This window comes from Microcaecilia unicolor, chromosome 11 (genome assembly GCF_901765095.1).
Source record: "Microcaecilia unicolor chromosome 11, aMicUni1.1, whole genome shotgun sequence".
NCBI classification, from domain to species: Eukaryota; Metazoa; Chordata; class Amphibia; order Gymnophiona; family Siphonopidae; genus Microcaecilia; species Microcaecilia unicolor.
The window spans coordinates 202,736,314-202,863,147 of NC_044041.1; the positions used below are offsets into that span (position 1 = coordinate 202,736,314).

At 44.3% G+C, this 126,834-nt stretch overlaps 2 protein-coding genes across 3 annotated transcripts; both read right to left on the reverse strand.

Annotated features, from left to right (window-relative positions):
• Nucleotides 1-5,389: 5,389 nt before the first annotated feature.
• LOC115481170 (protein argonaute-1) lies at nt 5,390-53,995 on the reverse strand. Its single transcript, XM_030220220.1, has 18 exons — nt 53,921-53,995; nt 46,554-46,737; nt 38,876-38,996; nt 36,405-36,586; nt 31,596-31,732; nt 26,628-26,762; nt 20,866-20,953; nt 20,461-20,608; nt 19,872-19,991; nt 18,402-18,524; nt 17,191-17,324; nt 16,871-17,055; nt 15,031-15,190; nt 12,528-12,618; nt 10,547-10,741; nt 7,786-7,920; nt 7,138-7,239; nt 5,390-5,593 (listed from the first exon to the last, which is right to left on the reverse strand). The coding sequence occupies exons 1-18, from the start codon at nt 53,943-53,945 to the stop codon at nt 5,390-5,392; spliced, it is 2,469 nt and encodes an 822-aa protein (XP_030076080.1). The 5' UTR covers nt 53,946-53,995.
• A 5,585-nt stretch (nt 53,996-59,580) lies between these two features.
• On the reverse strand, nt 59,581-106,508 carry AGO4 (argonaute RISC component 4). Of its 2 annotated transcripts, XM_030217376.1 has the most exons (18): nt 106,175-106,508; nt 98,599-98,764; nt 87,149-87,269; nt 86,331-86,512; nt 85,918-86,054; nt 85,595-85,729; nt 85,137-85,224; nt 78,870-79,017; nt 78,290-78,409; nt 76,498-76,626; nt 76,063-76,196; nt 74,801-74,985; nt 72,718-72,877; nt 70,548-70,863; nt 70,280-70,414; nt 69,808-69,909; nt 63,013-63,212; nt 59,581-62,615 (listed from the first exon to the last, which is right to left on the reverse strand). In XM_030217376.1, exons 1-18 carry the CDS (start codon nt 106,425-106,427, stop codon nt 62,507-62,509), a joined length of 2,820 nt encoding a protein of 939 aa, XP_030073236.1. In that variant the 5' UTR covers nt 106,428-106,508; the 3' UTR covers nt 59,581-62,506. The 2 variants fall into 2 exon arrangements, with proteins under 2 accessions (XP_030073236.1, XP_030073237.1); XM_030217377.1 differs by lacking the exons at nt 86,331-86,512; nt 87,149-87,269; nt 98,599-98,764; nt 106,175-106,508 and having other exon boundaries at nt 85,914-85,989.
• Nucleotides 106,509-126,834: the final 20,326 nt, after the last annotated feature.

The following is a 126,834-nucleotide window of genomic DNA, read 5'->3' on the forward strand; positions in this document are numbered from 1 at the left end:
CCTTAGCAGTGTCTTGTGCGGTGCATTTAGACAAACTAATACAATTTTCTTCTGTTCGGCAGTGCATTGGACTTAACTGCTCCTATCACAGACTGGACAAAAATAGCTCCGGCAGGGATAAGCCTTTTTTTTGTAAACCTGTACCGATCCACACGTCCTCGGGTACTCCTAACCATGACAGCCAGCGGTCCCTGCTTGCCCTCATTAAAGGGGAATTCCAGCAGTACGCAGAGAACAACACTAAGGTGTAGACAAGCCTCTTCTTCTGAAAACTGTCCTAACGCACATGGCCGGGACATAAATGTCACAGCTTTAGCATCTGTTGGTTCTGATGACAGGCCAAAATAGTCAGTCCTGGGTTTCTGCCTTTCTAGGAAGTTCCTCACAATGGAGAAAGATTTGTTCTTTATGAACTGAACCCAGATGAAGTCTCTGCCAGGGATATTATGCTAGCAGGTGTCATTGAACCAGAGAAGTGACCCTCAAGGATGTCCCCATGATTCAGAGGTGCAGCATGGGTAAGCACAGGCCCACACTTGTTATTGAGAAGAGGCTTTGCTCATAGTACTAATCAGTGCAGAGACCCAGGATATCTGAATCCTAAGACCACACATTCCATTCACCACATTCGTATACAATATAATTTTCAGTCTATAAACATGTGTTGATATTCCTTTATCTCAGGCAGGGCTGCTGTACTCACTTAAGGAAGCAGGACGACGCCAGGTCTCGCTGACTGAACTTTCCAGAGTTTTTGTTATGAGCTGTCTATAACTGCCTGGGGCCTGAGACAAAGAATTGACCCACAGTTGTACAGAACAGGTTACATTTCCTTAGGCACAGAGACCAGTAACAGGCAAGGTTTCGGAGTCGAACAACCAGTGGTGCATATTTAAGAATGGCAAAGACATAGCACTGGAGTTCAGAGACCATCAGTGCGACGACTCTCCCTAAAGTTAAGTTGGCAGCTGGAACTTACCTGCTGCACCTGCCACTTTCTCAAGCAGCTCAGAAAACAGAGGATACCATTCACACCCTGCCACCGAATTTAGAACACATTTTAGGAACATGGCATGGCTCAGAACATACCATAACGCTTCTAGAAAAAGGGAAAGCGGAAGAGGCGGTTAAAAGTCCATGTAAAGCAGTGGGTGCACCTGAGGTCCGCATGTGTCCCACCACTGAATTTTACATGCCCCCCCCCACACACACACAGACCATGGGGATTACACACAGAAAACAACTGGCACAAACATCATTAACCAGAGTTTTGTCGTCAGTGTAACCGTTGAAGAACACAACAATGGGACAAGTTTGACAGTGTTAACAACTCTTTTTTCACGGAGAGAGTAGTGGATGCTTGGAATGCCCTCCCGCGGGAGGTGGTGGAGATGAAAACGGTAACAGAATTCAAACATGCATGGGATAAACATAAAGGAATCCTGTTCGGAAGGAAGTGATCCTCAGGAGCTTAGCGGAGATTGGATGGCAGAGGCGGGGCCGGTGGTTGGGAGGTGGGGTTAGTGATGGGCAGACTTATACAGTCTGTGCCAGAGCCGGTGGTGGGAGGCGAGGCGGGTGGTTGGGAGGCGGGGTTAGTGCTGGGCAGACTTATACGGTCTGTGCCCTGAAAAAGACAGATACAAATCAAGGTAAGGTATACACAAAAAGTAGCACATATGAGTTATCTTGTTGGGCAGACTAGATGGACCATGCAGGTCTTTTTCTGCCGTCACCTACTATGTAACATTCTACAGCTGAAGGACTCTGCTTTCTGTGGTACCCAGTTTGAAAATAGGATTGACAGGATATAAAATGAACGCACAATCCATTTCCTTTTTTTTTTTCCTTTTCACCCCCCCAACCTTCATGTCACAGTTCTTGTTCAAAAGAAATTGCTACAATGATTTTTCCATTAAAAAAAATAAAAATCAGCTGTTTTTGCTGATTAAACAAATTCCTTGGTTCAGCTAGGAAGAAAGCCACTCAGTCAGTCCATTCCATGCTTTTCTACCACATGAAGTCCACAGCATCAGCCGAAGGCCATTTCATAAGGACCTAGCTCGGTGAAGGAAAGGGGAAAAGACTGGAAGGGATTTCCCTGGTCAGCTTTAAAGAAGCTTCCGGTGTAGTTGTGTGGAATGGGTTCTAACGACTCAGGTCACTCCAATTTTCTATTAACATGCTACCAAGCTGCAGATGTTTCAATGGTAACTTTAAACATTTTTTTTTTTTAAAGACAGCAGCCCTTTGTGTGTCTAACGCTGTTCACCTGACACAGGACAGGAAGGTCAACCGAAGATCCTCGATTAGCCTTTCCTTCAAGGGTGCATTTAAAGGGGTTGGGTTGAGACCCCAACGTCTGGGCAAGATATCACATACCCACAGTGCTATAAAAGTTCAAACACAACCACAAACAGCATTTTCCTAGCCACAAAAAAAAAAAAGGCCATTAGGTTAACCTGACACCACTGGTATAAAACAACACAGATAAGATACATTTTGAAAAAGCAAACTTCCTCATGTCCAGTAGCTATTAAAATGTGGAATATCTGAGAAGTGCAATATTTAGGATAGGTTATTTCTGTAACTTACTTTAAGGATATGAACACAGATCAGTTTCTCCTGGTGCACACAGAGGTATCACTAAAAAAAACCCACTTCCTTAGTTAGGATTCTTCATCTTTTAGGACATATAAAAAGTTGACATTTTGCAGCATAATAGTAAGGCACTCACCCCTGGGAGAAAAGAAAATCTATAGATGACCGCTTGAAATCGCATTGGGTAACTCGTTTAACATTTTGTTGCAATGTAGGAGAGACCCATTATTTTTTTTTTTCTTTTTGCCAGTTCTGAGCTAAGTGAAAGGTGCCTTACGTTATCAAAACAAAACAGGATGCTACAGCATGGAAGTGAGCAGAAGAAGGAAACAAAATTAATCTGTCAGAATGTTCCTATAAACTAGAAATTCTAAGTGATTAATCATCTCAGATCCTCAATTCATTAGGCTAGTAAATCTACTCTTGTCTGGTTGAGGGGCAAGGAAATGTCCCCCCACCCCCCTCCTCTTCCTAAACTGAAAAACAAAAAACTGACCCATGTGCCATTCTAGCAGCCTGTTAAGATGCAGACAGTTTGAGGATCACCTCGGTTTCAAGGTCCAAGTCTTTAAAAGTATTGCATTTCAAGTTGATCGCAAATCCTGCTTTTCCCTTTCTGCAGTAAAACAGCGCCTGGGGTTCTCTCTTATTATAAAGATTCCTTCATTTTGTTTGGTCAGGTAAAGTCGGCAAAAAAGCAAGAACACTCCATCTCTTATCACTGGTTCTTCTTCCGCCGGTGTGAACACTTCCTCCCCATCGCGCTTTGTGTGTGTGGCTCCTACAGATCGGAAAAGCTTCCGGAGTGACTGAGGTATCAAAAAAAAAATTTTTTTTTAAAATCTAGATGTAGCTACGCCATCAGGCAAAGTACATAGTGCGTAAAGTATCCTGATGAACCTGCACTGCTTTTGCCAGTGCTTGTGGGTCTCTTCCGTTGCTCTGGCCCGATATATGGCTGCCCTCACCGCTGGAAGAGAGGAAAAGGAACGAATCAGACTCTTAACCCTGTCTTGGCGAGTTCATTTCATATGCCACCTTTAACATCCACTGCATCGGTGGTTTACAACATGCGAAATAAACATACAAACGGCATACAATAAAACAAATAAAACAACCACCTCCCTCATTCCCCAAATACCCGCACAAGCCAACTGCCCCGGAGGAAATTATGACGTGGGTCTTTCACCATCTACTGCCCTGACTTGGTGGATTTCTGACCTGCAACAGCTACCCCATCCCAGAGGCTACCTACGCTCTAAGAGACCTCACCCCTGGCTACTCCCCAGTGGGTACAGGGCCTGGCTGCACGCGCTGTGCACCTTGCAAAAAGTCCCCCAATTCTGATCTTATCCTGGAGAACTATTAAAGTGATACAATGATGAAGAGCAAAGTCAGTGAAGAAATATTGAACTAGAGTTGCTGGACAAAACTGCAGTAGCGATTCCCGGTGCAGAAATGCCGACAAAGCCCATTCACTCTGAATGGGCTTCAGGAATCGCTAGCGTGGTCTGGTAAAAGAAGCAGATAATTAGTTAATCCTAGGTTATTGAACCTTGAGGTGTCTCTTTGCATACAGGCAAACTGGTCCTCACTGGCCATATCCAAATGCAGCCTAAAACCTCACCTTTTTTTAAGGCAGCTTTTAAATCTTAGGCCCTGACTCTCTTGCTTATCACCTTGTTAGCTTTTATAATCAAACTAGCCGTTGAGCCCGTAAAAACGGCCTAGTATGGGGGGGGGTGGGGTTGAAAGGCCCCTTCTCCTCGCCGCTGCAAGGCCCCCCTGCTGCCCCTCCGAGGTCACCGCTATGCCCCCCCCCCCCGGAGTCGCCGCCACCCCTCCACCCGGGCCGGGCCCTCGCTTCGCTGTTGAAACAGCGCGGGAACGCAGCACACAGCTCAGATGAGCTGCCGTCCTTCTCTGCCTGTGTCCCGCCCTCGCCCACAGGCAGGGAAGGAAGGCCGACGGCAGCTCAGCTGAGCTGTGTGCTGCGTTGACGCTGTTTCTATAGCGGAGTGAGGGCCCGGCCCGGGTGGAGGGTGGGTGGTGGCGGCGGCAACTCCGGGTGGGGGGAGTGGTGGCGGCGACCTTGGGGTGGGGGGGGGGGGAGCGGTAGCGACGGCGGTTTTGTCCCTCCCCTTGCGCAGTACAGACCCTCTCTGTCCCGCCCCCATCATCACGTATTGACGCGGGGGCGGGACAGAGAGGGTCTCTACTGCGCATTTGCGAGTGAGTTCGGTCACTCGCCGTTTATATGTTTGATTCCCAAAGCCTCTCACTTGTCCTATACATGTTTCCCGACTAGGCTGCCAGATCCAAGACGCACAGACTCTTTTGTGGCTCTCTATAATAGCTAGCAATGCTTCAGTAACATGTAATGAAGCGATTTCCTTCCACGTCGGGGAGCTCATCCAGATGCAATTATTTCACAAAAGCCCCGTTTCTTTCACATGCCTTTCACCGTCTGTACCACAAGCCCTGCCTGCTTCTGCATGGCCCTGAACACCGGCAGTGAGCCTAATGCCACCCTACTGTCCAGTTTTCAATTAAAAACTAAAAACTTGCAGGAGAAAAAAACTTTAGGATTCTGTCCCGGCTCAGTCACGCTTTCAGCAGCACGATCGGTTCGTGGTTCCCTCTTGTTTGTTTTCTCCTCAATAGGTTCAACTTTTTTTTCCATGTAGCTTTAACAGGGCTGCAGGCCAGGCCTCCTCTTTTCAGCTGCTATGGAAACTAACCAAAAGAAACCAACTTCTCCACGCAAGGTGGGAGAAAACGAAGCCACTCACCTGTCATGCTCTTTGTCTACTAAGTGGTAGCGGGCTCTGAAGGCCACCAGCCTGGCGTAATAGGCAGGGGCGGGGATAGAGACTGAGCGTGTGCAGCGCACATACGTGTGACACAGCTGGTACGTCAGGATCTGTAACTCGTCTGCTGTAAAGCGGTTATCATCCCATAGGACGTAGTAGTGGGAAGGCCTGCTTGTACCCTGGAAGGAAAGAGAAGATCATAGCGAGGACAATACAATATGGTTCTTCCAGACCTCTGTTACCCAGTATCATCGGTTCTATGCGGTTTACGGAAAATCTAATCTAATGCAGGTATTTATATACAGCAGAATCCAAAACGGGTCCTAAGCTGTAAAAGATGGTACAAACCTTGAGCATTAAAACCAACTCAGGTTATTATAAAGACAATCAATAGTAAGATCTTGAGAATTTTAAAAACAAATTCCTGAAAAAGGTTAAGTTTTTAAATTTCTTCTGGAACTTCACACTTAATATGTAAAGGAAGAGAATTCTACCAATAGGCAGGGAGATAAGACAGAGAAAAGGAAATATCCCCTTTACGTTTAAATTCCCTTGACTGAAGGATAATCTACACTGACGAGTCCCACATAACCCTAATTTAATGGGAAGAACAGTGAAAGACAGGAAAATGATAAAATGAACCTAGTCTGTGCTACACTTTTTTGATTTGCCCCAGGTACAAATAAGTACCTGCATACAATATGTAAGCTGCATTGAGCCTGCCATGAGTGGGAAAGCGTGGGGTACAAATGTAACAAAAAAAAAACAAAAAACAAAACTAAAGTTGTCTTTACAATACACCTTTTTTTTTTTTTTTTTTTTAAGTCCAGGCCTTTCTTTTTAACTTGAATTTTTGTTAGTATACTTTTACGAAACAATCAAAATTTAACATCTCTTACTGTACAAAACCATATTTAAAAAACCTCTATCAATTATTCTAACAGTGAAATTATTGCTAACAGCAATAACTTCAAAATTAACCCCCCTACTAATAGTTTTCTGCATACACTTCTCATGAACCTCTAGAGTATCAAAACACCATTGTAAACAACTCCCAACTTTTTTTTACAATACACCTTTGAGCTCATCCCAAGAACAGATACCAGGGTCAGCTCCACACGATGATGTAAAAGGTGCTGTTAGGTAGAGTAGTCTGAATTTTAATCCATCAAACTAAGCTAACAGGAGGGGCCAGTGTCCACCTAGAATAAACGTTAATATTTGTGACGCGTTTTCAGCTAAAGATGGGACACAAGAGAGGAGGCGCATCGGTCTTCCTAATAAATAAGACATTGCCCAGAACAGCAGAACCTCCACAGCGAAGTCACAGCTGTGAAGCAACATCTGTCTCTGCAGCCCCCCCCCCAAATGTAGCAGCTGCCCGTCTACTCCTCTCCAGGGGTTAACAGGCAAGCCTTTTTTTTCTCCCCCTCCCCTAAAACTTTCAGGTCATTTTTCACTTTGCTCTTTTACTGTTTGAAAAGTGTCCACCAGGACGGGCCTCGCACAGTAATCCCAGCACCAGCACAACTTGAAACAATCCACACAAGAAATAGAGAGAGGTCACCCCCACCCCCAAACTAGAAGCAGGTCACACGAAACACATTCACGATACCCATGCAAAAGCCATACAGGAACCACATCCTTTCCTAAAGGACCACCCAGAATTAAACCTCTGAAGTCACACAAATACTATTACTTGCTGTGTGGTCCGAGGCGTTACCTGGATGCCCGCATGACTGCAAAGGTAGAAATCAAACTCAAAGGGATGGGTGATGTTTGTGTCCACAGTCGTGCCAGCTGGAATGTTTCCGCTTTTTCCGATCTGTATGGAAGCAGAGGTGAAGGGGTTAACACAGCAGCTATAACACCCACACCTTCAGCACAAATTCCTGACAGAACATAGGAAGAGAGGCGTCAACAGGGTTCGGCAGGTGCTGCTGATCTGGTGACTCCATCTCTCAACTCAGGGCATAGAAATACCTGAGGGGTCCAAGATTTGAGGCAGTTCTGCCAAAAGTCCTGACAGAAGCAGAATAGCAAACCATACCAGACATAAAGAAAAGGCCAGAGAATACAAGAAGAATCAGGGAGAAAGGAATGAGTCTCAGGCACGGCAGGAGACTGGAGATTAGCGTGCTACGCACCAGACCATCAATATAATGGAAACGAACGGATGCTTGGTTTCCCTCTGACCGTTCAGACTTCCATTCTGCAGTGAAGTCTGGGCTCAGCTAAGACCGCATGCGATCTTAGTTTATTCTTTCCCTTTATTTATTCCACTGTGTATTCTTTATCCCCACCCTTTCAAAAAAAAGGACGATATTGTATACAAAGCATTATCGTTCATCGGTTTCTTGTGATAGCTCACCCGCTCGTTCCTGTCTGCACAGAACAGCCGTGTGTGGTGGCGCTTCTGTACAACAATGTAGGTTATCCCAGGTTGATAATCCTTCTCCAGTTTAATGCAGGCATCTCTGATCGCTAGCAGCTCATAGTGCAGAATCTAAGGAGTAGGAAAAAAAAAAAAGCACAGGACAAGTTTGGATTCAATCCTACGTTAGTTCATTCCTCTACTGTCTATTTTCACAGCCTGTGGTCTGAAAAATCTTCCACCCTTATTCACTTGTTCAGAACCCTTATTTTATCATCCTCACCTTAATATTCCCTTATCTCTTGTTTGTCCTGTCTGTCCTAATTAGATTGTAAGCTCTGTGGAGCAGGGACTGTCTCTTCATGTTCAAGTGTACAGCGCTGCATACGTCTAGCAGCGCTATAGAAATGATAAGTAGTAGTAATAGTAGTCTTTGGGATTCCGGAATCTTGCTACTCTTTGGGATTCTGCATGGAATCTTGCCACTCTTTGGGATTCTGGAATCTTGCTACTCTTTGTCCTTATCCCTTATTTGTCCTGTTTGTCTGTCCTAATTAGATTGTAAGCTCTGTGGAGCAGGGACTGTCTCTTCATGTTCAAGTGTACAGCGCTGCGTACGTCTAGTAGCGCTATAGAAATGATAATTAGTAGTAGTAGTAGTGCTTGGGATTCCAGAATCTTGATACTCTTTGGGATTCTGCATGGAATCTTGCTACTCTTTGGGATTCCGGAATCTTGCCACTCTTTGGGATTCTGCACAGAATCTTGCTATTCTTTGGGATTCTAGAATCTTGCTACTCTTGGTCCTTATCCCTTATTTGTCCTGTTTGTCTGTCCTGATTAGATTGTAAGCTCTGTGGAGCAGGGACTGTCTCTTCATGTTCAAGTGTACAGCATACGTCTAAGTAGCGCTATAGAAATGATAAGTAGTAGTAGTACATAGTCCTGGCTGTATGTTGGGATGTATTTATCAGATATTTTTATTTCCAGTTTTAAAGAGTTAACACGTTTTTTCAAGTACTGACTTGAGAACTCAGGAACCCCCCCCCCCCCCCCAACCTAGTGCTGCCTCGTACCAACCTGCAGGAGCTGTCCTGCATGAATCCCAGCAGACCGCTGCCTTTTCCCCTGCTCCAAAGAGCTTCCCCTTGCCAGTACCAGTACCAGCACAGCACTGTCTTCCTCCTCATTTGTGGGGGGCTGGCCCATGGATTCTCAGCGTAGCATTGCCCTCCCGGTACTTTCAGCTTAGCACTGTCCTCCAACATACCCTCTTAATGTATGCAGCACCTCTGCAGCAGTCACACACACTACAAACCAGGCTGTACAATCTGTGTTTCTGCACGGACGTCAGCAACCAACCGGAGGGTACAAGAAAAGAAAGCGTAGTAGAGTGGAAAGTAAGGGATGAAAGATGTAAACAAAAAAAAACTATAGAGGCAAGAAGAGAGAGCAATGAGAAGGCAACTGAAAACCAAGAGTTATTATTATTATTATTTATTGCATTTGTATCCCACATTATCCCACCTCTTTGCAGGCTCAATGTGGCTTACAATACATCATGGATAGTGGACATGAGAAGAGGTTAGGCATTTGGAGTTACAGCAGGGTTTGTGTTGGATGGTAATGGAAAGCATAAAAGTAAGAGACAGAAGGCATTGATTTACATTCATGGTGTAAGTGTGAGTTTCACATGACTTGGTCTTTGTGATAAGCCTTGTCGAAGAGATGGGTCTTTAGTAGTTTCCGGAAGTTGGTTAGTTCATGGACCGCTTTTAGGTTACGTGGTAATGCCTTCCAGAGCTGTGCGCTCATATAAGAAAAGGTTGATGCGTGCATTAGTTTGTACTTTAGACCTTTGCAGTTGGGGAAATGAAGATTGAGGAATGTGCGAGAGGATTTTTTTAGCATTCCTGGATGGTAGGTCTATCAAGTCTGACATGTATGCTGGGGCATCGCCATGGATGATTTTATGTACTAGGGTATGTACTTTGAACGTGATGCGCTCTTTGAGTGGGAGCCAGTGTAACTTCTCTCGTAGGGGTTTTGCACTCTCATATTTTGGTTTGCCAAATATGAGTCTGACTGCCGTGTTCTGGGCTGTTTGGAATCTTTTGAGTATTTTCTCCTTGCAGCCAGCGTAGAGTGAGTTGCAGTAATCTAGATGACTGAGGACTAATGATTGAACCAGATTACGGAAGACGGTCCTCGGGAAGAATGGTCTTACTCTTTTAATTTCCACATTGATTGGAACATCTTTTTGGTTGTGTTTTTCGCGTGATTCTCAAGTGTCAGGTGCCGATCAATGGTGACACCAAGAATTTTCAAGGTGTCCGAGATAGGTAGGTTTATCTTTGGTGTGTTGATGGTGGTGAATTTGCTCGTATTGTATTGAGAGGTAAGTACTAGGCATTGGGTTTTTTCTGCATTGAGTTTTAGCTGAAAGGCATCTGCCCAAGAGTGCATGATGTGCAGGCTTTGGTTGATGTCGTTGGAAATTTCTTTTAGGTCTTGATTGACTAGGATGTAGATCGTTACAACATCGGCATAAATGTATGGGTTGAGGTTCTGGTTCACATCTTCAGTTGCCATTGCAGTGGGTAATGATGTTATGGTAGAAACAGAACACTATGGAGATCTATACTCCACCCCCCTCCCCCACCATCACCACCACTTTGCAAAGTTATGCACACAAAGCAGCACAGCCACACACTCCCCAGAAAACATTTAGAGAAGACATTACTGTCCTCCTTCTCACCTGTGGGAGCTGGCCCTCGGGAACCCCATCTCGATAGAAAATGATGCGCGTTGGCTTGAAACGTGTGGACTTGTAGAACTGAATGAGTAGCTCTCTCACCATATAGGAAAGGTCTTCGATAATCTCCTGCCGCGGTCGCTGCACACGCACGGTGGCACAGTAACGGCTGGGGTGAGCGTCCATGCTGCCAACAACCTGCAATGCACCGGGCCCAGAATATAAGGAGGACACATCCCTGGATTTGGAATTAGCTCAGGCCTCTCTCAGTAGTTCAGGTACAGTGCATAATTATTTCCCCATCCCCAAAGGGCTTCTACACGAGGCAATGGAAGATCAATAACCTTATCTTTATTACTGCCACAATAATCATATACCGCAAGCCTGGTGAACCATTCTATGCCATGCATAATAAATTAAAACATACTTAAAATGACTCACAAATCAGCATCATTCAAAACGTAATATTTACCTCAAATGCTTCCTGAAATAAACTTTCAACAACTTTCTACACTTTGTGGGGTTTTTTTTTGTTTTACTTTTTATAGTTGGATCACTGTAGCTTATATGAAATGGGGGGGGGGGGGGGGGGGGGGGAAGTGTCGCTTTTTCAAGTCTCATTTTGAAGTTTATTGTACTGAGAACAGAGAGAAGGCATTCAGGGGTGAGTGAAAGATTCATACCAACAAATATTGTCCCAGCTTCAGCCCCATGACAACAATTAAACTATGACCTCTTTCCTGCTAATGCTCTTTAAAGTCAAATTGATAATCACACTTGGGCAATGCAACGCACACTTAAAAAGGCAGAGGGAATACATTGTGCTGGTGTCCTGTTAAGATGATCATGCTGGGTGGAACATGTTCCTACTTCCACATTTAACAGCACACCCCCCCCCCCCTCCCAAAACCAAGCAGATTTCTAGTTCTTCTTGTGATTTTCCTCCATATCTATAGGACTTGCAAGATATGCTTTGCAAGGACACCACCTGCTGGTGTCTACTGCACAAGCTTTATCAGAATTTTTAAAAGGGGAAATGTTTGTGTAGCTTTCCCTTTGAAAATACAGGTCAAGGACATGGTGGTTAGCTTAGCAGGGTTTTAAAAAAAGGTTTGGACGGCTTCCTAAAGGAAAACTCCATAGACCATTATTAAAATGGACTTGGGGAAAATCCACTGCTTATTTCTGGTATAAGCAGAATAAAATGTTTTGTGCTTTTTGGGGATCTTGTCAGGTATTTGTGACCTGGATTGGCCACTGTTGGAAACAGGATGCTGGGCTTGATGGACCTTTGGTCTGTCCCAGTATGGCAATACTTATGTACAGCATAAGTACTTTAGAACCTCTACTAATGCAGGTGCAAAGCGTGTGTGACAGTATGCACAGATTTAAACAATGCAAATCACTGCACATATAAGTACAAACTGGGAGAGAAAGTCTCCTGTGCACTGGGGTGACTATTTTGAAACCATGTTTTTTAAAAGTGTAAACATGTTTACCCACACAAATTTCAACTTCCACCTTACAATTTTTGTTGAAATCTTTAAAAATGTTCACTATTTAAATGTCTTTTACATATTTACTTGTTCTTATCATTAAATAGCAGACATATGTTACATGTTTACAAGAAATATTTTTCACTTCTTGGACCTTAAGTTAAAGATATTTAAGCAGTGAATATTTTTAAACACTGCAACTAAAATTTTTAGGTCAAGTCAAAAATGTATGTGTGGTTACACTCTTGTTCCACTTTGCCTATACAATTTCTAAACACGTTTTACCCACATAAAATCTTTTGAAAACCGACTCCTCAGTGCTAAAACATGATCTAGTAACTTAAGCCATAATCCTCAGCTGCAGTGAACTGCAAAACAAAATCAGGGGATCTGGGAGCTGAGAGGTATCAATGTTACATCAGAGAAAGCATTACCGCTATGATATAGCTATTTAGTTATCGATACTGTTCTGAAGATCATGAGCTTACAGCAGTGATAGACGGCTTCTTCCCATCTCCTGCAGGCGGATGGGTCACATCTGCTCCCAAGAAGATGACGGGCTGCTGAAAAACAGCAGAGCTGTACGGACAAATCAAAGATAAGTGACCATCCTTGACCCGTAACACAGCGGGCAGTCAATACTAAACACAGAAAAGAGCCAAAAAGGAGACCCACTAACAGTTTGCGTTTTTTTTTCTGATCAATGTTATATAATACACAATCTGTGCTCTCTCTGACCGATTCTATGCACACACACTCTGTAGTCCCTCCAGCCAGGGGCGTAGCCAGACCTCGGCCGGAGGGGGGGTACAGTTTAGCCTGCCGCCGACACCCCCCCCCCCCCCGTCAGCAGGTACCTTTGCTGGCGGGGGTCCCCAACCCCAGCCAGCTAAAGTCTTGTTTAGTGCCGGTCTCCAGCGCGTTCACTGATCTGTTTCTGTGAGTCCTGACATCCTGCACGTGGACACGCAGGACGTCAGGAGTCACAGAAACAGATCAGCAAACATGTTGGAGACCAGCTCTAAAGAAGACTTCAGCTGGCTGGGGTTGGGGACCCCCGCCAGCAAAGGTACCTGTCGGCGGCAGGGGGTCAAAAGTAGAGGGGGCCAGGGCTAAATCTGTGGGGGCCCATGCCCCCGTGGCCCCACCTAGCTACGTCCCTGCCTCCGGCTAGTCCCAAATACATGCTCCAGAGACTGTGCTCTCTCTGGGTGGTCCTACACACTTCTTGCAAAATGGAAAATTCAGTTGATCGGATCGATTATTTGAAAGAAAAATAATCTAAGGTAGCAGAGGGAATCAGGTTTAGGATATTTTCTTGAATGTCTAGCTTTGGAAAGCCTTTTCTAACGACTTTTGCCAAATGCTCACAGTGCCTTGATCCTAGAATGATTTTGGGACATGTTTACAGAGAGGACTAGTTAAAAGGTGTCTTTGATTGGAAAAGAGGCATTTTGTTAGAATGGATTAGAGACGCTCTCCATCTTTCCAGTGGCTTAACCAAATGCATGAAGTCCTCACCTGGAGAGGCCATCAGTGGAGTCTTGGGGGGGGAGAAGAGAAAAAAAAAAGTGTTTTCTTTAAAATATGGTCACCTTATATTAATACACTCACTATGAAAATGCTGGCTACCTTTCTCAATACATTACAGTTAAGATACCTGCCGTCACAATTTTTTATGTGGGTGTTAATAATTGTCTTTATAATTCTGTAGTTGCTGGGATGATAATACTCTTATGTGGAGAGGGGATTTTAGGCAAGTGGAGGCAGGGGTGGGGTTGGGGTTAGAATTTAGCGTTCAGGGTCGGGAGGGATTATAATTTGTCATTGTGCTTCTTTCTGTGGGTATTGTTTCATTATTGAATGTGTGATAGACGGCCAGCAGCGTAGTGAGGGGGCGGTGGGGACAGTCCGCCCGGGGTGCACACTGCGGTGGGGAGGGGGGAGTGCATGGAGCAGCTGTCAGCTCCGCCAGTTCCCTGCTCCCTCTGTTACTTCTTGTTTCGGGGGCAGAGGGAGCAGGGAGCCGACAGCCTCACGGCAGCTCCTAACACCCCAGGGGGGTCTCTTGAGATGGTGTGCCGGGGGGTGGGGGGGAACGCTGCTGAACCCAGAGGGGGAATGACACTGCACCTGGGTAGGGGGGGGTGCACAGCAGCAATCCACCCCGGGTGCAAGCTGACCAAGGAACATCACTGTAGATGGTATGCATGTTTGTTTAAACTCCCTGAGCCCATACACCAGGCCCCCTCCCTGGCCATCTTCAAATCCTTACTCAAAGCCCACCTCTTCAATGTCGCCTTCGGCACCTAACCACTACACCTCTACGCAGGAAATCTAGACTGCCCCAACTTGACATTTCGTCCTTTAGATTGTAAGCTCTTTTAAGCAGGGACTGTCCTTGTTAAACTGTACAGCGCTGCGTAACCCTAGTAGCGCTCTAGAAATGTTAAGTAGTAGTAGTAGTACTTTATCTTTTGTTGACAAAATATATTTCAACATAAAGAATTAGTAACCAGGGCCGATGATTTTCCTGCTTCATATGGGGCTGGTGGGGGGGGGGGGGGGGGGGGAGAAAATATAAAATTTGGTGAAGAGTTACAAGTTTTCACATTGTATTGTGTTTTTTTGCTTGTATACAGATTTCTTTAATTAAAATAAAGATTTAACATAAATTTGGTGAAGCCTCTGACTTGTAGGTTGCTACTTATTCTGAGGGCAGGTGCCGTTTGCCTGCATTTTTGTCTATATGCATATTTGCCTTGTACAATACAATTGTTTGAAACTAAAACAAGAGAATTAGCTAACGGTGCAGAAGGCTCAGATTTGATTTCTAGATCTGGCTGCTTATCTTGAAGTAATACCACTTAGTCCCTGCTGGTTGCCATGCTGACAGGGTAAGTGGTGAGGCTTGCTTCAGCTGTCCGAAGTACAGGGTCTCTCTTAAGCTTCTAAAAATAAACCCATTTCTATCACGTAAGCATCACATACCGCTGGTGAGGTACAAGGATATTGTTGATGCCCCCAAGTTTGACGTTGATCTTGAGGCAGAGGTTGGAGAGAGTTTGAGGGGACGTTTTCACCACGTTCTTGACCTGAACGCACTGTGTGGCCATTCCCAGGAGTGTGTCTCCGACACGCTTCACCTCAGCTGAGAAAAAAGGGAGCAGAACAGAACATTACTCGGAAGCTTCAAAGACAGCCATGTTTCAAGGAAAGAAAACGGACAGGCAAGGATTGCTTGAACTCATTTACTGTGTGCAGAATAAGTAAGGGCGTGTGAATTGTCATAATACATCTGCTATTTTTTTTTTCCTTTTTCAGCTTGCCAGTTTCCTCTTCCTCTAGGCGTGGCAGCACCCCAGAAAACTGACCTCTGTTGTGCTAGGGTGCCAGAAGCGCCATATCACAACCACTCAGGGGCTTTACACTCCGATTTTTTTTACCCAGTCGTCTCAGCAACAGTCCTCAGCTCAAGGGGGGGGATATGGATTCAGTTCACGTCTTTCTCAGTAGCTCAAGATGAGTTACACACAGCTACAGTACATATCCTGTCCCCAGAGAGCTTAGAATATAAGTTTGTACCTGATGCAACAGAGGGTTAAGCGACTTTCCCCAAAGTCACAAGGAGCCACACTGGGATTTCAACCCGGTTTCTCTGGTTCTCAGCCTGCTGCTCTATCCGTTAGGCTACTCCACTATTAGCGCTCCTTCTGCAACCCTGTAATCACAGACCCTAAATCCAGCACAGCGATTGAGTTGTAAACGCTGCCACCCCCCCCCCCCCCCCCCCCGAGGATCCCTAGCCCTGGCCATCTTAGAAGGGAACAGATCTAAGCCAGGAATTAAAATTCAGGTGCTCCAGACGGTAGTGTATAGAGCTGGTCTAATATTTCATTACAATACACAGAAGAAAAACAATAAAAGCATTATTTTAATCTCTCCACTACATAAAAGATAACCAGGACGACACATTAATGGTCATTTGCATAAATAAAATAATAAATTGCATATATACACTTTCCTGAAGAACAGCATCACAGTGCAGGAAGAATAAGTACATAAGTGTTGCCATACTGGGAAAGACCAAAGGTCCATCGAGCCCAGCATCCTGTTTCCAACAGTGGCCAATCCAGGTCACAAATACCTGGCAAGATCCCAAAAATGTACAAAACATTTTATACTGCTTATCCCAGAAATAGTGGATTTTCCCCAAGTCCTTTTAATAACGGTCTATGGACTTTTCCTTTAGGAAGCCGTCCAAACCTTTTTTAAACTCCGCTAATCTAACCGCCTTTACCACATTCTCTGGCAACGAATTCCAGAGTTTAATTACACATTGAGTGAAGAAACATTTTCTCCGATTCATTTTAAATTTACTACATTGTAGCTTCATCGCATGCCCCCTAGTCCTAGTATTTTTGGAAAGCGTGAACAGACGCTTCACATCTACCCGTTCAACTCCACTCATTATTTTATAGACCTCTATCATATCTCCCCTCAGCCGCCTTTTCTCCAAGCTGAAGAGCCCTAGTCGCTTTAGCCTTTCCTCATAGGGAAGTCGTCCCATCACCTTTATCATTTTCGTCGTCCTTCTCTGCACCTTTTCTAATTCCACTATATCTTTTTTTGAGATGCGGCGACCAGAATTGAACACAATATTCGAGGTGCGGTCGCACCATGGAGCGATACAAAGGCATTATAACATCCTCGTTTTTGTTTTCCATTCCTTTCCTAATAATAATTAGCAGATCACTTTATAATGTCCTTCTTGCTCCTTCTAAATATATACAGGACAAAGACGTATGCGTTCACACTCCTATTCCCTTACCATAAACGGGTGTTTTCCCTGGAAGGATCACTATGATGAGCTGAAGCCCTGAGTAGGTGTTCTTCAAGTGCCGGAACATGGGCTCCACGCTGTCTGCACCCTGCGCATATTTACAGAAACACGGCTGGCCCTGGATCGGCATCCCTGCGTCCTTAGAGATCTTACGCAGCTGGTCTGTGAAATTCCTGTGCAATAGATCAACACATCAGCATCTGAAGGGGTTTTCTGCCAATTTTCAGACCTACTGATGCCTAAGCGCAAGAGCGGAGCCTGGGAATTCAATGGAATCAGACGTGTGCGTCTCCATCCCTTTTACTCACTTTAGCACCTCTTCCCGGCACTGCTTCTGAGGGGCAAAGCAAGCGATAGCCCAAACCTTTATTTCAATGCCGTTGTAGAACTGTTTCCCCCGCATGTCCCAGACCCCCTGGTTTGGTGTGGCAATTGCTCGGTTCTGCAGGAAAACAAAATACACCATTTAGTTAATTCATATCCTTCATTTCACTGCAGTGCTGCAAACAGCAGTGTCTGGAGAAATGACAATCACAATTGACTAAAAGCCACTGAAACCATAGGCACCGACTCCATGGGTGCTGTGGGTGCTCCAGCACCCCCAATATTTCGCCCACAGGAAGTTCGTTCCCTCCCTCCCTCCTCCCATTGAGTTCCAGGCCCCCTCCCTCCAAATTTTAAAAGTCATCTATTTTACCTCGTTGGGGTTAGGGCGGCAGCAGCGGTAAAAAGCATTCAGGCTCGGCGCTTAGTTGTTTTCCCTCCTCTCTCTCTCAGCTCTGGTCCTGCCCTCATTTCCTGTTTCCGCAAGGGCGGGACCAGAGCTGAGAGAGAGAGGAAGGAAAACAACTAAGGCACCGAGCCGAGCCTGCATGCTTTTTACCGCTGCTGCCGCCCTAACCCCGATGAGGTAAGATAGATGACTTTTAAAATTCGGAGGGACGACGACCCTGGAACTGGAAGGGAGGGAGGGAGGGGGGGACCCTGGAACTCAAAGGGAGGGGGGGGGAACCCTGGAACTCGAAGGGAGGGGGAGCGAGGGAAAGGAGAGCGAGAGGGGAGGGAGAGGGGCCTGGAACTCGAAGGGAGGTGGAGGAGGGACAAGGGGGGAGAGGGATGGGAGAATGCACCATCTGTAAAAAAAAAAAAAAAAAAATTCAGCACCCCCAATTACTTTGAAAAGTTGGCTCCTATGACTGAAACCCCCAATGAACTATTATTCACTCCTTTTATTTTAGCTGGTAAAATCAATTTCAGTTTAACTATCTCACACTTTAAAGGAGAAAAGTGCCTTTTTAATTCCAAGTTCTTTCCTGTGTGATCTGTGGAAAGCCAGCAGAATGAATCCTGGGTGCTGTGTCCTCCTGCAGCTCTTCCACAGCTTGTACAGAGGGCTCAAAGGGCAGTTGGGTGATAAATGCAGAAGAAGCAAGCCTCAGTTCACGTAAAACAATGTCTATGAAGGGGTGACCTGAAGCTTACACAACAAAGCCAGGACGACACTCCTCGGCTTGCTTACCCGGCCACCATACTGGAGAATTGGAGCAGGAAGAACCCGTCCCGTCACCTCTGTCATGTCGTCTTTCACCTTGATCCCAAACTCTTGGATGTAGGGGTCCAGGTTGTAGCTGGCATTCTTCATCTGCAAACAAAGCAGAAACCATCTCAAGGAACCAAGTATGAACTTCTGCCTTACCAAGGTTCTCCTCTCAAACATTCCTGATTCGTTGGCAGCACTGTCCTGAGAGAGGGGTCTAAGTTCTCATGTAAGCAACTGATGGCCTTTGCTTGCGTACTAAAGTGATGTGCTCTGTTTAACAGCCCATGATTAAGTCTGCTGTCTGCTACCTTTACTCCTGATGGAATTGTGCACAAAAACATTTTTGAAGATTCTGCAAAATTCATTTGTAGTGTTTCGCATAGAATTCTCCATAAGGCCCAAAATCCCTTCCTCAGGCTCCAGCATTCTTATTTCCCTCTCTCACTAACTGCCATTATCGCCCTCTGACAGTGGCGTTCCTAGGGGGGCTGACACCCGGGGCGGATCGCCAATGCGCCTCGCCCCCCTGGGTGCAGCGCCCCCCCCCCCCCCCCGGTGAAAGAACCCCCCCCCCCTCCAGGTGCACACCGCTGGGGGGGGGGGGGGGGGGAGGTGCTGCGCGCCTGCCGGCTCTTCGTTTTCATGCTCCCTCTGCCCCGGAACAGGAAGTAACCTGTTCCGGGGCAAAAGGAGCATGAAAACGAAGAGCCGACAGGCGCGCGGCACCTCCCCAGCAGCGTGCACCCGGGGCGGACCGCCCCCACCTTGGTACACCACTGCCCTCTGAAACCCAAAAGACCCATAATTCCGTCTCTGCCCCCCAAATTCTTCTTCCGCATGCAATACCCCAGCTTCAAATTCCTCCACCTTACCCTCCCCCATGGCACACCCTCAGGTTTGATCTCACACAGAGCAGTGGTACACTCACCCCTTTATGCTGCCCCTCCCCCCATGGTACACTCACCCTTTTCCTAGCCCCTCACTGTACACTAACCTTTGCTCTGGCTCCTTCTCATCTTCAGTCACGGGTGGCAGAAGCAGCAGCAGCTCTGCTCACTCTCGTCCCCTGCCCCGCTGAGCTGCACATCGGGTCACTTCCTTCTCCTGTGCCGGCTTAAACCGGACTAATTATGTGAACCACAGGAGCTAAGCATGGGAGGGAAAGAGTGAGTGAGCAAAGCTGTTGCTGACCGTGCCTGCGCTGAATTCTGCACATCCTGCAGGAGTGGGTGGAGAATTCTGCGTAAATTCTACACTGCGCAGTATTCCCCCCAGGAGTATGCCTTTCAGCCTTTTTGCTAGCACTCACCAGCCTGCTGATCTCCTCCTGCCTGTCTGGGGCAGATCTTGCAGTCGCTTTTATCATGGTGGACGTCTGGTTGTCTGTATTCTACACTGCGCAGTATTCCCCCCAGGAGTATGCCTTTCAGCCTTTTTGCTAGCACTCACCAGCCTGCTGATCTCCTCCTGCCTGTCTGGGGCAGATCTTGCAGTCGCTTTTATCATGGTGGACGTCTGGTTGTCTGTCAGCTTCTTGATACATCGCTGGCCAGCTACAATATTACACACCTAGGAAACGGGGAAGATGAAAAAGTAAACACGGTCTCGCAGTGCTTACTATTAAGCATGCAATTCAAACCATCTCGAGGCTGCATCATATCACTCTACTTAGGATTTTATTTTGCTACTATTTGGGTTTCTGCCAGGTACTTATGACCTGGATTGGTCACTGTTGGAAGCAGGATACTGGACTGGATGGATCATCGGTCTGACCCAGTACCTTATGTTCTAAGTTATTGTTGTTACATAGTCACAATATTTTCCAAATGTACCGAATATATATTCCAAAAGGGAAGCTACTAGCAGACTTCTTTGGACATTAAGAATCACAGTCAAGGATGAAGGCAGGACTGAACCTTGGTCTTCGGCTATCGTAGCTCTCTGCTCAACACTATCCACCTTTCACACATCCCTCCTACCCCAGACATAAAAGGCTTGAAAAATCCCATAGTAAGAACTGAGGGAAGCCTGGGCTTACCTCCAAGGGTAAATAGGTGTGTTTCTGCTCCTGGCCCACCTGGAGGCATGGCAGGTGAGGATACTTCAGCTGCAGGTTGTATTTCTGCTTGAAGTACTGAGCAACCGTACACTCCACTGTCTGTCCACTCTCCAGCTGCAGTGGGAAACTACAGAAAAAAAAAGGGAAATCTGTTAATTGCTGGTAATAAACCAGGTTTAATCAGGGTGGGCCCCTCTATACAACTTTCCCAGAACCCCTCTCTGACCATCTCAGTGGGTCTTAAACCAGTACTGAGACTATGAAGCCGGTTTTAATAGGTAAAACATGACCCAAGGCTGAAGAAATACCTGGACTATACAGGTGGCTTATTACAAGCACAATGAAATTCCCCACCCCACCCAAAATCCAGCAGAGTTGGCTCACGTCTGGTGGCTGGCCGGACGCCGGGTCACGTTGCATACTCTGTACTTCCTCTTCATCTGTCCACAATGGGTCACCTCCACCTTCAGACCTGGAGGATTAAAGAGGGCCATTTCCATTACATATGGGCAGGAAGGAAGTCCTTGTAGAACAGCAGCACTCACAGGAGGAGGAGCCATTATTGCCCACGTGAGCCTGCGCCGGCTCCGAATGCTAATAGCATGCGAATGCATGCTAAACAGGGACATCAATATTCCACCCCAATGCTCAGTGGACAGCGCACCAAGCAAGGGTGCAGCTGCTGCAGCAAACCCTACACCAGCTTAGTTCGGCGCTGGCGTTAGGGTTTGCCAAGGCACTGGGGAGTATTGGGGAGACCCTGCCAGGATTCATTTGCATGATTGCGCTCCCCCCCCCCCCAACACAAAGGGACTGGAGGTACAGTGGACCTCTAGACTTCCTGAAACCACCCGACACAAAGGGGAAGGAGGTACGGAGGACCTCCAGACCCCCCTGCGACACAAGGGTCTTCATCCCTGACCCTCCCCCCAAGCCCCCCTTAGTTGTACCCAACCTCCTACCCCAGCCTGGTCTAGTACCTCCTGTAAACCTCTCCCTCATACCTGGAAGCAAAAGGGGGGAGTAAGCACTCCTTCCTCCTGTTTCCATGAAGGGGGGTTGGGGAGGGGACACTAGACCAGTGGGCTAGGGAGGGAGGGTGCAACTAAGGGGTGCCAGAGGTCCAGTCTCTTGTGTTGAAGGGGTCTGGAGGACTACCAAACCTCTAGCCCCTGTTCGGGTTGGATTGACAGGTCCGGGCTTTTTTTTTTTTTTTTTGACAACTTGGACACGTCAAACAATTTCTGTGGGAGGACTGTGTCTTCGGCGCATGCCCTGGCACAACACTGCCACAGAAGTACCCTGATGATTAAAGCTAATAGCGCGCATAAATCTGCACGCTATTAGCACAGGGGTCATTATTTCCCCGCGCCGTTCTGGCGCTAATTTTACAGCAATGTTTGGAACAGCACGGGGAACTTGATCATTGGCCCTTCAGACCTCCAGAGTTCATTTTCAAAGGTAGGCAAGAGCATAAGGGAACCTTCCCCGGCAGTCTTAGTCAATTATGCATGTGTGTTGAAACTGATTTTGGAGGGGGGGGGGGGGGGGTTGACTTAGGAATAATGCCGGAAAGTACTTTTTCACGGAGAGTGTGGTGGATGCCTGGAAATGGGCGATGGTGGAGATGAAAACAGTACTGGGCCTTCAAGGCTGGGTCAACAGGAGTATTTTATTAAAAAATGACCCGACACGGGCCGTGTTTCGGCGTTCAGTAACGCCTGCCTCAGGGGTCAGAGTTTAGTTGTAAATTTATACAAGATGTATAAATGTCCAATGCCTCTGAGAATAAAATTTAAAAAAAAACATCTGAGCCAAGCTGTCCTGTCGAGAAGGACAGCCACGGTCAACTCCTGTGTTAGCCGTTCCTTTGATGAAAACAAAGTTGACCGTGGCTGTCCTTCTCGACAGGACAGCTTGGCTCAGATGTTTTTTTTTTTATTTTATTCTCAGAGGCATTGGACATTTATACATCTTGTATAATTTACAACTAAACTCTGACCCCTGAGGCAGGCGTTAATGCCGAAACATGGCCCGTGTCGGGTCATTTTTTAATAAAATACTCCTGTTGACCCAGCCTTGAAGGCCCAGTGTTGTTTTTTTTTTTGTGTGTATACCCCTCTCTGTTTGTTTTGGAGATGAAAACAGTAACAGAATTCCACAGAGTGGAGGAGTGGCCTAGTGGTTAGGGTGGTGGACTTTGGTCCTGGGGAACTGAGGAACTGAGTTCGATTCCCACTTCAGGCACAGGCAGCTCCTTGTGACTCTGGGCAAGTCACTTAACCCTCCATTGCCCCATGTAAGCCGCATTGAGCCTGCCACGAGTGGGAAAGCGCGGGGTACAAATGTAACAAAAATAAAATAGATACTATTGGAGATTCTACATGGAATGTTGCTACTATTGGAGATTCTACATGGAATGTTGCTATTCCACTAGCAACATTCCATGTAGAAGGCTGCGCAGGCGTCTGTTTCTGTGAGTCTGACGTTCTGCACGTACAGAAGCAGAAGCCTGCGCGGCCACATTGGTGATCTGCAAGGGCCGACTTCTACATGGAATGTTGCTAGTGGAATAGCAACATTCCATGTAGAATCTCAAATAGTAGCAACAGTGGAGGAGTGGCCTAGTGGTTAGGGTGGTGGACTTTGGTCCTGGGGAACTGGGTTCGATTCCCACTGCAGGCACAGGCAGCTCCTTGTGACTCTGGGCAAGTCACTTAACCCTCCATTGCCCCAGGTACAAATAAGTACCTGCATATAATATGTAAGCCGCACTGAACCTGCTATGAGTGGGAAAGCGCGGGGTACAAATGTAACAAAAATAAAATAAAAAATTAATGGGATAAACACAAAGGATTCCTATACAGAAAGCGAACAGAATCCAAACAAAACTTAGTGGTACTTAAGCAGTACCTCCAGTAATTTGGAAATAAGGCCAGTGCCAGGCAGATTTCTACGTTTTTTTTTTCCCCCCAGTAGGGTTACCATATTTGCAGAGACAAAATAAAAAAATAAAAATGGTTGCTACCTTTGATAAAGAAATATTTAATCATAGGAAATGTGTAAATGGCTTTTAGTTGATGAACACACATCAGTAACTGACTTACAGTTCAGCAGTAGACAATCTACTTTTCAAAAACTTCCCGATTTGAGTTGGACAGAGTCTGAGCCCAAATGAACTTATCAGAAGAGCAGATATCCCTCAACAATTTTGGCTGGCTTCTGAGATACACGTGAAAGTCTTTGCTTGACATATGATTTTATATTTATTATTTATAACCCGTCCTTATCCAGGGTCAGGTACAATATATCCACATAAAAACACATAATAAAAAACATCAACATTACAGAAACAAAATACATTTTGTAGCACACCTTAGGTCATCAACAGGAACAAGAATGTCCAAAGCACAGCCCTTATACTTTTACTATCAATGGCATAAATACTTAAGAAGGAAAGAAGGAAAGGGAGGGGTGGAAAGATTTGGGGGGGTGGGGGGGAACTGGATGATAGAAGTTTTAGGTTCATTAATACATGACAGAATTATTTGTTATTAGATTTATATAGATTGAGATAGAATTGTCTACCATGTGATCTCATCAATAACAATCGTTGAAATATTAAAAGTTAAACATAGAGCACGGTAAAAGAAAAAAAAAGGGGGGGGGGGATAAAAGTTATATAAAAATTTGATGACTGTACGTAATGCTGTATTCTTGAAGTGTTGCTCCACTGAGTTCTGTAAAATTGTATTGACGCTGCTATGTTAAGGTGGATTTGTACCTTTTTTTTTTTTTTTTTGTTACATTTGTTCCCTGCGCTCTTTCCCACTCATGGCAGGCTCAATGCGGCTTACATGGGGCAATGGAGGGTTAAGTGACTTGCCCAGAGTCACAAGGAGCTGCCTGTGCCTGAAGTGGGAATCAAACTCAGTTCCTCAGTTCCCCAGGACCAGAGTCCACCACCCTAACCACTAGGCCACTCCTCCACTGTTGCTACTATTTGAGATTGAAGTTGGTCCTTGCAGATCACCAATGTGGCCGCGCAGGCTTCTGCTTCTGTACGTGCAGAACGTCAGACTCACAGAAACAGACGCCTGCGCAGCCTTCTACATGGAATGTTGCTAGTGGAATAGCAACATTCCATGTAGAATCTCCAATAGTATCTATTTTATTTTTGTTACATTTGTACCCCGCGCTTTCCCACTCATGGCAGGCTCAATGCGGCTTACATGGGGCAATGGAGGGTTAAGCGACTTGCCCAGAGTCACAAGGAGCTGCCTGTGCCTGAAGTGGGAATGGAACTCAGTTCCCCAGGACCAAAGTCCACCACCCTAACCACTAGGCCACTCCTCCACTGTTGCTACTGTTTGAGATTCTACATGGAATGTTGCTATTCCACTAGCAACATTCCATGTAGAAGTCGGCCCTTGCAGATCACCAATGTGGCCGCGCAGGCTTCTGCTTCTGTACGTGCAGAACGTCAGACTCACAGAAACAGACGCCTGCGCAGCCTTCTACATGGAATGTTGCTAGTGGAATAGCAACATTCCATGTAGAATCTCCAATAGTATCTATTTTATTTTTGTTACATTTGTACCCTGCGCTTTCCCACTCATGGCAGGCTCAATGCGGCTTACATGGGGCAATGGAGGGTTAAGTGACTTGCCCAGAGTCACAAGGAGCTGCCTGTGCTGGGAATCGAACTCAGTTCCTCAGTTCCCCAGGGCCAAAGTCCACCACCCTAACCACTAGGCCACTCCTATTGTCAACAATAAAAATCGTTGAAACGTACTATCAATGGCATAAAAAGCCAGACATCATCAGGTGCACCTTTAAACGACGCTTAAAAGCGACCAAATTTGTCTCTCATTGCAATCCCGCTGGCAGCCAGTTCCATTCAGAGGGGCCCAGCAACAGAGAAAGTCCCTCTTCTAGTTATTTCCTTCAGAGCAGGCAGAATCAAATTTCCAGCATTCATTGACCGCAACTGTCTCTGTGGAACATAATGCTGGATAGCATTCTTTAAATACAAAGCAGAATCACGAAAGAAAACGTGATGAAATAAGCAGCAGTTTAAATTTCAACCTGAATGCAACCGGCAGCCATCTCAACTGCTTTAAGCAAGCTGAAATACGATCATATTTCAGCAAACCAAACACCAAGATGCACTGCAGAATTCTGCACAATTTCAAGGAAGGAATGAACCTAAACAGCAGGTACCTCGAAAAATACAATGTTAGAATAGTCGAGGCCAGATAACACAATGGCCTCCACCACCCTCACAAAATCCACAGCCAGAAGCAAGCGATACAACCTACTCAAAAGATGCAATTTAAAAAAATGAGATTCAAATCAGGTGCAAAGAGACCCCCTTGGATTTCTACCTCAACAACACAGGCTCCCATGATAACAATAAGTGCACAGAAGGAAAAAAAAAAAAAACAACTTAATTTCTTTAACAAGCTAAGAAAACAGAAATACAAAAAGAAGTGAGAGCCTGAAAGGGATCACCACACCTTCCACCTGCTGGAGACTGAGGATACTGAATCTTTCTATTCATGGCAAGGGCTCTTATTGGTTATTATTATTATTTATTGCATTTGTATTCCACATTTTCCCACCTATTTGCAGGCTCAATGTGGCTTACATTTGCCGTAGTGGCAATTGCCATTTCCGGACTACAGAGTTGCACATGGTTTTACATTCAAGTGCTCTCCTTGACGAGTCAGACTTCTCAGTCTCCACATGCTGGAAGACCGTCACAACCCATCAGTCACTCGTTGGGCCAGTCCGCAGGGACACTTTAAGGAAACTGGATTTATTCAGATACATTTAGGTGATAAAAAAAATGAGGGTTTCATTATGAGTGCAAGTGTGTGTTTATTTAGTACATGTCCCTAGAATGCATCTTGCTTGTACAATACAAAAGCAAGCATGCATTTTCAAGTGACTACAAATCACTGATAAACTTTAAAAATTTACACCATAATGTGAGACTAGTAGCCAATATTTTTCAAGCATCTTCTAGTTTATCTGAATTTCACTTTGGTGTAAAAAGAAATGCCTCTCGCACAGTAGGTTAGGCTCTGCAGGGTGGGAGCGCACATGCCCCCCCCTCCCCCCATCATGCTGCTTTCATTTACCTTTGATTTCCTTGGTAAAGCGCACCCTCTGCGAGTCAGTGAGAGGTTTCGGCTGCTCATCTATGTTTCGGATATCAAGTACCTCGCACATGAACTCAATGACCGGTTGAGCTTTGTAGAAGGCTGTGGCTGAGACTGCAATGAAAAGGAGAGAGGCGTTAAACGTTTGTACTAATGCTATATACTAGACAGTAAAAACTCCAGATCCAAGACACTTCCAAACTCATCATCAGAAAATAAGACGGAAGTGACTAGTCTACATGGGATGTACAGAGAAGATAATCACGAGAATTCAGACTTTACTGAATACAACAGCTCACCTGATTTTCAAAAGTACCAAAATTTGGGAGGTCAACTCCATTGCTAGTACAACTACACTGGGTACCAACGAGTGCACGCTGTGGTGTTTAAACTGCATTCCTTGCTTTTTAAATTTTGCGTGGGTGAGCTCCTCATTATACGGTGTCTCTGATCCATCTGTCTCCTAGGAATTCTAACCCTGAGTCTAGAGAGTGTTCGTTTTGATCAACGGTAGCTCATCTGCGTAGAAACAGGGCACCAGGTCTTCAGAGCACTGTTTGCTTGTAGTTTTTAGTGTGCCTTGGACTCTGGTCATCACAGACGGGCCGAACATACGACAGGTGACAAGCCCTTATCGGCACCTTTTGCAGAGAGAACACTGAAACTGCTTCTCAGTTCACAATGGCTCAAACTCTGAAAATACTGTATTATATTTTGTGCAGAATTTAGTAACCATAAAGCCTATTTATTAGAATTTAGGTTTATATTTTGCAAACCGCCTCAGACTAAGCAGTTGGCGGTATTAAAACTAAAAATGTTCCCTTTGAACCTTAAATGAGGTGAAGCATGCAGCACTTCAGAAAGGCTCCTCCTGCAAATCATTCCTAGGTGATGATTGCCACTGCCTCTGTGAAGTGGACCCCGGGACCAACCCTAGACAACGATAGCTGACAATGATAAGTACTTGACAGCCCAAATCAAGCTCTAAGAAGGTCCTCGCTAGACCCAGCATAACATATTGTCCTTGACGACGGACAAATTCCAATAAGCTTAACTGGGCCTGCCAGAGAGTGGAAGATGTGGTAGAGCAATGGAAGCTGGATAATGCTACCTCCATACGGAAGAAGCAATACAGTGACCACCTAGGAAACAGCACGGTCAGAGCACAACTGAGATCTTCCAGATGGTTTGTATGTCTGCAGCTTCTTAGGCCTAGCTTTATTAAAACACTTGTATCCCACACTAGTCTAATGAGTTCAAGTGTGGCTTACAAAATACATAAATAGGCAACCCCAGGAAATTAACAAACACTAATAAGAATATCACAGCTTCCTATATAACAATAGTAGAGGAGTGTGGTAGCCGTGTTAGTCCACTCTTAAGGTTATCAATAGAAATCAAACAAAATAAAACATGGAAAAGAAAATAAGATGATACCTTTTTTATTTACCCATCCTGTTAGAATATCAATGATATGCTTTGATGTCCCCATGCATACTTCCTACCCACCCCCCTCCTCCCACCCTGTCAGACTGTCATAGTAATGCTTGAATGTTTTCACTTTGCTAGCACATTTGCTTATTTCCGATCTGAGGAAGAAGGGCAACCTTCGAAAGCTAATCAAGAAATGTATTAAGTTATGTCCAATAAAAAAGGTATCATCTTATTTTCTTTTCCATGTTTTATTTTGTTTGATTTCTATAGATTCTACATGGAATGTTGCTATTCCACTAGCAACATTCCATGTAGAAGTCGGCCCTTGTAGATCACCAATGTGGCCGCGCAGGCTTCTGCGAGTCTGACATCCTGCACGTACGTGCAGGACGTCAGACTCACAGAAACAGAAGCCTGCGCAGGAATGTTGCTAGTGGAATAGCAACATTCCATGTAGAATGTCCAATAGTAGCAACATTCTATGTAGAATCTCCAATAGTATCTATTTTACTGTCATAGTAATGCTTGAATGTTTTCACTTATATACACTGTCAGCTAGCACATTTGCTTATTTCCGATCTGAGGAAGAAGGGCAACCTTCGAAAGCTAATCAAGAAATGTATTAAGTTATGTCCAATAAAAAAGGTATCATCTTATTTTCTTTTCCATGTTTATTTTGTTTGATTTCTATAGATTCTACATGGAATGTTGCTATTCCACTAGCAACATTCCATGTAGAAGTTGGCCCTTGTAGATCACCAATGTGGCCGCGCAGGCCGCGCAGGCTTCTGCTTCTGTGAGTCTGACGTCCTGCACGTACGTACGTGCAGGACATCAGACTCACAGAAACAGAAGCCTGCGCAGCCTTCTACATGGAATGTTGCTAGTGGAATAGCAACATTCCATGTAGAATGTCCAATAGTAGCAACATTCCATGTAGAATCTCCAATAGTATCTATTTTACTGTCATACTAATGCTTGAATGTTTTCACTTATATACACTGTCAGCTACCACATTTGCTTATTTCCGATCTGAGGAAGAAGGGCAACCTTCGAAAGCTAATCAAGAAATGTATTAAGTTATGTCCAATAAAAAAGGTATCATCTTATTTTCTTTTCCATGTTTTATTTTGTTTGATTTCTATAGATTCTACATGGAATGTTGCTATTCCACTAGCAACATTCCATGTAGAAGTCGGCCCTTGTAGATCACCAATGTGGCCGCGCAGGCTTCTGCGAGTCTGACATCCTGCACGTACGTGCAGGACGTCAGACTCACAGAAACAGAAGCCTGCGCAGGAATGTTGCTAGTGGAATAGCAACATTCCATGTAGAATGTCCAATAGTAGCAACATTCTATGTAGAATCTCCAATAGTATCTATTTTACTGTCATAGTAATGCTTGAATGTTTTCACTTATATACACTGTCAGCTAGCACATTTGCTTATTTCCGATCTGAGGAAGAAGGGCAACCTTCGAAAGCTAATCAAGAAATGTATTAAGTTATGTCCAATAAAAAAGGTATCATCTTATTTTCTTTTCCATGTTTTATTTTGTTTGATTTCTATAGATTCTACATGGAATGTTGCTATTCCACTAGCAACATTCCATGTAGAAGTTGGCCCTTGTAGATCACCAATGTGGCCGCGCAGGCCGCGCAGGCTTCTGCTTCTGTGAGTCTGACGTCCTGCACGTACGTACGTGCAGGACGTCAGACTCACAGAAACAGAAGCCTGCGCAGCCTTCTACATGGAATGTTGCTAGTGGAATAGCAACATTCCATGTAGAATGTCCAATAGTAGCAACATTCCATGTAGAATGTCCAATAGTATCTATTTTACTGTCATAGTAATGCTTGAATGTTTTCACTTATATACACTGTCAGCTAGCACATTTGCTTATTTCCGATCTGAGGAAGAAGGGCAACCTTCGAAAGCTAATCAAGAAATGTATTAAGTTATGTCCAATAAAAAAGGTATCATCTTATTTTCTTTTCCATGTTTTATTTTGTTTGATTTCTATAGATTCTACATGGAATGTTGCTATTCCACTAGCAACATTCCATGTAGAAGTCGGCCCTTGTAGATCACCAATGTGGCCGCGCAGGCTTCTGCTTCTGTGAGTCTGACGTCCTGCACGTACGTGCAGGACGTCAGACTCACAGAAACAGAAGCCTGCGCAGGAATGTTGCTAGTGGAATAGCAACATTCCATGTAGAATGTCCAATAGTAGCAACATTCTATGTAGAATCTCCAATAGTATCTATTTTACTGTCATAGTAATGCTTGAATGTTTTCACTTATATACACTGTCAGCTAGCACATTTGCTTATTTCCGATCTGAGGAAGAAGGGCAACCTTCGAAAGCTAATCAAAAAATGTATTAAGTTATGTCCAATAAAAAAGGTATCATCTTATTTTCTTTTCTATGTTTTATTTTGTTTGATTTCTATTGATAACCTATATAACAATATAATTTTTGGGGGAAAAAAAAGTCTTTAGTGCCTTATGAAATTTAGTATAACTCATTTCACATCTAAATTTCTTTTGAGCAGCAAGGTCCACCAAGACACTGATAACGCAATACCACTTTATTTCTCATTCCGAATATGAATTCTCTATACTTGACTGCTTAATCTACTCTGTCACTTATGAACTTTAATGCAATACCACTTTGTATTTCTCATTCCGGGAATGGCGTTCGCCATTACGGAATAATGTAAGCCACATTGAGCCTGCAAATAGGTGGGAAAATGTGGGATACAAATGCAATAAATAAAGTAAATAAGTAAATAAGAGAACAGCCCAGCATGAATAAAAATCTACAAGAAGATGTTTCTAGTAAATAAAAAAAAAAAAAAAAAAAGATTACTCATATAACCAGAAGCATATATCCATAAAAAAATACGAAAAATGAAGGTGCAAAATTTAAAAATGATACGTGGCTCAACAGGTCACCAATGCAGTTTTAAGTATAAGGGTGTAATATGCTCATAACTTTAAAAATCAGTCGCTGCTGTATTTAACAAGGTCTTGAGCTCCTTCACTATTGACTTCTTACAGCCCAGATAAAAGATATTACAATAAATTGATATGAGCCAATATCACAGTCCGCACAATTAATCTGAAAGTGTTTTGATCAAAATTAGATCTAACACATCCGAGCTTCCACGGCAGGCCGATGACCAAAGCAGCCACCATTTGTACATGAGGTTCAAACGTAAGACAATTACTGAACGTAACGCTGGGAATTTGGAGTCTTGTTTCTAGCAGATATTAGTCTATCATCAATGGGGAAAATAGTAAAAGCCTACCAAAGGCTGGCTGCATTCTTCTGTCAATTAAAATGTATTTACTTAAAATCATTTTTTTCATAATGAAGACTGAGCTCTGGTATCTTAAAGTTCCATAAATGAGGAAAAACCCTTAGCTCTGAAAGGCCTCTGCATAAGGGACTCCTCTTCCCTACTGGTTTATCACCCAATATCATGTTAATTTCAAAGACAAACTTACCATCAATATTAAGCATCATTTTCCACATGGAAGGTCTCACAGACTGATGGAAGCCAAACCAAACTTCTCTGCCCCCTCCAAGCGGGTGGTAGTAACCCTCTGGAGGAGAAAAGAAAGATCGCCCCACTGGTGTGTACCTGGAAAAAAAAAAAATCAGAGAGCACCACAATGCAGTAAAACTGTTCTAGACCCTAAGCAAATGATAAAAATGAAGTGCTCGTCCTCCAGGTATCACTCAGTTCTGAAGAGATTGCCTCTATCACTGTCCCACACCCCCCCCCCCCCATCACCATCGCTGCCTGCCAGGCAGTCGGGCTCCCCTCACCCCATTCACGCTGGTGGAAGATAGCACCAGATGATCCAGAAGGTCAGTAATCGTTTGGCCACTCTGTGAAAACTGGTGGCGAAATCACTTATGCTCACCACTCCTTACCAGATTTCAGAATACACTGGTTGAAAGGCAACCTGTGCACCCCCATTCCCTGCCTCCTCCCCCACTGTATGGCTGGTCTCAATGGAACCTAAGTAATTAATACGAAACGTTTGTTTGCCACAACTGAACCATCATTTTGGCATGTGAACATTTGCGTCTTTCCATCTTTGGCAGTAGTTTCATTAGGTTTCCCCAGATGCCACTTTATTCATGACACTGTGTAACTTGCTCTGAAGAGACTTGAAATTTTTCCCCTTGCTTTTTAACATTTTCCTTTCCCTACTGTTGCTTTTCATAGAGTCCCTGAGGCTAGAGATTCTTTGCTTGCGCCGACGACATCCAACTCCAAGTGCGTCTTGATCCCTCAAATGTTACTTCTATCCAGTTGCTTAATACTAAGCTGGGATCAGATTGCCACATGGCTCCGAAATCACAAACTTGTATTGAATCATAATAAATGTACAGGTCCTGCTCTGCCACCTGTCCTTTGGCTTGCCCCATTGTCATAGCCAACAGTCGTCTCTCACTAGTCCCCTTGGTTAAGGTTCTGGGTATCATCTTGGACAAAAGAGTTAATCTTTCGTCCATTCGTATCCAACATCATTCGTTGCTGCTCTTTCAAATTAAAGATGTTCTCTATCCGATGCTTGTTTTACCCCCTCAGCACTTCGTATCCTTCTTCGTTCCCTAGTGCTCTCATTCCTTGACTACTGTAATGCCTTACTTCATGGACTCCCCCCAAAAAAGACACTCGGCGACTCCAATTAGTTCAAAATGCAGCAACATGTCTTCTCTTTGATGCATGGCGGTACAATCACGTTACCCCTCTCCTCCGTGAGGAACACTGGTTACCTGTCTCTTTCAGAACTTCCTATAAGATCCTTCTCTTGGTGAACAAAGTCTACCATTCAGTTCAAGTTCCCTATGTAGTCCAATATCTTCTCCCCTACCGCCCCTCGCAGGTCCACTTAAGTTCCTTCCCCCCTGGCAAATCCATCTCTCTTCTGTATGAAATCGTATATTCAATGTAGCTGGCTCTCAGCTCTCGAACACCATTCCTCTATTCACCCTACGCCTGGAATAAACTTCCTGAGCCCCTACGTCTTGCCCCATCCTTGGCCACCTTTAAATCTAGACTGAAAACCCACCTCTTTAACATTGCTTTTGACTCGTAACCACTCGCCTCCACCTACCCTCCTCTCTTCCTTCCCGTTCACATTAATTGATTTGATTTGCTTACTTTATTTATTTTTTGTCTATTAGATTGTAAGCTCTTTGAGCAGGGACTGTCTTTCTTCTATGTTTGTACAGCGCTGCTTATGCCTTGTAGCGCTATAGAAATGCTAAATAGTAGTAGTAGTCAATGTAGCTGGCTCTCAGCTCTCGAACACCATTCCTCTAGCCCTTAGGCTTGAAACCTCTCTTCAAATTTTTAAAGCTCAGCTGGAGGGTCACCTGTTTAATATGGCCTATGGTTCTGGCAGTGCCCGACTGCTTGCTGGTGCAGCCATCGCTACCTAGCGCTGTCCTATCTGCTCTTCCTCGACTTATACCCTTTGCTGATCCCCTTCCTCTATCCTCTCTCTCCTATTTATTGAATTTGTATTGTGAACTGCTCCGATGGATTTCCCATGAGCGGTATATTAAGCCAAAAATAAATTTGAAAACTAGTGAAACTCCAGGCAGCTCTGAGATATCAGGCACCACAGGTGTGCATCAGGGCTACTTGCATTTTCATAACATGTGTCCCGCCTCATTTACGAGGAAACTTCTCCCAGCCAATACTGGGTAGTGGAATAAATGTACTATATTCTGGCAGGAAACAAAACAGCGAAGATGACTAACAAAAACAAAAAATAACAAAAAAACAAACAAACAAAAAAATATATACATATTAAAAACGTCAAAATTTAAAATGAATCATAAAATATGTATTTAAAAGAAAAATCCATCAAAATCAAAAATTACATAAAAAAGACGACACTTGGATGTAAAAATGAAGAATCAACTTTATTAGCCAAACTGTAGCAGGGAGAAAGTCGTCTTTTTTATGTAATTTTTGATTTTGATGGATTTTTTATTTTATTTTATTTTAATAATGTTTTTATTGATGAATGCACAGATGAAACAATTCAAACCTGTACTAATACATCTAAACATCTATCATCAACATTTTTGGATTTTAGACTGTCATAGTAATGCATGAATGTTTTCACTTATATACACTGTCAGCTAGCACATTTGCTTATTTCCGATCTGACGAAGAAGGGCAACCTTCGAAAGCTAATCAAGAAATGTATTAAGTTATGTCCAATAAAAAAAGGTATCATCTTATTTTCTTTTCCATGTTTTATTTTGTTTGATTTCTATTGATAATCTTTTAAATACATATTTTATGATTCATTTTAAATTTTGATGTTTTTAATATGTATATATTTTTTTGTTTGTTTGTTTTTTTGTTATTTTTTGTTTTTGTTAGTCATCTTCGCTGTTTTGTTTCTTGTTGATTTCCTTGCGAAGACTGGTTTCTACTGTTTTTTTTGTACTATATTCTGGCAGCCCTGACCTTGTCCTGAAAGAAGTCTATTGAGCCCATTAGTTAACAAAATACATTGTGAAATGGGTATAAAGTTTGAAAACATGAACTGTAGTCACAAAAGTTTCACATGACCACAAATCAACAATAAACAGATGTTATTTTGCTAATACTAACAATGTTTGCTTTTAGTTTTTTTTTACATCTTTGTTGTATTTTTTATTTCTGTACAAATAAATATTCAATGATAAAGAAAAACTAGAACACAAAAAAAAACCCCAAGAGACCAGAAAAGGAAGAAACCAAGAACTGGGGAAGAAAGTTCTGTGGAGATCAACCCACTTCTCTTGCAGGCAGAAAAGCTCCCAAAGACTAAAAATGTATTCAGTTTATTATGGGCTTGGTCCTTCCCGGGCCCGAATCTCCAGTCTTCCGGTGGCCAAATCAGACCACAACGAAAGGGTCAGTAGAGGAAAAAAATAAAGTGATTTAGATTTATCATCATTAAACATAAAACCAGATATCCTAAGAGTTGTCTTCTGAGGGAACTAAAAGCACGACACTGGCTCACAGAGGTTAAAGAAGCATTTAAAATGTTATAAACAAGGATTATACAAAACCAGCAAGAAAACCCATCACTCTTAGATGGTTAAAAAGTGGTAGGATCCAAACTCATCCATTGCTTTGTCCATCTATGCTTCACCCCTTATATAAGTAACCTGAGATTTGTGATGTTTATGTGCAAGATAAAATCATAAAATTCGTGAAAGCTGGACCAGGGGCTTAGCTAGACCTCATAATGGGAGGGGGCCAGAGCATGAGGTGGGGGGCACACTTTGGTCTGCCGCCCCCAACCCCCGCCAGCTGAAGCGTTGTCCAGCGCCGGTCTGCTGCCCCTCACATCCTGCACGCTCCTTTTAATGAAATTGAGCATGCTCAGTTTCACTAACGCATGCCGGATGTGAGGGGCAAGACAGAGTAGGGCAGGCAATATGGCGGCGCTGGACAACGCTTCAGCTGGCGGGGGTTAGGGACCCCCGCCAGCAAAATCAGGGGCCCACAGGATTTTTCTTCTTTTGGGGGGGCCCAGGCCCCTGTGGCCCCATATAGCTATGCCACTGGGACCAATGAATATAAGGCAATAAGAAGTGACTGCATTGTACACCATGGTCTGAGGTCCATTCACTGTCATCATCTGATTATTGAATTCCTGTGATGTGGTTCATTGGTGTAGGTAAAGTGTGTGTGGAGTGTGGAGGGAACATTTGATTGGCAGGAAAGTCAATCAAAAATCGGTTAACAGTGCAGCCATGATGTACTTAATGCAGTGGCGTAGGAAGGGAGGGGCAGGAGGGGCGGTCCGCCCCGGATGCACGCGCTCGGGGGGGGGGGGGGGGGGGGGGTGCCGGCCCCGCTGGTCCCCTGCTCTCTCTGCCCCGGAACAGGTTACTTCCTGTTTCAGGGCAGAGAGAGCAGGGAACCAGCAGGGCCAAGGCAGCTCCGAGTGACGTGCACTCGGGGCGGATCGGCCCTCCTGCAGGTAAGAATGTGGTCGGGGAGGGGGAGGGGGGGTGCGCAGCGGCGACCCACCCCGGGTGTCATTAGCCCTCGCTACGGCACTGACTTAATGTGTTTCAGGACCCTGTTATGTATCAGAACCCCCAATTCAGAGAGACTACCGACACTCCTCATGTTTAAAAACGTAGCTCTAGCAATGCTAAAAACAAGGAATGTGATCAAATAAAAAAGTGTTCCCCCACCCACACAAAGATCTTAAGGGCAACAGTCACATCTAGCTCTTTACCCCTTAGCTGTGTTCCCTGGAAGTCAAGTCATTTACCTCATTGATGCCAGGTGCCTCATGGCAACATCCAAAGCCTGAACAGAGTCCAGTGGGACTAGTATCCGCCCACTCACCAGTGCCTCGTGCAGCATCCGCCAGCTGACTATTGCCATCCATTTAATCGACACCTTAAATATCCTGTCTTTTCCCTCACCGGGGATTGTCACCTCAAAATCAACCTGTGGAGGATTGAGATCGTCAGTCTAAGGTCAGTCAGAAGGGAGAGGACATGAGAAACACAATAAGCTACGAAACCCCAATTTTCAATCACAAGAAAGGAAAATAAGGGGCGATTTTTTTTTTTGACATGCTTTTGAAGGCAAAGCCCATTCTTTCAATTAGCAGCCTGCGCCTAAACTTCACTCGGTTTATGAATTCCATCCCACCCAGGAAGTAACTAAGAACATGCATACGATGCTGGGTCAGACCAACGGTCTGTCGATAGCAGCATCCAGGTCACTTAGAAGTACCCAACGGAGCCAAATGGGGAGACCTGTTTCCTCCCAGGAGCTCCCCACCTCTGTAACAGTTGTTAATGGATCTGCCCTCTAAAAACATACAGTGATGTGAAAAAGTCCCTCCCCCTCCCGATGTCCCTTATTACTGCGTATGTCACACTGAATGGTTTCTGCAGGGCTGCCGAGAGGGGGGGACACAGCGCCGCCACAGTCCGGCCCACCCGCTCTCCGTCGCTCCCACAACTAACCTGAAGCGCCTTCATCTTCGACGCAAGCAGCAGCAGCAGAGCAGGCCACTCCTTCCTTCCGTGTCCCGCCCTCGCCTGACGTAACCTCCGTGAGGGCGGAGCAGGGAAGGAAGGAGAGGTCTGCCCTGCTCCTGCTTGTGTCGAAGATGAAGGCGCTTCAGGTTAGTTCAGAGAGCCCGGCACTGGCAGCAGGTGGAGGGGGGCCCGGCAACCTCGGGTGGGGGGGGGGCGCAACGCGACGTGACCTCGGGGGGGGGGGGGGGGGGCCCGGCTCTCAGCGGCCCTGGGTTTCTGATCTTTAAACAACATTTAATATTAGACAAAGAGAACCTGAGAAAACACATATTACATTTTGACTGAAGGCTCAGAAGCCATTCAGTGTGACACATATCCAATAATAAGGGAAATGGAGGAGGGACTTTCACACACACATCCAAATCTCTTTTAGACCTGGCTATACCACATGATCAAATCCTCCTGCAAGACCCCTGGCAATTTGTATTTCATTTCTTTCTTCAGACGGGCCAAGCATTAAGTGCGATGATATTTTTCAGTCTAGCGCACAACCCATTTCTGCAGGACCAGGGTAGGGGTTTGCAATCTGGCGAGAGGCAGAGAATAAATACTCTAACTCAGTGGTTCCCAAACCTGGTCCTGGAGGCACCCAAGCCAGTCAGATTTTCAGGATACCCACAATGAATATTAACGAGAGAGATTTGCATGCACCGCTTCCACTGCATGCAATATTAACTGTGGGTATTCTGAAAACCTAACTGGCTGGGGTTGCCTCCAGGATCTAACTAATGAAGCAGCCGCGCCTGACAGCAACTAATTTAATACCCAGTAAGTATTTTTTTCAAGGCTCGCAATCAGGAGCTGGATAACATCTGGAAGCGAGGGTTGCAAATTTGATCTCACCCTCATCCCACTGAAGGCACTGCATGGAGCCTGCAGGCCATGCCTTTTCGCATGCCTTTCTTTTCCTGGAGCTGAGACCAGAATTTGCTCTGGCCTCTCTCTCCTGACTAGTGAAGTGCTATAGCTCTGTGGGTTACGAGCACAGAGGAGACAAGAGTTGGGGTACGATATTAGTGCAGGACGAAAAGATAAAGGGATCCATGGGGGCAATGCAATGGAAAATGCACTTGTCTGGACTCTGCAGCCAGTGAGCAGTTCATTTGCTGTTCCTACAATTTCTGCATTGGGAAGCTAAGCATTCTGACAGAGGAGATCGTCTGGAGATGGAGAGGAGAGGTTAAGAGAAGCGATCAGCTGATTCAGATCACACAGAGGTAAATCGATCTTTATTACATAATATCACTAAATTTAATGAATGCGTTATGTTTGATTTAATATATTCTGCCTCAAAAACAGATTAACACACTTTGCATAATCTCAAGGTCAATAAAACAATGTAAACATTCTCATAAAATAAATGTAACACTTAAAAGCACATTTTGGAAAGCCCCTCCCCCCACCCACTATTGTTCTCTAGGATTTTTACCCTTATTTGTTTTGGTAGTTGGGGCTCATCTGAAATTTTAGAACAGTGTGACCTCCTCAAAGTTTGGGAAGTACTGTTCAGTGTTACAGGAGCTTCAGGCTCTGCTTAGGGTCCAACCGAGGTTTCCTCCGATGAGCAGTGCGAGTACCAGTCACTAGCCATTCAGTTGCCTCCCACTAGGACACATACATACAGGCAGAAGACGACTTATCCGGTTCAACCACTTTAATATATTAAACAGCAGAGGCGCTGCCTTACCCGTTCATGGCCGATGGGAAGGGCAGTGACCGTGTATATGTTCTTCTTCCCATCATACACCGGTTTTCTATCGCCAAAGATCTGCGGTTTGAAATGCTGCACCATGTATTCCACGACCTCTCTAAAAATGAAAGAGGAAAAAGATGTCAGAAAAGGAGTGGCCTAGTGGTTAGGGTGGTGGACTTTGGTCCTGACAAACTGAGTTTGATTCCCACTTTAGGCACAGGCAGCTCCTTGTGACTCTGGGCAAGTCACTTAACCCTCCATTGCCCCATGTAAGCCACATTGAGTCTGCCATGAGTGGGAAAGCGCGGGGTACAAATGTAACAAAAATAAAATAGATACTATTGGAGATTCTACATGGAATGTTGCTACTATTGGAGATTCTACATGAAATGTTGCTACTATTGGACATTCTACATGGAATGTTGCTACTATTGGAGATTCTACATGGAATGTTGCTACTATTGGAGATTCTACATGGAATGTTGCTATTACACTAGCAACATTCCATGTACAAGGCTGCGCAGGCTTCTGTTTCTGTGAGTCTGACGTCGTGCAGGACGTCAGACTCACAGAAGCAGAAGCCTGCGCGGCCACATTGGTGATCTGCAAGGGCCGACTTCTACATGGAATGTTGCTAGTGGAATAGCAACATTCCATGTAGAATCTCAAATAGTAGCAACAGTGGAGGAGTGGCCTAGTGGTTAGGGTGGTGGACTTTGGTCCTGGGGAACCGAGGAACTGAGTTTGATTCCCACTTCAGGCACAGGCAGCTCCTTGTGACTCTGGGCAAGTCACTTAACCCTCCATTGCCCCATGTAAGCCGCATTGAGCCTGCCATGAGTGGGAAAGCGCAGGGTACAAATGTAACAAAAATAAAATAGATACTATTGGAGATTCTACATGGAATGTTGCTACTGTTGGAGATTCTACATGGAATGTTGCTACTATTGGAGATTCTACATGGAATGTTGCTATTACACTAGCAACATTCCATGTACAAGGCTGCGCAGGCTTCTGTTTCTGTGAGTCTGACGTCGTGCAGGACGTCAGACTCACAGAAGCAGAAGCCTGCGCGGCCACATTGGTGATCTGCAAGGGCCGACTTCTACATGGAATGTTGCTAGTGGAATAGCAACATTCCATGTAGAATCTCAAATAGTAGCAACAGTGGAGGAGTGGCCTAGTGGTTAGGGTGGTGGACTTTGGTCCTGGGGAACCGAGGAACTGAGTTTGATTCCCACTTCAGGCACAGGCAGCTCCTTGTGACTCTGGGCAAGTCACTTAACCCTCCATTGCCCCATGTAAGCCGCATTGAGCCTGCCATGAGTGGGAAAGTGCAGGGTACAAATGTAACAAAAATAAAATAGATACTATTGGAGATTCTACATGGAATGTTGCTACTATTGGAGATTCTACATGGAATGTTGCTAGTGGAATAGCAACATTCTGTGTAGAATCTCAAATAGTAGCAACAGTGGAGGAGTGGCCTAGTGGTTAGGGTGGTGGACTTTGGTTTTGGGGAACTGAGGAACTGAGTTTGATTCCCACTTCAGGCACAGGCAGCTCCTTGTGACTCTGGGCAAGTCACTTAACCCTCCATTGCCCCATGTAAGCCGCATTGAGCCTGCCATGAGTGGGAAAGCGCGGGGTACAAATGTAACAAAAAAAATAAAAATAAAACCGTGCCACCTGCTTCTTAATCTTCCTCGATGTAATGTGGACATCCAAGTAGTTTAAGTTTGATCCTGGTGTACGGCAGGCAACGTGCCAGAAGGTGGCAGCCTTGTAATACAAAATCTTTCAGGCTATGGCAGAAACCTTTACGATGGATTCTGTAGCCCAGGTCTCTCTCCAGGTGAAAATGTGGCATTTTTCCTCACTGTCTGTCTAGTGTGACGTGGTAAGCTGGGGGGTAATAACTGGCCTGTTCTCATCTCTGCCTGTGAGGCAAGCAGCCAGTAAAATGAACAAGAAAAAAAATAAAAATAATAACAGCTGCCACTCACTCACTTTTCTCAGCGTGCGGTGCACGAGTGCACGATATTATGCATACGGGGTACCAAGACGGAGAGCTACAGAACAGAATTGGGCTAGAAAGCAATGAGCCCCGTCTTCTTCCTCCACTCCTCTCGCTGTTTCTATGACAACAGATACTGGTGCAAGACAGTGACTGCACAACCGGTGCTACAGCACCGTGCGTGCTGGTGGAAAAGAGGAGGGGATATAGGATTGTCCAGAAAATAAATCTGTCTCCTTAATTACTTGAAAATGTTTTTACTCAATTTAACCAAATGTACAAAGTAATGCTGGACAAGTTGAGCAACATTACAAAATATCCACTCTTAAGATCAACACATCTCCTCCCCCAGCCTCATTACAGAGAAACCCATCCCAACAGTCTGTGTCTTAATTAAACCAACAAGCCAAACAGAGAGGGTAACCAGCATACATACATAAAAAGTACACAAACAAAAAAAAAAAGCAACACTGGGCCTTCAAGACTGAGACAAACAGGAGTGTTTTATTAGTGAATGACCCGACATGGGCCGTGTTTCGGTGTGAAACAACGCCTGACTCAGGGGTCAGGGTTTGGGCATAAATTATGTGAAGTGTATAGGTATTCAAGTCCTCCGAGATTAAACGGAGAGAAACATCAAAGCATTACTTTGACAGAGTGGGAGGGTGGGGGTATGCATGGGGACATCAAAGCATTTCATTGATATTCTAACAGAATGGGTGTTGGTAGGTAAGAGGAGGGTAATAGAGAAATAAACAGAGAAATACAGCTTTATGTTTTATAATGGGTTCCTGTAAGACCTTTGAAATAAGAATGATTGAATATTTTGACACCCAACAAACAGGACTTAATAAGGATCTGGGTTTTCTAACCCATTATAAACCATAAAGCTGCATTTCTCTGTTTATTTCTCTGTTTATTACCCTCCTCTCACCTACCAACACCCATCCTGTTAGAATATCAATGATATGCTTTGATGTCCCCATGCATACCTCCGACCCACCCCATCCTCCCACCCTGTCAGACTGTCATAGTAATGCTTGAATGTTTTCACTTATATACACTGTCAGCTAGCACATTTGCTTATTTCCGATCTGAGGAAGAAGGGCAACCTTCGAAAGCTAATCAAGAAATGTATTAAGTTATGTCCAATAAAAAAGGTATCATCTTATTTTCTTTTCCATGTGTTATTTTGTTTGATTTCTATAGATTCTACATGGAATGTTGCTATTCCACTAGCAACATTCCATGTAGAAGTCGGCCCTTGTAGATCACCAATGTGGCCGCACAGGCTTCTGCTTCTGTGAGTCTGACGTCCTGCACGTACGTGCAGGACGTCAGACTCACAGAAACAGAAGCCTGCGCAGGAATGTTGCTAGTGGAATAGCAACATTCCATGTAGAATGTCCAATAGTAGCAACATTCTATGTAGAATCTCCAATAGTATCTATTTTACTGTCATAGTAATGCTTGAATGTTTTCACTTATATACACTGTCAGCTAGCACATTTGCTTATTTCCGATCTGACGAAGAAGGGCAACCTTCGAAAGCTAATCAAGAAATGTATTAAGTTATGTCCAATAAAAAAGGTATCATCTTATTTTCTTTTCCATGTGTTATTTTGTTTGATTTCTATAGATTCTACATGGAATGTTGCTATTCCACTAGCAACATTCCATGTAGAAGTCGGCCCTTGTAGATCACCAATGTGGCCGCACAGGCTTCTGCTTCTGTGAGTCTGACGTCCTGCACGTACGTGCAGGACGTCAGACTCACAGAAACAGAAGCCTGCGCAGGAATGTTGCTAGTGGAATAGCAACATTCCATGTAGAATGTCCAATAGTAGCAACATTCTATGTAGAATCTCCAATAGTATCTATTTTACTGTCATAGTAATGCTTGAATGTTTTCACTTATATACACTGTCAGCTAGCACATTTGCTTATTTCCGATCTGACGAAGAAGGGCAACCTTCGAAAGCTAATCAAGAAATGTATTAAGTTATGTCCAATAAAAAAGGTATCATCTTATTTTCTTTTCCATGTGTTATTTTGTTTGATTTCTATAGATTCTACATGGAATGTTGCTATTCCACTAGCAACATTCCATGTAGAAGTCGGCCCTTGTAGATCACCAATGTGGCTGCACAGGCTTCTGCTTCTGTGAGTCTGACGTCCTGCACGTACGTGCAGGACGTCAGACTCACAGAAACAGAAGCCTGCGCAGGAATGTTGCTAGTGGAATAGCAACATTCCATGTAGAATGTCCAATAGTAGCAACATTCTATGTAGAATCTCCAATAGTATCTATTTTACTGTCATAGTAATGCTTGAATGTTTTCACTTATATACACTGTCAGCTAGCACATTTGCTTATTTCCGATCTGAGGAAGAAGGGCAACCTTCGAAAGCTAATCAAGAAATGTATTAAGTTATGTCCAATAAAAAAGGTATCATCTTATTTTCTTTTCCATGTTTTATTTGGTTTGATTTCTATAGATTCTACATGGAATGTTGCTATTCCACTAGCAACATTCCATGTAGAAGTCGGCCCTTGTAGATCACCAATGTGGCCGCGCAGGCTTCTGCTTCTGTGAGTCTGACGTACGTGCAGGACGTCAGACTCACAGAAACAGAAGCCTGCGCAGGAATGTTGCTAGTGGAATAGCAACATTCCATGTAGAATGTCCAATAGTAGCAACATTCTATGTAGAATCTCCAATAGTATCTATTTTACTGTCATAGTAATGCTTTAATGTTTTCACTTATATATACTCAGCAAATTAAAAACAAACCTAAGGAAAATCTCCTTCTAACTATCTTCAGCCATAAACAATGAAAAAAGGAGGAGATATATCATGAAAAATGTCGTCAACTAAACTTATACCTGACATATATTAATTAATGAGAGTGTTGTTACCTCAAGAAGCCCTCGGCTCTATTTAAACTTGAGCTCACGAGGGCTGGGTAGCTTCATCATTGGTAGCAACACTCGAGATGTAGCTTAAAGTTGTATAATTCTTTTTTATCTTTTTCTAATTTTTCTTATATACAATTTTCAACAGTAGTAAATTATCTATCATTCATCGAATAGCATCTAACAGCTACTTAGCTTTCTATAGTCTGATCCTTCTTATAACTCGCTGCATAAATGACGCGACCTCGACCAACAGTGGCCAGCGTTTCGTTGCCTGCATCAGGGTCTGGTGGTCTGCGTGCAGCTAGTAATGCAGAGCTTACTGTTTAGAACACTGCACTGGTGAATGCAAGCTCAGCTGTAAGTTTGTATGATCTGAACTCCGGTTAGCACGTGCTTTATTTACGTTACAATATGCCAAGTGGAATGAGAATATTTTTGAACATGGCGAAGTTACAGACTTTTTACCGTGACCACCCAGTGATTTTCACACATTCAAAAATATTTGCACTGTGAAACTACCATTATTTGGGGGGGGGGGGGGGGGGGGGGGGGGAACGGGCAACAGCTTACTGTTAATGATGTCACAGTGACAGACTTTTGTAAACAATAATTTGGCGTGTCGATCAAACGGGCTCTGCAGTAGAAAGCAAGGCCATGTGAATAGATCCAACTCAGTCTATAGCGAATGGAACGACTCCTGTTAGCCCCCTGGGCCCTGACCAATAAACTGAAATTGAATGCGCAAAAAAAAAAAAAAAAGTTCCTGTGGTTCTGAAATCAGGGAGTTGAGGTCCCATCATCAATATCTTTGACCACTGGTCAAATCTGAAGCCAGAGTACTAGGGGGTCTTGCTCGATTCTTCACTCACCTTCTCTTCCCATATTAACCAGCTATGGAAGAAAACACTATTCAAAATGAGACAGCTACGTCTAGTCAGATCATTCTTCAACCAAAAAGCCTTCTTACTACTAGTGCACAATGTTAGTTCTACCTCATTCTATTTCTTGGTATTAAGTGTCAATATCAGAAAAAAAAACTGCAAATCATACAGAACGCAGCTGCTAGACGTACCCAAATTGAATAGATAAACTAGTGTTTCAACTCATCTTAACCTTCACTGGCTTCCCATAGCAGAAAGACTCGGGTTCAAAACTGCTTGTTTAGTTTTTCAAATCCTACAGGGTTTCACCTCTGAACTGCTAAGATCACTTCACTGTATCTGGTCCAATCTAACAGACTGAAAGAACCACTGATGCATCACCGTTCCAAAAGACAATTCAGAAGATTTTCAGCTCTTTACTCCGTTCTTGGAGTCAGAATATGGAACTCTCTACCTATTCCCATCAGAACAGAAAACAAGTTTCCTCAACTTCATAACAATCTAGCATCATCCATTATCCTTTCCTTTAATGTTTTTAGTCTCATGCATTACACCAATGGTCTCTAATATTTCTCATTCCTCACACTAACACTACCTGATTTTGCCTCACCTAGAATGTAGACTGCACTGATCCCTGGAATGGGGATATTAGCGGTATACATGAATTGATTTGAATGACACTATTTACTGTGTTTTAGCTTGAATATTTTTAACGTGCAAAAATCACTAGGTAGGTATGTGTTAGGCGGCGAGAGTCTGATAGATACGGACGGGGAGAGGGATCTTGGGGTGATAGTATCTGAGGATTTGAAGGCGACGAAACAGTGTGACAAGGCGGTGGCCGTAGCTAGAAGATTGCTAGGCTGTATAGAGAGAGGTATGACCAGCAGAAGAAAGGGGGTGTTGATGCCCCTGTATAAGTCATTGGTGAGGCCCCATCTGGAGTATTGTGTTCAGTTTTGGAGACCGTATCTTGCTAAGGATGTAAAAAGAATCGAAGCGGTGCAAAGAAAAGCTACAAGAATGGTATGGGATTTGCATTACAAGACATATGAGAGACTTGCTGACCTGAACATGTATACCCTGGAGAAAAGGAGAAACAGGGGTGATATGATACAGACGGTCAAATACTTGAAAGGTATTAATCCGCAAACGAACCTTTTCCGGAGATACGAAGGCGGTAGAACGAGAGGACATGAAATGAGATTGAAGGGGGGCAGACTCAAGAAAAATGTCAGGAAGTATTTCTTCACGGAGAGAGTGGTGGATACTTGGAATGCCCTCCCGCGGGAGGTGGTGGAGAGGAAAACGGTAACGGAATTCAAACATGCGTGGGATAAACATAAAGGAATCCTGTTCAGAAGAAATGGATCCTCAGGAGCTTAGCAGAGATTGGATAACAGAGCCGTGGAGCTGGTGGTTGGGAGGCAGGGATAGTGCCGGGCAGACTTATACGGTCTGTGCCAGAGCCAATGGTGGGAGGCGGGGATAGTGCTGGGCAGACTTGTACGGTCTGTGCCCTGAAAAAGACAAGTACAAATCAAGGTAAGGTATACACAAAAAAGTGGCACATTTCTTGGGCAGACTGGATGGACCGTGCAGGTCTTTTTCTGCCGTCATCTACTATGTTACTATGTATATGCTAAAATGTATCAACACAGCTTAAAATAATTAAATACTGTTTAATAGTAACACATAAGTACGATGCCTAAGTACAAAAAAATTCTCATTGAAATTCAAAGCGGTTGCTGAGAAAACTGTAAAAAAAACTGTTGGGGGGGGGGGGTTACTGGTTTTTCTTGCCTCACCCTATTCAGTTTTTACAAATATACACAAACCAAATTCTCACCTTACCTGTTGACCCTTCGTGGACACTTGTCTGGCTTGATGTCCACTTCATAATGGTACACATCAACTTTGGGAATGTCTACTTCAAAGTAGTTTGCAAGGAGCTTGATGGGCTTTCCAACCGTTCCTATCCCGGGCCGACGCGGGGCCTGGAAAACCTGCTGCAGGGGTGGCAGGAAAGTGCTGGTGGCTGGGGCAGGAGAGAGAACAAGCAAATGTCAGGAAGATCAACAAACGCACAGATTTACTCTGCTGCCAAAGTCCTCCTCCGCACTCCTCAGACTCAGATTCTCACCCTTTCCTAATATTACCTTAACACGTGAAAAGAGAACAAAAAAATAAATAAATACTGTGAATGTTACGCCTAAAGCCACAAAGCGCAAACAGAATGAGAAGTGTGTTCTCGGCTCCAATTATACAGTCTCCCTACCCTCGCAAACAGCTGAATCTCTGCATCTCTCATGCAGCACTGCATGCCATGTGGATCTTACATCATGCATCGCATAGCACATACTGACAGAACCAAAGGGAAAAAAAAAAACTAATTACAAAACCCAGAAGCAGCATCCCGTCCATCTTTCTTTTAAATGGAAACATCGTCCAGAGGTTCGTTCAACCTGCATTGCCCTAAGAGGTTCCTTGTTTTAATAGTCACCTTACAGCTTGTTTCTCACACACACAAGGAGTTTACAAGCAACCACTTCACGTAGGAAGCCGATTCTGTGGGCACTTGTGAAAATTCATTCAGGCTTTGCTGTAACAGGAGCCCATGCCTGAATATTACCAGAGAAAATATGGCATAGGTGATAAGTACTAATGTAAGCAGTGAAGTTGATCCAAATAATTGTATTCAAAGCAAAAAAACTTCATCTAACTTATTCTACACAGACACCCGGAATATATTTCAGAAATTCAGCAATATCCTTAATCATTAAACATTACACTAAGGTGAAGCTCGTTACAGTTATCGATAGGTTATAAATTATGCAAGACCTGAGTACACAGGAAAGTCTCACTACAAGGAAATTATGGTTCCGATAGCCATCCTGGTCTTCAGAACTGTAATCTTTGTAGACCATGGCACCTTTGAAAAGAATCAATACAAAAAGGTGTTGCAGGCCATGAGCTTCAGAGATCTCAAAAGCTGTGGAAACCTATATGACCTCTAAAGCTTCAGCACCTCACTGGCTTTTCTTGATTGTAAAATAGGGGTCACAGCCTAGAGAGATTCAATAGAGAAGGTGGACAGAAGGCCACTCTCTCTTTCTTTTTTTAAGAGGTCAAAACCATTTGCTCGGAAAGAGGATCTGAACCACAGTTCTGGCTGATGCCAGACACTGCCACATGTCTGTCCTTAACATGACATTGGAAGTTTGGTGTCAGTGAGGGTGCAAGAAGGCAGGGACAAAAGGGAATTTTTCACTGCCTGGAAACAGAGGGACCCACATACCTCTGCTCTCCATGGTAAAGCTCCATAAACTCCCACTTTGTCATGTAAATGTGACCAGCTGGGCAGAAGGGCTGGAGAGGCCCATGGTTTGATGGAGCACAATGTATTCAGTGAGCAGTGTAAAATCCAGCTGCCATTATAAATTCAGCAGGCCAGTGCAGGAAAGCACAGACTTTTTCACAAAGAAAAGCTGTCCTGCCTGGGGCATATTAAGACACAAGTGAAATGAACCCCCCCTCCACACAGTCTAGCAGAAGACAGACATGCAAAGGGGGACCCTAGGTGATCTGGAAAGCTTCTGTACTACAACAGGATCTTTGGGTTACTGCTCCAATAAAATAAGAGTCAACTGCCCAAAAAAAGGGTACAAAAGAGCAGAAATAGGAAAAGCATGCTGGGGGGGGGGGGGGGGGGGGGGGGGAACCCCATAGCCAAATACGAGTCATTTTCAGAAATCTAAGCCTGCATTAGCTTTGTCACAACCTAGCACAGACTACTACTACTACTTGACATTTCTAAAGCGCTACTAGGGTTACGCAGCGCTGTACAATTTAACATAGAAGGACAGTCCCTGCTCAAAGGAGCTTACAATCTAAAGGACAAATGTACAGTCAGTCAAATAGGGGCAGTCTAGATTTCATGAATGGAGGTATAATGGTTAGGTGCCGAAAGCAACATTGAAGAGGTGGGCCAACATGATTAGTCGTGATAAGAAATGCATTATTGGGTGGCAGTGACCACAGACAGTCATTGCAACTGACCACTTCTGTCAAATATTAAAAATGGTGAAACCTGACCATGTTTCCTGTAGTAAAAGGCATATTTTACCAAAGATAATGCTGTTGCTCATGAAAGACAGTCCTGACTGGATAATTCTTATATTCACCCAATAAACAGTGCCAGAACCTACAAACAGCCATGTGCTTCAAGGGTTAATACAAGAAGGAATGAAACACGGCGATAAAAAGACCTTTCATTGTGTACACAAAACAGGTAAGCCCTGTTCTTTAAATTCAAACTGAGAAGCAGACCAAGAGCTACCCTCACCCATTAATCAAGTTTTCAATTTGGGAGAATTGTGGAACAGAAGGCTCCATCTTTGATTGTTTATTTTTTTACATTTTTCCCTCTTTTTCTATGATTTCAGCCTGCAAATAGAAAAAGTCACAAAGAACTTCAGATGTTAACTTTGTTACCAGTGCTTCAAGATGAAATAATCCCCTGTTGCTGTTCTACAAATAAGACAGGCAATTGAATAGTTCTTGAAACAAAGTCACGTCCCACAGAGACACATAATCACCAAAGTCAGACATAGTAGAGGAGGAATAGCCCTGGTGGTTACAGAAGCACATTGAGAACCTGGGAAACCAGGGTTCAAATCTTGCTTCGCCTACCTCGGGTAATCACTTCAGCCTTTATTATATCTGGTACAAGCTTAATTGTGATCACTGTGATGTAGGAAAATGCCTACTACACACAATCAATGAGGTTTAAGAAGGGTCTTAAAGTATTTCTTTGTTCAACTCCCAGTTTTATTGTTTTAGTATCATTTTCTTTTTTTTCCTTCTCTTATGTTTTGTAACTTTTTAGGTTTTCCTCCATTTAAATATTTTTTTTTATTGTAAACTTTATTGTAAACGCTATTAGATTGTAAGCTCTTTGAGCAGGGACTGTCTCTCTTTGTTAAATTGTACAGCACTGCGTAACCCTAGTAGCGCTCTAGAAATGTTAAGTAGTAGTAAACTGCTCAATATAATAAGCAGTATATCAAATTTTTAATAAACTGTAACTGTAAACCCCAGACTTGCTTTTCTCATTGGAACTGAAATGCAGTTGTGCGTGACATGCCAGCCTGTCTATTCATGGGGGGGGGGGGGGGGTTCTAAGATTTCATGTAAACAAATTTTATAACAACTTAGCTCCAAAAGAGGGTTCAATAAATGTGCGTTTATTTTTCAGCATTGAACTTTAGTCATTTTTGAGTTTATTAGTTACATTCAAGTCCTTGAATTCAATACTCTGTTTGGCCAGCTGACCAAGCTCCTGTAAGAAAAGTAATGATCAGGGCAGTCTGCCACATTCTTATAATCAATTTCATCAGAGCAAATCCAAATCAACTTATTTTTCATATATAGCAAAAAGTTTTAAAATGATTTTTCTGGTGTGCCTTTCCGTCACATTCCAATGTTTTCAATATTCTGCTCTATAGCATAATGTTTATATATAGTAGGTTATCAGCTCCAACTACCAGGATCTATGGAAACTGCTCCTAAACAAATTTGTCAATCAAGCGAAAGGATAATCAGGCTGTTTCTCTTAATGTGTTTTTGAGCAAAGCCAAATAGGAAGTTTTATCACTCCACTTTTCTAGACACTTTCCAGCATTTGTGGTGTACCAGCAAGAAGGGGGCTACAACTAACTTCAAAGACCACAGAAAGCCCACCCATGGAAGGTGTTAGGACAAGCACATCTTATTTCAAGGTCTGAACTCACCATTTATCCTATACAGCCAAATTTTCAGGAAACATATTTTCAATAATGTACAAGTAACTTGGATAGAAAAATAATGTATGCATCGGACTGTAACCTACCTTGAGTTTAAATTTGGAAAAACGTAATAAATCTAAAAATCCAAATCCGCTGATTTCTCAATTATGAAAAGTTCATCACAAAATATCACTAGAAATGCTGCTATATACAACAAAGACTAGCAATAGGAAGTCAGCCCAAAACAGCGCCAGTAGGAAATACAGCTTATATCACATGATTTAGGAGCACCAAAGTTTCAAAACAAGACAAGCAAACCAATAACTTTGGCTAGAACATACAGCCTAGCTATCAATGGGCATGTTAGACATAAAATATAAAGAAAAGATCTCCATAAACTGATCAGCAGAAGCACCATGAAGGGTCTTCCCAAATTCTAACCATACCTCCAAGAAAAGACCCCTGGGTCTTCACATCTCACAGCAACTCAGTATAAGAATCTTTGGCATTCGGTTAAACTTAAAACACTTTTTAACATACTAATCAAAGCAGTTCACCTAGCCAAGAAAACAGCAAAAACATCTACACCCCTATTTGTCTAGGGCAAAACTATCATCATTTTAAAGAAAAACATTCTTGCAGTTTTGAAGAGAAAACCACAGTAACTTGTAGGACAAATCAAAGCTTCGATAACTTCAATATGTCTACGAGAATGGTAAAACAAAAAAATGACTAACATTTCCTATTAGGGATAAAATTAATGAGCAGATTTTATAGACTTTAACACACCAATTCTAAACAAGCCCTTACTTAATATTTTACCACCAATAGAGCAGTTATATAAAAGTGGTTTAATCGCAAAAAAAGAAAGAAACTCAGAATAATAGGAGGTTTTGGCATTCTGGTCGATCATTAATACAGAGAGGTAAACATGCAAAGAATTTGAAAACTATTTTCTGCCAATCACATCTTCTTGGTTTCATCTGCTTTTCCCACTGGCACTTAAGGAAACTGAACTGCAGGAGCAGTCAGAGAGCCCAGGTCTCCTTTCCACCCACTTTCACCTCATGTGCATCCCCTTTTCCTCTCATTTCCTCTCACCTCACCCCCTGCTATGTACAGGCCCCTCTGAACTACACCCCCTCCTCCTGCAGACTCCTCAGAGCTCCCTCCTCTCAGCACTTGTAACCCACACCCCTCCTTCCTCAATGCACCCACCACCTGCAACCTGCATTCCACTGTGCTCAACACATGCAGCCCCCCCCCCCCCCACACTCCTCAGAGTGTCTGCAGCCAGTACTCCTCCTCACCTGTACCCAACACCTGCAGCCCCCTTCCTCCCTCTACAGACTCCTCAGTGCTTGCAGCCTGCACTCCTCCTCTCTGTGCCCAACACCTACAGCACCCCCTCCCTACAGACTCCTTGGAGTGTTTGCAGCCTACACTCCTCCCCACCCCTCCTTCCCCACTATGCCCAACACCCCACAGATTCATTGGAGTGCTTGCAGCCTGTATTCCTCCCCACTTCTGCAGCACCCCCTCCTCCTCTACAAACTATGGAGTGCTTGCAGCCTGCACTCCTCCCCCTCCATTGCACCCAGCATCTGCAACACCCCACCCCAAACTCCTCAGAGTGGTTGCAGCCTGCATTCCTTCCCACCACCTCCTTCCCCACTGTGCCCAACACCTGCAGCCACACCCCCTCCCTCTCTACAGACTCCTGGCGTGCTTGAAGCCTGTACTCCTTCACACCCACTTCCCACTCTAGCCCAACACCTATAGCCACACCCCTAGTGCTTGCAGCCTGCACTCTTCCCCACTTCTGAAGCACCCCCCCCCTTCCTCTACAAACTATGGAGTGCTTGGAGCCTGCACGCCTCCCCCTCCATTGCACCCAGCATCTGCAACACCCCACCCCAAACTCCTCAGAGTGGTTGCAGCCTGCATTCCTTCCCACCACCTCCTTCTCCATTATGCCCAACATCTGCAGCCACACCCCCTCCCTCTCTACAGACTCCTGGCGTGCTTGAAGCCTGTACACTTCCACACCCACTCTAGCCCAACACCTGTAGCCACACCCCTAGTGCTTGCAGCCTGCACTCTTCCCCACTTCTGCAGCACCCCCCCTCCTCTACAAACTATGGAGTGCTTGCAGCCTGCACTCCTCCCCCTCCATTGCACCCAGCATCTGCAACACCCCACCCCAAACTCCTCAGAGTGGTTGCAGCCTGCATTCCTTCCCACCACCTCCTTCCCCACTGTGCCCAACACCTGCAGCCACACCCCCTCCCTCTCTACAGACTCCTGGCGTGCTTGAAGCCTGTACTCCTTCACACCCACTTCCCACTCTAGCCCAACACCTATAGCCACACCCCTAGTGCTTGCAGCCTGCACTCTTCCCCACTTCTGAAGCACCCCCCCCCCCCTTCCTCTACAAACTATGGAGTGCTTGGAGCCTGCACACCTCCCCCTCCATTGCACCCAGCATCTGCAACACCCCACCCCAAACTCCTCAGAGTGGTTGCAGCCTGCATTCCTTCCCACCACCTCTTTCCCCACTGTGCCCAACACCAGCAGCCCTGCCCCCTACAGACTCCTCAGAGAGCCTGCATTCCTCTCCACCACCTCCTTCTCCATTATGCCCAACATCTGCAGCCACACCCCCTCCCTCTCTACAGACTCCTGGCGTGCTTGAAGCCTGTACTCCTTCACACCCACTTCCCACTCTAGCCCAACACCTATAGCCACACCCCTAGTGCTTGCAGCCTGCACTCTTCCCCACTTCTGAAGCACCCCCCCCCCCCTTCCTCTACAAACTATGGAGTGCTTGCAGCCTGCACTCCTCCCCCTCCATTGCACCCAGCATCTGCAACACCCCACCCCAAACTCCTCAGAGTGGTTGCAGCCTGCATTCCTTCCCACCACCTCCTTCCCCACTGTGCCCAACACCAGCAGCCCTGCCCCCTACAGACTCCTCAGAGAGCCTGCATTCCTCTCCACCACCTCCTTCTCCATTATGCCCAACATCTGCAGCCACACCCCCTCCCTCTCTACAGACTCCTGGCGTGCTTGCAGCCTGTACACTTCCACACCCACTCTAGCCCAACACCTGTAGCCACACCCCTAGTGCTTGCGGTCTGCACTCCCCCCCCCCCCCCCCCCCATACCCAACATCTGCTGCAGCCATCCTCCCCAGCACTCTTGAAGAATGCTTGCAGCTTACATTCCCTCCCCCCCCCCCCCAAATACTCCTCAGAGTACTTGCACTCCTCCTCCTCCTCCCCTTTCCCCATTGCACTGAAAAGTGTTTGCAGTGTGCACTCTTCCTCCTTCCCATTGCGCCCAACACCTTCAGCCCCCCCTCCCCTCCCTCCCTCCCTCCCTGTACAGACTCCTCGGAGCCCCCGTTCTCCCCCCTCCCCCTCCGACACACACCTGCTGCGGAGGCTCCCGCTTCCATCCCATAGACACGGCGCGGCGGAGAGCGCTCGTACTGCCGGCGGGCTTCCCTCCCTGGATTCGGCGCAGAGCTCCGCGCAGCCGCCCATCTCAGCCAATCAGAAGCTAGAGAGGGGGGCGAGAGCTGTCCGGAGCGCGAAGAGCAGCGGTCTTAGCCGACGCCGTTCAGGCCTCCAGCCACAGCGCCCCCTGTGGCACGATGGCGCTGTTGCAGCTTCTGGCTCTTTTTTTTCCAAGACCGCACGCAAGAAACCGTGATGACATCCTCCAACAAACTTCCACTGTTTTAAGTCTGCACGGGGGGGGGGAATGTAAAAACATGCCTATGATTTGTACAATTTGGAAAGGCTAAACAACCAGTCCCTTTCTAGCCCTTCCACCCCAATCATTCCGTTATAAAGCGTGCTTATCTTAGTTCTCACTTGTTTCCTCGACTAAGAACTGTAGTTCCTTGGTCTTTCTTCCCAAGGAAGGTGTTCTAACCCCTTTCTTTTTTTCATTCCTTTTCTTTCACATACTCGTTTGAAATAGAGCTACTGGAACGGAAGATGGGGGGTATAGCAGCGACGTAGATAGAGGCATGAAATTCATAGTTTTGTTGTACTTCAATCTATGAATAACATTTTTTAAAGAACCACAGTCAATAGACTGAAAATTGGGATATATTATCCAATAATGACTCCAAGATGTTGCTCTTTTAGTGAATCCTAGCTCAGACCCCACCATTTCATTTTTCCTGCAATTATTCCACTCCCCTCCCCCACAAATCTGATTAGTTTGCATTTACCCACATTAAATGTCATCTGCCATTTAGACAACTACGGGCATAGTTTAGGACAGTACAGTGCATTGATGAGCAGACTGGACAGAGCACATGAGCATTTCACTCAGTAGGCTCACAAGATTCTTCTGCAAACTAACACATCCTTGCCCTTTTAATGTTTTTAATTGCTATATGTGAGATTCACTCAGTTTACTTATGACCATGGTAAACAGTGCAGGTCCAAGAACAAGGCCATAGGGCACTCCACTACTGACCCCTTTTACAAGTCGATAACTGATAATTTTGTCCTACCCCAAGTTTTGGCTTTTAGCTTGTTTCCAATCTATAAAAGACTTCCAACTGCTGTGACTCTAAAGGATATTGTACAATACTTGTTGACATTCTAAATACACTACAGTAACTAGCTCACCCTTATGCACTTATGTAATTTAAAAAAAAAAAAAACCTAATAAATTGGTTAAGGCAAGTGACTAAGCTAAGTCCATATGGACTCATTCCTATTAAGCCAGAAGTTTCAACTGTTTTGCCTGCCACAGATTATGGTTGGGAGGCAGGGATAGTGAGACTTATACGGTTTGTGCCAGAGCCGGTAGTTGGGAGGCAGGGATAGTGCTGGGCAGACTTATACGGTCTGTGCCTGGTGGTTGGGAGGCGGGGATAGCACTGGGCAGACTTATACGGTCTGTGCCCTGAAAAAGACAGGTACAAATTAAGGTAAGGTATACACAAAAACTAGCACATATGAGTTTATCTTGTTGGGCAGACTGGATGGACCGTGCAGGTCTTTTTCTGACATCATCTACTATGTTACCTCATGGCTCTCTTAAAAAAAAAAAATTGGCAGCAGGGCCACATTAAGTGGTAGTAACCTAACTTAACAGGTCAGCTATTGCATAGCACTAGGGTGAATAGTATCCAGATTGTGGTGATTTGTTGCTACATCTCCTAGAAACTTGGACAACAGCTAAAGCATGCAATTGTCTCACCAAGAAAGTGTTTCCAGCGTGGATGTATCTCCCAACATTCTCAGTAAATACTAGGAAATGGCGTAGAGAAAAGGCCAAAAACCAGAGAAGGCCAGTTCAAATTGCTCAGGCTCTTGGTGCTCATGAGCAAGTCCCTTAACTCTCCCTAGTGCACCTGAATGTATCTTACCTAGACTACAACTGAAAAAGTCATGGGCAAAATCCTTTCCCTCCTTCTTTCTGTCCCTCCCCATCATACCATTTAGTTTTTCTGCATCACCTTTTCCCTCTGAGCACTCCTTTTATATCTTAGTCATCCAGCAGTCCAAGCTTTTCCCTTTGAAACGTAATGAAATAAATTGTTGCCCCTATAAAAAATATGCAAATATAGGTGCAAGAACATGCACACACACCTTTCGGAAGACTGTACTTTGGTACTTGGTGAGACCCTATAAAATATATGTACATCCACACACATAGTACATGCAATCTGCCTCAGAGCAGATACTGCTTTATGCAAAAGCAGGTGCAGTACTAGGACTACTTATTAAGACAGATACACACATTGCCTTTTTAAAGGACAGTGTTTGAAAAAATCAAAGCAACTTTGTGTATGTTAAAATATATTAACACCTAATTATTCATTTACAGGCTTGTTCTGGGAAGAGTGATCATGATTTGACATCAAAATCTGGGGCAGGGAGGGAAGCTCTAAGACCTCAGTTAAGAGGGGGTTTCCCTAAGCCAGTGGTTCCCAAATCTGGTCCTGGAGGCACCCTAGCCAATCAGGTTTTCAGGATATCTGCAAATCTCTCTTATGAATATTTATTGTAATCATTGGAGGCAGTGCATGCAAATCTCTCTCATGAATATTCATTGTGGATATCCTGAAAATCTGACTGGCCGGGGTGCCTCCAAGAACAGGTTTGGGAACCACTGCCCTAAGCCTTGAACTATAACATCTTTACTAGAACTGGCATATGAAGGAAAACAAACACTAGTTTTGCAGCATTCTTAAACTGAGGATTTTCAACCCTGTCCTTGGGACACACCTAGCCAGTCAAGTTTTCAGGATACCCATAATGAATATACATGAGATGCATGCAAGCTTATCTCTTGCATATTCATTGTGGGTATCCTGAAAACCTGACTGGCTAGGTGTGTCCCAAGGACAGGGCTGAGAAAGATCGTTGTTGGGATTTACAACTGCCACCCAGGACATGTAAGGCCCTCATTTTGTAATGTGCTCCACTGGTGAGGGATTAGGGGAGGTCACTCCCTTAATCTCCCAGTAGTTGCTGACCCCTGAATGTGAAACTGGCCAGGGGTATCCAAATGACAGCTTAGATAAAAACATTTTTGTTTTTAAAATGGCTAACATTTATGTTCCACCATATAAAAGTATATATTGGCCCCATTAATATTTTCAAGATGTTTATGGTTCTAAAATGGATGCTCTGGTTGCATGTAACAGAATCAATGTAATTTCTCCTGTGTCAAAGAACAAGCTCTACATCAGCACATCCTGTTCTAAAATATTAGCGAACTTGACACGTACCAACCTCAACACCTCAAATTTCAGTCTGCAACTGCTTTCTAAAATGCCGCTAACCGTGTCCGATTAATATTCTTCACCATATTTGTCTGAGGGCACCGGGAAAGAGGGGCGAAAACACATCCCAATGATCACAGCTCTGATGCTCAACTCAATTGCTGGGACACACCTAGCAAGCCAGGTTTTCAGATGTCCACACTGAGTATGTGGATTTCCAATGTATGCAGAGTTCTCATGCATCTCCAAGATCTTCTAAAAACCTGACTGGCTGAGAATTTCTCAGCAAACTCTTGGAGGCAAGCACTGCTCTAACCATTTCCTGGGTTCAAAGAGTAGTCATACTTCTGTGCAAGGTGCGCTTTGAGAGCAGTCAGACCCAACAGAGCAAAGGCCAATGGTATCCATTATAAATTTTAATAATAAACTACACCTGACTAGAGACTGAAAAACAGTCAGCTGATTTTAGAAGTCTTGTTATATATATTACCACTCTCCAGCATCAACAGATTAGCTTCAGACCATCCCATCATGGGCATTACATTGCAAGTGTTTCAATGGAAAATCAAAGGCTTGTGCCCACTAGGATCAGTCAGTTTATCCTCCCAATACTACCAAGTCATTCTTCAGGCTCTCTTCAATTAGTCACTTGGTATGATATTTTATGGAACAAAAGAAAACCCAAAAACAAAGGTTTCATAATAATGCCAATGCCGCATTTATTTGTTTTTTTGTTTGTTTTTTTACATGAACACTAGTCCCTGCAGGCTAAGGAAAACACACACATTAAAAAAAAATGTACAATCAGCATCTCATCCTGTCAACATTAGGGTGCTAAGTCATCTTCAAATAGCTTAGAAAAGTGCTGGGGAAGTTGAGGGGGAAAAGGAAATGGGTACCTCGTATTGCTCTAGACATGTGTCCAGTCCATAATTAATAAAACACCATTTATAAACATTACAAAGCTAGCGACAGTATAGGAACTAACAAAGGTTACATCAAAACAAACAAATGCATTTTTACTTTTGACACCCATGAAATCTGACCTTCTAAACATAGCAATTACTATGGAAATACAGATAGGAAAAAGACAGAATAAAAAGTGATATCACAAGATCTTCTCGTTCTCAAAAAACAACAACAACAAAAAAAACACCCTTTGATGTTCAAACTGCACTGAAACACTGCCTTCAAAACTTTCTGAAAAGGAAAGCAGAGCTGCAGCGTCTGGAACAGGAATACATAAGCAGAGCGCCAGACTGGAGAGCAGATCTCTACTGGATTAAGCTTCTTGCCATTTCAGACAGCTTTAAAATACGATTCAACTGCTCAAAGAAAGGCTGTGTGTCTACTGTCTTCAGTCCTCTTTCCGGCAACCAGTGCCCACTGTGAACTGCAAAACATCTTAATGCTTCTTCTGTCCAACATAGGAGACCACCAGCTAAAAACATGAGGGGGGTAATTTACTAATCAGTGCACGATAACACTAACACAATCTACCACAGGGTGCACTGTATTTTTGATATGTCCCGAGAGTAAATAAAACACGTTAATGCTATTAAAATGTGTATTACTTAATAAATGATCCCCCAAGATGTTCACTAATGCAAAAAGGGTCTAGGGAAAACTTTTCACTTAACCCCCCTCCCCTCCAACAATCAGCATACATGGCAGGATTGGTTTGAAGCATAAAATTATGCCCAAATTTACCTACTGAATAAATGTTAAACACTGACAGGTCTTGGTACAGAAGTGTGCCCTCCACTTTCCAGGAAACCAAAAGGAGTTTTATTGCAACCAGGGCTATGGAGTCAGTACAAAAAAACATTTGTCTGACTCCAGCTCCGACTCCAACGCCTGATATTAGGCTTTAAATTTTGTTCTGGATCTAAAATACTGGTAAATAAACATATATGACAAATTTACCACATATTCTAATGGTTAAGTTTTTATTTTAAAGCTGGAGCTGGTACATTTTTACCAAAATAATGCGTGGAGTGGAACAGGTAGACGTGAATCATTTGTTTATTCTTTCCAAAAATACTAGGACTAGGGGGCATGCAATGAAGCTACAAAGTAGTAAATTTAATATGAATCGGAGAAAAAAAATTTCTTCACTCAACGTGTAATTAAACTCTGGAATTCATTGCCACAGAATGTGGTAAAGGCAGTTAGCTTAGTGGGGTTTAAAAAATGTCTGGACAGCTTCCTAAAGGAAAAGTCCATAGACTTAGGGGAAAATCCACTGTTTATTTCTGGGATAAACAGCATAAAATGTATTGAGCCTTTTTGGGATCTTGTCGGGTATTTGTGACCTGGATTGGCCACGGTTGGAAACGGGATGCTGGGCTTGATGGACCTTTGGTCTGTCTCAGTGTGGCAATACTTATGTACCAACTCCACAGCCCTGTTTGCAACATCTGTGAACATCAACTTTTAGAAGCTTGAGTTTGTTTTTATGTTTTTTTTTATTTTTTATTATTATTATGTCCTTCAGATTCCAACAATTTCCCTCTCATCTATTTGGAAGTGATACAGAAGCCTTCCTCAATATTAATCATGTTAAACTATATGCCGAAGGACGCAGTGAAGAGCAGCAAAGGTAAGTCCCTACTGGTAGTTGCAGTATTTTCAGCATCGCTTGGTTTTGCTGCCATAATCTTATTACATATCCTTTGGATGTAGCTACCGGTGTTACATTTAAAGTATTCTAACTTTTAAAAAGGTCTATCCAAGATATAAAAAGGTTAATTTTGGAGCTTATCTAGAACTTGTTCCCCCCATGATCAGAGAGCATTCAAGAAGGGACACCCACCAACCCTTTGCTACATACAAGATCTTGAATCACAAAATCATTTTAAACAGCACCTGACTTTTTTTTGTTTTTTTTACTAAAAAAGTAGACATCTAATCCTACACAAAATGCACATCATCCCAATGATTGACACATGCGTGATTCCAGCCAGCCTGGAAGAGGGATACTATTCTATCACTGAACTCAAGAGCTTCTGAAGTCAAGCTTGAAAATCTAACAGTCTACAAGCCACAACTTCTCCATTCCAGGACTCCTCACTCCCAGTTTTGCTTGCCTCATCGCTCCTGCTCTTCTCAAACTGAGCACTCGCTACACTCCAAGGAAAAACAGACACCTTTTTCCAGTATAGACCCTTTCCTCAGACAGTGATCAGCTAAAATGCAGACGTCTGCTGTTTAATCTACATTTAGAAGCTCTTGGCACTGAGTAAGTGACCATCTGCTGGTTAAAAGACATACCAAGAATAAATCAGGGTGGCACTTCCTATGTGACACTGCATTTTGCCCAGTGAAACCATTAGGACAACAGAAATCTAAAATTCAAGTTCTACACCTCAGGTCAATCACAGGCAAAGTTTTAATTTTAAAAAAATGGTTCCTTTGAAGTTTAATCCCTGAACAAATACTTAATACAAGCAGCACAAGTAGCTCTACCCAGACATCCAGATCTCAACTACCCAAATGAGGTATATATAAAATTTGACTTTTGAATTGTACAATCTACAGAAAGAAAAATCCATTGCTTAATTTGAAGCACACAAACACAAATTACCTTCCATCAAGAACAAAAAAAAAAAACCAAAACAAAAAGAGAAAACTTGAGTATCAAGTTGTTTGAAATGTGCTGCTCTTGATGGTAGTTTTACATTGCAGTTATCAGCTGAAAGCAGTCCCAACACAAGTAGCTTATAGCATCTTGCTGGAATCCTAACCCTCAGCATATTCAAACATTTTGAATATTTACAACAGATTGCTAGGGAACAGAGGTTCCTAATATTGCTAAATGATTTGGTGGTAGTAAGGGGAAGTAAACAACAAATTGTTTTCTTTTTTTTTTTCTTTTTTTAACCAAGCTTTAGATCTGCTGTGGAATTTGAAGGAAACTCCCTCATCCCCTACTCCTGAGAGAGTAGTGGACAACAGATCCCACTGCTAAAGACAGTGAAAGTGACTAAGATTTAAGGACCATGGATTAAAGCTGTGTGTTAAACACTACAAAATCCAGTCTCAGTGCACCAGATTAGGCATCTCTAAACCTCCCACTGATTTTAAAGCCCAAACCTTCAACAGATACTAACACACATAGCTGAGACAAGACCTGCCTCTAATGTTCTTCAGTTAATTGTGTGACTAACCCATATTCCCAAAACAATTGCAGTTTATCAAAATGCTGGTACAAGATTTAAAGATTACTGTTACCACAAAGCACAACATAAATTATATACTTATATTTTATATATATGTATATATATATATATATATATATATAGATGGGTATGTTTTTCTTCCTATGTTAAATTTCCACTTTAAGTATCAATACATCTTTCAGCCTCAGATGCTTTTATTGCTCAAAGCCACAACTAACTCTTATGAGTAAGAAAGTTCAGTTTCCATTAGATTATCAAATCACAGCAGCATTCAATGGGCAAAATGATTTATCTTCTAAGCTTGGAAAACACTAAAAAAAAAAAAAGAGTCCATTTTGTTCTACAGAAGAACAGGAAGAACTTCCTTTTTCCATAATCATGGCAGTATTACTCTGGGTACGAGTCAATTTTTAAAAACCTGTTTGTCATCAGTAAGCAGTTTGTGTTATACACAATTTCACAGAAAAAAAAAAGAATAAAAACTTATTTTAAAAAAGACAAAAAAAAAACCACATAACCCTTTTAAGAATCTGCAGTTTAGTGCAATCACGTCACAGTCTCGTCACAGCTGCACAAGTCTGCAGACATCCAGGAGAACGGCTGCAATAGCTTGGAAAGGGTCAGCTGTGGTGGAAGATATTTACAGTAAAAGTCGAAAACCCCACACTGATAGAACATATGGATTTCTACTTATGTACATTTTCAGGACACTAGTGGCGTCTTCCTCAAGGGTCTGAAGAGCAGGGGAAAAATACAAAATACACAGCTAACAGAACAAATCCTGCCAGCTGTTCCGTTAGCATAATCAGCCTTTGCATTTGAGGTATAAATTTGGTTGCGCCACCAGGAAATCAGTCTTTACAATTCTGTATTACAGAACAGAAAACAGAATGGCTCATTTGAGTTAAAAGACAGATGTGTAGGTTCAGACCCCACTGTCCAAGAACTGCTGGTAGGACACTGATGAGACTCAGCCCCAAGTAACATTTCTTCTTTCAAAGAATGAACGATTCAGGCCTGCAGGATACAAAAATTCTGCCCTTTCGTATTTCTATGCCGTGTCTACTCTTTTCAGCTGTCTCAGGCAAAATACATAGTGTGCTGGGTATCATGGTGGATCTGCACAGCTTTAGCAAGAGCCTGAGGGTCCCGACCGTTGCTCTGGCCAGACACATGGCTACCTTCAGCGCTGGAAAAGAAAAAGAAATAGGCCATGGGCACTTTCCTCCATTTGGAACAGTGAAGACTGTGGGATCTAAGAATGTTTACATCTGTTATTACGTTTGTTCTTCAGGAGTTCAGACATGCTTCCCAGCAAAAAGTAGCAGCTTTTTTCAAGTGTACAAAAGACACCTTCTTACTGACCTTAACAGCTACATCTTAAAGGCTGCCATGTCAGTGGATACATAAGGTGTACTATACTACATCTTATCTCTTGTTCCCACCCCTATCCCCTCGTTTTCAGCAGCCAGATCAGGTCAACCTAAACTCAAGGAGACATCCCTAATGATTACAAATGTTGAGGACTGGCAAAAAATGTGCTACAGGCTAAAAAGGGAGAGTAAGGAAGATGCACCAAGTCTTACCTATCATGATCCTTGTCCACCAAATGATAGCGAGCTCTGAAGGCCACCAGCCTGGCATAATATGCAGGGGCCGGGATAGAAACGGAGCGTGTACAACGTACATACGTGTGACACAACTGGTACGTCAGCAATTGGAGCTCATCTGCTGTGAAACAGTTGTCGTCCCATAAGACCTGATAGTGAGAGGGCCGGCTGGTCCCCTGGGTGGAGAGATTACAGGTTTCTGAGGTTAAGAGGCTGCTCAATTAAAATGCAACTACAGTCAGATGATGTACTCCAGCAACAAAACTGGATAGGCTGGTGTGAAAAGAATACAGCAGAAGGTACTACACTATCTCCAAAGCCAAAGACAAGGAGAAATAAGGTTCACTCAAAGAACAGTTAAGCTTCTGGAACTCACTGCCTGAGGATGTGGAAACAGCGGTTAGCATATCTGGGTTTAAAAAAAAGGTTTGGAAAAGTTCTTGGAGAAAAAGTCCATAGTCTTATTGAGATATACATAGGGGAAAGCCACTGCTTGCCCCAGGAATGGTAGCACGGAATGTTGCTAATTGAGTTTCTGCCAGGTATTTGTGATCTGGATTGGCCACTGTTGGAAGCAGGATACTGGGCTAGATGGACCATTGGTCTGACCCAGTATGGCTATTTTTATGTTCTTACCTGATAATTTTCTTTCCATCAGTCCTTCCCACCATTCCAGAATCTGTGGGATAGCTGTGTCCATCAAACAGCAGGTGGAGAAAGAGAACTGAAAACTGAGCTGAGACATCTTTCTTGGCATCCAGTCCAGCTCCTCATTATTTACGTAGACATAAAGAGAAACTCAGAACACACACTACAACCTTGAACAATTCGCTAACCTAACATTAACCAAATGAGCAAATATGTGTGGGTCTCTCTCATCTCTGGACAACATGCAGAGAACAAGAAATATGCAGGAAGCACCAAGCAAGGTTGACAGTCGATATTTAAGCTATTACTTTGCATCGACTAAACATCTCACAAATCTCCAGTGTCCTCTGGAATAGTGGGAAGAATTAATGGAAAGAAAAATCAGGTAAGACCCAACTTCTCATTCCGTTATGCAGCTTTCCACTATTCCAGAACCTGTGGGATGTTCAAAAGCAATACCTAGAGTGGGTGGGACCCTGGTGCCACCACCCTGAGGACTGAAGCCCCAAACTGGCTTCCGAGTGTGCTGCAACATCCACCCTGTAGTGCTTGGCAAAGGTATGCTGCATTGACCATGTTGCTCCCTTACAAATATCTGCCGGAGACAATAAGGTAGTCTCCACCCAGGCTGTTGCTGCATGCCTAGTAGAATGAGCCTGTAAGGCCTGAGGAGCCTGCTTCCCTGCAAGCAAATAAGCAGATGCGATAGGCTCCTTCAGCCATATAGCAACTGTGGCCTTGGAAGTCATAAGGCCAAGCCTCTGTTTACCAAAAGCACAGTCTGTCTGATTTGTGAAACTCATTCGTGACTTCCAGCTATCTAATGAGGACTCTATGCACATTGAGAAGCTTCAACAAAGAATACCAAGCCTCTTCGTCCTCTCTGCGAAAGAATGGAAACTCCACAGACTGGTGTAGAAGAAAGGGCAATACCATCTTCGGAAAAAAGGAAAGAACCATGTGGAGGGAGACCCCCCCCCCCGACACTGAAAAGCGAAGAAACAGATCCTTTTTTTTTAATTTATGTATTTATTAACATTTTCCAATATTTTACAAGACAATCCGCTTGTTCAGGAAAAGTATCTAATAATCTACAAAATATGTAAAAAAAGAATAATAATACAAACAGGAAAAAAAAAAAGTGAAGCTTAAAGCTTCACATTAACAGGAAAACTATACTCAAGTCCATACACGTGATCCAAGATTTCAGGAAAATACTGGAGACAAATTATCTAAAGGTTTATCAAAAAAGAAAAAAAGAAATTATACAAATACTGTTAAGTAGAGCAAACACTTATAATTAACGCTTATCCATTTTCACTGAGGTTATGAGTGAAGATACATGAGACGGCTCTGTAAATACATATTTTTTCTCCTTAAACCTTATTATACACTTGCAGGGGTATCTTAAAAAGTGTAAAACTTCAGGCCTAAGGAGCAGGAATTGTTTCCTTCGTCGTCGAGTCTCTTTAGAGACATCAGGAAAAAGTACAACTTTTAAACCCAAAAAGGGTTTATCTTTATTTCGGAAAAACAAACGAAAGATCCAGTTCTTGTCTGGTAATAGTGCAACTGTAGCCACCAATGTAGCCGCAGTTGCTAGTTCGGTATCAGAAGTCTCAAGCAAGAGAGAGACATTAATCCTTCGGGTTGAGAGGTTCCTTTCCCAGGAATATAGTAAACCATAATCATTGGTGGCAAATTCTGTTCAGAAATTAGTAAATTTTCACGCATATAGCGTTTCAGCATATCCATAGGAGTAACATTTTGAAGTCTAGGAAAGTTGACAAATCTTAGGTTATGATTTTTAGTGTAATTATCAAAGGTTTCCATTTTATCTCTAAGACTCGTCAAATCTTTCATCATAGTAGGTTGTAGTGTTTCAAGCTTCATAATTCTCCGATCCAAATTAGCAAATTTCCCATTCAAATCTTTAATCTGTTCCTCTTGTACCCCCAAATTACTTTCCAGAGATTTAACTTTAGGCTGAAGGTCATTTATCTGCTTAAGGAAAACTTGTCCTAGGTTGGAAACCAAGTCCCACAAAGCTTCTAATGTCACATCTTTTGGTCTAGTCATAAATTCTTTAGGAAGTTCAAACCTTACAGGCTGGTCTCGGTTCTCACTCTGCCCCTCTGCTTCTCTCCCCTCAGTTTGCAACGTTTCCACGGGCAAACTGCTCTCCAGTCCCACCTCTGTAGTAAGGGAGGCTTCGATTCGGCGATCTTCTGGGCCCCTAACCTCTACGGGAGTGGACCCCATCGAATCCAAGAGGAAAGAACTGGCGCCAATCGGCTGGGGAGGAGGTGCGTTCGGCGGGGCTGAGGGTCACTTCAAAGCCAGAGAGCGCCGAAGTCTCCGTTTCGCCGGCGCGCACCTCTGGAAGCGAACCGCCGTCGCGGTGAACTCCCTGCGATCTCAAATATCGATCCATCGGACCAGGTAATGAGGGCGTTAGCGGGGAAGCCCTACCCACTAATCTCCCTCTTCGTTTCGGCATTTTTTGGAAGCGTGAGTCGCAGCAACCTAACAGCTTGCGGCCATCTTGGATCAGCCTAGAGAAACAGATCCTTAAGCTCTGAAAGCTTATGTGCAGACACAACAGCCACCATAGAATGCTGTCTTTAGTATAAGATCTTTCAAGGTCTTCCGGAGTGGCTCAAAAGGAGGCTTCTGAAGAGCCTAAAGGACTAAATTAAGGTTCCACTCTAGTCACAAGCGGCCTGCTCCCCACAAGAATCGAACGATATCCAGGTAAGCTGCAAGAGACATTTTCTGTAGTCTGTCCATGAAACAGGCCAAAGCAGCAACCTGAACTTGTAGAGAACGCGACACTAATCTTTTGCCTGGATAAACAGTAGCATGTGCATGATCTGAGCAGAGAACGGGAAAAGTCTGCGCTCAGAACCAGTATACAAGGAACATGAAGTTCATACATCTGTGACACCGGAGACCAGCAGCTGAGAAGCGATTCCTATAATAGCCATATATGAGCCCTTGTCCATGGCACCACTTCCATCGCCATCATCATAAACCCCAGAACTTGGATATAGTCCCAGACTCTGGGCCTGCCTTGACTGAGGAGAAGACGAACTTGTTGACCCAGCTTCAACATCCTGCACTCCTTGAGGAAGATCCTCTACTGTCCTTTGTTCAATAGAACACCCAGGTAACTCCAGCATCTGCGATGGAGTTAATTTGCTCTTCTCGAAATCGATCATCCAACCCAATGACTGCAGAAGACGGACAATTTTGTCTGTTGCCGCAAAGCTGTCCGAATAGGATGACGCACAAATGGGAAAGGGAAATGGGACTTGATATACCACCTTTCTGAGGTTTTTGCAACTACATTCAAAGCGGTTTACATATATTTAGGTACTTATTTTGTACCAGGGGCAATGGAGGGTTAAGTGACTTGCCCAGAGTCACAAGGAGCTGCAGTGGGAATCGAACTCAGTTCCCCAGGATCATGTCCACTGCACTAACCACTAGGCTACTCCTCCACTCCGTCATTGAGCCAGTCGTCAAGATATGGGTAAACTCTTGATTCCCTGGCATAGAAGGCAGGCTGCTAGCACCAACACAACCTGCGCAAAAGTTCTTGGAGCTGTGGTGAGACTGAAGGGCAAAGTCCTGAAGTGCATGTGATGACCCAGCACCGCAAAACTTACAAAACTCTGATGCGGCAGACGTATGGGTATATGTAAGTACGCCTCCTTGAGGTCAAGGGTAGTGGAAAATTCCCCCACCTGAACCGAGGCTATGACTGCTCTTAGTGTCTCCATGCAAAAGCGGGACACTCAGAGGCAGCAGTTTACATTTGAGATCTAAGAAAGGTGCCTTCCTTCTTTGGGATAATGAAGTAGACAGAGTATCTGCCTTGTCCCTGTTTGACCTGGGGAACTATTACAATGGCCAACAAGGAATCTATGGTGGCCTGAATCTTGACCGCCTTGGTTTCCTTTCAATAAAACTCCTGACTATGTCCTCCCACTGGAGGAAAAGAAGAGTGAATCAGCCCTGCATCACTGCAAAGCTCAGGAGGCATTGGGTGCTCTAGCTGACTGAGAGAAGGACTTCCTGTCTGCATGAAAGGAAGGTTGGCGTACCTGAAAGCAGGATCTGACCATGTTGCTGACGACCAGGTCGGTACCATAATCTCAAAATCGAGATTGAGAGCCCCCTAAAAAATGGACAACCAGAGGCTTTCAGCTCATCCCCTGACAATCGCTGTGGCTTAGTTCTTCCCAGTTCTTTCACTAAGTTACTGAGATCTTCTCCAAATAGCCACTTGCCCCAAAAGGGCAGTTTAACTAGACGTGACTGACATGGCATCTGCTGCCCAATGCCACAACCAGAGTTGCCGACATACCATCACAGCCAAAGACATATGCAGGCTGTAACCCATGTCGTAAGTAGCATCCACCAAACAGGCCAACTCTGCTTCCAGTTGGGCATTATAGTGCCCATCTTGTATTGCCAACTGCTGATGCCAATTCAGGCATGCTCTTGCCACGAACAAGCTATATACTGTTGCTTGAAGGCCCAAAGAGGCCACTTCATAGGCTTGTTTCATCTTTTAGGGCAAATCTCCCTTCCACCAGCAAGATAACCTTCTTAGTCACTGCCGTAACCAGGAGTCCACCCTGGGAAGCTGCAATTTACCTTTCTCCTCCAGAACCAATGGGTAGAGGCAAGCCATGGCTCTTCCCACTCTCAGCCCTGTGTCCAGTGAGACCCATTCTGCTGTAATCAGGTGCTGTTTGGATGCATCGGGAACGCCGTAGAAGCCCCCTCAAAGATGGAACTCCTGACACTGTAAGCAGAAGGCTCTTCAAAGGAAAGCACCGCCAGTGCCTCAGAAATTAGCTCCTCTTTATGAAACAACCTCAATACTTTTGGATTATCTGCTTCTAACAGCTCCTTCAACAATGGATCCTTTGAATAGACCGAGGCCACATCAAATAAGAAGGGAGAAACATCTGCCCACTCCTGGAGGTCTAAACAAAACCTCTAAGGAGCCAGAGGGGCAGCAGGGTAAGAAACTGAAGCACCTTGCAGCAACTCTTGACTATCCCTGCTTCAGTAAACAGGCCTGGCGTTAAGAGCAATATAAACTCCAAAGAAAAGAAATGTCTTGATGCAGTTGAATGCTCTGTTGGGCCCCTAGCCTGTAAAATGGCAGCTATGTTCCACGTGTGGTCAACTAAAGGCTGCTCCTCACTGCCAGTTGGCCCTGACAAAATGGCACCCGTTCCTGCACTCTCCTGAATCAAATTGAGGAGAGCCCGAATATCCCGGCATATTTGGATGCTGCGCCAAATCCGAAGATATGCTACTTCCAAATGTTTCCTCCATGTCCTATGGGATTCCCGGCCAGTACACATTGCAACACCCCAACACCAGCCGGCTGGTCCCACAGTGGAAACACAACTTAACTGCTTCCACGTGAGTTGCCATTCATCCCAACTGTCACCAGTGCAGCACGTCAGGATTCCTCCCCCCTGTAACAACTAGAACTTTCAACCCTCCAAGCAGTTCAGAGTCAAATTTCAGTCTGATTTACCACTGCCAGTTGTTCCCCCCCAAGCTCACCGTCTAAACAAGTTTTACCCAAGATGAGAAAGAATCAGGACTGTCCTATGCTCTCCAGCAAATTTCTTTCCGTGTCCTTTTTTTTTTTTTTTTAAAGGTTGTTGTGCTGGAAAAGGAGAGCTCCACAGGAATCAGGGGAGAAAAGTGAAGGGAGGGAAGTAGTAAATTTGCGGTGCACCACAGATAGGGATCTGAAGACTTCCAGATATGACTCTGCAGGCTCAAACCACTCGCAAAGCTCAACTGGGGGTCAGCTGCCCAACTGGACCAGGAGCAAATCACTCACAACCCAAGGCTGCAAAGTGTGTTCATCCACTTGATGGAGAAAGAAAATACTGAGGAGCTGAACTGAATGTCAGCTCAGTTTTCAGTTCTCTATAGCCACCTGCTGGTTCACAGACACAACTGTACCACAGGTTCTAGAATAATGGGAAGCTACATAATAGAACTGCATTGTGTACCTCTTCGAAATTCTCGTATGGCTGCACCAAGAAGAAGGAAGCCTACCTTTTCCACTATGCACATTACCTGAATCCCCGCATGGCTGCAAAGGTAAAAATCAAACTCCGACGGATGGGTGATTGTGCTGTCCACTGTGGTCCCTGCAGGTACATTCCCACTCTTTCCCACCTGAATATTTAAACAGAGAAAAATCAAATTACGGCAGCTGTACATTGGTTTGAGCCCTGGTGTATTTCCAAAGCTGTTGGTGTTATTCAGGCTGCCACCATAAGCATGTTATGTCACTATGTCCCATTCTTTCTTTTTGATTAGAGCAGTCTAGAACTGTTGCTCCCTACTACTGGACCTTCTGTGGCAGTATTATTTGAACTGTGCACAACATTTTGCCAAACTGAATCAGCTTGTCCTCCCATATCTCTCACTTCTAATTTGATGATTCACGCTTGGCCCTTTGCATGAAACATCAAAATTCTTGTACTGTTCCCGTGGATCAATGTGCTCAGCTTCTAGTTTCTGGTTAAATACAGTGAATTCTTACCCTCTCTGTTTTGTCAGCACAGAAGAGCCTGGTGTGATGTCTTTTCTGTACAACAATGTAAGTTATTCCTGGTCTGTAATCTTCTTCCAAACTGATACAGGCTTTCCGAATTGCCATTAATTCAGGCCAAGCTACCTAGACAGTACAATTACAAAGACCGGCTATTACCAGTTCAGCTGAAAATTACTGTACATTTGCTGGTCTACAGTTTGCTTTTTCATGCTGCAATTGAACATCAGATAAGTAGACAGTTTGAAATGGTACCTACCTGCTTCATCTGCCCCTCTGATACCCCACCTCTATAATAGATGATGCGTGTGGGCTTGAAGCGTGTGGACTTGTAGAACTGGATCAGCAGCTCTCGTACCATATTGGTAAGGTCCTGGATAACTTCCTGGCTATACAGAAGTTCCTGGGTAGTGTCCTGCCTTGATGTCTGCACCCGTACTGTGGCACAGTAGCGGCTTGGGTGCCCATCCATGCTGCCTACCACAGCGGCAATGGATGGCTTCTTCCCATCACCTGCAGGTGGGTGAGTGACATCTGCTCCCAGGAAGATCACTGGCTGCTGAAAAACAGAAGGCCTGTGTGACATGAAAAAGGGGAAAGGAAAAAAAAAAAAAAGAGGCCATAAGAATAAAACGGACACAAACATCTCTTCCGCACTGAAGTACAAAAAGAAAACATATTCTCCATTTTGATGCTAAAAACACATTTTTCAAACCTGCTTCAAATTTCTCTATGGGATCTCCTACCCAACTTAGTCCAGATTCCGCCTCAGACAGCTCAGGCATCAAGCTGCTGCAAGTCACCAAGATGCCCAAGTCCACTCAGAATACTTAAATTTAGCCCTGAATGGAGTAGCAGTGGACATGGGTTGGGGAGTAATAGGGCAGCTAGGCTGAAGTCCAAGACAGTGCCTATTCTATCTTATTAAAAAACAAACACACAAACACTTGGGTGCCCAGAACCAAATGGTGAGTGCAAATTCACATGCAAAGATGGTACATTTTATAATATTCACACACATCACAACTTCATCCCCTGTTCCACCTAAGTTACACTGCCAGGAATGCTGACATGAAGATGGCATAAAAATAGGAACACATTTCCTTTATACCCCCAAAGTAATTCTTTAACAGCCCTTTTCTGTATACAGAATATGCTTCATAATATTATCCTCTAGGGCTGATCTGTCCTCAAGCACTGAATGTATCACTGAAGTCGATCATCTCATGCCTAAATACTACTACTACTATTAAACATTTCTATAGCGCTACTAGACTTACGCAGCGCTGTACAAATTAACATGAAAAGACAGTCCCTGCTCAACAGAGCTTACAATCTAAATTGGACAGACGAACAGACAGCTAGGGGTGGGGAAATTGCAGTGGTAGGGGTGATAATTGAGGGTGTTGAGTAAGAGAGTCATGGTTAGGAGTCGAAAGCAGTAGCAAAGAGGTGGGCTTTAAGCCTAGACTTGAAGACAGCCAGAGACTGAGCCTGACGTACTGGCTCAGGGAGTCTATTCCAAGCATAGGGAGCAGCGAAATAGAAGGAATGGAGCCGGGAGTTAGCAGTGGGGAAGAAGGGGGACGACAGGAGACATTTACCCAGCGAACTGAGTTCACGGGGAGGAGTGTAGGGAGAGATGAGAGCGGAAAGGTACTGAGGAGCTGCGGAGTGGATGCACTTGTAGGTCAAAAGGAGAAGTTTGAACCATATGCGGAAGCGGATAGGGAGCCAGTGAAGCGACTTGAGGAGAGGGCTAACGTGAGTATAGCAACTCTGGCGGAATATAAGACGCGCAGCAGAGTTTTGGACAGATTGAAGAGGAGATAGATGGCTGAGCGGGAGACCAGCGAGAAGCAAATTGCAGTAGTCTAGGCGAGAGGTGATAAGGATGTGGGTAATCTCACCACAAGTGACAAGATCCATAAGTAAGACTGCACAGCAAGTTGCACTCTGGTAACAGAACTCCAAAAGAGAAGTTAAAAGCAGCAATATGTTTAAAAAAAAAATAAGTGTATAACCAGGAAACAGCAACTGAATGAAAACTAAGTCTTTATGAAAGCACTGGATTCCCCCAAAGTTCTGTAAACAGTAGATGCAACTCAATTCTCATATACCACTAATATCCCCTGTTCAGGGTTCAGTGCGGTTTACATTATGGATGGGTCTGGGTTGGACATAAGTTTTATAGGCAGGGCATTGGTTGTGTGTACAATCTTGTTGGTTGTGTGCAGTCTTGTTGTTTGAATATCATATTGGCGATATTAGAGGACATGGTGGGTGGGTGGTTTTTTTTTTTTCTTAGTCCTGTGGGCAATCTGGGACATAGTGTGATGGTGTTGTGTTGTAGTCTTTGGAAAGAGGTGAGATCGCTGCCTAGTCTTGCCATGGATACTATCACAGGAGAGCAGCCAGTCAAGCCTTACCTCTGGTGGGGTACAAGGACATTGTTGATGCCCCCAAGCTTGGCATTGATCTTCAGACACAGATTGGAAAGGGTCTGGGGGGATGTTTTCACTACATTCTTCACCTGCACACACTGTGTGGCCATTCCCAACAGCGTGTCCCCTACACGCTTCACTTCCGCTGCAAAGGAAGTCAGAATCTCACTAGGCAACACAAACCATGAGACAGAACATTTCATTTGTAGACTGTATGGCGCAACACCAGGGCAGTCGAGAGGGGGGAAAGGAGGGGGCAAGTTTCCCTGGGCCCAGCCTCCAAGGGAGGGGGAGCACCAGGGTCTGCCTCTCTCCTGGCTCCTGTAATTAAACTCTGGAATTCATTGCCAGAGAATGTGGTAAAGCTGGTTAGCTTAGCAGGGTTTTAAAAAAGTTTGGACTTCCTAAAGGAAAAGTCCATATACCATTATTAAAATGACTTGGGGAAAATCCACTGCTTCTTTCTGGGATAATTACTGCCAAACAAATGCAGCTAACTCTACTGATTATATTGAATAACAACTTCAAACAAAGTACAGTACCTTATGGGAGAATCTACGGTGGAGGTTAAAGGCAAGGTCTCATATTTAAGTAGCGATTAATTATGGGCTTCTTCGCTACTATTGTTGTAATCATAGACACATACCCACCATCCTACCATTGATTATAGCTACCAGCATGAATATCTTTATATCATTTTTTTCTTCTCTTTTTATAGTTTTTAGATATCACCCTGCTGGCTGTTTTATTTACGTAGCGAACTTGCTAGAACAATGTTTCATTCATCAATGACTTATCTGAATGCCGGTAGACATGCACTCCCCAACAGGAGCCTGTTTCGCCCTCCTGGCTTTCTCAAGGGGAACTGGTCAATCTGGTGGTAGCAAGCATTACAATGAAAAAGGCAGCGTTTTTGCTTTTGTCCCACCTCAGTCATTGGCTTCTTACTTTCCCAACCCCCACCTGAAGCTCACTCTCCAAAATCATGGATTTAGTTTGATGGCACGGCTGAAACTAGAACTGCGCTGGTGGTGTTAATACTGCAGTACCAGGGAGGTCTCTCGCTTGGTAACAAAGACTGCTGGAAGCCACGCTGCCATTACTCTCTTCTCTCCAGTTTCATCACTAGAAATAGGCTGCAAAACCAGTACTGGTACAGCTCCAGCTCATGCAAGCTGCTCACTCCTAAGGCTTAAGTTCAAGACTATCCACACCAAAGAGGCAATTATATAAACTGCCACTTCCATGCCAAGCATTGGGCACCAACTGTATGATGGGGCATCTGTACATTAAGCTTCCTTTAGAGCAATACTAGTGTACGTTGGCATGGGTGGGTGTAACCATGTGAACAGCAGGTATAAATGGGCATGCTTACATGCACCAAGTAACATGACTTGAAGACATAACCATGGACCCCCTGTGCTCTGCCCAATTATAAACTCCCCCTGCAGTTAATGACCTACCTCATAGAATCCATGCTTCATGCACACTCACACAACTACCAATTACTGGTGTCTATGACACGTCCAAGTGCCATCTCATAGAATTACCTCCCAAATGTATTCTTCCACATGCTACCTGCTCCTTGGAAGGTATGTAAGCATAATTTCACTGTTGAGTACCTCTATCACCACTGCACAATAAATGCTTGACTAAGGGGCTATACACACCCTACAAGAGACTAACCTATTCTTTGACAATCATTCAATTTCTGGTAAAATTTTCACTACAGAATCAGTGAAACTACAGAAGCAACTGAAAGTGAGTCCATCTGTGTTAATGTACACAACAGGACTTCAGGAAGCCATTCTTTGCTCACAACAGGGCCTCAGGAAAACGGTCTCAGCTCACAGCTGACATGCAGATGAGTTCTCCCAGAACTGGTGGTTTGTCACTGGTTTTCATAACTGAAACAGTTTCAGAAGTGGTAGGAAGGATGGGAGGGACATTTGGTTTGTTTCTTTTAAATATGAACACATAAATACAAACGCTAAAAACTAAGACATTGATTACATCAACAACTGTATTTGAACCGCGCCGGTACATGTATGACAAGGCCTCTCCGTACCATACACAGGCGTCTTCCCTGGCAGGATAACCACTATCAGCTGTAGGCCAACGTACGTAAGCTTCAGGTGCTTGAACATAGGCTCCACGCTGTCTGCACCCTGTGCGTATTTACAGAAACATGGCTGGCCCTGGATCGGCATCCCTGCGTCCTTAGAGATCTTACGCAGCTGGTCTGTGAAGCTTCTGTTTGAGAAATACAGAGTGGGAAGAACAAAAGAAGTGGTGGGTAAGGAAACGAGTCTTACTAGCACTATAATTTTACCTTTCAGATCACTTGGAGAATAATTTTATAAAAAGGCAACATATGCATCTTTATAAAGTTACCCCAAGAAAAGCAGGTGAACACGTTTACACCTTTTCAGACAGGGAATTGTGCAATTGCAAATAAGAATTGCTGCATATGTGCATCTTTTACAGATTATTCACCTAAGTGGCAATCCCACCTCTACTATGCCCATTTGTGGAGGAGAGGCCTAATGGTTAGGGTGGTGGACTTTGGTCCTGGGGAACTGAGGAACTGAGTTCGATTCCCGGCACAGGCAGCTCCTTGTGACTCTGGGCAAGTCACTTAATCCTCCATTGCCCGCCACATTGAGCCTGCCATGAGTGGGAAAGCACGGGGTAGTAATGTAACAAAATAAAATAAAATAAAAATATTTGTCCCCTCCCCCACACCAAAGTAGACGGCAAAAAAAGTAGGGTATATATTTAAGAGTCTACTTCCCTTACAAAGTGACCTGTTACTCCATGTATAAAAGGCTTTTTACAGGGACCAGATGTGCTCTGATCCAGCATTCAGGGTTTTTTTTTTTGTTTGGCCAGCAATCACCTTGCATTGGAAACTGCAGATAACAGAGTTGCACAGATTCTGTTATATGAGAAAAGGTTCTCATCTCAAAAAGTATGTAACATCCATATGTTGACCTTCAAGCATCCACTTTAGAGAGTTACAGCACATCTTTTTGGTTGAAGGAACCAAAACAGACCAATCTCCAGCCCTGGCCCCAAGCCCTCTGACTGCTGATGCTGTGTTGGTGAAATACTGGTGGGGCTAAGGCTACTGTGCCCCCCCCCCCTCCTATTCCACTGCATATGGCTTTAAACAGCTAGGTTTGAAAGCGATGAGAACCCATGGTAAGAAAACACAGCCTCAACATCCAGAAGAATTTTCAACTCTGCATTATAAGAATCAAAATGTATCTGGAGGGAAATATGAAAGATGTTTGGTGTGCAAGTGGTCCCTTCACCACAGATACTCACTTCAACAAGTCTTCTCTGCATTGCTTCTGAGGGGCGAAGCAGGCAACTGCCCACACTTTGATCTCGATACCAGCATAAAACTGTTTCCCTCGCATGTCCCACACACCCTGGTTTGGCGTAGCTACAGTCTTGTTCTAGTGATGGATTAAAAAAAAAAATACATACAACATCTCTAAAGAAATGACTTCATTCAGAGGCCAAGAGTAGGCTACAATATCCTTAAACATTAGGAAACGCAAAGCCACATATTAAGCTGGTTTAGCAAAAGGAGAGTATGGCCACCTGTTTACATAAGCAGTAGGGGCAGGATAACAGCAGGAATCCGATACATAGCAAAACCAAAAAGGAAGGAAGGAATGAATGAAAGCAGCTCTGTAGGATTTTAAAACTAGAGAAGTATATTTAATCATTTTCATACATTCTTGAAGTACTCACCCTGCCACCATACTGTAACATAGGTGCTGGCAGTACCCTGCCTGTCAGCTCTGTCATTTCATTATGCACCACAATGCCAAACTCTTTCAGATATGGGTCTGGCCCTCCAACCATGCTGTTACTTTTCACCTGCACAGAAAATTAACAAAGAATCTGAAGGTTTAAATTGTTACTAGATTATCAAGAAAAGGTTTGGAACTATATAATCTGACTTAGGGACTTTCTGGTGTAGGATGATCCAATTTGAGATTCTACAGCCTAGTTTCTGCCTCTTGAGCTGCAACTGGACAGATACCCTGTTTCCCCGAAAATAAAACATCCCCTGAAAATAAGACCTAGTAGAGGTTTTGCTGAATTGCTAAATATAAGGCCTCCCCCGAAAGTAAGACCTAGCAAAGGTTTTGTTTGGCCCCGATGGGACATGGACACAGAAACCTTAATTTTTTTCGCTGCAGCCCACAGACGAAATAACATTAAAGAAATGCAAGAAACAAGACTGAGGTGGAAAATCTATCGTCCAGCGGACTCCTACCATCCTCCTTCACGCTTTTGTGAAGATCAACTACCGGTAAGTGAGCCCGGAAAGAAAAGAAACATCCCCCTTGCAGAAATAATAAAAGAAAAGAAAATGAGTAACCGAGTCCTTTCGGCGCTGCTCCATCGCCCAAGGGCTAAGTCAGACTAGAAGGATGGAAAGTGTTGCAAATGTACAGGAGGAGCGCTTAAAGCGCCACCAACGGAGAACGGAGCTACCGTAGAATTTTTTTTTAACGTTTGTAATATGGTAGGGATGATCCTGTGCCCTAAGCCCTCTCACAACCTCCCGAGACCCCCAGCCAGAGCAGCCCGGCCCCACATTCCATTACCTTCCCTAGTTCATACCCCTCCTCCATTCCCAGCCCGGCCAGGGCAGCTCTGCTCTGCTCGAGTCCTGCGGTCACTGTGGGCAGATAGGCGAGCCACGGCCTACTCCTGCAGGATACCGCCCCCCACTTCAATACTGTGTCCGACCGCCACAGTCCCCCTACTACTCCCGAATAAGACATCCCCTGAAAATAAGACCTAGCGCATCTTTGGGAGCAAAAATTAATATAAGACACTGTCTTATTTTCGGGGAAACACGGTACAGTCTCTTGTCACATTACAACAGCAGCACCTAGTGGCCACATTCAGGTACCATCCTTTATCCTAGGTAGCAGCAAAATAAAGACCTCCAGCAGCATGACCTTATTATTAATCTTTTAAATACCACTCATGAGCTAATTAAAACTATCCAATAGTTTACAATAAAACCAGTAGAGTCCAATTCACACTGAAATGGAAGCCCAAATAGGAAGACTGATGGGTAAAAAAAATAATAATCCAATTTAAGGTTCAGGCCAGATGCAAACATCACTTTTAAGTAAGTCTGCAGCATGTGACTAAAATGATCAGCTTTTTTGACAGGTCGCCAACCCAGAGTGTGTTACAGACATGGAGGAGGATGCTGGCAAACCCTAATTTTGGTTGACAACCTGAATTTTAAAAGTTTGCTGCAAGAAATGTACTTGATCAAAGTGTAGATTTGACAGCACTTCAGTAAAGAGTTCTGCTGACAACAATTTTTGGTCAGTTGTACAGTACAGGTCATCTGAGTTTGGGTGATTACCCTGCCTGGGCCAGTCTTCTAGAAATGGTAAAATATCTGTGAAAGTTCTCTGGCTATTATAAAGTTTCATGATTGCTCATTAAGATTTTCATGTGGGTAGTTTTCATTAAAAAAAACCACAAACCTGGTTCTAAGTTTACTCACCAGCCTGCTGATCTCCTCCTGCCTGTCTGGGGCAGACCTTGCCGTTGCTTTTATCATAGTGGACGTCTGATTATCTGTCAGTTTCTTGATACATCGCTGGCCTGCCACAATGTTACACACCTAGCAAACAGGATTAGAAGAATTAACCTTTGCAATTTTAACATTTTGGTTTTGTTCATCCACATTTTTATATACCTTGAATTAAGAATTAAAAAAAAAACCAACAACAAAACCCCCACAACATTAAATTTATACTTTAAGACATGTTTTTGACGTTCCCTATATTTAGTGTAACCCATGTTTTACTAAAATCTCACCCCGTCATACTCCACTAAAACCTACCCTCCCAATTCTACCCCATTTAAAAAAAAAAGATTTCATTTGGCAACAAACCATGAGACACAACATTTCATTAGTACACTGTATAGTTCAACACTCTCAAACTCCAGTTATCAGTAAAGCTGATGCTGGATAATTGACCATAAGCATCAAAACAGCTATTTCATAGGTTGCTCCAGCTGGTCATTCTGGTGGTAGCAAGCATTATAATGAAAAAGACAAATGTCCCAAAGTACATTACCTCGAGAGGCAGGTAAGTGTGTTTTTGCTCTTGTCCCACTTGTAGACAAGGGAGGTGGGGATATTTCAACTGCAGGCTATACTTCTGCTTAAAATACTGTGCTACTGTACACTCCATGGCCTGACCATTCTCCAGCTGCAAAGGAAACCTACAGGAAAATTGGGTGGAAGTTATGGACAATTAGATCTTACCTGATCATTTTCTTTCCATTAGTCCTTTCCACTATTCCAAAACCTGTGGGACAGTTGTGTCCATCAACTAGCAGGTGGCGTTAGGAACTGAAAACTGAGCTGAGACATCTCTCTTGGCATCCAGTCCAGCTCCTTAGTTTTTAAATAGACAACCAGTAAGGAGAAACTTGGAACAAACACAACAATCTTAAACAACTTCCTAACCTAACACTAACCAGACAAGCAAACATATGTGGACCTCTCATCTCTAGACAACTTGTAAAGAACAAGAAATATGCAGGAAGCACCATGCAAGGTGACAGTTATTTGACCCATTACTTCACACTGACTAAACATCTCAGAAATCTTGGATGGTTCTCTGGAATAGTGGAAAGGACTAATGGAAAAATAAATCAGGTAAGACCTAATATCTCCTTCCATTAAGTAGCTTCCCACTATTCCCGAACCTGTGGGATGTTCAAAAGCAATCCCTAGAGTGGGTGGGATCCTGGCATCGCTGCCCTGAAGACCGAAACCCCAAATTGGCTTCAAAGTGCACTGTAACATCCAGCCTGAGTGCTTGGCAAAGGTATACAACATTGATTATGCCACCACCTTGCAAATATCCGGAGACAGTAAGGTAGTCTCTGCCCGTGATGTCACTGTACGCCTCGAAGAATGAGCCCGCAAGGCCTGAGGAGCCTATCTCCCCACAAGAAAATAAGCTGACGTGATAGTCTCCTTCAGTCATCTAGCATTTGTGGGCTTGGAAGTCATAAGGCCAAGCCTCTGTTTACCAAAACGCACAGTCTGTTCGATTTGCGAAACTCGTTTGTGAATTAGATACCTAATGAGGACTCTAGGCACATCGAGAAGCTTCAAGGAAGAATACTGAGCCTCTTCATCCTCTCTGTGAAAGGACAGAAGCTCCACAGTTTGGTTGAGATGAAATGCTGACGACACCATTTTCAGAAGAAAGGAAGGAACCATGCGAAGAAAGGGATCCCAAGAGAGAGCCTGAAGCACTGAAACCCAACATGCAGACGCAACCGCCACCAAGAAGGCTTCTGGAGTGGCTCAAAAGGAGGCTTCTGAAGAGCCCAAAGGACTAAGTTAAGGTTCCACTCTGGACATGGCACAGGAAAGAAAGGATGCAAGCGGCCCATTCCACACAAGAATCAAAAGACATCTTCTGTAATTGACCCCTGAAACGGGCCAAAGCCACAATCTGCCAATCCCTTATGAAGACCTGCTTGGAGAAATGCTAGGATGTGCGCGATCTGAGCAAAGAAGGGAGAAATTCCACACTCAGAATACTAGCCCTCGAATATCCTCCATACTATTACATCTCACATGGATGTAGAGCGTTTCCAAGCCTGAAGCAAGGAAGCAATGACAATCAGAATAACCTTTTCATCTCAACTGAGTCCTTTCAATGGCCATGCCATAAGACTACCATGGACCTTGCTTCAGTAGGCTGTGCACCTGTGGAAGACAGAGAAGACCCCCTGTCCAGCAATCAAATCAGATCCACGTACCAAGGATTTTGCAGCCAATCCGGGGCTAATAGAATTATTCGACCCCGGTGCAATACGATCCTTTCCAATATGTGGCCAACATTGGCCAAGGAGGAAAGACATACAATAGATAAGTCTCTGGCAAGGGCTCCAGTAGGGCATCGATCCCAGTTCTTTCTGATGGCTGAAGAACTTGGGACCTTTGGCATTCCTTTTTGTCACCATCAAGTCAAGAAGAAGAGAACTCCATCCGTCCACCGTTAACTGAAAACCCTGGCCAATTAGTTCCCATTCTCCTAGGTCCAAAGAGTGCCTGCTGAGAAAGTCCATCTCCGTATTCAAGGACCCAGTAATGTGAGCTGCTGACAAGCAGAGATGATTTTTCTCCACCCAGTTCATGAGGGAGGTCACATCCACCGCCATCGAACTGCTGCAGGTCCCGCTTTACTTGTTGATATAAGCCACCGCTGTTGCACTGTTGGAAAAAACTCGGACTGGAGCCCCCGCCAGAAAGGGAGCAAAGTCACGTAAGGAATTCCATGCTGCCCCGAGCTCCAAGTGATTTATTGACTACTGAGATTCCTGTTCCATCCTTGTGCCCTGTGCCAGATGGAACTTCTAACAAGCTCCCCAACCCGACTTTCCGGCGACTGTTGTCACCACCTCCCATTGTGTTATTGGAAAGTGAGCTTTGATGGTCAATTCCTGGGCAACAACCACCATTGCATACTCTGTCTAGCAACCAGCGTCCAAGAAAGATGAAGGTCGTACTTCTGTGACACTAGAGACCAGTGGCTGAGAAAATATTCCTGTAATGGCCACATATGAGCCACTTCCATCATCACCCTCACTGAACCCAGAACCTGGACATAGTCACAGACCCTGAGCCTGCCTTGAATGAGATGACAAATCTGTTGAACTACGTTTGACCTCCTGTGCTGTGTTGAATAGAACACCCAGATACTCCAGCATCTGCGATGGAGTTAGTCTGCTCTTCTCACCCAACCCAACAACTGCAGAAGGACAACTTTGTCCATCGTCACAAAGCTGTCCAAGTAAGACGGCACACCAATGAGTCAGACATTGATATACGGGTGAACTGAAGCAGAAGGAAGACTGCCACCACCACCATAACCTTGGTAAACATTTTTGGAGACGCGGTGGTGAGACCGAAAGGCAAAGCCCTAAAGTGGACATGATGGCCCAGCATCGCAAAACATAGAAGCCTCTGATGTGGTGGCCATATAGGTATATGCAAATATGCCTCCTTGAGATGAAGGTGGTGACAAATCTTTGAACTTAGGCTACTACTGCTCTTAGTGTCTCCATGCAAAAGCAGGCCACTCAGAGGCAGCAGTTTAGACATTTGAGATCTAAGACCAGATGAAAGGTGCCTTCCTTCTTTGGGATGAAGTAGACAGAGTATCTGCTTTGTCCCTGTTTGGCCTGGGGATCTGGAACAATGGCCCGGAGCACCATCAATTAATCTACGGTGGCCTGAATCTTGACTGCCTTGGTTCCCTTTTGACAAGCAGACTGCAAGAAGAGAGTCGCAACTGGGCAAGAGAACTCCAACTGGTAACCTTCTGTAAGAATATCCGGAACGCACTAGTCTGACATGATTTTAGCTCACTCCTCCCGAAACTCCTAAAGGTGTCCTCCAACCGGAGGAAGAGAAGACAGCCTTGTGCACTGCAAAGCTCTGGAGGCATTGAGCGCTCTGACAGGAGGCCTTCCTGTCTGCACAAAAGGAAGATTGGCGTGCCTAAAAGCGGGACTTCTGACCGTACTGCTGACAACCAGGCCAAGAGTGAGTTCTCTGAAGACAGACGACCAGAGGCTTTCAGCTTATCTTCCAGCAACTGCTGTAGCTTAGTTTCCTCCAGTTCTTTCACCACATTACTGAGATCTCCAAATAGCCACTTGCCCCAAAAGGGCAGATTAACTATACATGACTGTCACTGTATACATTGGCCAATGCTACAACCAAAGTAGCCAATGTGCCATGACACCTGTTTCACATTTTATTATGTATATTATGTATATGTTTTACATGTGGATTTTTTAAAGTATTTTTTTAGACTCCTGAGACAGGCCTGTGGCTGAAACACAGATCTTTGTCAAGTCATTAATAAACATTATCTGGTCTTGATTCAATTGTCCCAGTCTCTGAAGTTTTTTGTCCACTTCCCATTTCTCTCTGTACTCTGTTTGATTCCGTGGGACTTCGTTGTCCATACACCTATGTGGATTTTTCTTCCTTGTCATGACAGCCAAAGACATACCTGCGGGCTGTAACCCGTAACATGTCAAAAGTAGCCTCTGCTAAATAGGCCAACCTCACTTTCAGATGGGCGTTTTGGTGCCCATCTTGTGTCGCAGACTGCAGATGCCACTTCAGGCATATTCTTGCACGAATGAGCTACACACTGTCGCTTGAAGGCCCAAGGAGGCCACTTCAAAGGCTTGTTTCAGTGAGCCTTCTAGCTTCCTATCCTGTAGGTCTTTTAGGGCAATGCCCCCTTCCATTAGCAAGGTGGTGGTCTTGGTCACCACCGCAACCAGAGAGCCCACCCTGGGAAGTTGCAATTTATCTTTCTCCTCCGAAACTAACAGGTAGAGGCGAGCCATAGCTCTTCCCATTCTCAGCCCCACGTCCAGTGAGACCTATTCTGCTGTAATCAAGTCCTGAATATCTGGAAGCACCAGGAGAGCCTTAGAAGGACCTCTAAGCCTCCTCAAAGATGGAGCTCCTGACGCCAAAGCAGAAGGCTCCTCGATGGAAAGCACTGCCAGTGCCTCAGAAATGAGTACTAAGCTCCTCTTTATGAAATCACCTCAGTATTTTCAGATCATCATCCTCCTCAAGAGGGAGTTCTTCCTCCTCTAACGACTCATGATGGCTCCTCTGAATAGACCGAGGACAGTTTAGGTAAGGAGGGAGAAGGAGAAAGCCTTTTCTGCCAATTCCTGGAGGTCTGAATGAGTTCTCTTAGAAGCTGAGAGGGGAAGCGGGATGAGAACCTGAAACACTTTACACTGCTTCAGTAAATAGGCCTGGTGTAAGAGCAATATAATCTCTGGGGAAAACAAAGATCCCGATGCAGCTGAATACTCTGTCAGGCCCTGAGGCTGTAAAATGGCAGCTATGCTCTGCGTGTGATGAGCCAGAGGCTGCTTCTCACTGCTAGTCGGCCCTGACAAAATGGTGCCTGTTACCATGCTCTTCTGCATCAAACTGCACACCAGCCCTGCCAGAGAGCCCGAAGACCCCAGCATATTCGGACACTACACTCAATCCGAAGATGTGCTGCCACTCACTGCTTCCTCCGTGTCCCGCGGGATTCCTGGCTTTCACGCACTGCAACGCCCTGATGCCAGCCAGTGAGAACACTGCTTAACTGTCTCCGCGGGATTCGTCATTCATTCCAACTGTCACCAGCAAAGTCAAACTTTAGTCGGACTTACCACTCACGGCTGCTTCCCCCAGGCTCCATCTCCACAAGTCTTACCACAGATAAGAAAGACTCAGGATTGATCCTCTGTCCCATGCTCTCCAGCAAACCTCTTTTTCTTTTTTTTAAGGCTGTTGTGCAGGAAAATGAGTGCGGTGAAGGGAGGGAGGAAGTACATTTGCATGGCACCAGAGACAGGGATACGAAGACCTCCATATTTGACTCTGCAGACTCAAGTCACCCACAAAGCTTAACTGGGACCAGGAGCAAATCACTTACAACCAGAGGCTGAAAATTGTGTCCATGCACTTGCTGGAGATAGAAAATACTAAGGAGCTGGACTGGATGCTAAGAGAAATGTCTCAGCTCAGTTTTCAGTTCTCTATCTTCATCTGCTGGTTGATAGACACCATGCCACAGGTTCTGAAATAGTGGGAAGTTAAATAATGGAATCAAGAATTTATAACCAAGCCCATCATTTCAGATTTCGGGTCTCAGAAAATCATTGTTACCCAATAGCTCTTGCCCACACCCCTTTAAAAGTGCATACAACTGAGACTTGCGTTAACTCCAAGATGGAGTTGTGAAGTTTGCACATACTCCACACAGGTTCACTTATAAGTCAACAGTCCCGTCCCCCCTTTATTTTTTACATTACATATTACACTGTAGACCCAATATAAAATGGATTTACTTATAATGCAGTCAAATATCATGGACCCCACTGCCCATGTTATATAGGATCTACAGTGTATGACACAATGATACCCATTGGACAGATTTAAACAATTCTTAGCATCCTTCTTGGACCATATTTTTAGGATTTCAGATCCCAGATCTCACCCATCCAAGAAATCTAAAACCCAGTAAATATAATGCAATTCAGTCCAACTCTAGGTTTAGCTGCCGTACACATCAGAAAAGATAGAGAAAGGGGAGTGTAAAGAAACACCTAGCAAAACTGAACGTCAACTGCCATAAACTATACCTGAAACTACTGCTTTGGATAAAAGCAAATCCTGCACACTTAAAATTAGATGAAAACTTTTAAATGTCTGAAACTTCATCTCACTATCAAAACCATATAGTGGTACTACAGTTAGCCCACACATTTAAGCAGCTTACGTCTGGTGGCTGGCTGGGCGGCGGGTCACGTTGCACACTCTGTACTTCCTCTTCATCTGTCCACAATGGGTCACCTCCACTTTTAAACCTACAGACGTCCCAAGAATATGCAACACGACCATAAGCTTCAGTATCATTCAGCAAGAGTATCTACCTCTACACAGATTGTTCTACAGTGTTGCCAATACTTCAGCAATGGCATCAGCTGCTGTACCATCCTTTGCCCTCTCTCGCTATAGGTTACATACTGCTACACTCTTCCCCAATATAGCTACACAATTTATATTTAACACTTTAAAAAACCAACCCATTTCTCAAATTACTAGACCTCAGTGCCTGTCAAATTTAAAACGTTTTGTATTCTGCACTAAAAAATCCTGACATGAAAAAGCAACGTTAAGCATGCAGATACTATTAAACCCAAGGAGATGTATGACAAGTTATTAGGAAACATTTACCTCGTATTTCTTTGGTAAACTTGACACGCTGGGAATCTGTAAGGGGTTTGGTTTGCTCATTGATGTTCTGAATATCTAAAACTTCACACATGAACTCAATCACAGGCTGAGCTCGGTAGAAAGCAGTTGCCGATACTGAAAGTAAAGAGAGGAGGTGCTCAGGCACAGCAGAGGTTTATACATGACCTATCCTAATTCACTGCACTGCCTTCCTGGCCAAGTTTAAAATCTGATTGTTTCAACAGCCAGGAAGATACCAGAAAGCAGGATTTTTAAAAGTGACTCAGTTTCTATCATGTTTAGGCAACAAAATACTTACATACCATCGATATTAAGCATCATGTTCCACATGGCTGGGCGGACTGACTGATGGAAGCCAAACCAAACTTCTCTGCCCCCTCCCAATGGATGGTAGTACCCCTCAGGGGGAGAGAAAAATGAACGGCCCACTGGGGTGTAGCTGGACAGAAAAGATAATAGCACAGCATCAAAGAAATGTTTCACTACATAAAACTGTGCCTTTTGGAAACCATAGAAAGGAATGTTTGTGATGTCTTCAAGAAACTCTTTTCTACTGTAAACCATCCTAATCCTTTAGAAAACCCATTTAAGACAAGCATTATGACATTTGGATTTAGCTCACACTTCTTTGGTATGATTTTCATTTATATGCATTGGACACGTTTATTGGCTAGAAATACATGTCCAAATTATGTCAGCAGAGAAAGACACCTACCGCATAGATGGAAGATGCCTGGTAATAACATCGAGAGCTTGCACGGAATCGTCAGGAACTTCACTCAGGTGCCCCGACAGGGCTTCCAGGAGGAGCTGAAGACTGACCACCGACACCCACTGAATTGTCACTTTAAAGGTTTGATCCTTACCCTCACCTGGAAGTGTCACCTCCAAGTCAACCTACAACAAGAAGGGCAACCTTCAGAATCAAACCACAATGCAAGGTAAGGGCTCAAAATGTACAAAACTAAAACCAGAGCCTCTGCACAGAAAAAAAGTGCACCAATAACTAGTGAAGTTGCACTTCTCATACAGAACAAGTAGAAGAGGAGGGGCTGATCTGAACACGCAGCACCACCAATGACGTGCATTAAACTAGTTTCATTCACATCGGTCAGGGCTGGACCTGTTGGAAAGGTCCCAGAAAAGGCCATATCAATCTGGATACAGTTATGAGATTTTATATACTGTTTTTTAAATTGTATTTATGTTATCTCTAAACTGGTTTTGCTTGGAGTACATCCAAGGAAGACAGCAAAGAAAAGCAGGCCAACGCAGCATCTACCAGTAGGTCAAACGCACTGGGCTCTATAAACGTTACAGCCCTGTGGGGGAGGGGGAGGTGTCGCTGCCACCAACAGAAATGTTCAAGCTGACACCGAGCAAAGACTGAAAGGCAGGATCTCTGTTGTGGTTACACACTCCAATAGTGGATCAAATGCACTTACAAAAGTGCAACCAGGTATTTCAGGGAGGGAGGGAGACACAGATTAAGATACCTAAATTAGGAAGGACACTGGTCAGTATCATACTAACTCTGTCTCGTCCAACAGGCAGTGGATGTGCTGTGTACATGTTCCTCTTGCCATCATAGCCAGGTTGCCGGTCTCCAAATATTTGCATCTTAAAGTGACGCACCATTGTATCAATCACCTCCCTGAAGGTAGTTGAGGAAAAATGAGTAAATAGAGAGCAGATGAGTAAGACCTGAAAATAAACTTAAAGGCATCTGAAACTACAAACATGATAAAGTCTTCCAAGTGTTCATGGCACCATGAACACACAAACCATTTAGAGGTAAACCAAGCTCTTCACTCAAGTTCCTTGCTTTTTGTAAGACAATGGTTTGGGTCACACACACCTGTTCATGAGAACTCCCTGAACCAAAATACCTTCATGCGATAAAAAAAAAATTATGATTGAAAGATGGTCTGGCCCTCTTCATTCAAATGACAGTTATATGACTATATGTTAAGATATCAGCTTTGATGGTGGTGAGCAGGGGTGAATCATGTAGGAAGACAGATTTTCATTAAAATCAGAAGTGATGGAGGAGTTAAGATGATGGCATGACCTGGTTAGTGCACTAAGATGTCTGGTTTCTTTGGTGTTTCCTTATGGCTCCTAAACACAAGGGCAGACTCTGGACATACTGATGAATTCCGTTTTGGCAAGCTCATAGCCACAGATTGATAACTTTACTCAGAAGCTTTCTGGCGATGTTGCTGGCTGCAGCTCCTGATGGTGAGGTCTTCTATGCAACCCACTCATCTCCCTGCCCTTGGCTGGGTTCCCCACTTGCTTCAACAGATGCAGCGGGTGTCATGCTGGAGAGCAATGCTGCCAGTCTTCAGTATGTTCAGAAGAATTAGCCATACAATCTGTCAGTGACTGGTCCAACTCAACAAAACTCTTGAGTAGATCTACAACAGGTGCCCCATGTATTGTGGTGGACAACTTACTTGGAGCCTCGGATGCAAGGAGCATTTTACCATCAGTTTCCTGATCTGAGGTCTCTTTGCAAACTACAAGGAATATGTTGGTGAAGTTGGACTCAAGTCACTAGTCTTCTTCAGATGTGACCTCCTTGGTACAAACTGTAGTGTACTGACTCAAACATAAAATAGTCTTGAGGAAGAATTAGGAAAAGATTGGTTTAGAGCAAGATGTCCATGAATCAGACTACTATCAATGTGTTAAGCTCAAAATACTATTGCTCTTCAATTCATGCTAGGTGTCTCAACCTACATGTATTGAACTTTCCCAGAGCAGTAGTTAGACTCCTTTAGTCACTTAGAAGAAATATCTTGTTGAAGTCCTGGGACTATCTGCAGCCGTTTACCTTGTATTAGGGGGGGTGGGTGTGTGTGTGGGAGGGGGGTTATCAGAGAGAGGAGGATTGAAAGTTTGGACATTTCTGCCACACTGGAGTCATCAGATGAAGAGGTCCAAGGCAGAGCTATCTACTAATCAACTTAGTCTTTGAACAAGACTTGAATGTGTTTGTGTCTATACTTCAGAAGGCTGCTGTTTTGTTTATGGGATAAAGAATATGGCTCTATCCGGATGTTACATGTGCAACGTAGGAGAGACGTAAACTGTTTCTTTTCAAGAATCAAGAGACTCTGGTGTTGGGCATGACCTTTCTTTGTTATTTAATCAAGCTTTTAATTATTCTGGAGTTAAATACCTGTTCTTTGAGCCAGAACCACTGTCTCTGTTTGGATTTGAAACAGTGTCTGCTTTGCCTGCATCCCAACATAGTTTGGTAGTGAGTAGGGCTGTACATCGATCAAAATTTTTAACCGCATGATTAATCAAAAGATAAATGGGTCCAACTCCCCTCCTCTCCATGGGTACCATTTTCCTCCTTTCCCTTCCCTCCAAGGGCACCATCTCAGCACCTCCTTACCCTCCCCTCCTCGGGCACCATCTCATCCCCTCTTTTACCCTTCCCTATATGGGCACCATCTGATCGCCTCCCTTACCTTACCCTCCCCTCCCCTCCCCAATATGGGCACCACCTCATCGCCTCCCTTACCTTCCCCTCCCCAATATGGGCACCATCTCCTCCCTTCATGATCACCATTGTTTCCCTTCTTTTTCCTCCCCTCCCATCTTTGATCTTTCCATCTCCTATTTCCAGTATCCTTCCCTGCCCCCCCCCCCCAAACTCTTTCCTCTTTCTTCCACCTCCCCCATGGTTCACATCTGTCTTCTCTTCTGCTTCCTCTTTCTCCCATGGCCCCTGTCCCACCCCTGCCATGGTCCGAATATTTCTTTTTTCTGCTTCCTTTTTCTCCCGTGCCCCTGCTCTACCCCCAAAGTGGTCCACATTTTTCTCTTCTTTTCTTTTTTCTGTTTCCTCTTTCTCGTATGCCCCCCCCCCCCACACAGCCCCTGCTGTGGTCCATTTATACTACTACTTAACATTTCTAGAGCGCTACTAGGGTTAAGCAGCGCTGTACAAATTAAAGAAGGACGGTCCCTGCTCAAAGGAGCTTACAATCTAAATCTGTCTTTTCTGCTTCCTCTTTCTCCCGTGCCCCCACCCTGCCCCTGCTGTGATCCACATCTTTCTGTCTTTTTTTCCTGCTTCCTCTTTCTCCCGTGCCCCCCCCCACCCATGGTACGAATATTTCTGCCTTTTTTTCTGCTTCTTTCTTCCATGCCCCCCACCTCTGCCGTGGTCGCATCTTTCTTTCTTTGGCATCTCTTCTTACTTCTCCCAGCACAAAATGTCTCCCTGCAACAGGAAGTTTCTAAGGCGGAACTTCCTGTTAGAGAAATGCTGCAGGCAGGGTGAGAAGCAGCACTGTTTTCACTGCAGCAGTGAGGAGCAGAGAGAAGGAGCCACAACGGAGAAGGGGGTCGCTGGAGTGCCGTGTTGGGAGAGGTAAGAAGATATGTTGGCTATGGGGGAGGACTGACAGCGTTAACATGTTAAAAATTTTAATGGGAGTTATTCATTTAACACGTTAATCACGCATGCAGGGATAGTGGAGGCTGATAGATGCCGGAAGTGTGGAGTGGGCATGACTTCTTTGGCACATGGGTTATGGCAGTGTCAGCGGATTCGGGGTTTCTGGACAGCTCTTGCCCAGTTTGTATCGAGGATCTTGGGGTGTAGAATACAGTTCACATTCGAACGTGTCATGTTTAGCTCGCCAAGAGTGTGGGCAATGGGAACAAAAGAAGAGAAGCTATTCCTGAGTAAGTCTTGCATTTTGGGGAAGAAATGCATATTGAATCATTGGTTAATGGACATACCACCCTCCTACTGGTATTGGAGGAATAAATTGCACGCGCTTATGATATGGGAGGCCAGAGGTGCCCGATTTACTCCCAAAAGGAGGAAACATTTCATTAAAACTTGGACAGCATATTTGAATGTAGTAGCGCCCAGAGTTAGAAGTCAGGTGTTGAATGAGTTGGAGTGAATGGGGATGAATGTGGAGATTAGAGCGAATGGTGAGGTAAGGAGAAGTAGTGAGGGGGGGAGAGGGCGGGGAGGGTGGGAATAGGATTGGGGATAATTCTGAGACAAATATCGCCGACAACTGATTATGTGGGAACTGTTTTAGTCTTTAAGGGGTTGATGTTGGTAATAAAGCTGTACGACCCATATAAAAGAGGCGGAGAAGCTAGATGAAGGGTTATAAGAAACAAGGCCCTGTGCAGTAGGCCGTGCCTTTAATCTACTGCCTCATGATGAAGAGTTTTCTTATTATCAATACCCTGAACAGTATGTCCTACATGTTGTAGCGCGCTATGAAGTTGGTTTTCGTTAATAACTTGAGGGGGGCGCCGGGTGGGGAGAGGGGATGGGAAGGGGGATAAAGCAAAAAACATTAACAAGTTGACTTGAGTTATAACATTGATATTTGTATTGATCTTCTTTCATCGCATAGAATGTACAACTTTAGTTGTTCTCAATAAAAAAGATTTAAACATAACACGTTAATCACGTTATTAATGTGTTAAATGGACAGCCCTAGTAGTGAGTAATGGAGAGATGTAGCTGGGAAGCTGAATCACTAGTGCTTTTCTTTAGTAAGTATTCCCGATTGGAAATTCCACTTTTGTGCTTTAGAATTTGTTTCTTGTTACTTTATGTAAGATTCTATGACTTTAATGTTTCTGTAATTCAAAATCAGAAGTGAATTACCACCCAAACTAATTTTTAGAAGACAGAAAGATATTTTACCTGCATTCAAAAAACACTGAGCTTGGAAACCAGCATTTTATAATCAAGTAGGTGCTTCTCAAGTGCCCCCAATATATACTATACATATACAGTAAGTGTTACTAGGAAAATATACTACCCACTTTTGTGCACTACACATGTAACATGTAGATGTTCCTGGAGCACAGAATAAACAAAGGAAGATCAGCACGTTGGGTGTGTTATCTTATCAACTGCATGCTCTTAGCAGTGCATACATGCACAAAGTTAGTCATGATTTAAAGCAGGTGGACTGTGTGTTAACTTTCTGGGGTACTATTTATAAGTGCACAGAGATACATATGATGCTGCACCCATTTCATCAAGGTACATAAGTACATAAGTAATGCCATACTGGGAAAAGACCAAAGGTCCATCGAGCCCAGCATCCTGTCCCCGACAACGACCAATCCTGGTCAAGGGCACCTGGCAAGCTACCCAAACATACAAACATTTTATACAAGTTATTCCCGAAATTGTGGATTTTTCCCAAGTCCATTTAGTAGCGGTCTATGGACTTGTCTTTTAGGAAACCATCCAACCCCTTTTTAAACTCTGCCAAGCTAACCGCATTCACTACACTCTCCGGCAACGAATTCCAGAATTTAATTACCGGTATGCGTTGGGTGAAGAAAAATGTTCTCCTATTTGTTTTAAATTTACTACACTGTAGTTTCATCGCATGCCCCCTAGTCCTAGTATTTTTGGAAAGCGTGAACAGACGCTTCACACTCACCTGTTCCACTCCACTCATTATTTTATATACCTCTATCATGTCTCCCCTCGGCCGCCTCTTCTCCAAGTTGAATAGCCCTAGCCTCCTTAGTCTTTCTTCATAGGGAAGTCGTCCCATCCCTGCTATCATTTTTGTTGCCCTTCGCTGCACCTTTTCCAGTTCTATTATATCTTTCTTGAGATGCGGCGACCAGAATTGAACACAATACTCAAGGTGCGGTCGCACCATGGAGCGACACAACGGCATTATAACATCCTCACATCTGTTCTCCATACCTTTCCTAATAATATCCAACATTCTATTCACTTTCCGAGCCGCAGCAGCACACTGAGCAGAAGGTTTCAGTGTATTATCGACGACGACACCCAGATCTCTTTCTTGGTCCGCAACTCCTAACGTGGAACCTTGCATGACGTAGCTATAATTCGGGTTCTTTTTTCCCACATGCATCACCTTGCACTTGCTCACATTAAACGTACCTGCCATTTAGCCGCCCAGTCTTGTAAGGTCCTTCTGTAATTTTTCACAATCCTCTCACGAGTTAATGACTTTGAATAACTTTGTGTCACCAGCAAATTTAATTACCTCGCTAGTTACTCCCATCTCTAAATCATTTATAAATATATTAAAAAGCAGCGGTCCTAGCACAGACCCCTGAGGAACTCCACTAACTACCCTTCTCCATTGTGAATACTGCCCATTTAACCCACTCTCTGTTTCCTATCCTTCAACCAGTTTTTAATCCACAATAGGACATTTCCTCCTATCCCATGACCCTCCAATTTCCTCTGTAGCCTTTCATGAGGTACCTTGTCAAACGCCTTTTGAAAATCCAGATCCACAATATCAACCAGCTCCCCTTTGTCCACATGTTTGTTAACTCCTTCAAAGAATTGAAGTAAATTGGTCAGGCAAGATTTCCCCACACTAAAGGTGACAGTGACCTATGTGCCTTTCCTGCCTAGGTGCCTCATAAAAGATTCCTACCCTTTTGTTGATGCTGCTTTGCTTTTATTCCTACTTTGAGGGCACCTTTATAACGTATATTGAGGGCAATGTATTAAACAATTAAAAACTTCACAAAACGCCACTTAGTGCATTTTGTGACAGCATTCACCACTTTAGAGAACAAAGTGGACTTGAATACAATTTTGCATGTGGAAAACTACACAAATCTCTCATCAGCACAAAGATACAATCTAACATAGTTAGAAATGAAGTAATGCAAAGCAGCTCTTTAACTTTTAGCACATAGCAAAATTAAAACAGGAAATTGCTCGTACATCCTGTTGAAAAATAGCTTGCAGAAAATTTGCAAATGAAACGTTAAATCTGGTACACAATAGTACAGCAACCTCAGTGAGTTAAGATAACCAAAAAGATTAGCCTAGTCTAACCCAATCTCTCTATATAAAAGGCAACATCAACGTTCTATGAAGCCTCCAGCCGGAAGTGTGAGGGGGGCGAGATATCCGGTTTCCCTATGAGTGTCTGCCCCGCCCTCTCTGTAACACAGTCAGTGAAGGAAAACAGCAGAGCACGAAATCAAATCGCTGGCTCTGTAACAGTGAAGGACTCAGAGGGGGGAGGGGAGAGAGGCCAGAGGGCAGGGACACACACACTCCCACATGCACACAGAAGAAAACATTGCTAGCCCCCGTTTCATTTGCATCAGAAACAGGGCTTTTTTACTAGTTGTTTATATTCCGCCAGAGTCGCTATACTCACGTTAGCCCTCTCCTCAAGTCGCTTCACTGGCTCCCTATCCGCTTCCGCATACGGTTCAAACTTCTCCTTTTGACATACAAGTGCATCCACTCCGCAGCTCCTCAGTATCTCTCCCTACACGCCTCCCCGTGAACTCCGTTCGCTGGGTAAATGTCTCCTGTCGTCCCCCTTCTCCCCCACTGCTAACTCCTGGCTCCGTTCCTTCTATCTCGCTGCTCCCTAGGCCTGGAACAGACTCCCTGAGCCGGTACGTCAGGCTCAGTCTCTGGCTGTCTTCAAGTCTAGGCTTAAAGCCCACCTCTTTGCTACTGCTTTCAACTCCTAGCCATGACTCTCTTACTCAACACCCTCACTTATCACCCCTACCACTGCAATTTCCCCACCCCTAGCTGCCTGTTCGTCTGTCCAATTTAGATTGTAAGCTCTGTTAAGCAGGGACTGTCTTTCCATGTTCATTTGTACAGCGCTGCGTAAACCTAGTAGCGCTATAGAAATGTTTAAAAGTAGTAGTAGTAGTAACCCTTCCTCGCCAAACAGTGCTTCTGTTAAATTTCACTAAAAAAATGCCCATCAGCTAAAAAAAAATCACTAGACAAGTTCTCCAAGCATGTTCACTGCAATATACCAATCAATCTTTCTCAAAATCTTATCGGTAGGGGCCAGATGTCAGATTAAGCTTCAAATACTCCTTCAATAGAGTTCTATATTCTTAACAATCACTTCATCTCTCAGGAGACTAGTATTAAGCATCCAGGAGCACTCAGTGGACTCCTCACAAAAATCCAAAAAGGTCACCCAACAAGGCGCATGCTCAGAAAAAGTTACGTTGCTAACACTCGAACCTGCCTCTAAAAAAAAAGGTCATCTATAAGGGAAAATTGCAGGTGAGGAGAGGAAAATAAAGTACAGTCCCGTTGCGTGACATGTGCATATCTCCACATATCATATAGGCCAATATCTTGCAACAGAAGCTTCAAAGCATGAGAATTCAGTTTCTCACCCGGGGTCCGCGCCCCAGTGGAATCTAGGGCTGGATTAAGACAGATGTTACAGGCTTCTCCAAAAAAAAAAAAAAAAAAATCAATGGACCCACTGCAAAACCACCCAGCTGTATCTTTAAATCATTGATAAAAAGCCCACTGGGAGCGAATACATTGGCAACAGTAAAAGTAACCCCCTCCAACTGCAGTTGTACAAAAAGATACCTCCCCAAAGAAACTTATTTAGCTTTATTTGCATACCCAAAACCCTTTTTGGAATCTTGCGTATCAGAGGCAAAAATCTGATGGGGATAGATTCTATGTCTCAGCAAATGTTCATAACGTTTTAGCAAATGGGTCTCTTGCACAAGAACAATGTATGCTTTGTGGCGTGAGAGCTCCAGAAACAACAAGCTTTTTTTCCTAGGCGAGTTGAGGCCATTAACATTTAAGGTAAACAACTTTACATCAGAATCTCATAGTACAATCATAGTCCACAGACTGCTCCAGAGTGGACTCCAAAACAACAAGAAACAAATATGGTCCCCCAAAAGGAAGAAAACACAACAGAACACCAAACAAAAACCCCATGTACAAAATCCCCCCCTCACAAAAAAAACAAAAAAAATAAATAAAAATACCCCATACCATGGTCAGATTGTCAAACTCCCACAACTCAGGGATCAAATAAAAAAAGAGGAGGAGATCTCCTGTAGAAAGAAAACAGGAGAATAAATGAGTCAACCTCCCTCCCCCCAGCTAACCCAACTCCACCGCTTCCCAGCTAAAAACAAAAAAAAACAAACAAAACAAAACAAAAACATAAGCAAAACCTCACTAGATTAATGACACACAATTACCAACTCAAACCATTAACATCCCAATTGCTGTTAAAAGAACGTAAGTGTTGCCATGGACAGACTGAAGGTCCATCAAGCCCAGTATCCTGTTTCCAACAGTGGCCAATCCAGGTCACAAGTTAACACTCCACAATCACACAAAAATACTCGTCACAGTCAATACTGCTAAAAGACACTATCAAACCCAAGGTAGACAGGGCCTGCAGACAAATGCAGCTTCTCCAGGTCAACTATCAGAAAAGTACAACCTGAAGAAAGTCCTCCAGCTGCCATCAAACTGAAATAAAGAGGGGTCTTCTGAGAAAGCCTTATGCCCTTATTTGGGGGTTGAGACCATCGCTTAACTTTCACTGTTGAGGAAGAGGCAGCCTTCGGTCCTACAGGCACCTCTGATGCCAGGCTGGCACCCCACAAAAGCTTCCAGGCCTCCTAAGGCCTTCTGGCACGACACAGTGTACCCTTCACCGGAAAGCATAAAGCCAGAGGAAAAGTGTGAAAGCGGATAAGTCCTGGTGCACAGAGACAGATGCATGTTGAAAGGTCAAAAATTGTGTTGGCAGGAGCTTTCTGAAGAACTATTTCTTTATTCACATACCTTGTGAACCGCACCAATATGTCTCGTGGCCAATTATCTACCACCAGTCCTAGGGCCCAATGCACCTGATCCAGTCAATGTCAGGTGCGTCTTCACCCATCCTCAGCAATTGATGGCATGGCACCTGCACTATTTTCAGAACATTCTTCTGATTATTATTCTCAGGTACTTCCTAAAACTGAGATTCTTCCACAGGCCCAAATTTTCGATATCGTCCATTCAACTGCATCTCCAGCGATGTGCATTTAATTTGCAAGTCCAGCACAAATTCCCTTTGGTCTTCAACTTGTGCCTCCGTCTCCTCCATGCGTCAGCCAAGGTCCCAAATGTCCCTGAGAGTATCAATCTGCATGGCACGTTCACCATGCATGCATCGTCTGAAGTTTGACCCGCAAATCTTTCAAACATCGCCAGTCTTCTCTGCTCAAACTGAACAAGTTAACTGGGTCTTAATTCTCATCATCCTCGAAGCAGGTAGGGGAAGTCTGTTCCTGATCAGGGGAAGGCCTCTTCTGCTCCTGGGCGCTGAAACTGCCGCAAGGACTCCTTAATATCGGCATTTTTACGTTTGTGAGCCATAGCTAACCAAGGAGAAGGCACACTCTCACAAAAAGCAATTCCAAAAGACTCAATGCAGCAAGATTAGGGCTTTAGTTTGCTAGATGGGAGTGAGACCTCAAAAATCAATCGGCCATCCGGGAAGCCAACGTCACGTCCTCTCGCCAAGCACTGTTAACATTAATGCCTCCTGGTTAAAAACAGCTTACTTACCGTGTGACCCGCTGAGGTGTCCTGTGGTAAAACCATGCACTAAAGTTTCTGAATTTCTCAAAGGGGGCATGACAGCACAAATAAGTCAGTGCAGTCACAGTACTGCGCACTGACTAGTGCAGGATTAATGCGTGAGCCCTTACCGCCTGCCGAATGAGAGGTGGTAAGGGCTCACTCACTAATTTTTGATAATGGCCATATGCCAATGGCAACATTAGCACATGGCTATTAATTGAGAAAATTTAGTCTCATCCTGCTGGTAGACGTGCACAACCCATCAGTCCAATCCTGGGCCGGTCCGGAGGGATGCTAAGGAAAATGGTCTTAGCACGTAGGAACGACCCGCGTAAGGATATGCTAGGGGCACTTTTTACCACAGCTTAGTAAAAAGGACCCCAAAGTTAATAACAGCCTAGCACAGCAGAAATTCTAAAGCACCACAGTTACTTACAGAACTCGGGCACCATCTTTATTTGTTAGTAGAAATGTAGCTACAACTAGAATGTTCCAGCATGGAAGTACAACTCCCAGAGACTGAGCTTAGCTGTTCCCTAATGCATGAGTAAAAAAGCGTACAAACACAGGAAAGCATGCTGGTGGCTATGAACATACACATGACTAACAGCCAGTGCATGTTTTCTAGCAAAAGAGGTGCCAGTACTTAAATGACAGGCCACCTTTCAGGGGTGGGGTGATCACTGAGGGACCCACCCCATAATAGCCAGGCCTCCTGCAACCAGTCACAGACTCTATGACAAGGCAGAATTGGTGTGTAGAGCCTGAGCTCTTTCGTTAAAACTTGGGACCACGGGTCAATTTTAGCAGACAATGGAAAAGGTGCCGGTACTCAGTACCCCCAAGTACCCCCTCAAAAAAAAAAGCCCTGCTAACAGCAGAATCACTACTCTACCCATACAGAAGTTTCACAGGCGCATAAGTCACATGGGCATGCAGAATACTGCATATACCTATTGGTATGGTACCTACATTTCTGCATTCTACCACCTCAGCATCTCCTCAATCCTGCATCTGGGTGCATGAACACCTCAGCTCTTCACGCCCTACCTTTAGCCCTCATTCTCATCCACAAGAAAACAGCTGCAGGTCATTCATGCCTGCACAGAAAGAATAGCTAACCTTTTACTCTTCCTCAGACCAAGTGTTAAAGCCCCAGCATTAAAATACGGTGCGCTCAGCCTTCATGTACCTTTCTGCATCTAAGTTTAATAGCTAACACCTTCAATTAACACTGGATTTAAGTGTGCAGCACACTGATATCTACGCAGAAGTCTGTATGTGCTAGACTCCTTTCTGCACAAGAAGCTGAACTCGTGCAAAAACTTGTAAACAGAAGCCACACTAAGCTGTGTGCTAAGTCTGACACAGGTAGAGACGATTTGCTGCCCTGCATTTAGATCACTAACAAATCCACAGGACTGGCCTTGTTGATATTTCTCTAGTTAAACATCAATAATAGCCTACAATTAAGAACAATTCAAGTTTAACCAAACAGACTTCAAGCATGTTTATGTGAATCTCAATTAGGCTTGATATTTTTAAAGGAAGCACGGCCCCTAAACCCAAGCCCTACCTGTTTACTCGTCTGGGCCGCTTTTCTGGTTTGATATCCACATCGTAGTGATAGACGTCGATTTTGGGGATCTGCACCTGGAAGTGATTGGCTAGGAGACGGATTGGCTTTCCAAGAGTGCCTAGACCAGGCCGCCGCGGAGGCTGGAAGAGGCTGGTAGGAGGCCCTGTGGAGAAAGACAGGCAGATAGGGTCAGTGTGATCATCTTTGCATAATACTGCCTCCCACAATGCAGATCGGCGGACCTAGTAGGCTCATAAAGGGAACAAAAAGCAAAGAAAGGCACTTAACAACTGTAAGCCCATTTGGCCAGGAAAATTGCTTATGTACCAGAGTAGAATATGTGCTGAGCTCAGATTCCGAAAAGGTGAGTAATAATTCTAACAAAAACTCAAATCCAAGTATAAGTCTACATCATGAAAGCTCTAAATGAGGCTCTAGACTGCCATTATATTTAAATGGTGGAAAATTATTTTGTCAGTGATCTTATTTGCCTATTTGTAACTTCAATGGCTGATTGAATAATTAAGCAAGTACCAGAGATAAAACTGTACATCATTTGTAGCTTATGGATTTTTTATTCCACTCAATTAAACCTTAGTTGCAATGCTTTAGTCAGTGACAACTTCTTTATGTTGAATAAGATAAAAAGCCAAGATGAAGATTTTAGATCAATGTTATACTGAAGTGCAAATAATCCAGTTTTTACAGTATCATCTACTGTATCTTGCTGCCTACCTACCCTGTTTCCCCTGAAAATAAGACCTAGTAGAGGTTTTGCTGAATTGCTAAATATAAGGCCTCCCCCGAAAGTAAGACCTAGCAAAGTTTTTGTTTGGCCCCGATGGGACATGGACACAGAAACCTTAATTTTTTCGCTGCAGCCCACAGACGAAATAACATTAAAGAAATGCAAGAAACAAAACTGAGGTGGAAAATCTATCGTCCAGCAGACTCCTACCATCCTCCTTCACGCTTTTGTGAAGATCAACTACTGGTAAGTGAGCCCGGAAAGAAAAGAAACATCCCCCTTGCAGAAATAATAAAAGAAAAGAAAATGAGTAACCGAGCCCTTTCGGTGCTGCTCCATCGCCCAAGGGCTAAGTCAGATTAGAAGGATGGAAAGTGTTGCGAATGTACAGGAGGAGCGCATAAAGCGCCACCAACGGGGAACGGAGCTACCATAGAATTTTTTTTTAACATTTGTAATACGGTAGGGATGATCCTGCGCCCTAAGCCCTCTCACAACCTCCCGAGACCCCCAGCCAGAGCAGCCCAGCCCCACATTCCATTACCTTCCCTAGTGCATACCCCTCCGTTCCCAGACCAGCCAGGGCAGCTCTGCTCCGCTCAAGTCCTGCGGTCACTGTGGGCAGATAGGCAAGCCATGGCCTACTCCTGCAGGATACCGCCCCCCACTTCAATACTGTTCCCGACCGCCACAGTCCCCCTACTACTCCTGAATAAGACATCCCCTGAAAATAAGACCTAGCGCATCTTTGGGAGCAAAAATGAATATAAGACACTGTCTTATTTTCGGGGAAACACGGTAGTTACCAACCTTTCCAGGTTTCAGCACATTACTCAAGTAGTCAATTTACATTCAGTTACCTGTTTAAAATTTTTCTCAACTTCATTGTAGACTCATTATGCGTACAGCTTTAATGCATAATGCACCACAATATTTAGCCATTTTAAATATAAAGCTCAACCAGGATGATAGGTGGGTATATTTTGCCAATGAGAAGTTTACTGGATATTTGTACAGAGTAAAAGGGGGGATAAAATATGGCAACACTTTGTACTGGGTTGCAAATCTTTCTTTGTTCTTATTGTAATTAATACCCGTTTCCTTACTGGTAGTTTGTATGTTATTTATTTTGCCATCAATAAAAAAGGTGAAACATCACCAGGTGCCACAATTATACTATCCTATAAATTAAATCACAGGCTGCAAGGAATGGAACATCCTCTCTGGTCAGATCAGGATAATGACCAACTAACAGAACATTTTAACAAACATTTGGAGTCATCTTTTTGTCAAAACAGCTTAATCCTTCTTATACAGGCTATTTATGGCTTTCAACGTTTGTACATTATGAATTAACATTTGCCTTTGCTGGACAGGTTTTCAAACACACACTGCCATATTCAAGCAGACGGGTTTTGGGGATTTTGATGTTAGGACTATAGTGCATTTAGCAGGTTTTTCTGCGTTCCACAGGTTAAGTAAAATGAATTAATGTTAGATATGTTTGCATTTATGATATGGTTATTATCCTTTGTTTGTAAAGATGTTACAGAAATGAGTTTCTTCTTCCTGCCTAAGCTGAGGAGAAGTAATCTGAACTGCTGTTGGTCAGAAGCCCCTCAGTGTTTATGCTCTGGGCTCTGAATGAATCTGCTGGAAATCTTTAGTCTCAGAGTGGGAGTGGGGAAGGTACAGACCTCCATGCTGAGACCCTGTTCAAAGACTGTGAACAGTTAATTTTCCTGAACTTGCCAGGCAGTTGGGAGGAAGGATATGCCAGAGTAGATACACAGGTGTTATTGGGCCTGGGCAGTGCTGTGACAGACCCTCTAGGTGGCCACAGGGTTAGCCCCAAGTGGGTGCTAGGTGTTCCATGACAATGTATCTCGAATTTTATTATACATTTAACAGGAAATTGGAGAAAAAAGCCCCTCCAAGAGAGATTATTTCTTGCATCATTTGAAGAAAAGCTCTGTGTTTATCTGTGTGTGCTTGTGTTGGCACAGAAAAACAACACTGTGCTGTCGAAAGTAAAGTCTCATTACTGAGTCTTTATCAGAAACAACAATAAAAGGGTCACCCAATCGAAGATCTTCTATTGATGTCTACAGGAAAGCAGCTAAGTTCAGACTATCTAGTGTCAAGCCAGCTTCATTTGGTCTCTCTTTTTCTAGTCCCCTTTGGTAAGGAAGACAGTAAACGTTCTGAACTGGTGAACTGCTTCCTCAGGATACTTCAAAATCTCCTTCTAGAACCTCTTAAAAACTTCTCAAGGGGAACTTGAGGGGGATTTAGCAAAGTTTAATGCTCTAATATTCAAAGATCTCATCATATTTTCCAGTATCTCCAACTTACTGTGCAAGGATAAAGAGTCTTTCATGATCTTCTTATCTTCATCCAGTGAGGTTACCTGCGCAAATAACTCATTTAATTGCCTTTGATAGAGTTGATCCTGTCATGCATTCAAGCAAAATCCCCTTCAAGTACCGCAATTCTTACTTACAGTTCTCTCAAGTGTTACTAACGTCATCCAGATAGTATCCAATGTAATTAAGCCTGGTTTTTTGGGAGTTCTAGTAGATTCTGGACCATACCAGAGCCTCTCAGGACAGCGTAAATCATGCCCACACCACCAACAGCTGCCACTGTCGCTTGACTTGCCTCTTCGTCTTCAATTCCAGGGTTAAGATTTACCACTGCCGGAGTCACTGCCTAAGAATCTAACATCAGAACCAAAATACCACCCACAGCTTCACTCAGGGCTATTCCAGCAGCCTCAGCCAGCACAAGGCTGCTATCTGGGTAGAGGAGGAGACTCTCGGCATTTGGGGAGGTTCACGGATACCTCAGGACTGGCTGACACTCCCTCGTCTGTCTGGCCAGCAAGGCTTGTTCCTGATACCATTGGCTTCAAACCTGCCACTAGTTGTGGAATACTGGTCTGCATGACAGAGGAAGATTCTTGAGGCAAAGCCTCTACTTCCCCCCTGTGTTTGACCACACTGTAGCATGGTAAATGTTGATCTAAGAGGAAATCACTAACACACTGCAGGAGCTCCATTGCACAGCATCTTGGATCACTGCTTACAAATTACGATTAAACATTTAATTACCTTAAGCTCTGTTGACGTTACTGACATTTTAGTGTTACTACCTAGTGATTCTTGCGCATTAAAAATGTTTTGAGCTAAAACACATTAAAATAATGTCATTCAAACAATACAATGTGTCAAAATTTTGAAGTCACTGTGAATGCTCAAAGTGTGCACTCTCATTTTTAACACAGGCTTTCAGTTGCTTTGGGAAGTTCTCAACAGCCTTGTCGCTCGGTCCCGGTGGCAGGTTGTCCCAGATCATCTACAGCGCTTCCTTGAGTTCAGCGATTGTTCGCAGCTTTGGATGGAGCTTGTGATACGCCTCCAACATTATTCCCCAGACGAAAGTCTACGTCACTGTGACATCATCCCAGTGGACTGCTGCTCGATTGAATATACCAAAACATGCCTGGTAGCAGGTGTTCTGATAGATCAGTGTCATCGAAGTTATTCCCCTTCTGAAATGGGGAATAAATGTTATCTTCTAAGTGTGTCCTAATCCTGCACAAAACATGCCCAGACCACACCCCCTTGTACGTCAAAAACACAAAGTGTATACTAATGGCATTTCCCAATTTTGTAAAATGAGAACCCAGACATTTATGCAAGTCTCAAACACGAATGGTTCTTCTAAAATGACCACCAATATGTACAGGACGCTGCTAGATTTGAACTCCAAAATAAACAGTTCTTCACATGCTGGTAGGATTGTTTTATGCATGTATTCAGGCCATTACAAGCCACAACCAAGATAAGTGTGCTAATCAGAGAAGAATGTCACAAGCCACAACATGAGACTTCATATCCCACCCACCGTACCTTTCTGTATTCTGTGCAACAGTGAGTGGCAGGCCTTCCTGGCAACACATTTTATCAATAGTTTCAATGAGATCTCTCTCTCTCTCTCATGCCAATCAGGCAGCAATTAAGGAAAAAATAAAGGATTTTAATAATTTTTAAGCTTTGGAACTTGGGGGTTGTGGTAAAAGTCGTTATTGTAGTGGAGTTTAAAACAATTTGGAAACTGTAATAGACTTATTACAGCAGACGGGGGTAAATAGCATGGACTGTTGATCTTTTGCTACTTTTTGGGATCATGGCAAGTACTTATTCTGTTTCTAACAGTGGCTAATCCAGATTACACTGGGCTTAATGGACCTTAGACCTGTCCCATAATAGGTGATTCTTGTGTTGTAATAATCAAGTGAAGTCAACATGCACCAGCTCTAAGGCATGCAAGGTGTGATAACGTACCCTTCCCACAACTTACTGCTGTTAGCCTAAAAGCACCAAGGAGCATTTAACCAAGTACCCCTTTTTTTTTGGCGTATCATCTTATGGTAGGGTCATGCTCTTTAGAAATGTATGCAGCCCTGAAACATTTTGAACATTACAGATGGATTGGTATAAGGAACCCCAGGGCTGGCCTTCAGTTGGCAGTTTGTTTTGTTCCAAAAATTACTACTGCATTTAACCTATCCAGTTTGACTAGCTAACATTACCTCCTTTGTAATTGTGATACAGTGCCACCAGCACAGCAATGGGGGACCTTTGGGTGGGAGGAGGAGGATGATAGGTGGCAGCCAATGGAAGACACTTCCCCATTGTTTAAGGTGCTTGTGATTTTCATTAAAAAAAAAAAAAATGTGACCACTATTATAAAATCAGTTATTAATGTCTCCTTATTTGTTATAATCACGTTTACGCAGGATATCAGTACGATAGAACATTAGCTGTAAAAAAAAACAACCCTGTATTAATTCTGCAGGTATACTGTAAGCCAAAAATAAGTCCAACAGATTTGTGTACACAGCACTGTACATACATCCGAGACAGATGTGGAGCAACTGACAATGGGCTTTTACCACACTAAAACTCCGCTCCATGGATAAATCCTTCTTATCTGTTCCCTTCTCCGCTACTGCCACCTCCAGACTTCGCGCCTTCTGTCTCGCTGCACCCTACGCCTGGAATAAACTTCCTGAGCCCCTACATCTTGCCCCATCCTTGGCCACCTTTAAATCTAGACTGAAAGCCCACCTCTTTAACATTGCTTTTGACTCGTAACCACTTTTAACCACTCGCCTCCACCTACCCTCCTCTCCTCCTTCCTGTACACATTAATTGATTTGATTTGCTTACTTTATTTTTTTGTCTATTAGATTGTAAGCTCTTTGAGCAGGGACTGTCTTTCTTCTATGTTTGTGCAGCGCTGCGTACGCCTTGTAGCGCTATAGAAATGCTAAATAGTAGTAGTAGTAGTCTCTTGTAACCAGAGCTAATATTGTGATGTCATAATGCCTCAGTCCACCAATAAGAGCCAACCTCATCAGTGATGTCACAATGGCTTGATTGTCCTATACTTGGCTCACTTTTATTACATATAGCAGTGATTTAGCCAGAGCTAATATTGTGATGTCATAATGCCTCAGTCCACCAATGAGCCAACCTCATCAGTGATGTCACAATGGCTTGATTGTCCTATACTTGGCTCACTTTTATTACATAGCTCTTTGAGCAGGGACTGTCTTTCTTCTATGTTTGTGCAGCGCTGCGTACGCCTTGTAGCGCTATAGAAATGCTAAATAGTAGTAGTAGTAGTCTCTTGTAACCAGAGCTAATATTGTGATGTCATAATGCCTCAGTCCACCAATAAGAGCCAACCTCATCAGTGATGTCACAATGGCTTGATTGTCCTATACTTGGCTCACTTTTATTACATAGCTCTTTGAGCAGGGACTGTCTTTCTTCTATGTTTGTGCAGCACTATAGAAATGCTAAATAGTAGTAGTAGTAGTTTCTTGTAATCAGAGGTGATATTGTGATGTCATAATGCCTCAGGCCACCAATAAGAGCCAACCTCATCAGTGATGTCACAATGGCTTGATTGTCCTATACTTGGCTCACTTTTATTACATAGCTCTTTGAGCAGGGACTGTCTTTCTTCTATGTTTGTGCAGCACTATAGAAATGCTAAATAGTAGTAGTAGTAGTTTCTTGTAATCAGAGGTGATATTGTGATGTCATAATGCCTCAGGCCACCAATAAGAGCCAACCTCATCAGTGATGTCACAATGGCTTGATTGTCCTATACTTGGCTCACTTTTATTACATAGCTCTTTGAGCAGGGACTGTCTTTCTTCTATGTTTGTGCAGCACTATAGAAATGCTAAATAGTAGTAGTAGTAGTTTCTTGTAATCAGAGGTGATATTGTGATGTCATAATGCCTCAGGCCACCAATAAGAGCCAACCTCATCAGTGATGTCACAATGGCTTGATTGTCCTATACTTGGCTCACTTTTATTACATAGCTCTTTGAGCAGGGACTGTCTTTCTTCTATGTTTGTGCAGCACTATAGAAATGCTAAATAGTAGTAGTAGTAGTAATAAAACGTTCTGCAGTAAATGCAACTCTGTTTAGAAGAAGGTATTTTAGCAAAGGAAGAGACCCTGGATGTTGTGCATCCCACGGGGGGGGGGGGGGGGGGGGGGGGGGGTGTCTGCCTGCCGCCTTCTCCCCTCCCTCCCTCCCTCCGCGTGAGGGTGGGGGTGGGGGCAGCAGCGACTTGTTTTGTTATGAAAGGATCTGGGAGGCTCCACACGCGTCCTGGCAGATTCTAACGGGCTCCGCTGATCTGTCCGGTCTGTGGCCGCCCTCCTCCCACCCCCCCCCCCCCCCAAGGCAGGTGAGGCCTAGTGCATACCCCTCCCCCCACACTCCCACCTCACCTGGCCCGGGGCCCAGCGCCTCCATGCCCGCGGCGGTCCTCTCCGCGAGTCCCTTTTTCTCCGGAATATTTGCTCCTGGGGGGGCTCCGAGCACGCAGACGGGAGGGGGCGGCCCAGGCCGCCGCTCGGAGGGGGAGGGAGACCGGGAGCCGGCGGCAGCCCCGCGGCCTTTCTCTGACGTCTCCGTGTATCCGCTCCGCGCCCCCCGAGCAAAGGAGGAGGAGGAGGAGGCTCCGGTCACGTCACAACACATACACGGCGGGCGGGCGGGCGAGCGAACGAACGGCGGACAGCGCGCGACCCACCACAGCACAACAGAGGAGAGGAGAGGACGGAGGAGGAGGGAGAGGAGCGTGCGCGAGCACAGGACGGACGGACGCACGCAGCACGCGACGCGGTGGCGTCACTCACCTGGTACACGTCATGCGAGACGGTGAGCCGACTGGCCTCGCACTCCGCGCAGGCGTAGCGGGACCGGGAGAGAGAAAGAGACTTGAGGGGGAGGGGCGGGGTAGTAACATAGTAGATGACGGCAGAAAAAGACCTGCACGGTCCATCCAGTCTGCCCAACAAGATAAACTCATATGTGTATAACTTACCTTGATTTGTACCTGCCTTTTTCAGGGCACAGACCGTACAAGTCTGCCCAGCAGTATTTCCCGCCTCCCATCACTGGCTCTGGCACAGACCGTACAAGTCTGCCCAGCAGTATTTCCCGCCTCCCAACCACCTGTCCCGCCTCCCATCACCGGCTCTGGCACAGACCGTACAAGTCTGCCCAGCAGTATTTCCCGCCTCCCATCACTGGCTCTGGCACAGACCGTATAAGTCTGCCCTCCACTATCCTCGCCTCCCAACCACCAACCCCTCTTCCCCCACCTGCTCTGCCACCCAATAGTGATCAAGAAGATACTGTAGGAGAGCCTGCCTGGTGCTTCACGTTCTACTACTACTACTTAACATTTCTAAAGCGTTGCTAGGGTTACGCAGCGCTGTACAGTTTAACAAAGAAGGACGGTCCCTGCTCAAAGGAGCTTACAATCTAATGGCCAACAAATTGGGCCACAGTCCAGATTTCCTGGCTAGAGGTGAAATGGTGACATTGAAGAGATGGGCTTTGAGCAAGGATTTGAACATGGGCAGGGAGGGGGCTTGGCGTATTGTTCTACTTCCAAGGGAGGACGCACTAGCCTAAAAGGTCTTAGCTTTTGGATAAACTACTGCTGTACGCAAGAACTCTGCTAGGCTTACCCATGCAATGCAGCGCAATTGCCCAACACACTTTCCCTGTATTGTCCTCTAAGGTAGGCATCAGGGAAAGCCCCGCCTGCTTCCTTTTAAAAGTGCTTCTCAACCCAGGCCTCAAGGCACAGGTTTTCAGGATATTCGTTAAAAAAAAAAAAAAACAGACCAGGTCACAAGCACCTGGCAGAAACCCAAATAATAGCAAGATTCATGCTACTGATTCCAGGGATAAGCAGTTCCTTCCCCATGTCTATCTCAATAGCAGACTAATATCTCTTTTTTTTGTTACATTTGTACCCCACACTTTCCCACTCATGGCAGGCTCAATGTGGCTTACATGGGGCAATGGAGGGTTAAGTGACTTGCCCAGAGTCACAAGGAGCTGCCTGTGCCTGAAGTGGGAATCAAACTCAGTTCCTCAGTTCCCCAGGACCAAAGTCCAGCACCCTAACCACTAGGCCACTCCTCCACTTTGTTCTGATCTAAAGAACTAGCAAATATAACATATTTACCAATACTTTAGATCCAGCACAAAAAAACCCCCCATATATTATAATGTTGTGAGTTTTTATTTTGAAGTTGAATTCGGAGTTGGGGGGGTGGGGAGAGAGCCAAAGGTGTAGGGTGGGTAGAAGAGCATGAGGATTCAGAGGAAGAAGCTAATCAAGAAATGTATTAAGTTATGTCCAATAAAAAAGGTATCATCTTATTTTCTTTTCCATGTTTTATTTTGTTTGATTTCTATTGATAACCTTAAGAGTGGACTAACACGGCTACCACACTCCTCTACTTAAGAGGAAGAAAGGAAACTCAGGAAGCTGCAGCAGGTGTTTTGGGAGGGTGACTGAAGTGCATTGATTGCATCTCACAGGAAGACCTAGAAGGGGGGAGGGGGGATCTGCACTTGTCAGGGAACCAAAGTATTCATTATATACGCCCACCTCAAATTATTGGAGGGAAGGGGTCAATAATGAGTGTCCCTTTCAGAACCTAGCTTATGGAGCCATTCAGACACAGGAGCTGCCAGATAAACAAGTAACTGTGCATGATCTGAATTTTTCTTTTGCCATTAAAAAAAAAATCTATGTACAGTCATCACGATAGTTTCTGCTGCATGCACCCAGTCAGTGCAATCAACATTTGCAAAGGCCATTTTTTAAGGGTAGGCGAACACTTAGTAACACTAAAAAGAACAAAAAATTAAATACACAATATCATGTACACACAACTGACTCCTGAGATACCCCATTTCTGTTCTAATTAGATTATAAGCTCTATCAAGCAGGGACTGTCTCTCCATGTTCAAGTGTAAAGCGCTGCGTACGTCCGGTAGCGCTATAGAAATGATTAGTAGTAGTAGTAATTTCCATTACAAAAATGAGCGTCTTACAAGCTCTACAAAATTTGATTTCAGAGCAAAGGGCCAGCTCTGACCTGTTTTATCCATGAATTACTACAGGGTTATTAAGAAGCACACAATCTTCGTTGCACAGTAAGCTCTGCTGCTTTGTACGTTCCATAGTTGCGTGCAGGTGTATGAGAAACTGGATGCATGTACAGACTTGTATTTAAGTCCTCTGCAATTGGGATAATGAAGGTTTAAGCAGGTGCGTGATGAACGTTTATTGTTTCTGGTAAGTCAGTTAGGTCTGACATGTATGATGGGGCATCTCCATAAATGATTTTATGGATCAAGGTACATATTTTGAATGCAATACGGTCCTTCAGTGGGAGCCAATGCAGGCTTTCTGTAAGGGGTCTGGCACTTTCATATTTCGCCTTGCCGAATATTAATCTGGCTACGGTGTTCTGGGCTGTCTGAAGTTTCTTGATGGTTTGTGCCTTGCATCCCGCGTACAAGGAATTACAGTAGTCCAAATGGCTTAGAACCAATACACGAAATGTCTCTCTTGGGAAGAAAGATCTTACTCTTCTGAGCCTCCACATTGCATAGAACATTTTCTTTATGACATTTTTTACATGGCAGTTGAGGTTACTGATGGGTCCATGTTGGACTGCAGACAACTCTGTGTACTCTATGGTACATAAGTACATAAGTAGTGCCATACTGGGAAAGACCAAAGGTCCATCTAGCCCAGCATCCTGTCACCGACAGTGGCCAATCCAGGTCAAGGGCACCTGGCACGCTCCCCAAACGTAAAAACATTCCAGACAAGTTATACCTAAAAATGCGGAATTTTTCCTATGGTAACTCATAGTCCTGTGTAGGACCACTGACTACAGCGCCCAGCGTGCTCTGTGGTAACTCAGTGGGTTGTGCTGTACTGCTGACTTCAGCACCCAGTGTGCTCTGCATTGGGATTATTGATGTCTATGCTTTTACCGCTGACTACAATACCCAGCATGCCCTGCAAAGTCCTGTGTTGCAACCGGTGACTATACAGCTTCCAGTATGCTTTGTAGGTTGGCTGCTGACAAGCCTGTACTGCTGTGTGCTGGAACCTGTGACCGGTGACTGTACAGTTCCCAGCTTGTTCTAGGTGGAGATGCTTCCAGCCCAGAATGATTCTATATTTTGCATACCCAGTGCTTCCATTATCATCATCATTATTATTATTGTTTAGTGCACTTGATATACTGCTAAGACTGAGTGAGTTGTCCAGGATCAAATGGAGCTGCAGAGGGAATTGAACCTGGTTTTCTAGGATCTTAACCCACTGTCAACCGTTAGGTAGCAGCAGGAGTCGAACCCAGGTCCGCAACCCGCAGCACTAACCATTAGGCCACTCCTTCATTATCTTTATGGTTACAAATTCCATCAGTTTAGGTCAGGGGTTCTCAACCCAGTCCTTGGGACACAGCCAGTCAGGTTTTCCGGATACCCACAAAATATATGCAGGAAGTTGGCAAGCATTACCTTCATTATATGCAAATCAACTCATGCATATTCATTGTGAGCATCCAGAAAGCATTGTGAGCTAGGTGTGTTCTGAGGACTGGGTCGAGAACCCCTGCCCCAGGGAGATAAAAACCCAAAGCCTTAGCATGGATGCACCAAGATGAAATTTCCAGGGCTTAAAATATGTAGTTGTTACATATTCAGGTATAATGCCCTGGGACATGTCTTAAGCTTGGGATTTTTTTCAAGTGCATCCCAGAGCGTGGGATCCATTCCAGAGAAAGTTCATTGGTGGGTGTCACATCATGTGATTCCCCCCCCCCCCTTTGAAGAGGGTGTAGTTAGGGAAACGCCTTCAAAAGACCTTAGCAATCTTGGAAGGGGGCCTAGAAGGGAGATCCCAGTTCTTCATGTACTCTAACCTATTTCCATTATGGACCTTAAGATCAGAGAGAGAGAAATGGTATGGTGTGGTGTGATGGCATTATTTTTATTTTATTTATTGCATTTGTATCCCACATTTTCCCACCTATTTGCGGGCTCAGTGTGGCTTACAATAAGACTTGAATAATAGAGATACATTTGTTACAACTAAGTTATGGATTACATTGAACAGAGTTGTGCGAGGCATTCGAATATCGTTGGTAGTATAACAATGGGACAAAACATAGAAACATTAGAAAGAGACAATGGGAAAAAAGGGCATTATTAGGCGCCTAGACATATAGTGTACATAGTTCCGTGGACGAATGTATGGTTGACTGGATAAAGGGATGATGGATCAGATGTGGATGTGTATTGCATTGTGGACAGTGAGTGGTCTCTATGTGTTTTGGCTCTTTCCATAAGTTTGTTCGAACAGGTGTGTCTTCAGTAGTTTACGGAAGGAGGCTTGTTCGTTGATCATTCTTAGGTTGCGTGGTAATGTATTCCAAGACTTCGTGCTCTTGTAGGAAAAGGTTGACGCGTGTATCGTCTTGTACTTCAAGCCCCTGCAGGTTGGGTAATGAAGGTTGAGGTGAGTTCGGGATGATCTTTTGGCATTTCTAGGTGGTAGGTTTATTAAATCAGACATGTACGCTGGGGCTTCACCGTAAATGATCTTATGGACTAGTGTGCAAGTTTTAAAAGTAACGCGGTCGTTGAGTGGAAGCCAATGTAGTTTCTCTCGTAGTGGTTTTGCCCTTTCATATTTAGGTTTTCCGAAGATGAGCCTGGCTGCTGTGTTCTGGGCTGTTTGAAGTTTCCTTAGTATTTGCTCTTTGCAGCCAGCGTATAATGAGTTGCAGTAATCCAAGTGGCTAAGGACGAGGGATTGCACTAGGCTGCGGAAGACGAATCTTGGGAAGAATGGTCTAATTCTTTTCAATTTCCACATGCTGAAGAACATCTTCTTGGTTATGTTGTTTGCGTGAGTTGAGTGTTAGGTGGCGGTCGATAGTCACTCCAAGGATTTTTAGTGTTTCTGAGATTGGAAGTTTTAGGTTTGGTGTGTTTATCACGTTGAATTCTGTTGTATTGGGAGGTGAGTATCAGGCATTGGGTTTTTTCTGCGTTCAGTTTCAGGCGGAATGCATCTGCCCATGTGTTCATGATGTGTAGACTTTTATTGATTTCGCTGGAGATTTCTTTGATGTCTTGTTTGAATGGGATGTATATTGTCACATCATCGGCGTATATGTACGGGTTGAGGTTATGGTTTGATAGGAGTTTTGCTAAAGGGATCATCATTAGGTTGAATATAGTTGGAGAGAGAGGTGATCCCTGTGGGACTCCACATTCAGGTATCCATGCCTTGGACGTGGTTGAATTTGATGTGACTTGATACGAGCGCAGGGTTAGGAACCCCTTGAACCAATTCAAGGCATTTCCTCAAGGCATCATTTGCAACCTTCTATCAGTTGTGCTGCAGTCAGCAGTCTGAATTGGTACTATGCATGCCTTTGTAGTCGGACCAATGTAGAGTGCATTACAGTAAACCAGCCTTGATGTTGTAGTTGAAATATGCTTTTTGCTGGCTGACCAGGATGCAGGCAGAATTTTTATTTTATTATTGCATTTGTATCCCACATTTTCCCACCTCTTTGCAGGCTCAATGTGGCTTACAATACATCATGAATGGTGGAAATGTATAAGAACATAGAGATTTAGTATTAGAGAAGGATCTTGGTTAACATTATAATGATAAAACAGTAACAGTATGTTTCAACAATTTTTATTGATGACATTCACAAAAGTGCATATTGCTAAGTGGTTTCAGTCTGCCAGCTGTTAATTAGGACATCCTGGCTGCAGTGTCATCTAGAGGTAGGAAGCTCCTGGATTCTCTGTAGTGTTGTCCTGTCTGGTACGGCCCCCACACACGCTTCCTCTCCGTGCTGTCTGAGATGTTCTTCCAGGTTCCGCTACAGCTTCAGGAAGCTTCCTCACTGCTGGATATAGAAAATATTGTGTTTGCATATATAGTATCACAGTACTTAGTACTCCCTCCCCCCTCCCTCTGCAGCTCTCTGCATTCCGTTCCCTCCCCCTCCCTCTGCAGGCCTCTGCATTCCTTTCCCTCCCCCACCCTCTGCAAGCCTCTGCATTTCCCTGTAGTAGGTGCTGTGATCCTATATATGCAAGTACAGTATACTGTACCTGACTGCTGCTCTGTCTGTGCTGGCTCTTCCTCCTGCTGTCCCCTGGGTGGTGCTGCATTCTTAGTCTCCAGGTTCCTCTGTCCCTTCACTGCTGCTCTGTTCATGTAACCAGAAGATGAAACACAGTTTGATCCAATGAAGAGATTATATCGTTCAAAATTAAAGCTATTTTCATTCCAGCAAATTAATATATTCCAGTGTGTGTAGTTGAGGCTGTAAGCATAAGTCTTATGTGTATGTGTGACCAAATTATTGCAAAAGATTTCAGTACAATAAAGCATTAACACAATAGAGTACTCAGGCATAGTTCTATCCAAGCAAGAGATCCTAGAAAAGGAGGGTACAAGCTAACAGGAATCTGGCTGCTCAAGTGATCAAAAGCCATCCCGCCAGAAAATTATCTGTATTGTGCACATCTACTCTGTACTGAAAGTCTTAGAAGTGGTCTATGATGCTGGTATATGACAGTGCAAGATTCTACATTTGGATCAGAGGACTATAAAAAGATAAAAATCTCAGGTAGGTGCAAATGAAAGCTCATGGTGCCAAACCCCAGCCCTGGTTCTTAACTGAGCTGGAAATACAGATGAGGAGGAGGAAGCAGACCAGAAAGGAGAAATTAGTTATCACCTGCTAATTTTCTCTTAATTCCACCAGATCAATCAACACCACATGGATTATGCCCACCTACCAGCAGATGGAAACAGAGAAAAAAGTCCTGTGTGCTTTACCCAAAAAGGGCAACAAGCAGCCTTTGAGTTTCCGCATTTCGAATGACATAGCAATGGATCACTTTTTTTTTTTCCTTGTCTCTTGAAATGACACACTTTCTACTCATATTAACATACTGCTAAACAGGCTTTTGAAAAGTTAAACTGTTGGAAGAAATTGAATGTTGAGAACTGTTAATTTTCCCTTCTTGTTCAACAAAAGAGCAAGATTACAGCAATTTAAAGCAGTCTAAAGACTGTGGCTTTGGTCTTACCGGATCAGCTGGAAGTATTACAGATTCTGGAGGATAAAATTTCTCCTTTTACTTGTGTATATTTGCCTGAGACAAAAAGTTTTGAAAAGAAGTGGGAAGCACCACAAGATCTTGATGAACCACTGAATGTTTCAGCTATATTAGATCCATCTACTGTAGAAACTGGTCATCAGTTCTAATCCGACTGCTACTTTAGCTTTATCACCTGATAAACAATAATTTTTGAATATGTTCTTTAGGCACAGAGATGAATGTTTTTTTGATATGAAAATTAGAGTCTTTCCTGATGTCTCTAGGACACCCAGTGACCGAGAAAACAATTTATTATGATGAGAACAGGGGTATTTCAGCTAGAAGCCACCTTCTTTTTGAGATTTCCATACAAGTGTGTAGTCAGGCTTCAGTCTTGTAACTATGTCCTCGTTGCCTTGTCCCAGCTTACTGCCTTTTGGCAACTAAACAGACCGACTTTATTATAACTTTGAGGTTTAGGATAATTATGTCTAATTAGCAATAGTAATCGAGTTATTCTGGTCATTTTCTTTGTTACTTATTCTTTTGCTTAGTTAATGAGCTGTTGGAGGTTTGTACATACCTTGAGGTTGCCAAAATGCTTGGGGGGAAGCCAAACGTGTTGCTCCAGGAGCTGCAGGTGGAGGAGGAACTCTAGGGGGAGCAAACTGATCAGGTGGAGCACCATAACCAAAACCTGAGAATAAAATACACTTACTTTATTAAAAAGTAGAATCACATTTTTCTCTATTGCAGAGGCAGTAAAACTTCACAGGCTGGCGAAGGCTTCACCTACATCTCTAGTGTCCCTTTTCAGAGTACAATACCCTGTTTTTAAGGATCAGGGCAAAGCACAAAAGTTTTTCTCCAATTCGTTTTAAATTACTACATTGTAGCTTCATCGCATGCCCCTTAGTCCTAGTATTTTTGAAAAGCGTAAACAGACGCTTCACATCTATCCGTTCAACTCCACTCATTATTTTATAGACCTCTATCATATCTCATCTCAGTCGCCTTTTCTCCAAGCTGAAGAGCCCTAACTGCTTTAGCCTTTCCTCATAGGGAAGTCGTCCCATCCCCTTTATCATTTTCATCGCCCGTCCTTGGTACCTTCTGGGACATGTAGTCAGGGCCAGTCTTAGCAAGTGCGGGGCCCTGTGCAGACCAATTTGGTGGGGCCCCATCCTAGCCCCGCCCCTAGCCCCACCCCATTGATAAGTAGGTCGGGGCTTCCCCGTAGACTATTTTGTGGACCAGGGTGCAGACTTTGAACACAATTCGTTCTTTTAGTGGGAGCCAGTGTAGTTTTTCTCTTAGGTGTTTGGCGCCTTCGTATTTCATTTTCCCAAATATGAGTCTGGCTGCTTTGTTTTGAGCGGTTTGAAGCTTCTTAATAATTTGTTCTTTGCATCCGGCGTAAATGACATTACAGTAGTCTAAATGACTTAGCATTGACCTTTGAGGAACAAGTATCCGATGTAGTGAAAAAATCTTTCTTTCATCTGAGACGGCTTCGGTCAGTCAGAAATTCAATAAGTAAGGACTCTCTCAAAACGCTGACATCGGCATATATTACTTCACGTTTAGACTACTGTAACATTGTATATGCTGGGATTACTCAAGCAAACTTAAAGCGATTACAAAGAATTCAAAATACAGCAGCACGTATGATCTGTAGGGCCCGGAGGGATGATCGAGCAACACCTTTATTGCATCATCTGCACTGGCTCCCGGTCGAAGCAAGAATAAAGTTTAAGGCTCTTGTCCTGACACACAAAGCCTTTCACACATTAAACCCTAGCTACTTGTCGAATTTAACAATCCCCTACACCGCTATGCGAACTCTCAGATCCCTAACAGATAACAGGTTAGTCATTCCCCCTCTTACTAAGGCTAGATGGGAATCTACACGGAGATCGGCTTTTTTCTACCTGTCACCCTCCCTTTGGAATAGCCTTCCAAAGGAGATCAGATTAGAGAAATCTTATCTCCATTACCGAAAACTTCTGAAAACCTTTCTCTTTATAAGCTACGTAGAACAGAACTTAGCATAATGAGATAAGGTCAAAAAGACAAAGAAAAATGGGATAGCTTAACTGGATATTAGATTTTTAACTTGTATTGATTTATTATGTAGTTTATCTTGATTGCTGTGCTTTCCTGTCATGAATGGAATTCCTATGTCTGTTTATTTGTATATACCAATTTTTTTATATATATGTAAACCGTTCTGTTTTGCAGATGCAATAAGATACGGTATATAAATTAACATAAATAAAAAATAAATAAATATTGATTGTACAAGGCTGCGGAATACTTCCCTTGGGAAGAAAGGTTTAATTCTTGGTTTCCACATTGAGTAGAACATTTTCTTTGCTGTATTTTTCGCATGGTCTTCGAATATGAGATTTCGGTCAATTGTGACTCCTAGTATTTTTAGGCTGTCTGAGACTGGAAGTGTGTAGTCTGGGGTGTGTTTGGTATTGGTTTTGTTTGTGTTGTGAGGACAGGATGAGACATTGTGTTTTTTTCTGCGTTTAGCTTTATCTTGAAACAGATTAGGTCTGCTCGTTTACTTTTTGATGTATCATCTCCTCATCTGCTAATACACACATTAGTCCTTTCTTGATTACTTTAATTATCTTTTTCAAATACATCGCCTTGACCGTAGTTAAACTTATTTATGGAGCAAAAATATATGATTGTGTCACACCACTTCTAAAATCCAAACACTGGCTTCCCATCTACTGCTATACTCCTTTCAAAATTCTGGTCTTGGCACATCAAATCTTTCAGTTTGGGGTCCTACAGTTTCTCTTCAGATCACGTCTCCCGTATATTCCAGAGTCCACTTTACACACGTCAAAACAACATTTCTTAGCTGTCCCAACACATTTGCAAATAATTTGCACCATGCTAGGTCCACCTGCTTTTCTTTGACTGCTCCTCCTCATTGGAACATGTGGTAAAATTATGTATCATACCTGATAATTTTCTTTCCATTAATCGTAGCCGATCAATCCATAGACTGGTGGGTTGTGTCCATCTACCAGCATGTGGAGATAGAGAGCAATCTTTTGCCTCTCTATATGTGGTCATGTGCTACCAGGAAATCCTCAGTATAGTCTATATCAAAGCTCCATCCGCAGGACTCAGCACATAGAGAATTACACCCACAAAGGGCCACTCTACCCAGCCCACCACCGCCGAAGCGGGGGGGGGGGGGGGTGTGGTGTAGTACCACACCCGCCGACGCGAGGGGAACTGGCTTATCCTGCTACCGCAACCGCGGGAGGAGCTGGCTTACCCTAACACAACGAACTACACAAACATACTTGAATGTCTAGACTCAAAACCCAGGGAATGCCCTGTTCAAGCTCTCCTGGAGCCTGGCTACTCAGACAAACTCCAGTCACTTGATAAGTTAACCCTTGCACTTAAACACACCCTGGAGACTCTTTTCCAAAATCTGAACAGTCTTTTATTGAGCAATACAACTACTCACAAACAGATGAAATTGCCACTCAGCATAGAGTCTCTGTGTTCTCTGGGCTGCTCCAGATGACATCAAACCTGAGAGAAGGCAGTTCTCCCACAGGCAGGGCAGCTCAATAGATGGATGGTAAACAGAACAGTATCTCTCACAGCTGGATATGTATGAGAATACATATAAACCATATAACTGATATACGTGAGCTAACTAAGAGATACATAAGAGTAAGAGTTCTCTCAACAGGATCTATGATGACAAGTGCTGTGGAAGTCAAGATGGAACCAGCTTTCCAGTCAGACAGGGAGAACTAAGACAGGAGAGGGGGGGCTCCCTAGAGCCCAAAGAATATGAGATCAGGAAGACCAATCAGGTCAGAGCCCAGATAGGCAGAGAGATACAGCCCTGGCAACAGCACATCCATAAACAGTTTAAAACAAGAGTGTCTGCCCCACCTGTGAACTACTCTCTCCCATACTGCCTTGCTTCTGTAACAGTACAGTGGCCTATGATAAACATAAAACATATCTCTGTATCTATCCCCACCAGGCACAGCTGTCAAAGGACAGAACACTCCCTGCCTGGTATTGGAAGATACCACTATTTAAATTAACAACAATATCAAAACAAGCAAAGCCTCTGATCCAAACTCAGGTTCTTATACTTCTTCAGGGTCTTCTTCTACCCTCAGGACCTGCAATGAGACAAACAACACTAACACAAAGAGAAAGAGAGAGAGAGTCTTTCAGTCTCTGTTCTTCATGAGTGAACGCTGGCTCTTTGTGTTTGCAATTCTTCATGCGGTACAAGGAGTATAACTTCATTGATCGGTCTATAGAAGTTCCTCACTGCTCCTTGCTTCACGGTTCTCACTTCAATCTTTCTGGCTTTTCCATCTGCACTGGGGATGGTTTTGGTCACTAACGCCAGGAGCCAATCATTGCTTTGAAACTGATTGTCCTTGAGTAAGACAATGTTGCCTTCCCGGATGTTAGTTTTACTAGTTTGCCATTTGCTGTGGATCTGTAGGGTCTGGAGGTACTTTAGTCTCCAGCGGCTCCAGAAGGTGTAAGCACGGCTCTGGACTTGTCTCCATTGCCGTCTGCATAGGTCTTGAATTTGGATGAGTTTCTTCTTCTCTTGCTCATGGTAGTGGCACATGAGCAGGGTGGATTCAGGATGTCGACCTGGAATGATCAGAGGGTTCTTTTAATTTCTCTCTAACTTGGCATGGGCGAGACGGCCGCCTACTCTCAACAACCCATCCTCATCCTTGAAGGGGTTTAACTTCCAGAGGGGGCTGCCTTTCAGAATGTTCTCTCTTTTATCGAGGCATTGTAACTCTGCAGCATATATTTCTTGTTGCACACAACTCAGGGTCACTTTTTCTGCACGGTCGAACTCTTCTGCTGACAAAGGTTTAGTGCAGAGGTGCCAGTGGTTACATCTGCTCGATTTTCTGTCACACCCTTGTTGGAAGGAACGTACGATATGGATCAGATGGGCTATGGTTCTCCTCAATGTCACCCACCGCGAGAATCGATTAAAGCGGTGTACTCCTAAGGTGTTGTTGGTTGAGATTCTTATGGTGAGAGTTGTCACTTCTGAGCGAACTTCTACATCATATTCCGATTTCACAAGTTCAAAGGATTTTGCACTAGGTAAGGGATCGCTCACTGATTGTGTGAGAAACTTTGGTCCTGTAAACCACTTTGTTTGTATTAGGTGCTTTGCTGAGACCGCCCTGGTGGCATGATCTGCTGGATTTTGATCGGTTGACACAGTGCCATTGCTCAGGTTTGGTAGACTTTCGGATATGCTCTTCTCTATTACTTACATATACGTAGAACCTTCTACTCTGATTATATATGTAGCCTAGTACGACCTTGCTGTCTGTATAGAATTTAATTGAGTCGAAGTGTATGTCCACCTCACTTACAATCAGCTCAGCTATTTTTCCTGCCAGAACTACTCTACATAGTTCTAAGCGTGGTATTGTCTGACTAAGCCGTGGGGCTAACGTTGCTTTGCCTAACATAAAACCCACATGAACCCTGCCCATGTCATCTATGGTTCTTAGGTATGCCACTACAGCTGCTTTCTCGGAAGCATCTGAAAAGACACAAACTTCCTTGAGGCAAGCATTCATCAGGAACATAGAAGCATATGTCCATGGGATGTGAAGTTCTTCAAGTGTCCCTTTTGCCTCTGCTCTGTGTAAAGGCTCAGACTCTGCGATGAGCGCTCTTGCTCGTATCTCTTTTGCCTCCACCCTGTGTGAAGGCTCACTTTGCGTTGCTGTTGATGAGCATGCTCTGCATGAAAGTTATAAACGGCTGCTTCATCTTTGGTTTCCTTCTCAAGGATTTCTGCAATGAAGCAAGACGAGAAGGAGCTTGACTTCTGTTTGAGATTCGAGGCCTGGGCTTACGAAATGGGAGGGGTGCTACCCAGCTGTTTGACTTGTCTTTCTTGAACTCTTTGCTCATAATGTTCAGGAACTCTTTGTCTTCTATGGAGAAAGCAGGTTTGTCATCCTCTTCGGTGGTCTGAAACACTGAGCTTCCCAAGTGCTCTCCTAAATCTACTGTGGAGATGTTTTTATAAAGTGCTGAAACAGCGCTTCGTTCTTTGTAAGTGGGAACTTCTTTCGTGGTTAGGTGGTTATTACATGGCTCAAATAGTGAAGTGCACCCGCTTTCTAAGACGTTGGTGAAGAGCACATTGACATTTGCTTTTCTCGATTGGTTGAGGCAGACTTTGCCTACGATTGTCCAACCTAGGTCGAGACGCTGTGCACCAGGAGCACCACGTGGACCCTTGCATGATTCATGGATCTCCAGGAGTTCTGGTGCGTCTTGGCCCAGCAAGAGTAAGATTTCAGCCTTTGGATCTAAAGGCGAGAGTTGGTTAGCTATGGGCCTCAGATGGGGGTGATTCCAAGCGACCTCTGGTGTAGGAATCTCTTTATCATCTGGAATCTGATCACATTCAATTAACGTAGGTAATCGTGATCTGGTGCTTCCATCTATCGCCTCTATCAAATAGCCGTTTGCTACTCTTCCCGACATTTGCACAACCCCTGCACAAGTTTTGATACTGTCTGACGAGTAACCTTGCTGGATTTCAAACAAGTCATAAAACTCCGATCTTGCAAGGGATCAGTTACTTTGTTCATCTATAATGGCGTACATCTTGACTGCCTTTCTCAGGCCGTCCTTCGGGGTACACTCTGGCCAGGCAAATCTTGGTGCAGGATCTTCCTTCACGAACTTTCCCACACCCTTGTGCATTTCGCAGCGACTTGGAGTGTCGATGTACTTCCTTCTCCCCGCCATGATTCACCTCGGGATACGGATTTGCATCATCTGGGTGTAGGGCGTTGACATGTTGGTCGCTACCACTATTTGTACATTGGATAGTCACTCGGCAATCTTTGGCCTGATGGTTTGAAGAAGAACAGCACCTGAAACAGAATCTGTATCTTCTGAGCAATGCTTTACGCTCCCTTAAAGGCATTCCTATGAATCCTCGACACTGTCTGAGGGGATGAGGTGCCCTGTGTATAGGCACTGTTCCTTGGGTTCCTCTGTATTATCTGTGAGGGAAGAAGGGTCAGACTGTGCAGACATTGCATATGACACTTCCGTTTTACGAACGGAAATAGGTTTCTTGAATGGTTTGACTGATTTCACTTCCAAGAACTGACTTGATTCAGGAGATTCCACCATAAACCAGGGGTTATTTCTTCTTTTAGCAGTGTCTCTTATGAATTTCGTGAAGACGCTGAAAGGAGGATATTTCCCTTGAGTCTCTGTCTTGGATTGAGTGCCAATTACTGACCACTTCTCCCTTAGGTCGTATGGTAGCTTACCTAAGATGCTCTTGGTGCCTCGAAGTGTATCTAGCTGGCTGAGGTTAGGAAAGCTGTTTTCGGCCTTGACTGCTTCTAGCTCGTGAAGGAGGTTTCCCAACTCTTGCAGCTTGTGGTTGTCTATACCAGATATTGTCGGAAATCTATCCAACCTGTTGAACAGTGAATTCTCTATAGCTTCTGGGCTGCCATAGTATTCTTCGAGCCTTTCCCACATCTCTTGTAACCCTTTCGAAGGGTTATTCAAGTATGAATGCTTCAATTCTTCCACACGCATGGCTGTTTCCTTCCCCAACCAGTGCAACATCATGTTCATCTCCTGCTTGGGAGTAAGCCTCATGCCCTCTATGGCGTCCTTGAAGTCTGATTTCCATGTTCGGTAACGTTCAGGCCGACCATTGAACTGGGCAAGACCTGAGCCCCCCAGGTCCTTACGTGCTAGATACCTTACTAACTCGTCTCTGGTTGAGGTTTCAGGTTGAGCAATTGGAGCCACTGCTACCTGACCAACCTTATCTTCGGTGGGAGTTGAAGAAGAAGGTGAGCACCTTGCAGGTTCTTGCTTGCAAGTAGATTGTATATCTGATGTTGCTGTGGGTAATGATGGCTCAGCTTCTCCTTGCCGCTGGCTATCACGTGACCCTGAAGCCCATGGTTGAAGTGAAGAGGTTGCTTCATTAGTTGCTCTCAAGACGTGAGCAGTTGGTAGTACTTCAGAGCGTTCACGAACAGGTAAGTTGGCTTGGTGAAAATTGGTTCCCATGGCTTGTGGTACCTTCGGCTTCCTTTCCTTGGGTGGCACTTCCAACAATGAAACTAGTTTTGGTTCTTCAGGGCCCAAGGACTCTTCTGAGTCAGATCGCTCCAATGCCCTGGTAAATGGTGAAGTGTGTGTCATCACGTAAGCGTCGGTCCTCAAGGCAGGGTCCTCCGAGACAAAGAAGCTAAGTCGTTTGTCTCCAACATTTAGCCCTGCAGCCTCTTCGAGGACATTAGCCTTTGCCTCCAATCCAGCAATTTCTTTGTCTTGCTGGAGCGCTTCTAACATAATATCCAACTCAGCTCTCCGGTGTGCTGCCTCAGCTTCTCTATGTGCTGCCTCAGCTTCCATTCCAGCTTTTGCATGTGATACCTCAGCTTCCATTTCAGCTTTTGCACGCGCTGACTCAGCTTCTAACCCCACCCTTTGTAACTTCAGGGCAGTTTCCTTTTCACTGTGGCGATGGCGAGCCTTGGCCATCTCCACCATAGATCGCGCCTGCAGGGTCACCAAACTGGCTGATGATTGGCTGGAGTGGATTGATACCCTTGACCGGGAGGATCTTACACTCTTGGCTGTGTACCTAGATGAATTAGAGCACTGGGAAACACTGTCTTGTGGATCTACAACTTCAAATTCTAATTTCTTTATAGCCTTGACCACTGCTGCTTTGCACCTTTGATCTACGGCTTCTTGAAGTTCTTTTTCCATAAGACTCTGTTCAGTGTATGTCTCTTCTAAGAACTGGCAATACTCTGTTGCCTTCTGCTGATAGTGGGCATAACTGGACTTTATTGATGATAGACAGGCTTCCTTGTCTTCTCCTGCCTTTGAGGCATTAGACATGTTCCTCTCTACCTCTGCTCTTACCTTGTACAATGTCTCACTATAGCCTTCCTGTTAGTCTTGATAAATTTCCAGGGATTTTTGAGTTAACTTGCGAACTCTTTTATCTTTGACCCCTTGCTGGGCCCCAGGAGAAGGAATGTTCCCCTTATCTGTACTGCTGCCTGGCTGCTCTGGCATCTCTGGAGCAGGGGACACTATCTGGTGAGGTCTGTTTGGCTTTGAACTCTGCCATCCTTAATTACCCTTAAGAAACTGTGCTGAGCTCAACTTGCTTCTATTTATCTGCACAGACTTAAGGTTAGAGCCTGCTTCTCAGTAGCTACAATCAGTTGTGGATCAAGTTTCAATGGCTAGTGATGTAGAGATGAGAAGGGAGGGGTAGGAGTAGCTCTGTAAATCTGTCTCTCAACCCTAATCACGCCCCCTTAACCACAATGTTGCAATGATTAGCTTAGCTGGCAGCTATGAACAGAAAAGAGGGGCAAGACTGTTACCTGTCAGCAAGCCCCTTCCCATACTCTGTCTTTTAGCCCTGGCCACACCCACTACACCACAATGTTGCAAAATGTCTGTCTGGCTGGCAAGAGAGTAGAGTGTCAATCTCTTAGCAACACACTTCCCTACTCTGTCCTCTAGCCCTGGCCACGCCCACTACACCACAATGTTGCAATTGCCTAGCTTGGTTGGGATGAGGGGAAGGAAGGGCAGTAGAGTATCTCTCAGCAAAGCACCTTCCCTCTGGCTCTGAGGTTTCTCCAGAGGACAAACTATGTTTCAGTTTTCTTAACTGTGGCTGAAAGCAGAGAGGAGGAGGGGCACAGTCACTCTGAAGCTGCTTTTTACTTCTAATGCCAAGCCGCCTCAGAAAGTTTTATTTTATTTATTTATGGTTCATTTCTACCCCACATTTTCCCACAAATGTAGGCACAATGTGGCTTACATGAATTATAAAAAAGAAGAAAAGTACAATACATATTTTAAATTAAGTCAATGGCGACATCTAAATGGCATTTATCAATGTGAAATCACCAATGAAATCAACCAAAGCCTCCATATCATGCACATCTGGGTGGATGCATTCCAACTAAAACTTAATGCAGATAAAACACAATGTCTTGTACTCACCTCCCAACATAATACAAAAAACTTCTCCACTATAACCACACCATACTGCTCTCTTCCTGTCCCACAGAACTTGAAAATTCTTGGAGTTACTATTGATCGAAACCTCACACTTGACACCCACGTGAAAAACACGACGAAAAAGATGTTCTATACCATGTGGAAACTCAAAAGAGTAAAACCTTTCTTCCCGAGACATATCTTCCATACCCTGGTACAGTCAATGGTAATAAGCCATAAGGACTACTGTAACGCACTGTACGCCGGCTGCAAAGAACAGACCATCAAAAAAACTCCAAACAGCCCAGAATGCTGCCACCAGACTGATTTTTGGAAAAACCAAATATGAAAGTGCAAAACCCCTAAGAGAGAAACTTCACTAGCTCCCTCTCAAGGAACGCATTGCATTCAAGATCTGCATGATTGTACACAAAATCCTTCACGCAGACGCCCCAATCTACATGCTAAACCTCATGGACCTACCTCCAAGAAATGCCAAAAGGACATCCCGCAAATTTCTCAACTTGCACTTCCCCAGCCGTAAAGGACTAAAATACAAGCTGATGCATGCCACCTCCTTCTCCTACATGAGCACACAGCTATGGAATGCATTGCCTACAGACCTGAAATCAATTGACAAAACAAATAACTTCCGCAAATCTCTAAAGACTTATTTCTTCAACAAGGCCTACAAAGAGAACCCATAGCTTCACTAACCCACATCATCATCCCACTCAGCTATGAAAGTCCACCTTTTATACTTACCTGCCTAATCACTTCCCTCTTTTCCCCTTACACAAGCTCTACACATCACTAATTGTATCTGATATCCTGTAATGTTATTGTCATAATAAAACTATGTAAGCTACATTGAGCCTGCAAATAGGTGGGATAATGTGGGATACAAATGGAATAAATAAACCCCAAGTAGCCAAAAAAGATGTAAGTGCATAGGTTCCCATTAAAGACAAAACCACAACACATTTAGAGTACCAAATGTTTCCATAAATCAGCTATATTAGAGAGACTTTTAATTAAATTTAGATATTAGATATGTATCTTATGACAAAGAAAAGAATAAAGTGGTCGCTCAAATGCTATATTGAATTCTCTTACCTATCTGCATTTGAAAAGTAAACTTGAACAGGGGCATCTTGTATACTGGATTCCCTCTTGCAAGTGGTGTGAGCAAAGGCAACAACATAGTAGCCTCACTCAGCTGGTACTGTGATGTTCTCCGAGTCTGACATCCGTCTGCAGCATGCAACAGAAGGAACGTACCCTATGCGCTTGCTGGAAGCCATGACAGTGAGGGAGACGGTGACTCCAAATGACTGGAACAGCACGAGCTTTGACAAAATCTGTAGTATTTGAGAGAACATATGAGCCAGCTAGCGCATAATGAAAAAGAAGCAATAGCAGAAAAGCCATTAGGCAATAAAGGGAGGCCATGGTGACACTGGCGTAGGAAGGGGGGAGGTTGTAGGGCAGTCCGCCCCGGGTGCACGCCGATGGGGGGGGGGGGGGGGGGTTGTCGGCTCCGCTGGGTCACTGTTCTCTCTGCCCCGGAACAGGTTACTTCCTGTTCTGGGGCAGAGAGCAGGGAACCAGTGGAGCCGGCACAGCTCCCAGCGACGTGCAAGCGGGGTGGAGCGGCTCCCGCCCGCCCCCTTTGGTTAGAATCCGCTCCGGGGGTGGGGTGCGTCTTGCTGCACCCGGGGGGGGGGGGGCGCACTACACCGGGTGTCAGCTGCCCTCGCTACGCCACTGCATGGTGACAAAAGTTAAAAAAAGAAAAAGGAGTTGGAGTCTCGGAGTTTGCACCTCAGAGCCTTTCCACAAGGAGCTCGCCCAAGAAGCACTACCTGCTCCTTGCACGTTCACCGCCACAGTGTGAAACACTGACCGTAGGCGGATCCCTAATATAGTGAATTGGTTCTTCAAGAGCAGCTTACAAGTGCCATGTGACGCTAAATAGGCAGAGACAGAACTTCAGTTTCAGCGTGAGTACAGGTCTGGGAATAGAGAAACCTACGGGAAATACACAATTGGCACCAACATTTCAAACTCATTGTTGGAAAAAAGTGGGGGGGGGGGGAGTGCTAAACACAGTGCAAACTGCCCTTTCTGGATACAGTGGAAGGAGCTTGCTCAGCACCCACTGACACCGACACTGCTGGCTCCTATGACACAGTGGAGTTTAAGAGTAAGGAAAAAAAGATTTCACACACTGAATAGCTCTGGGGGTATAAAATACAATTACAAGTCATGAGGGGGAGGGAGAAGCCATTAACAGCTTATTTATAGACACAAGGCTCCTGCTCACTCCATCCACTCCACAACCTCAAATAGCAGGTACAGCAAATGCCGCAGCCACAAACACCTGTCGCGACAGACGACATGGACCGCAGGAGCCACGCTTACCGAGACCTGAGTCAGGGCTACCACAGGAACGAGCAAAAGAAAACGGAAACAGATGACAGCGTCCTCCACTACTCGGCGACGTAACTCACGTTTACACTTAACCGGGATATCCCCCGGCCCTCCCCCCACGGAAACTAGCCACGACCCGCCAGCAACCGCCGACTCAAAGGCTCGCGCCACTTTCGCGCTCTGTCGTCCGTACAGCGCCCCACCTACTGCCAACTAGGCCAATGAGGGTGAAGCCCCGCCCACATTGTTGGATGTCTCTGCGAAGCTGATAGGATGCTTTGAGGTCTACGACAGAAAACGTCCCGACGACTGACAAGTCTGGAAGAGAACAGAAAGGAAAGTGACAAGCCCGGAGGTTTCATACCCGGCATGACGTCAAGCCGTCAAC

What these genes read in the sequence shown, in the direction of transcription:
- LOC115481170 (XM_030220220.1), bottom strand. Translation starts at nt 53,945, where the DNA reads ATGGAAGCGGGAGCCTCCGCAGCAG. An exon ending in TTCTCCAGTATGGTGGCCGG is followed by an intron (nt 17,325 to 18,401) that starts GTAAGCAAGCCG and finishes GTTTTCCTGCAG; the next exon opens with AACCGAGCAATTGCCACACC. An exon ending in ATCCTTGTACCTCACCAGCG is followed by an intron (nt 12,619 to 15,030) that starts GTATGTGATGCT and finishes TTGTCCGTACAG; the next exon opens with CTCTGCTGTTTTTCAGCAGC.
- AGO4 (XM_030217376.1), bottom strand. Translation starts at nt 106,427, where the DNA reads ATGTGTTGTGACGTGACCGGAGCCTCCTCCTCCTCCTCCTTTGCTCGG. An exon ending in TGTTACAGTATGGTGGCAGG is followed by an intron (nt 76,197 to 76,497) that starts GTGAGTACTTCA and finishes ATCCATCACTAG; the next exon opens with AACAAGACTGTAGCTACGCC. An exon ending in GTGCTGACAAAACAGAGAGG is followed by an intron (nt 69,910 to 70,279) that starts GTAAGAATTCAC and finishes TTAAATATTCAG; the next exon opens with GTGGGAAAGAGTGGGAATGT.